General features: G+C 42.4%; 4 protein-coding genes, 1 long non-coding RNA gene and 1 pseudogene across 6 annotated transcripts in view; 3 read left to right on the top strand and 3 right to left on the bottom strand.

Annotated features, from left to right (window-relative positions):
- Positions 1 to 22,369, top strand: part of PHGDH (phosphoglycerate dehydrogenase) — a 31,549-nt gene extending 9,180 nt beyond the window's left edge. Inside the window, exons 3-12 of the mRNA XM_082369373.1 lie at positions 1 to 42; positions 2,843 to 2,897; positions 2,986 to 3,084; positions 12,359 to 12,491; positions 13,022 to 13,170; positions 14,730 to 14,882; positions 18,519 to 18,651; positions 19,893 to 20,023; positions 20,990 to 21,227; positions 22,064 to 22,369. The exon at positions 1 to 42 is cut by the window's left edge and continues 24 nt beyond it. Of these exons, the coding sequence (XP_082225499.1) occupies positions 1 to 42; positions 2,843 to 2,897; positions 2,986 to 3,084; positions 12,359 to 12,491; positions 13,022 to 13,170; positions 14,730 to 14,882; positions 18,519 to 18,651; positions 19,893 to 20,023; positions 20,990 to 21,227; positions 22,064 to 22,218 (1,288 nt within the window). The 3' untranslated portion in view covers positions 22,219 to 22,369. The remainder of the gene's footprint in view (positions 43 to 2,842; positions 2,898 to 2,985; positions 3,085 to 12,358; positions 12,492 to 13,021; positions 13,171 to 14,729; positions 14,883 to 18,518; positions 18,652 to 19,892; positions 20,024 to 20,989; positions 21,228 to 22,063) is intronic.
- Positions 22,370 to 24,226: 1,857 nt separating this feature from the next.
- LOC309617607 lies at positions 24,227 to 43,015 on the top strand. The gene is made up of 2 exons (XR_014238083.1): positions 24,227 to 24,945; positions 41,474 to 43,015. It is a non-coding gene; the product is annotated as an uncharacterized lncRNA (long non-coding RNA).
- On the bottom strand, positions 24,939 to 41,249 carry HMGCS2 (3-hydroxy-3-methylglutaryl-CoA synthase 2; the record flags this gene model as incomplete). Its single annotated transcript, XM_082346326.1, is given in 9 exon segments — positions 24,939 to 28,694; positions 28,698 to 28,744; positions 30,307 to 30,441; positions 31,052 to 31,158; positions 32,206 to 32,376; positions 34,584 to 34,749; positions 36,105 to 36,269; positions 36,857 to 37,117; positions 40,841 to 41,249. Coding segments are annotated over 9 exon segments (1,518 nt in total), but the record flags the coding sequence as incomplete, so codon positions are not given.
- Positions 43,016 to 74,394: 31,379 nt separating the features above from the next.
- On the bottom strand, positions 74,395 to 87,709 carry REG4 (regenerating family member 4; the record flags this gene model as incomplete). Its single annotated transcript, XM_082346311.1, is given in 7 exon segments — positions 74,395 to 76,949; positions 78,102 to 78,228; positions 80,907 to 81,063; positions 82,825 to 82,956; positions 86,358 to 86,396; positions 86,400 to 86,455; positions 87,652 to 87,709. Coding segments are annotated over 7 exon segments (729 nt in total). The 3' UTR covers positions 74,395 to 76,789.
- Positions 87,710 to 101,572: 13,863 nt separating this feature from the next.
- Positions 101,573 to 111,848, top strand: LOC309607599 (disintegrin and metalloproteinase domain-containing protein 30 pseudogene; annotated as a pseudogene). The gene is made up of 2 exons: positions 101,573 to 111,208; positions 111,330 to 111,848. The product of its transcript is annotated as a disintegrin and metalloproteinase domain-containing protein 30 pseudogene (transcript).
- Positions 111,849 to 120,073: 8,225 nt separating this feature from the next.
- ADAM30 (ADAM metallopeptidase domain 30) lies at positions 120,074 to 140,921 on the bottom strand. Its single transcript, XM_082369196.1, has one exon. The coding sequence runs from the start codon at positions 137,497 to 137,499 to the stop codon at positions 135,346 to 135,348; it is 2,154 nt and encodes a 717-aa protein (XP_082225322.1). The 5' UTR covers positions 137,500 to 140,921; the 3' UTR covers positions 120,074 to 135,345.
- Between the last annotated feature and the right edge of the window lie 3,258 nt (positions 140,922 to 144,179).

The following is a 144,179-nucleotide window of genomic DNA, read 5'->3' as shown; positions in this document are numbered from 1 at the left end:
CGCTGCGGAGCTCACCTGTGGGATGATCATGTGCCTGGCCAGGTAAGTCCCTGACTTCTGAGCAGAGTCACTCTCTGTGGTCTGTCAATTATTATGACTCCCTAAGCAAACTGACCCCGAGAAACTTAGAAACAGTTCAGCTTGGTGACATGCAGGCTGCTAAGAACCTTCAAGGCCGTCAGTCCTCAACTGAACATTCATTCCACTGGTTCTGGCACACCAAGGTCAGGTGGCTTCTCAGGTTGTTTGCAAACACACAGGATGTGCACGAATCTTACTGTGTTGGGTGGTAAAATGACTGTATGAACACTGCTGTTGAACAGGCAGCAGGTCAGTGGGAAGGGCAAGGAGCCAGTGGGAGGGCGGGAAGATGCTCTGGGTCCCTTTGCAGATCCGCAGATCCTTAAACCAAGGAACCCAGGCAGCCAGGACCCCTCACGTCACTACTCAGGCCTGAAACCTTCTGGGGCTGAGGAATGATTCTTTTCCCTTCTCAAGACCTGTTCTCCTCCCTGCTGGGAGAGGATCTGGGGGAGTTCACCTTTGTTCTAACTCTTCCCCAAGATTTCTACCTGAGATCTTAGGTATTCACTGATATTCACTGATCAGTGAAGAAGAGAGGAGATTGGAGAAAGGGAAGAACAGGGAGAATTGCACAGCAGAAGGGACCCAGCCCGGAAGGGGGTCCTTGAGCTGGCTGTCTGGATCTCCCAGAACATCTGGAGAAGTGTTGAAGCCTGATGCCCTGGTATCACTTGTGCTATTAAATTCAGTGGTGTTTTTTCTTGGTTTTTTGGGGGGTGAGGGCGCGATCCCAGTGCAGCTTTCTAATTCTCTCACTTTTTTTCTGGAGGTGGTGTTTCCCTTGGGAGTCAGGAATAATCTTCCTCCTATTCCAAGACCAGCTTTACTTAAAGGAGTAGGCAAAGTGGTATGATTTAGGGGAAGCACCCTGTTGCCAACCACTCATCATGACCTCACTCATCATCCAAACCAAGAAAGAAGCACCCTATGAGAAGGAATCACCAGTCTCTCATAACCCCTGTGTGCTGGTTTAAGCAGACCGCTTTCCCAGCAGGGCAGCAGTAGAGGGGGTGGGAAGTGTGGACGGTAAAGTTGAGAGCATTGGGCAATGTGGGTGGAGAGCAGGCCTGAATGGGCCTCACGGTGGGGGACTTTGAACAGATTTTGCCTGTTCCTGAGGTGCTGCAGAAGAACAAGGACACGGAAAGAAAGAGAGGAGAATACAACAAATGTAGATTTCACCGTTCTGCCTGCTTTATTTTCTCTTGTAAGTCAGGCCGGCCTCCATATAATTCTTGGGAGGTCCCTTGCCCATGTCATGGTCCTCCCTAGACTGGCCTGGTGAGGATCCCGGATCCTGAAATGTTGAAACCTGGGGAGGCACCACGGCCAGCTGGGTGGAGCACCCAGAGGGAGGGTGTGAGGGTTTCCTGTGCTCCGTGGTGCTGCACGCACACCTCTTAGATGGCACCTTGCAGTCAGGTGGGCAGAGGTCGGGAGGCCGGAGCTGGGGGCTCTGTCTCACTCGGCCAGAGGCATCTGATCTGGCTGGCTTTGCTGAGGAGGGAGCACTTCCTCAAGGCAAGTCATTGTCCTAAATGACATTCCTGAAATGAGGCCCCATGGACCAGAGCAGTGAGATGGAGCTTCTTCCATGAACTTGTTACGTAAGCTTTGCTGAGTTTACCCATGAGTTCGTGGGACTCTGATCGTAGAACAGATTCCCATCAACCTCACCCTCAGATGGAAGTCTGCGTCCTGGTAACGTATAGACAGGAAAGAATGCTTTTTATAAGAAGTCAGTGAAGTGGAAATACAGGAACAGTTATCTTGGAATCTCTTCTCTCTCACACACGCAGACATGCACACACCTCTGAATTTTGTGGCCGGCAGGAACGCCTGCATTTAAATACTTAGGGGGCTAACTGGTGGGGATGTCTTCCTTGGCTTTGAATTGATTCCACTACTTCTAGTTGAGTGATGCTGGGCGAGGTATTTAACCCCCAGTGGCCACACCCCACCCCCATGCAGTTGTGAGCATTAAATGAGCTGATATTTAAACATTGTTTCTTGTCTCTTCCTTTCTAGCTTCTGGAGAAGCCTGGAGGGCCATGTCCCACATGACACATCTTGCCCTCTGACCTCTCACATTGCCCTAACTTCCTCTGTCCTCTCCAGAAAACACATAGAGACTCAGACCTCCATGTTGACCAATAGGAGGAGATAAGCTGTGGAGTGTGTGTGTGTGTGTGTGTGTGTGTGGTGGGACAGGAGGTTGTGTGGTTGTTGGAAGTGTCTGGACTACACCACCCGCCCACCCCAGTCTAGCCTAACTCTCAAGGGAGAATAAGTATTCAGCTGTCCCTTGATACAGTGGAAGATGTTGTAGGTTATGGCTCTGGATGGAATAGGAAAATGGAAATCCTTGAATTTCTGGGACATTTGATGTTATCAAAATCCACCAATACCCCATTTCATTATCCCTACAAACCCTGGAGGATTAGCTATTGCTTTTTACATGCCCAGAGTCACTCAGGCTGATACTCCAGCCGCTGAGATGGACTCAGAACCTCCACCCAGACACCTAGCTGGAGACAAATCCCAGGGCTCCAAGTCAGGTCTTGCCAAGGGTTTCCCCCTGCTACCCTCCCTTGACCGTCCTCGGTGTTTCGGAACCTGAGCCCCCCAGACCCGGCTTGAGCTTGGTTCCCTGGGGGAATTGCCCGGCAGAAGTAGTGGCTGTGCAGCCCTCACATTGCGCCTCCTTCCCGGGCTGGCAGGGTCTGGGTGGGCCCGCTGACTCTGTCTGTCCCTGCAGGCAGATTCCCCAGGCGACGGCTTCCATGAAGAATGGCAAATGGGAGCGGAAGAAGGTGAGCAGCCGGCCTTGCGTCACCCCACCTGGCTGGGTGCCCGAGGTCCACTCTGGGTGCTGACTTCCACTTCTTCGCCTGTTTGCAGTTCATGGGAACAGAGCTGAATGGAAAGATCCTAGGAATTCTTGGCCTGGGCAGAATTGGGAGAGAGGTGGCCACCCGGATGCAATCCTTTGGGATGAAGGTAAGAGGTCACCAGACCCCTTTGATGTGGGGCTTCCCATAGCAATTTTGGAGGAGGCAGCTTTGCTTGAGAGAAGCTAAAGGCTTTGCCCTAGGAGGGCCTGACCCCCCCCCCCCCTTTAGAGCCCCTGAGTGAATGGGTGACAAAGCCAGGGAGGGAGGGAACATTGGCCTGCTGATCTAGACCCTTGAATTCAACATCTGGGAATGCTTGGTGGAGGTCCTTCAGCTCTGGGGTGAGTAATTGCCTTGAGTCCCCATGGAGCTGAGAGGGGTCTTGTATCCTGCCCTGCCTTTCCTCCCCTTCTGCGAGGGCCTCCTTGTTTTGCTGGTTCTGTCTTATGTGATAATTCAGAAACCAGGAGCAAATTTATAACCTTAAAACAGAGCAATTGTCCATCCGTCTTCTAGCTCCCCTCCACAGTCCAGAAGAGATTGAAAGGGGCTTGCCTATACACTGTGAAATGATTGTGGAGTCCACGGTGGCCAGGAGACCTCACACATCTCTCAGAAATCATCCCTGACCCCCGCCGCCCACCAGGGCTCTCTCTTATACTATGCTGGGAGCTCAGTAGTTCTTCTGGTTGAGGGAGGGCTGTCATCAGTAGCAGTGCCACCCCCAGTCCCCGGGGCCAATCCAGGAGACCTTGCCGAGGCGGGAAGCCATTCAGCCAAGAGAGGAAGCCCACAGGGCTGCCCAGGTGGGCCAGAGAGATGTGGCCGCTGGGTCGGCTGGTGGCCGTCTCCATGTTTCCTGTGACTGTTGAGGGAGGGAGGGATTGTGGGTTCAAACTGCAGCCAGGAAAGCTTTAGTTAAACATTAAGGAAAATGGTTTTGAAAATCAGATCATTTCAGTTCTAGAAAAATTTACATAAAGCTGCTATGGAATTTTCCCTTTTTCCCTTGCTCCTTCCTTTCTGTATGTCCCTCCCACCTTCATTGCGTTAGAAGAGACTTTATAGATTAACCCTTAATTTTATGTCGACCTCTGGAGTTTGTAAGTTTTTGCTAAGGGCTCGCAGTAAATGGATGACGGATAAGAACCAGGTGGGCATCCCATTGTACCACAATCCACATCTTCTCTCCCCTGCCTCTACTTCCCACCCTATTAATTGAAGTCAGCCAGACATTGTTTCTAAGCACCGCCCCCCCCCTCACTGGGAAGGGCAGGGACATTTTTCTGGCTCCCTGTGAGAGGTGGGTGTGGCCCAGCAGGATCCATTGACCATGGAAACAAACCAAAGCCACGTCCTTTGTGCAGGGGTGGTTGTGCCGGGGTGGTGAGGTGCCATAAGCCACAGGGAGCACTTTCTCCTTTTTCCTCATTGGTGAGGGATCAAGGTAAAGGTTCTGCTCATGAAAAATTCTGATCATCTAAAAGCAGGGGTCAGGGTGAAGTAAAACTCGGGGCACAGGTAACCAAACAGGTGAGCGTTTCATTGATGATACAGTGACTTTGGGATGGTTGCCAGGCCCCAGCAGCCATTCTGTCACGTGCACTCCCGCATGGTGCCACAGCACTCCAGGCTTTTCTAGCTCAGGAACACTCATTGTCAAGGACTTGAGACTTCGGCAGTGACTGAAGTCAGACAAGAAGTCCCACCTCATGTCTTGAATAATTGAAGTGATGGATAAGATAAGCTTGTCTGTTCCTTTGGCACCACTCAGCTACTTAACCGCTGCCAGGGCTGCTTCCTAGAGGCATAGAGGGATGTAGCACCTTGAGCACCAGCAGCGGAAGTGACTGACAGGGCCCAGCTCAGAGGTGCCTAGAGCCTGCTTACGAGTGTTAATCTGTGTCTCTGGCATAGCACTCACCACATGCCCACATGTTTTATTCCCAGCATGGTTTTGAGGATGTTGGGTGCCTTTTTTGTGTTGCAGCATGTAGCTGCTTCGCTGGGGGTTTCTTCTGTCCAGATGTCTCTGGAGGGTTACTCTAGACTGTCTTGCTTCTGGGACATGCTCTTTGAAAACCCAAAACACACCTCGGGATGTCCCCCCAACCCCAGCCCCTCAAGAGCAGCCTGGCTCTGGTCCTTTCCCACTGGCCCAAGTGGTGTCTCTTCGTGCTTACTTTGACCCAGCTCCTTAACATGTTTCCAGGTCCTAACACATCGGGACCTGCTCACTTTGATCCAGCTCCTTAACATGTTTCCAGGTCCCAACACATTCTTAATCTCGTCTCAAGGCAGCAGGTCACTGACCTGCATCATCTGAACCTCGGTTCATGTTCAAGCAGTTGTGGAGAGCAAGATTTTCTAAAGGGCAAGGAAGGAAGATTCTTGAACAAATTGTAAAAGAGATGATTTATCAGCATCCAAACAGGATGCTGTCTGATTAGCGTTTATGAAACACAAGTTGTTTCAAACTAGTCTTGGTCTCTCTTTGGAAATCAGTATTAAACTGGTAATATCATGGGACTCCCTAGATGTCATGTATCTTGACTATTTAAAATTATATTGTAATCATGTAATAAGTCAGTGCATTCTCATAAAAACTGAAATATAGATAAAGGTCTCCTAGATGACCATACCAATCAGAGTTTCCTCACAGGTAACGTCAGTTTGATCTGTGTCATCTCAGATTTTTTCTATGCATTTATATGGAATGCATACAGTTCTATGCCTATAGAGGAATTCTATTTCTAGAGAGAATGGAATATTGTGCATGTTGTTAAGATAAAAACGTATGTCTTGGAATAAATAGATTTACCATATTTTAAAACTGTTGCATGGAATTCCTTTGTAGGGATAAATTGCTTTTATTTGGCTATTCCCTCAGTGATGGACATTTAGATTGTTTGCAGATGTGGACTTTAGCAAGCATTGGTGAGGTCTTTCATGATACCCTTGCGGTTAAGATGGAGACCGTGAGCATGGTGCTAAGAAGGGTTTAGTAACTGGTTGAAAGATGGATCCGACTCAGTCTGTAGGGAGACTGTACAGGATGGTGCAGGGCTCTGCCTTGTCCACCATTCTCATCAACAGCCTGGATGATGTGTCATTTGTGGATGACAGGAAGCAGGGAGAAAAGTAGTAAATAATTAAAAGTGCAGAATCAGGTCCTAAAAGACATTCGAAGTCTAGGATAGTTGGGCACTGTAATAGAAACTTTGTTTGGGATACATCAGTGCCCTACATATGAGCCTCCAGAGCAACTAGACTTGGGTGTAGAGGTGAGTATAAAAGGCTTTTTCTAGGGGAGGAGGCCTTTGACAACAGTGCAGTGTGGTTAACAGTGAGTGATGTGATTGATAGAAAAGTTTATGTGACTTTTGGCAGCATTAAAAGAAGTATGACATTCAGAGCAAGGGAGGTGACATTCTTCACGCTCTGTACTGATCAGCCCCTGTGTGAGTATTTGAGCAGTCAAAGATCCCAAGTTCTGGGAGACTGTGAAAGCTTTGGAGACAGAGGGTGATGGTGAGGGACCTCATGTCTGTGTTTCCTAAGAATGGGCTGAAGGCACTGGGGTCACTGAGCCCATCAAGACTTGGGAGTCATAGTGGAGGCCTTCAAATAGCTAAATAGAAGTCCTATAGAAGAGTCACGCTCTCTAAGAAGTAGATCCAGGGAGGACCACTAGGTGTAAGCTGGAGGGGCAGAGCTACAGAGCTGGCCCCCAATGGAGTGAATGGTCTCAGGAGGGAGTGAGTCCCGCATCTCTGCAGATATACCTGCAAGACCGGATAACCACTTGGCCAGCATGTGAAGAGGGGGTGTGAACATAGACACAGATGCCCTGTGAGCCCTGACGTCTGTGAACATCCGTCATCCCAATGGGCTACCACTTTCTTTAAACTGTGAAATGGTCCTGGCAGTGAGTTTACTGTGTGGTCCTAGGCAATGGTGTCAAATTATTAAGGACTGGGTTTGTTACAGTAACTTGGGAGAACAACCTAATTAAAGACATAGAGTGGACCAGTAGTCGTAGGGGACACTTTGAGCAGTTCCAGCTGGGCTGGCTCGGGCGAAACAGCAAAGCTTGTAAAGGTTATCTTTATCATCCTCTTCTCTCCTGGCACCTGGGAACAGATCCTGTTCCTGATCTGTCACCAGGCTGTTCATCACTAATTAAGCTGCTAATGGACAACTATTATCTGACCCTCTCTAAGGTATCAGGATTTAAACTATCCGAAACTAGTCTTCGGATAGTTTCATTTTGTTACAAGGAAAATGTTTTGGTGAAAATTGTGTGCAAAAAAAAGTGTAACAGATGAAATCATGGTTTTCCCCGTTTTTCCAACATGCCCAGGGAAAATGTCCTCCCTAAGCAAACCGGACTGTGAAAGCGGGGCACCATTCATGGCTTTCTCTTGTGTGACTGAACAGGCATCAAAACAGATGGACGGTTTTCATTTTCACCAATACTAAAAAAAATGTAGCTGATGCAGGACCTCTGTCTACCATTCTTGCTCCAAGTGACAGCAGTACCTGCTCTTCTAGGGTCATGGAACTCCTCCAGACCTGGGAAGTCTCAGCTCCTACATTATGAGCCCCAGTATTACTGATTCCACTTGGCCTCATTTTGAGTTTATACTTCAACATAATACTTTCAGATATATGGTGGTTGGGTGAAAACTATTTCCCTGGTAAAACTGTTACTTTTATAAATGTGTAGAATAAAAGCTATTAAATAGTTAAAGAAAAAAAAGGGCTCCCCTTCATATCACAGGAGCTGTGAGGAGAGACCTTCTTGGGCTCAGATACTGGGGGTGGAGCACCCCTTTCCCTTCCTTTCTTTGTGACTGTCTGGTCACTTAAGGTAGGGGGAGCTTAGCCAGGTGGAGATCGGTGGGGGAAGAGCCCGCTTATGCCAGCACAGGCCTAGAAGGAGCCTTGGTTTCCACCTTAGAGCAGCTGCTGACTTTGCTTTGAGCCACAGGTGCAGATGTGGGTTTCAGTATAATTCTGGCAGCCTGCAGCCTGCTGGTGTTCTGAATCATTTGGGTCTTGCACTCTGTAATGTTCTTTCTGCTTGAAACTTTTTCTCAATAGTGTTGCTGGATAACAGGTTATAACTCTGGAGGCTCAACTCACTCAAGCTGGCCTGTCCCCTAGAATGGGTCAACAGGCCCCAACCAGCCAGGGGCTGAGCCTTGCACTTTCTTTTCAGGGTTTTCTGTGAGGAGCAGACCAGCATCTCTTAACAGTTTCTTTTTGGCCAGTGTTGTGATGAGTCTGACCTTAGCCCAGAGGGATGGACGTTGAACCCGAGGCACCAGTTGTCACCGATTCTTTCAGGTCCTGCTAATATTTACTGAGATCTGCTGTGTTAGATACTGTGCTTACAATGACCCTCTGGGGTCACTATTATTACCTCAGTTTTACAGATAAGGAAACTGAGGCCCAGGGAGGTTATGTGATACGCTCAAGATAATAGGACGAATAAGGGGTGGAGTCCAGCTCAGACTCTGGGCCTCCTGAGTTCCAATCTGGGGCTCTTTGCCCCACTCCACCACCACTGTCTTTATCCCTGATCCCTGCTCGTTAATCAGCCCCTGCCCCGTGTCCCTGTGCTCAGCCATTCGCCGGACAGGCAGCTGCCATCTCAGTCTGGTACCTGGAATTCCGACTGCCCTAGAGCAGTGGTTTTCAAATACTTTCAGATATAGAATAAGGACCTGGGGTATGGGCCCAGAAAGAGAGCAGGTGGTGGGGCTCTGGGCCTTCACCTCTGCACCTTCGAATTAATCTGGTTTTATTTATTTATTTATTTAAATTAATTAATTAATTTATTTATTTTTGGCTGTGTTGGGTCTTCGTTTCTGTGCTAGGGCTTTCTCTAGTCGCGGCAAGCGGGGGCCACTCTTCATCGCGGTGCGCGGGCCTCTCACTATCGTGGCCTCTCTTGTTGCGGAGCAGAGGCTCCAGACACGCAGTCTCAGTAACTGTGGCTCACGGGCCTAGTTGCTCCGCGGCATGTGGGATCCTCCCAGACCAGGGCTCGAACCCGTGTCCCCTGCATTGGCAGGCAGATTCTCAAGCACTGCGCCACCAGGGAAGCCCCTGATCTGGTTTTATACTGAGTTTCTGTGTAAGGTTTCATCGTGTTGGGGGAGAGCACCAACGCTAAGCCCGAAGATTGGCTCTGGGGTAGAGAGAGGGCGAGACCGTTAGGCTCCTCTGTTGGAGCCCCTTTACCTTGCAGGCCTCCTGGCTCTCCTCCATCCACGGTCAGCCGGGGGACCGGGAGCAGCGTGCCCAGCCTCCCAAGGCTGCCTTCTAGGACGGCAGCTAGGAGGTCGCCCTGGAGCACCGCTTGAAAATCTAGGGTTCCTCTGCTGCCCCAACATCAGGAGTCCTGGCGTGGGGTGAGGTGGGGCATCCCTTTATGCAGCTCCCCAAGGCTCGTCTCTAGGAATCATAGATGTGTGTAACCGTGAGTGCATCATAGATGTGTGTAACCGCGAGTGCCCTGACTTCTGCACATGAGGACATCTGACCTATCCAGGATACATTAGGACCCGACTCAGGCCTGATATCACCCTTTTTATCTCTGGCAACGTGGTCCCCCTGATATAAGAAGCCCAGCCCTTAGTTGAGTTCAACTCCTGTCCGCCCTGGGTATTTTGAGTGAAAAGTTAGAACAGGGTAGAATTCTTCCCCTGCAGTTGTCTGCAGATGAACGAGGTACTGTTTCTCTGTGAAAGAAAGCTGAGTCGGGGCCTGCTGACTGCTGTGGCAGATGCTTATCCCTCCTCTTCCCCCCACCCCACCCTGTCCACTTCCCTTTAGCCCCAGGCAGCTGCAGCGGGGGCACTGGGCCAGGCTTGGCCTGCAGGACCCTTCCTCCCGGCAGCCCCATGCTGCTTCTTGGCTCCTAGGAGCCCAGAGCCAATAGAGTTGTGTGAACCCCCTCCATCGGGCTTGGCTGTGTGACCTCCGTTGGTGTCCCTGTCCTCTCCCCGCTCCACATGAGGAAAAGTACATCTGGCTTAGAGATGAACGGGGCCGTTGTTCCAGCCAGCCTCAGAGCCCACGGACAAAGAAGACTTGTGAGAACACAGGGCAGGATCCTCTCCCCTCCCCCAGGCGTTTCATCCTCCCCACGAGAAATGAGGAGGTTACATCTGGGGTAATGGCCACGTGGGGCTGAGGTGGTCACGAGCTCACGATCCTGTAGGGCGTCCGGGAGGCAACCTCTTTCTCCCAAACCTCTGCCGGAGGTCGGAGTGGGACCCACCCAGCGTTTTTTGTCCCACAAGGCTGATGATGAAAAATGTGATCCAAAAGCGACACCTCGTTCATAACCGTTTTCAGTTTCCTCTCTAGGAGTGCTGACTTGATATAGCAATCTTCTGTGCCATTATTTTCTAAAATAACTTGTATATTTCCCTAATTTCAAAAGAAATTCATGATCAGTGGGGGAAAGTTAAATGAGCGTAGGAAAGCATAAAGGGGAAAAGTTAATCCTACCACCTAGAGGTGACCACTGTTGAAGTTCTTTCTGTTTGTTTTTGTTTAATCCTGGGCCAACTCTGTACATTTTCTCAGGGCTAAGGGAGCTTTCTTTTCGTGGAATATTGAATTGTTGGAAGTCAGAGCAGCGGGTGACTTTGAAATCATCCACCTGCTTCTTTACGTAGAGTGGAGGACCCAGGTCTGGAGGCACTGACTTGCACCTTGACACACAGTCGACAGCGACTGAGGCAGGACTCAGGCCCAGCTCCTGGTTCACTTGTTCAGAGGCCGTACCCTGGGTCCTGCCAGCCTGCCCAGCTCAGTCGGCTGTCCGGCCTTCTTGAGGACATCCATGCCTTTGAGACATGGACCAAGCCCATGGAGAAAGCCCTGGGAAGGCTTCCGGGGCAGACCAGGCAGAAAGCGGGTAGGTCTTTGCTGTTGCAAGAGGTGGATGATTTTCACCTGGTTGCACATGCATCCCTGCTGCTTGTGCTGCCTTGGCAACCTTTAAAGCATTGTCCCTGCTGAGAGGTGTGTGGCTGACACCCAAGATTCCTTCTGATGTAGGAGAGATGTTTCCATCTCATTCTTCTCCTGTTTTCTCAGGTGGGACTATGGGCTCCTCACTCCACCCCTGATTAGAGGGTAGGCATTAGGAGTGCAGGCCCTGGAGTCAGAATACTTGTGTCCCAGCTCTACCACTTGCTACTTTTATGACCTTGGCTAAAGCATTTAACCTCCGCCTTAGTTTCCTCATATGTAGAACAGGGAACTAATAGTACCTAAGGAGGTTTGAGACACATAGTGAATGCTAAAGATGTTTGCCATTATCAGCTATGAGTCTGTGTCCTTTCTTCCTTCTCCTGAGCTTTGTCTTCTCCAGCTTTCCCTCTTCCCATCAATATGTGATGACCTTTAGCTGATTTCATAGTGTTGATGAAGTTTACACCCCCGAGTTTCTTGTCTGTCCCCATCTCCCAGGAGTCAAACTTCCCTCCTTCTCCGCAGCCTCAGGGAGGTCCCTCTGCTTTGGGGGCCCACCCCTTCCCCGGCCAGCCCAGACCAGGCTTCTTTCTGGGTCCTCCGCACCCACGGTGCCTTTATGTCTCACTTTCCTCCTCTTGGTGTCCTTCTCCACCCCAGTCAAACCTGCCTTGTTGAAAGGATTTGTCGTTAGTCATTTATACCTCTCTGCGCGATTAGTCACCAAGTTGTGCCTTCCAAAACGAGATGCACTTTAAGTCTTGTTAAAAGAAACTTCAAGAGAGGGGACCGTACTCTCCCCGCCGGTGTCAGCACTGGTGTTTCACCCTCTTCCCCAGTGGCGGGTCCCGTCTCCTTGGTAACCCGCTCAGCACCACCACTGCCCTCCTCCCTCATCTCTTCCTCACTCTGTTGAAGTGGGCAGTGCATCTGCCTCTGTCTTCTGGCCTGTGGGGCCTCCGGCTGCAGCCAGCTTCTCCCCCATTTCCCTTGTGCCCTCCGACCGCGTCACCGCTTCCCACAGGATCGTCCTGCCTCACGTGGGCTCCCCACTTTCCAAGGGCGTCTGAGCTCCACTGGTCCAACCGCACACCAGCTGTTCCTGCACCCATTCGTGGTTCAGAGCTTGGAGGTGGGTGAACCTGCCTTTGAACTCTGGCGCCGCCCCCTCCAGTGTGTAAGCTCCACTTCCTTCAGCTCTAATGAAGGAAGAAGAATAGTGCCAACACGGTTGTATTGTCGTGAGAGGTAGACAGGTGTTGGGGAAGGCTTAACTGTAGTGCGGGGCACAGGGTCAGTGCTCCATAAATGGTTGCCATGACTAATAATACCAGTGCTAATAATTAACAGTGACACTTACGCTCCCTCTCTGACTTCCCCAGACCATAGGGTATGACCCCATCATTTCGCCAGAGGTCTCGGCCTCCTTCGGTGTGCAGCAGGTGCCCTTGGAGGAGATCTGGCCTCTCTGTGACTTTATCACTGTGCACACACCTCTCCTGCCTTCCACCACAGGTAGGTGTGCCCCTACCTTGTGGGTTGGCCACAGAAGCCACAGACCAGATAAGGGTGGGCCCTCGGTCTGGGTTTTCTGCCTATGCTGGGGACCAGCTGTGGCGGTGGCCCATCCAGATCCTGTGAGCATGGAGCATGGTGATGTCTTGTTACACGGCCTTGCATCAGACTGAGGAGGGGTGAGTTGGCTGGAAATGCACAGGGTCTGGGTGAGCTGGGTCAACATGTAGGACCAGTGACCCCATGAATACTTCCTGGGACCACTGCAGGAAGCACTAATATCTCAGGGATATTTGGGATGTTTCTAAATTGAGTCTGGTCCAAATCCATGACAAGGACTCCTGCCCCAGAGCATCTGAGAAGGGAGCAGTGAGACCAGAAAGACCGTGGTCCCCCAGAAAGGAGGTGTGTGGGGAAGAGCTGGTGGGGGGAAGAGAGGGCCTCTGGAGCTGGTGCGGTTGCCAGTGCAGTGGGGAGAACACGGGGATCCCCACACCATTGCCGCAGGAAAGCTCCTCCCTCCGTTCCAGGCCTGCTGAACGACAGCACCTTCGCCCAGTGCAAGAAGGGGGTGCGTGTGGTGAACTGTGCTCGCGGAGGGATTGTGGATGAAGGCGCCCTGCTCCGGGCCCTGCAGTCGGGTCAGTGTGCCGGAGCCGCGCTGGACGTGTTCGCAGAAGTGAGTGCCTGCTCAGTGTCGGTGGGGAGGGGAGACCAGAGCAGAGAGACTTGGGCTGCAAGCCCAGCTGTGCAAAGACCTTGAGCTTCCTGTCTCTAGCGGGAGAAGTTGTGTCGCCAAAAATAACACGTCTGTGGTTTGAAGAGCCCGGTGCAGAGCCTGGTACAGAGGCAGCCGTGCTGTCTTCTGCAAAACTCAGATTTTATATAGGACCCATTCCTGGGCTCGGGCTCCTGGGTGGCTACGCTGTTGATAAGTTCAGAGGAAGACAGAGCAGCAGATCAGTTCTGAGGTGGAGGATTTGGGGCAGGCAGAGAGGGGTTTAAGGTATTGATACAGATCTCTGGTGAAATGACTCCCACTGCCAAGAAGACATTCCACCCAGTGTCTGTTGGCCTTCCTTTCCCTTCCTCTCTTCCCGCAGAGGGGAGGAAGCCGAGGATACTGGTTAGACGTGCTCCCCTGGTCCCAGAGGCTGCTGTCCCTAGGTCTCTGTGCAGGAGCAGAGATGTAGCATCTGCTCACCCACTGCCCCCATCCTGCCCTCACACCCGATAGCGTTCCCACGTGAATCCTGTCCACCTCTCTTAAAAATCCCACTTCAGCATCGGAGATCGGGGAAAAAGCATGGGCTTTGGATTAGGCAATGGGGGTTTGCTGGTTACCAGCTTTGTGACCTTGGCAAGACCCTGGCCCTCTGACCCCCTGTAGCACTCAGTGTCTGTTCCCTGCCCAGGGCACAGCATGCATTGGGTTTGTGGTCCTGGTCACAAGGAGCTACATCGTCAGCTCCTTGAAGGCAAGGGTGTGCCTGACCCTTGTTTATATCGCCGTCTCCCTAACACAGCACCTTCCCCTCGCTCTTTTTGGCCTCCCCATGGCACTTACTACTCTGCGGCCGGCACTCACAGACCTATGTGGCCAAATCCCGTGGGAGCCGATAGAGTCCTGGGGAGAATGACCAGAAGAGAGGAGGCCTAAGTAACATGTCCAAGGCCCCCACATTGTGCCCGGTGAGCAGAAGGGGTGGAAGGGGCACTGGAGGGTGGGGTAGGGGTGGCCAGATGGGCCGCCTGTCCTGGTGAGAACCAGGATGCAACACCCGTGTGGAATGCCCACAAAGAGCCTGCCTCTGTGCTAAGAGCTGACAGTAAGTGCTGAGGGGTGGACTGGTGTTGGGGCAGTGGGTAGAGGGGAAAAACCAATATCAGCTATAACAGCTACCACTGGTTGAGAACCTCCTTTATTACTGCATAATCTCCATAATAGTGTTAGGAGATAGGTAGTAGTAACCCATTTTATAGATAGGGAAACTGAGGCTCAGAGAGATGGAGATTTGCCCAAAAGCACATAGGTAGTAAGTGGTGGAGCTGAGACTGGAATCCGGTCTACAGCTCTGTCTACTCTGCTGTGATGCAACATTCATGAGGAAGACGGTTATTATTGAGTCCAGTGACCTCTTACAGAAGTAGGAGACAGCATCACCCCTGCCCTCTTCCCCTCCAACTCCCTGGGGCCGATCTGTAGCGGCCCACCCAGAGATGTCTCTTTCTGGGCAGGAGCCACCCCGGAACCGGGCCTTGGTGGACCACGAGAATGTCATCAGCTGCCCCCACCTGGGCGCCAGCACCAAGGAGGCCCAGAGCCGCTGCGGGGAGGAAATTGCCATCCAGTTCGTGGACATGGTGAAGGGGAAATCTCTGGCGGGAGTTGTAAGTATGCCATGTGGGGCTGGGCCCGGAGGTCAGAGGGAGGAGCTGCAGAAGGGCGCGTTGTTGCTGGGACCAGATTCAGCCCTGGGGGCCGAAGATAAGGGACTGTACTTAAGCCAGCGCTCTGGGTGGGGTGGCAGGAGCTGCCCCTGCTTAGTCTTGAGAGCTGAGGCCCGGCAGCAGGGAGCCAGCTTAGCTTGTTTATATCGTAGGCTCACTGCTGAGATTGCGGTTTTTCCCAGTGCCCTGCCTCTGGAGAAAGGCTCCTTTGTTCTCCACAGGCCTTGGGAGTGAAGGAGTGTGGCTCGCATGATGGCGGGATGCCCGAGGTAGGGGCAGGTGGGGGACGGCCTGTGGAGAAAGCCCTGAGAGGGCGTCCTCACCTCGTAACCCCGAGCGCTCGCCTTTCATCCCATCTCTCTTAGAAGCCTGGGCAGGGATGCCCTGCCCAGAAGCCTGCACCCATCTTCCCCATAGGAACCCTCCAAGCCAGCTGGCCCCCCTTTCTTTCCCCCAATCATGGTTTCTTGACTGCGCTCACAGTGGGCCCTTCCTGGCATGTGTTCCTCTTCCAAGCTGAACCTGACTTTATACTTCAAGTCCTGTCTCATTCACTCAGTCTTCAGATGGTCCCTAAGCTCCAGTGGGTACCAGATACTGTCAGAGCCCTTTGGGGATATGGAGGTGAATAAGGAAGGCATAGCTGTCCATCGGGGGGCTCGCGCGCCACCTGCCCCTTCACGAAGGCTTGCTTGGCCTTTCTAGCTCCATCCCAACCCTTTTGCAGTGAGCCACATTCTCTCCTATTATTGAGGTTTCATGAGTTTATATCTTAGTTCTTAATTAAGTTCTAAGTTCTCAGAGGACAAACAAACAAAAAAATAACACCACCAAAACCAAAAGGATGTAAGCTTCTCTGCAGTTCATGTGGCTCTGCCTGGAGCATTTAACCAATAATGAGTGAGAGTTGGGGCGCGGCTGGGGGGTAGTCCCTGACCCTCCTGGCTGACCCTCAACACAGGCATTTTCGCTTCTGAGGACAGAACTGCGGCAGGAGAGACACAGGATGCTTTGTTCAACCCTGCCAGCCCTGGTTCAAGAGCCCAGGCCACTGTGGCCTCTACACCCTGAGAAAATAAGGGCGCCTACTGCTGTCCCGGAGGAGGGCTTTCGGGGGCAGCCATCGCAGGTGCGACGGGCAGGCTGGGACAGCCTGGCAGTGGCCACAGCTCGGTGGTCAACAAGGACGCTTACCCATCCATGTCTGCACCCTCTCTCTGCACTGTGTCTGTGGACTTCTCAAGACAGGGCACGCTTTCTCACTCCCTTTGCATGCCGTGGGCTTCTGAGCGGTTCATTTCTCCCCCGTGAGGCTGGTGGGGACCCAGGCGAGGTTTGGGCCACCGTGACCATTGCCACCCAGTCTGGGCTGGGCTTTTCTTTTTTCTGTCCACTCACAAGGCAGGGTACAGCCCTCAGCGGTGCAGCCCTTATGAGTTATACAGGGAGTGGTGGCATTCCAGGCCTTTTCATGACGGGGACTCCTTAACACCAGCTCCATCAAATGGGCCCACAAAATGTCCCCTTCTTACTTAAGAGGTCACATCTCCTAGTCCAATTGTTAAATTTAGGCAAATTGAACTCTCCAGCCACAACGGCTGGTGGGGTAGAGTAGGCATTTGTAAGAAAGACATTTGTCACATGGGAAACTCCTCTGTCCCTCATTCTTTACCGGGTCCTCTCCAGTTCAATTCTGCTCTAACGTGAGGCACAGACTAGCATTAGGGTCAGGTTGGTGCCCCAGTGCATTGGCTCTTCCTGGAGCCTCCCACTTATCTTCTAGAGAAGACAGACGCTCCTTTTACTCAGCAGACCTGGGGGAAGCACCGCCCTGGCCTGTGTAGGCATCTGACCAAGCGTGGCGCCTGCCTTTGGGGCTTCTCAGTTGAGCACTTTCCCGCTGCCTGCTGCAGGCTTTCACACCCCAGCTGTGGCCTGGCCCTTCAGTTCTCCCCCTGCAGCTCTGGGACTCACTGCCCTTTCTGTGCCCTCCGGAGAGGATCAAAGGGGGCCCGGCCGCAGGGTGCGATCACACCAGGCTGCCCCTTAACACAGAAGGGTCTGCTGCAGTGTCCCGCCTCCTTGGTTGTTTCTGTCATCACAAGTCTCTCTTCTTTAATTCTCTGCCAGTTGTATCTTTATGAAAACAGGAATAGAAGCCTCCACGTTTTCTTTTCATTACATCTTAGAGCTGCCTGATTGATTTGCATCCAACCCGGGTTTCTAATTAAATCCTTCTTAGATGGTTCTCTTTACAAGTTGCCTCAGCATAAGTGGCCAGATACTTAACTCAGAGCCACAAGATGGAATAGACATTTTGACACAGAACAAGCTGGTTTTTGTTATCAAGTCCCTGCTGGGGGTCCAGCCAGCCAGACCCTAGACTTACAACGTCAGAAGATTACGTGGCTTCTGCCTTCTTCAACTGCCCAGCCGGCCTGTGGTGGACTTCACAGGAGTCAACTTTTAAAGAGTGATAGGATCATCAAAAACGTGTGAATCCAGGGAGTTCCCTGGTGGTCTAGTGTTTAGGATTCTGCGCTTTCACTGCCATGGCCTGGGTTCAATCCCTGGTTGGGGAGCTGAGATTCCTCAAGCTGCGTGGCATGACCAAAAAAAAAAAGGTATATAAATCCAGCCTTACAAATTGTGATATATTGACAGAGTGTTTTGTGACAATGTAAAAACACATTTTAAAAAATCAACATGGAAAATAAAAATGAAGGCAAATTAGGAATGCCATCCCAGAGAGACACACCACTCTAGGTCCAAGTGATCTGTGACTCCCCATATGTTTTTTATTTTTAAAAAAATTTTTTAAAAAATGTATTTATTTTATCTATTTAGTTTTGGCTGCGTTGGGTCTTCGTTGCTGCACGTGGGCTTTCTCTAGTTGCGGCGAGTGGGGGCTACTCTTTGTTGCGGTGCGTGGGCTTCTCATTGCAGTGGCTTCTCTTGTTGCGGAGCACAGGCTCTAGGCACGTGGGCTTCAGTAGTTGTGGCTCGCGGGTTCAGTAGTTGTGGCTCGCGGGCTCTAGAACGCAGGCTCAGTAGTTGTGGCTCGCGGGCTTAGTTGCTCCGCGGCATGCGGGATCTTCCCGGACCAGGGCTCGAACCCGTGTGCCCTGCGTTGGCAGGTGGATTCTTAACCACTGCGCCACCAGGGAAGCCCTCCCCATATGTTTTATGTCAAAGACCCATCTTCCTTCCCCAGCACAGGAGAAACAAGTCTCCGGTGGAGTGGTTTGGGGGCGCTGGCACATGTTCAGAGAAGAGGGAGATGTCCTTCTCCCCTTCTTCCCACTCCCCGTCTGGCAGTTTGAAGTGGTCTTAGCCTTTTGTGCCCTTTTCTGGCTCTATAGCTCTCCTCAGCTATGGGAACAGGTTGTTGTCACCTTGTTGGTGGCTAATGGAGGTTGTCACCCCCCAGGCACCCAAAGCAAGGGTGGCCCCATGCCACCTGCTCTCCACGTGGAGCTGAGTCTCAACAATAAGACCTTGTTTGGGAGCCGAGTTGGGCAGGTGTGCCCTGTCCCATCCCTTCCTGACCTCTGCCCTGCTCCCCTTTCTCTGCAGGTAAACGCCCAGGCCCTTACCAGTGCCTTCTCTCCACACACCAAGCCTTGGATTGGTCTGGCAGAAGCTCTTGGGGCACTGATGCAAGCCTGGGCTGGGTCCCCCAAAGGGACCATCCAGGTGGTAACACAGGGTGAGCCGGGAACTCTGCAGAGGGAGAGGGAAGAGGGGCGTGGACTCGGCACCCCACCGGGTGTGTCTGCTGCAGGCCACAGACCAGTGAGGGACTCAGAGGTGACCCTGCTCTCATGACTCCGCGTTTCACATTTGGTCTGAGTATGGCTTGCTTGCTACTGAGGAGGATGGGTACACAAAGTTATTGGGAAATATACTTAATTTTCGTAAATCACATTTATGCAGTATTTTTAAGACGTGCATGTTTGGGGTGCAAGAGGGACCTCCGTAAGATTTGGAATTTCACGTGAGAGGCAGTAGGATTGGTGGAGGGAGTCCGGGTGAAGCAGCAGAACATTTTATTCTGGTTTTGACCCAGTTGCTTACCTGCTGTGGGACTTTTCCTTCTCTGAGCTGTGAGTTCTTCACCTGTGAAGTGAAAGCCGGGGCGGGTGTGTCAGACGAGGCAGGCGGTGAGGACATTTTGTGCTCTGTGACATCCTAAGGTGGGCCCTCGGGCAGGCTGATGCCCGCAGGGGCATTTGCTCAGCCAGGGAGTGGGGACGGGAGCAGCACCCGCTGTCTGCCCCTCCACAGGCTCTGGCCGCCTTTGCAGTGGGTCCAGCCCTGTGCAGGCGTGGTTGAGAGACCGGGGAGGGCCCCGGTCCCCTGAACCCTGCAGGGGCTTGTCCTCCCCGTTGACTGTTGGGCATCCCCTCACGTGGGGAGAGACTGGAGTGGAGGCAGGTAGACCCTGAGCATTGCCGGTACCAGGCAGGGGCAGAGCCAGAGGCCTCACTGGCCGGGGTGCCGAGGCCTCAAGGAGACAAGACAGGGACGTGGGCCCAGCTGCTTTAGTCGCCCCTTCCTGCTTCCATTTCCTGAGGCCGGCAAGGGCATGAGTGCCGGGTAGGGATAAGAGTAGGATATTTTTCAAGTGTCCCTTTGGGGAATGACAGGCAAGCCAGGGCGGACAGGCCAGGGGCAGATGTGCGGGGCAGCAGAGTTAGGCTGGGTTCTGGAGAAGAGTTTCTTAAACTGGTGTAGCGCGTCCCCCGTGTCCTGGCCTGGACCCTTCGTGTGTCCCCCACCCCGGCCACCTCTCTGCCTGCAGAGGAAAGCAGAACTGCCTGGCAGGCTGGAGTTGGGCCCCCAGGTCAGTGAGGAGCCGTGACCCAGAGCTCGGGGCCAGCGATGTGCTGCCCACTCCCTTGTTGTTCTACACACAGTGGTCTTATAGCGGCTTCTCTGGGTCCCCAGGATTGTCCCTGAAGAACTCTGGGAACTGCCTGACCCCCGCCGTCATCGTCGGCCTCCTGAAGGATGCTTCCCGTCAGGTGGAGGTGAACCTGGTGAACGCCAAGCTGCTGGTGAACGAGAGCGGCCTCAATGTGCGCACCCCTCCCCTCCCCTCCCCTCCCCTCCCCTCCCCTCCATCCCCTCCATCCCGAGTCTGCACTGCTTTTCTCGCCTGCGTTCAGAGCACCTTGCAGCTCTGCTCCCCGAGCGAGCGGGAGCCCTGGGCGCCGGTCCTGCAGGTGACAGTGTCTGCCTGTGAGAAGTAGCCGTGATCTCTTCACTTGCAGAGTGGAGATACCACTGGCCCCGAGCATCGCTACGAGTGAACTAATACTCGTGCAGGTGCTTTGTGTATAAGTGCTCTGTGAGTGGGAGGGGCAGCAGTAGCCCCAGTTCACAGCTGAGGAGATCAAGGAGTCAGGCTGGGAGCTGGGAGATAGCCCGGCGTGCTCGGCCCCCGATTCTCCAACCAGTGCTCCTTTACCACGGCACCCGGGTTCCTGGTTAGTCTGCAAACTCTGGGAGCTCGCCGCACATCCTTTTAGCCTCTGCCGCCCCTCGTGGCTTCCCTTTGGCGTCTTCCCTTCCGGTTCCCGTTTTAGACTGAAGTCTGTGTTTCTCAGCCAGTGGGAGCTGGCAGAGGCAGTGGGCAGTAGAGCTCTCACGTCCCTCTTCCTCTCCCCCCACTGCTCTCCTATATCCCAGGCAGGCCACTGCTTCTGTGCAGGGAGCAGTAAGTCAGAGAAGGAGGGACCAGGCTGGATCAGCCTCTGGTGACCGTCCTGCTCATCTCAGCCCTTCTCACAGCCCTGCCTCCCTCCCTCCCACCTTCTCCCCACTTCCCACCGTCCAGCCCAAGCCTTTACCTGCACCTGGCAGATCTCTTCGCCCTCCCTTTAGGGAGGAAGCTCACGCTCAGGGCCACCAGGCTTCCCCATCTGCCCTCTCCCCCCGCCCTGAGCTGCTGAGCGTGGCAGCAGGGCTGAAGCCCTATAAATTGGCGATTAGGCCTAGGGAGGGGGTGGGCGTCACTGTGCCTTTTTGCCTTTTCTCTGCAGGTAACCACTTCCCACAGCCCTGCTGCACCAGGGGACCAGGGCTACGGGGAATGCCTCCTGACCGTGGCCCTGGCAGGTGCCCCCTACCAGGCCGTGGGCTGGGTCCAGGGCACCACGCCTGTGCTGCAGGCACTCAACGGAGCTGTCTTCAGACCGGAGGTGCCTCTCCACCGGGGCCTGCCCCTGCTCATGTTCAGGGCTCACCCCTCCAACCCTGCGATGCTGCCAACCATGATTGGTGAGGAGGGGCCTTGAGGCAGCGGTGGGTGTGTGTTGAGGGCTCTGTCCTGGGACTGGGCTCCGTGGACTTCTGCCTCCTTCAGCCCCTCTCCATGCCTGCCGGCATCACTGGATCTGCCGCAGGTTCCAGAACATTTGGGGAGCCGGTACGGAGTTCTGAGGTTAAGTGCCTTATCTAAGGTCGTAGAGCGGTGCGTCAGGGGTAGGGCCCCAGAGCCCCTCTTGTTAGGCAGGTGCTCACCACAGTAAGGACACAGCTGAGAACTGCCTGTAGAGCTGTATCCCAGGAGCTCAGAATTAAGTTGCAGGTTTCCTTCTGACCGCAGGCCTGGCGGTGGCCAGCCTGATCCAACAAAGCACGTCAGGGCATCCCCTCCAGATGTCGTGGGCATCTTGGATCTGCTCCTGTCCCCTGGCGCTCGGGCTACTGGGAGTTCTGGAGCACTTCCAAGTATGGCAGAGAGTGAGTGTGTCCACAGGCCCCAAAGGGCCTAATTTCACTATCGTTGCCAGCTGCCCAGGGGACCTTTCCCCTGCTTTTCCCCCTTGCTGATGGTCTGGATAAAACTGGCAGCCAGCAAGTCCAGCTCTGGCTCTTCGTGGCTGATCTTCCCTCCCCTGCCTTGCCTGATGGCCAGGGTGTTCCTAAAGCCTGCAGAACAGTGAGGGACCTGGGCAGAGCCCTTTGTTCCCTGTCTCAGCGCTTTGATTCTGAGACCATCACCCCCGTTGCAACGTTGATCTTGGGAACTCAAGACTTGTGAGCCTGCTCCCAGCCTCTTGCTTCTCCTTCCCCCGAGCTCTGTGCCAACCAGGGGTTTCTTCTACTTCCAGGCCTCCTGGAAGAGGCAGAGGTGCAGCTGCTGTCCTACCAGACCTCAATGGTGTCAGATGGGGAGACCTGGCACGTCATGGGCATCTCCTCCCTGCTGCCCAGCCTGGAGCCCTGGAAGCAGCACACGACCGAGGCTTTCCAGTTCCACTTCTAACCTTGGGCTCACTTGTCCCAGCCTCGTGGGATTTCCTGAAGAAACACACCCACTGGGAGAGGAGAGCCACATTGCTGGGGCTGACACTGCTTGTGTCTCATCTGACCCCTGTCGTACAGCAATAACCACCCAATAAAGAGCCTACCCCGTACTCTCCGGGCACCTTTGTGTTGTCATTACCCTGAAGAGCCACCAGAGGGCATCCGCAGGCAGCCGTGGGGCAGGACTTTTGTTGCAAGAGGGTAGGACATGTAAAGGGAGATCCAGATGGGCGGACTGCACGCCTGCCTGTGGGTACTCTGAAGAGAACCCCCTCTCCTGTCTCTCAAGTTTTTAAGAGACATTTTTACAGGAACAAAACTCAAGGTATTTGAGCAAATTCCTATGCTATTTCAGATATCCCTTCCATCTGGGAATTTAGATGCACATTGAAAATATAATTCAACAAACATGTACAGCATTATGTGCCAGGCACTGGGTTAGATGCTCTGCCTAGGAGGAGGAGGATTAAAGCTCAGGCTGCTCCCATAGAAGTCTCCATCTGCTGGGGGGACAGAGCACACAGAGGTCACTGGAAGCAGTGAGGAAAGTACCACAACAGGTGTACATGAATTCTGTTGAGAGCAGAGGAGGAAGTAATTAGAGCTGTGGATGGTGGTTCCCAGGAGATGTTTGGAAAGGTTTCATAAGGGGAAGAAAGTGTGAGTAAAGGCACAGGTCCTGAAGATGTTTGGTGAGATCACAAAGCCAGCTCAGTATGGGTTGGGCAGTATCTTACTTGATTTTTTTTTTTTAAAGATGATTTTCACAAAACATGGCAGAATGGTACTCCTGCACCCTAAGGGTTTCACCTTTTGAGGGTTTTTTACTCCATTTGTAGCGGATGATCCCTTCCTACCTTATGCCCAGCAGCATCTGTTTTGGAGACAAGGCAGGCTAAGAAGGCCCGGCACCGGGCAGCTGATTGGCAGTGGCAGGAGCAAACCCATCACTGTGGCCTCAGAGCTGTGATTGAACCAAAGGTCGGTAGAAGCTCCACCCTTAACCGCTCGCTGTGCTGACCTCTGCTGTGAGCTCATAACGTGTATTAGGGCCTTGCAGTAGCAGAGCTGGAAGGGGATGGGCCTGAACAGCAAGGTGGCTTTGAGCTGCTTTGACCGTGAGCACAGTGTTTAATTCCCCTAAGCCTTTGTTCCCTCATCAGTAAGAGGGATAACGAAGCCTCTCAGGATTTAATGGCTTAAAAACGTGGTGTATGGGAAGTGCCCGAGGCACTTGGGTTCTTCATCCCTATGTCTTTCTTTAAGAGCAGACGACCAGGTCTCAGTCGCTTACATAGAATCCCATGCACCAAAGGGCCCTCCCTTTGCCCTTGTGGTAATATTCTGCCAGATCTGGACGTGGGGTGTCCTGACATCAGACAGCCCATTCTCTCTGCCTGGAAAGAGATCAAGAAGCATCTGGTGGGGAGGGGGGGCAGTGGGTGCTGGAGCCCATCAATAGCTAGAAAAACAGACTGAGATTGATAAGTTAAAACTCAGTTAAAAATTGAGCTCAATCTTCAGCCTCTTCTCAGAAGCCCCTAGACAAACCATATTCTGTGCTCTAAGGTGGTCAAAACAATTCTAGAAACCCAAATTACTTGAGCATCCCCAAATATCTTCCGAGACATGGGTGGCTTGTGAAGGCATGGGACACATTCACTGTATCACCCTGTCCTGTGGCTGTCCACGTAAACTCTCCTAAATTTAAAAAGGCAAGATTAAGTTCAAGATCCAGCTGGTGCTGTTTACTCCTTCGCGTTTCTCTGTGGTTTGTGGCATCTCTGCACTGCCTAACTTTAGAGTGGAATTTCCTTCTTGTGTGTCTTGGCTGGGAAGCAGAAGGTTTGCTGAAAGCTCAGTGAGGGAGGCAGACAAATACTGGGACAGGAGGGAACTGGCCTCCGAATGCTGGCTCCTGGGACTCTGAGATTCAGAAACATACGTACGTACGTGTGTGTGTGCGTGTGTGTGTGTGTGTGTGTGTTTAGTATGTCCCCTGGAGACCAGAAGTTGCCTCATGGTCAGTGGGCTGCACCACTCTCCACATCTGTTTCAATATACTGTGACATGTTGGTATTCTTGCTTGAGATGCGTGTAACAGGCCTCAGTGCATTTATCAAGTCATCACTCCATCCTCTCCTGCTGTAGGTTGTCCTGGGTGATTTTTTGCCCCAATAGGGAAGTTCTTTATCTGCATGATAGTAGCCGACCTTAGGGTGAAAATGGTGACCGGGCAACTGGAAAATCATCCCTTCATATGCTGACCTTAAACAGGGGGAGAGGGCTTTGTTCAGAGCCAGCAGGAGTCAGTTTTAATGAAGTAGATGCCGGAGCTACCAGAGGAAGTCCTAGGGCTTAGTATCAAAGTCAGTGAAGAGGGGGAGAGGAAGGGGCTGGAAACCTCTGTGCAGTGGTGACAATGACCAGTGCCCTCCTGGGTGCCCTGCAGCTGATCCAGGGCTCATATTCTGCTGGCGTGCACGGGATGGGCAGCACCTTGATAGTCTCATTAAATATTTTTAATATCACCCCCACATAGTGTCCAAATGACTCGCAAGTGGAAGCAGGCCTGGCTGTGGCATTCGGTGACACAGAAGGTCCTGGTTGCTCAGGCCACCAAGACCCCCCAGCAAACTATGTGGATAGAAGGCAAGGCCCGGAGTCTCCTGCCTCAAGAGCTCAGGTGATTATTGTACTAAGTGAAGTAAGTCAGACAGAGAAAGACAAATATCATACGACATTGCTTTTATGCAGCATCTGCAAAAAAAAAAAAAAAAAAAATGACACAGATGAACTTATTTACAAAACAGAAACAGACTCAGAGACTAAGAGAATGAACTTATGGTTACCAGGGGGGAAGGATGAGAGGGAGGGATAGATTGGGAGTTTGGGATTGACACGTATACACTGCTGTATTTAAGATAGGTAAACAACAGGGACCTACTGTATAGCCCAGGGAACTCTGCTCAATATTCTATAATAACGTAAATGGGAAAAGAATTTGAAAAAGAATAGATACATGTATATATATAACTGAATCACTTAGCTCTACACCTGAAACTAACACAACACTGTTAATCGACTATGCTCCAATATAAAATAAAAATGAAAAAAAAAGAACTCAGGTGAATAAGGGCTTTGCTCCCACGACTACAGACACTACTCCAGAGATCCTAGGAAAGGCATACATTGTCCTGCCAGGGCTGCCAACTAGACTGAGGGCCCCCAAACAGCTTGCTGAGGAGGGGCAGGCAATGGGGGTCAGCCAAGGGGGGTTGCTGGGTGGCAGCTACAGCTGGTGTAATAGAGCAGGGGTTCAGCGAGCAGCTGGAGAGGGCCTGGGAAGGGAGTCAGCTGATGCAGGATTAGGGCTCACGCAGCGCTTTATCTCGGATTTTCTGGTGCCTGTTGTGAAACGAACAGCCTGGAGCAAGCAGTGAAGTGGGCGGGCCCAGCACCTCATCCCCCTGTGCCCAGTGTCCTGTTATCCCTAGGGCGGCCTGCCCACGCCAGCCCTCCTCCCCACTGACAGAAGCCATCCTCCCTCCTCCAAAGTGCCCCTTTTCTTGCTGGGGTGCCAGAGGAAACTTTCCACAAGTCAGTAAGTTAATAACTTAAATAACTTCATGCCCCTGAACCATTGCTATTTTACAAGAAGATCCTAGATAAAGCAGTGCCCTAGCTCAAGAGGGAAAAACCATCCTCTAAGGGAAAAATTTCCTGCTAGGGATTGAAACAATGTTTTTGGCTGGAGGGGCCCAAAACGTAACCTATTAACTTCTGCCCTGTGTTCACTTGTGCCGATAACACCAATAAGGCATGAGACCAAGGAGCTTTGATCCTCAGCTCCTGAAGTCATTCCTGGCCCCTGTCTGCTGGCTCTGTAAGGTGTCTTAAGATCAGGGAAGGAAGCTGAGGGTGGAGGCTGTGTTTCACCCTTTGTTTCCCCTGTAGCTCTCAGAGAATGGAATTGGAAGGGAGAGAGGGAGGGTGTGAGGTGAGTGCTCGGCAAGTTCACTGCCATGGGTGTACATGCGGGTGGGGAGAGTGGGACCTCAGAGCCAGGGGCTCCAACAGGTTTCTCTGCGTGACAGCTGCTGCACTGGTTTGTGTTCTGGTTGCCAAGAAATATGGGAGTTATTCCCTCCTCTCCTACTTTTTAATTGTGTTATATAAGCTTAGTACCAAACATAAAATTTAGAAATTCACAGAAAACCCTAAGGAACAAAGAAAGAACTAACAGCACAGAAATTTAATAATAACAATAACCACAAAGCTATAACAAATGAGAGGCAGGTCATCTGGATCTTGAAGGAGACAACGGATCTGCCACATTTCCGGTCTGTGACTCAAGGCTGAGCCTTCCCTCCATCCCTCCATCTCCCTCTTCACAAAGGGCTCCTCCAGCACCACAAGCCCATGACAGTGACTGCAGCAGAGAGAGGCAAGAAGGACCCACTAAGGATGGCCCCTCACTCTACAGGGCCGGTGCTTTTGGGGGCTGCTGTGTCCAATCCAGTCTATTTACCAACTAAGAGTGGGGGACATTTATACGATCGAGAGAGGGCAGAAATTCTATAGCGTACTTTTGCAAGGAACCTGTCCACATATCTGTAAAGTTTAAAGAAACAAAAGAAGGACATTCAGTCATGAGTCTCACCCTGGGCATCCCCCCTTTCCCCATACCTGCTCCTTACCCGAGGCAGGCTCTCCTGAAGATATCCCGAGGTCTGGGGTGTTCCACTACCCTTCCAGCAACAAACCTGGACGCCTGAGGGCCCTGAGCCCAACGCCATGGGAGCCAAGGCTGGGAGGTGGGCAGGGTCCCCGTGACACGTCCTGTCTGTGATGGGAGAGCAGGCTGGGCAGTGCAGAGGCAGAGATCCGCAGAGCACTGCACTGACATACAATCTTTATTTCAGCTAACATCTCACTGCTGTAGGTTCATGGCTCCTGTGAGACAAGGATGAGGCCCAGCTTTTCTTTCCTTGGTACAATGCTGCTTAAGCATGTGGACCAGGAGAGGGAGGGAACCTGACTTGGAAACTCTCCCTTGAAAAATGCCAATTCTCTCTCTCTTTCTCTGTCTCTTCTTTCTCCTCTCTCTCTCTCTCCTCTCTGCTTCTGATGACTGAACTAGCTTGACACATTTAATGGCCCCCTCTTTGCCACTGACTTGCCCTTAAGAACCATATTACAAACAGACAACAGATAAGCAAACAAACTGATGACTCCCTGGTAGCGCCAAAGTCTGTTGAGTTGCTTATGGAGCTTGCCGTTCTCAAGCATACCCTGCAGGCTGGCCGGTCGGCCCCCTTTCCAACCTCGCTTACCTCCTAACATCCCAGAGGCACACTTCAGTTGCCCCACAGGGCTGAGAACGCTGGCAGTGGTTAGGAGTGAACAGAGGACACCCCTTATCCTGCAGTTTTCCTGTTTTATCCGGGTATCTCGTTTACCCAGGACTTCTTCCTCATCTTTCCCTGTTCCCTACCCTGCCCTTGGCAAACATTTTTAGTCTTCCCCCTTCATATACCAAAGTAGGGGAAAAAATTTAAAAACAGGAAAATATAGATGAAGTATTCGGGCGCAGGGACTGATCTGTTGAGATTTATGGGTTGTAAAAGAAATTGCTTCTCACACTTCCATTCTGCGTATCTTCCCAATTTGGAAGATTAACTGAAGGCAGATATCTGGGTCCATGCACTACAAGATTCTAATTCTGAATCTTTGATTTTCCTTTAAAAAGTACCATAAAGAATTCTCCTATTTCTCTTCCCGATTCCATCCTCTTCCATCAAACTCTTCTCTCCTTATGCTCCTCTCCACTTATTTCCCAAATCTCACTTCTTCTCCCCAGAAGGAATAGCAAGATGGGAAGATTGCTCACAGCCCCTTAGCCTAAGGTTCCCTCCAGCCAAGGCTTCTGCCTCTCACAGAATCCCCAGCACCCTGTTTCCTTATGAGTCTCTCCAACACACTGGTGTGTTCCTTCTCTGATGTTCTTCATCTTTGTTACCAACTCGCCCCATTGGAGTAATGAGTTCCATAGGTTCACAGCCTGCCTGCTTCTGTTATGGATGCTAATTTTATTTCTATCAAGCTTCTAGGGGAGCTTCCTATCATGAGTAGATCAGGTAAACAAGTTGACTCTTTTTTTCAGATTCAAGATTTAAGAGCATGCCCCTCCCCCAGCTTTTGCCTTAGGCAAAGAGCCCCAAGAGTTTTACTTGGTCCTCGTGGTACAAACTCCCCACCTCTGATCATTTTGGAAGCTACGAACCCTCTCTGGCCTGTTTACACTCTCAGAACTGCATCTGTTACCCAGAGGAAAATCTTTAAGCAACCTACACTCTAAAATTTCACTCATCACCTTTAGACCAGACGCCGGGCATACTTTCGGTGATACCCTTCATCCACTTGCTCCAGGTATCAAGTGCCTGGGAAAAGGCTGTTTTGGTCACCAAGTGGTGAGAAATTCACTGTGGAATGAGAAGAGGCAATACTCACAAAGGGCTGCATGGGGTTGAGGAAGAGAAAATGGTAATAGGGACGCCTAGACCTTCACGTGGAGCTCTCCTGGCTGTGCTGCAAGGGGTGGCGAGGTCACCTAGTCTACACCCAGTAGAGCTCTGGGCCAGCAGAAGAACCAGAAGCAGCTCTCTTGGAGCTAGTACCTAAGACTTGTCTACTAGAAATTTTGTTATAGGAGTATGCCGTTATTCTGCAGTAAACATGCCCTTCCTCCATTGAAATCTTCATCATGTCCTTCTGCCAATGGTACCTAGCTTGAGGTGTACCTCAAAGCATCCTGTTTTCTAGTAGACACTTCCTTCCTAGCCCTAAGTTTTCCAACTCTGATTCATTGTAGTATTTCAAAGTTTTGTCCATTAACGTTCATCTCAGAGGTCCTATTTGTATTTTATTTTGGCTTTTTTTAAAATTTTTATTTTATTTTTTTTATTTGTTTATTTATGGCTGTGTTGGGTCTTCGTTTCTGTGTGAGAGCTTTCTCTAGTTGCGGCGAGTGGGGGCCACTCTTCATCGCGGTGCGCGGGCCTCTCACTATCGCGGCCTCTCTTGTTGCGGAGCACGGGCTCCAGACGCGCAGGCTCAGTACTTGTGGCTCACGGGCCTAGTTGCTCCGCGGCATGTGGGATCTTCCCAGACCAGGGCTCGAACCTGTGTCCCCTGCATTGGCAGGCAGACTCTCAACCACTGCGCCACCAGGGAAGCCCTATTTTGGCTTCTTTTTTGCTCTAACATGTCCCCTGTTCCAGATAAGATCAATGACTACGAGGTCTAGGTTTTCTGGAACATTCTCAGTTCCATAAGCTCAGTCTCCTTTTCAGGGCAAATCATATGTCCCAAGTTTTGCTTGAAAAAATACGGTTACCCCGATTTTAAAACCACCATCTGGCTTCTCCAGTCCTAACTTTTGCTTTGGTGTACTTTTCCTTTGTTGCTTTTTGGGGGCACTATTTTGTTTTATGTTTGGTAAGGAAAGGGGGTAGCTGGAAGAAGACAGTAATATTTGCTGATAACTTATTTATCATTAATTAATTCATTAATCTCTTTGGCAATCCTGCAAAGTTCGTATGACTTTAGAAATGAGGTAACTGAGAAAAGTTCAATAATTTTCTCAAAGATAAAGAGCTGATAAGTATCACAGCCCAGCTTAGACTTTGATATCTGGCTCCAAAATCTGGGCTTTTTCAACTGTTGCATAGATAGTATTTTCAAAGACCATACATCTGGCTTCCATGGGACTTCACTGTCCAGCATCCTATTTTGGGTGGTTATCTATGCTCAGTGCTGGGAAGCCACATGCTGCCCTCCTACCTCTTCCCAACTCTGCCTTCTGCTTCCCCACCCGGTTCTTCCCCTTTTGCACCTAACAAACCTTCTCCCAATCATATCTGATAGAAGTCGTCACTCTCACCCACTATATTCTAGACTTCTGTTGAATCCCTGGCTCTCAGCTCCTGGCATAGAATCTGAGAAAAATTGCCTTCTCCTCCTCTCTTTCTGCCTTTTTTCTTACCCTTGTGGTAGAATTGTTCTCTTTGGTCCATTATTTCTGTAAACTTCTCAGGAGACATACGCTTCCGGGAGGTGAGACATTTTGGCAGGTCTGAGGTACTGGATACCAGCTTCTCCGGGGGGGGGTGGGGGGAGCCTGGGAAGCAAAAGTAAGACTCTTAAACTTACTTCATTGTCAGCACTATTACCAATCACAAGTCCAATGGAGAGCCAGGCTCTGTGGGAGCTCCCGCCCCAGGGGAAAGTGCTCTATGTATGGCTTAGAATGTCAAGGAATGATAAAGCTCAGCAAACATAATGTTAGCAAAACATACAGGCAGACCCTCATTTAGTCACGGTGTATCCCATTTAGTGCTTAGACGTATGCCCTTGATCACATCCATCATAAGATAATCAACAAATGTTTACTGGATATCTCAAATCCATCAACTTCTCTTTAACCAGTTGCAACCAAACCACCACCGTCATCTTTTGCCTAGACTATTTGCTGGAACAATCTGACTGGTTTCCCCATATTCACTTTTGTTTCTCATCAATCTAGTCTCTAAGTAGTAGCCAGGGAAGTGCTTCGAATACATGAATTAGACAAACTTACTCTATTGCTTAAATCCCTTCAGGGCTTTCCTTTGTTCTTAATCACAACATAATTCTGTCAAGGTGGGAGCCTTGGTAGTGGTGAGGCAGAAAGTGGTTTCTTTTCCCAGATGAAACTGACCAGAAGTGCCTGATCAAAAGAATGCACTCACCTGGAGAAGCATCCTGGGACACCCGAAATGAAAAGAAACTTTCCGCTAAGCCAGAGCCATAAGAGAAGGCACCAATCCTGGAGCCAGCCAAGTCCTGGGCAGAGTGACTGCGGGCAAAGAAATCAAAATCTAAAACGACACATCAACATTATGTTCTGCATTGCAAATAAGCCACCAGTCTAGTCAACCTCTTGCAACTAGAAATGGGTTCTGGGCACTCTACACAAACAGGGACTTCTGGAAGACCCTGGGGGTAGGCCCAGAAGGAGGAAGACTTACCAAGAGGAGAACAGCTAAAGTCTAAGATACAGAAGTCATAGTGAGCATACCAGAATTTCTGGGATGTAAAAGGAACTTCTCCCCACCCAGGAAGACAAGATGAATTCAGTGAACTCTGAAGGCACCTCCAAGTGAAGGTCAGACCACTGGACTCATCTCAAGGCTCCCATGTTGACTGGCAGTGCTTCAGCAGTTGCACCTTTTTTTATTATATACTCATTAGGAATAATTTGAGCAAGTCCAATGATATACATATGTATTTTTCTCATGTTGTATGCATGTACTAGTAGTACAAGTGTTTTCTTGTAAAATCCACAAAATAGACTATCTATAAAAATAAAAACTAACATTTGGGTCCCTGCTGAGCATTACTGTTTTAATTGCTTTAGACATTTAACATTCATCAAAACCTTAGAAGGTAGGTATTGTTATTGTACAAATTTTATAGTTGGGAAAAAGAAGGCACATAAAGGTTAAGTATTTTTCCAAGGTCAAAGCTAATAAATGGTAAAGAGATTTGAACACAGGTTGTGGGCTCTAAAGCTAGAATCTCTTGACCAACATGCTTTACTGAGTACAGAGATTTTAAAGGATGAGATCAAAATATGCAGAAAAGTTCTATTTTCCTGCTGCACCAAATAGATCTTCCTCATCCCCTGGCATCATACGTGCACTTCACTTTGGAGACCACTGTTTAATACTGATGGTAAATCTACCTACACATACACCTTTGAAACCTGTTTCTTTCATTTTCCTTCCTTCCTTCTTTCTTTCCTTTTTGAAAAACTTCTGAACCAGAAGAGGAACAAAAGTTGGTTGAACCCTCAGACCAGAGGCCATGGGTAAGAGGAGGTGGGGTCACATGCAGTACTCACGGGGACAGAAGTGAGGTCAGGCATCCATCCAGGGATGAAGTGTACATATTCCCGTTGTGTACGGAGAGGTAGAGGGAGGCCTTGCTCTTCTTGTTGAACATGTCTAGAGAGGCCTTTTGAAATGCTTTTTCTACGTCCTTATTGGTGTAAGTGTCTTCCAGCTTTAGCCCCCTGTGAGGCAGCCAGAGGAATAGGCCAGGCGAGAAGCCACATGAGGGAAGGAATGCAGCAAGGGGAAAAGTGTAACAGCTACTGGAGAGAAGACTTTGGAACACATGTTTTTTATAATAGAATATTTGGAAATACAGAAAACACAGAGGAAAACTGTCACTAATAGTCTTACCATTCAGAGAGAGCACTTAGGTCATAGTTTTCTTATGGGATCCATTCCTAATTTTATACAGTTTATTGGAAAGTAAAATCATGCTATACATTCTGTTTAGCATGCTTCCTTAACTAATTTTCTCTATGACATTGTCAGCTTCTCTAACATTATTTTTAAAGGCTGCCAAATGGACCATGATATGATGTACCCTACTTTAACCGATTGCCCCATTTTTGTCCTCATTAGCTAAAATACTACAGAGAATAGCTACATGGTTTTTTTTTTTTTTTTCAGGAAACATTTTTTCTTCATTAAAAATTTTTAATGCAATTTTAAAAGGTTACTTTCTATTTACAGTTATCACAAAATGTTGGCTATATTCCCCATGATGTACAATACATCCTTGAGCCTATATTAGACCCAATAGTCTGTACCTCCTACACCCTTATGTTGCCCCTCCCCCTCTCCCCACTGGTACCCACTAGTTTGTTCTATCTATGAGTCTGCTTCTTTTTTGTTATATTCACTGGTATGTTGTATTTTAGATTCCACTTACAAGTGATATCATACAGCATTTGTCTTTCTCTGTCTGACTCATTTCACTTAGCATAATGTCCTCCAAGTCCATCCATGTTGTTGCAAATGGCAAAATTTTGTTCTTTTTTATGACTGAGTAGTATTCCATTGTATATGTGTACCACATCTTCTTTATCCATTCATCTGCTGTTGGACACTTAGGTTGCTTCCACACCTTGGCAACTGTAAATAATGCTGCTCTGAACATTGATGTGCATGTATCTTTTCCAATTAGTGTTTTTGGGTTTTTTGATGTATACCCAGGAGTAGAATTTCTGGGTCATATGGTAGTTCTATTTTTAGTTTTTTGAGGAATAGCTACATGTTCTTTTAAACATGTGGAATTACTGAGCCAAAGATGCACATCTTTTAAGGCTTTTGCTTCATGTTTTCCTATTACTCCCCCAAATCTTTGTATCCATTTACTATTGCTCATTTTCTCATAGACTCAATTCTGGGTATTCAAAAATTTTAAATGCTATCTAAAGAAAACATTAACTTGTTTATATTTGTTACTAATGGGCATGCACATTTAAAAATATGATTATGTGCATTTCTTCCTTGAGGAAATTTCTTGTCCATATACTTTGTTCAGTTTTCTACTTAGTGTGTTTTTCTTATTATTGATGAGACTTTCATATATTAGAGATATTAAGCTATTATCTTTGGTATATGTTAGAATTTTTTTCCATGGGGCAGGTCTTAGAAGCAGTGTTTGTGCTAATTTGGATGTTAGTGGCAGGGTTAGCAGTAGTAGTTAGAAACAGGGGCAGATGTTGGTAAAATACTCCAAAACTTGAACAGATACCAAGAAGAAATGGAAAGATTCCCTTCCCAGTGAGAACTCTTTGTATTCTTCTTTTCTAAATGTCTTGGAGTATCGCATCAATAAACAGCATTCTCTTTATTGACATCGAAGGGGAGTGAGCTGGACTATCTCTATTTCATAGGTGCGGGGATTTGAGGCAACAAGCAAGACATTCATTAAGCCACTGGCTAGTGAGAATGAGACCAGACACTCCCCAAGTTGCCATCCTGCATTGTGATTATTTGCTTCTAGGTGTTTCTTTCTGTACAGACTGTGAGATCCTCTAGGCAGGTATCATGGAGTCACATCCACTTTTGTGTCCCCAGAGTTTAGTATGATGTCTGACACATAGTTGATGTTCATAACATGTTTATTGCCTGAATAATTTAGCCACACTCCCTTTCCCCTTTTTCTTACTCTCCGAAGCTTCTTATAGTCACTTGATCTAGAGGTTCTGGCAGGGCCCCTGTGCTCCCTAAGATACAGGGTGAGGTCTCTGAGAAGACAATAACGCACTAACCCACGTGAGGACTTGGTGTCATTTCTACTGTGTTGGAGGATTGCTGTCTTTTCCCACAGGAGTGGCTGGTGGTCCAGACTCAAGGCATGAGGAAGCCTCCTCCTTCTCACCAATCATGAGCCTCTAGGCTCCTCATGAAGAGGACTCACCTGAAGGCTTCCAGCCTCTTATAGAGGCCGGTCTGTGTGTTGCTACTGGCTAACAGAAAGTCATTGAACATCAGGTGTGCCAGGGATTTCTGGACCATCTTGCAGAAGGGTGTGTGAAAGATCATAAACTCTAAATCATCAAGAGTGAAATGTCTATCGATGCCAGCTGGAAGAAGAAGTGTGAAAGCAAGGATGTGGCATGATCCACTTAGACATATTCTCCAAGATCTAACTGTGCTGAGGTGTCCCAGAAAACTGGCTCCTACCTCCGGCAAACACACAGAGGTTTGTTCATTCATTTTACAAGCATTTTACTAAGCACTCTACTCATAAAGACGGTAAAGAAACAAATATTTTCTTCCTATCTGCCATTGCCAACCTCTATGACAAATAATTCCTCAAATCAACCTCGTACTGTATTATTTTCTCTATTTTCCAGGGGAGAAAACAGAGTCGCCAAAATATGAAGCTGAGTCATGTGTCCAAGGTCACCCAGCTTGAAAACAGCTGGCTTTGGCTTTGGGTTCTGGTGTCTCTGGATCTACACTCCAGACTCTCTCATATTCCAAAGAGAAGGGCAATGCACACCCTGACCTTAGGAAAGTTTACAATTTGGTGCTGAGATCCAAAGTGGCATTGATCAAATTCCACATGAGATTAAGGAGTAAAATTAGAATGTCATAAGAATTCAGAGGATGTCAGAGCAATTAGCCAATAACAATTTTACAGTGGATGGGCAGAGGCAGAGAGGTCCAAGTTGACTCCTTTCCCATGGAGGCAGCCAGCATCCCACCCAGTGCAGCAGAGAGGGGCCACCCCTAAAGCGTCCATGCTGTGATGCTTCAGCACATGCCTTTTCCCACACTGAAACCTGCCTTTTTTAGGTGCCTATCTGGGCATGGCTAAACAGGTAGGAACCCCCCCTTTATTTTTTAAGTATATGGGTTTCTCTTTATTTTTAAAAGAAGATTCGTTTCTTTTCTGATTATGGAATTGGTACATATTTTTTAGCAGAAAACTTCAGAAAGTAAAGTGAAAATAAAATCAACTTCCAACACTACCAGGCAAAGAAAAAAAAATCACTGATAACACTTAAGTATACTGAAAATATAGGTAAGAATTTTCAACATCAACCAGACTTTAAAAGGTGGCAAACTATAAACCAAGAGTCAAATCACTCCTGACTTCATCAGAAACGAATCCTGGCCTCCACAGAATGTGGTCACCCTGATTCACACAGTACCTCCCCAAGTGGCTGGCACCACTGACTTCAGCTTTGACCTTGGATTGTTTACTCCCTTTCATTTAACTCAAGTTAGAGACAATTTCATACTTGACTCTGAGTGACTTCCAAAGGGACTTTAGCCTAGGCCCAGGAAAGGATGTCAGAAGAAGGGGACATGAAACAATTCTCTTGTGATCATTTGCAGAGGAGAAAAGAGTCCTTGTCTTAAGAGTTTAGGACATACTCTTGGCCTCGTGTAAATAGGGTCCCCACCTTCTGCCCTCTGAGCCCCATACCTTGCTCCCACTGGTTTTGGATCTTTTGACGGTATAACATGTAGCATTGGTCCAGGGCCCGTAAGTAGCGCTGGATGGAGAGCTTCCCATCCAATTGTGGGCACTCTGAAGTCATATCTGCTTTGTAGAAGTCATATACATTCTCCATGTGGGTTGCTCTAAGCCCTGGCAAGGCACACAGAGGGATTCGGGAACTGTACAAGGCAGCCCACATTGAGCAGAGAGGGTAGGAGAGCCACATACAAGCAGCCCCCTGGTCTTTATCTTTCTCGTGCCCAAGCCTGAGCCCACCGAACATCCCTCATGTGTTCAAAGGGAGTTGATTGGATTGCCGCTTTTATATAAATGAGATTTATATTTCCATTTCCATACCTAGATGGGCTTAAAAAAATCTGGAATAGATACCAAAAGTCTCAAAGGAAAGCTCTCACTTTATACCCAATTATCTTCTTTCGTTTTCAGTTGTCAGTTTAGCTCTCAAAGGGTCCTTGTCAGCAGCATCAGTGCCAGCTGTTCCACACATCATTATCCCAAAGTGTGATGGTGCAGAAGAGGCGACCTTGCCGATTCCTCTCTTCCCCTCCTCCCTGCCCTCTGCTCCCCAGTCCAGTCTTTTGAAGGCAGTCAATATCAACATCAAATCCACATTTCAGCCCTGCATAGTGGGTGTGCCAACTTGGAATTAGGAGCTAGGTATTTGGCTACGCCATGCACAGTCTCCCGGCACCACGTAGCCACTGTTTGCTACAAACCTCTCTCGAGGGCCAGAGGGGCCTTGGGCCCAACCAGCATTGCCACAGCTCCAGCCCTGCCTGTGGGGTGAATATTACCACTGGAGTACACTGCGATGTCTCCACAGACCACCAGGGCATAGTGACTTGTAATGAGAGACAGGAAATAATGATTATCACTACCAAATCTCAAGTAGACTGAAAGCCTCCTGTGTGCCAGGCACAATTTTAGGTACTGGAGATAGATCACTGAACCAAAATAAAAATTCTTGCCCCATGGAACTTATGTCCTAGTGAAATTCATCATGACACCTGTGAAATGCAATGTCAAAACTCAGTGTTCTGTGACTCTAGCTGTAAAATCCTCATTTATTCAGAATTCAGTTTCTGAATTCAATGAAAAATTCATAAATTAGCACTTCTGAAGATGATTTAGGTTTGTACTGATCACCTTACAGCACTTCACAGTACTACAGTGGAAATTTCTTTCAAATCATAGAAGGCCAAGGGATGGGGAGGGAAACTAATATTTGAAATCCTAGATAGACACGAGCTATCCTCAAACAATCCTTAAAATAATCCAATGAGGCAGGAAATATCCACATTTACAAAGGAAGACACTGCCTTCTAGAGAATCCAAGTAATTTGTCTAAGGTCACCCACCTCATGAATATGGAATTATATATTCAGACCCAGTTCTGACTGGATCCTGAATCACGTGCTTCGAACTATCTGGTATTACTTTCCTTCTGAGAAGAGTTAGTGTCAAGTAACCACATTTAATGTAGGTGACCCATAGTAACTACTTCTATAGTAGCCAGATGATTATTCAATAAATAATTGTTGTCTTGAATATTATTTGTTCCTCTTTCATCTGATAGTACTGCCCGCCCTCAAACTTGGGTTTGTGAGAGAAACATGGCAGCAATTTTAGTATTCTACCTAAACTGTGAGGAAGCCCCCAGGATTTACGCCAGCACTTGTGTTGAGAGCCATTATTTCTGTATAATTCAGTCCTCACAATAAGCCTATCTGTCAGATACAGTTATCTCCTCTTTATAGACAAAGGAATTGAGACCCAAAGAACTTGAGTCACTTGCCTAAAGCCACACAGCTAATAGATGGTAGGATAAAGATTCAGAATCAGGATTCCAATCCAAATTCATTGAAACCCAAGAAACTTCTCTTAAGATTATATAACAATTCAAACTCCAACCCCAACAAAACAGTATTGTTTTTTTTCTCTGCAATTTTATATATGTAAATATATAAAAATATAAAATATATAATAAACATATTATATAATATATATAAACAAAATTTATATATGTATATAAAATTTGGAAACTATAGAGTAGTATTTAGAAGCCATTAAGGAAAAAACCAGTCAATTAGACTGCCTAAAATTAAAACCTTCTATCAGAAACAAACTCAAAAGACAAACTGGGGAAGTATTTACAGTACGTAAAGCCAACAAAGGATTATTTTCATTCATATATAAGCGCCTCATAAGAAAGATAAGATATGTAATAGAAAAATGGCCAATAAACATCATAAAAATATCAAAGTTCTCTTATAATAACAAAGGAAAATCAATGATATTATTATTTTATTTATTAAACTGACAAAGATTAGAAAGTTTGATAATATATATTGTAGGAATGTACTTTAGTACAACACGTTGAAGAGCAATTTGGCACATTCTATAAAACTTTTAGATCAAACTATTCTGCAATTCCACTTCTAGGAATCTATTCCTAGAACATATTATCATGAGAGTGCAAAACTATTATACAATGTTCATTAAAACAGTATTTATAATTGCAAAAAACATACATCAATCTAAATATCCATCTATATGGGACTAAGGTTTGGCATATCTATCAATAGAATATTATGTGGCTTTTAAAAGAATGACTTTAGGTGACCTTATGTGTATATCTATCTATAGATCTATATATATATATCTTATATCTATTTATCTATCTATAGAATGACCTCTAAGATATCATAGACATGAGGAATAATGTGTACAATGTTAAAAAATGAATAGATAAGGGTACGTAGAAAATTCCTGGAAGAATACATAGAAACTGTCAGTGTTCCTGGAAAAATACATAGAAACTGTCAGTGTTAAATTATGGGAGTTGGTAATGGGGTGTCAAAGGGAAATTTTTCTTTACTTTTCACCCTTTTGTGTGTGTGTGTGTGTGTGTGTGTGTGTGTTTAACTGTTGGTTTCAATTACCTTCATTTAAAACAAAAAAGGACAAGAAAAAATGAGGTCTCTCAGGCAATCTGAGCCAGTACCACTCTTTCCTTCCCTCATACTCTACTGTCTCTCTGGAATGGTCCAGAACTTCTTGGTGAGTCCCAGAACCACCTTCTCCTATCTGAGGGCCCCCAGGTGGATGGTTGGCCAGGTCAGAAGCAGAGATCACATCTACACTGTCCTTGTCTGGTTTTAGCAGTTGCCATTAGACTCAAGCTTAAATATGCTTTTTGTTTTAGTATAGATTAACAATTTACATCCTAATAGTTTGTATAAATTTTTTCCCCCCAAGACATCACATTAAAGAAGGATGCATTTGCAGCCCTCTCCTGTGGAATACCCAACCATTCAGCAGAATCTACTCATTTGAAATGACATGTTTGAAGCTGATAATGCCCCCAAATATAGGCTCTGATTTTTGGTTAAAGGCTGGTGAGTGTCCCTTGCCCTTCACTTCTACTCTCTAACTAAATGCTGGGTTGGAAATATTGGTGGTGACAGTAGTAGGGGTTGCTGAAGAGGTAATAATACAAATGCCAAGCAGGAGAAGCACTGAAAGTACAGATTTGATGATGTAGAGAGTAGAACATGCCAGATCAATGGAATCATTGATGGCAAGGCTATGCAGTGCAGTTGAAAAAAACACTGAATGGGTGAATGGAATTGTACTGCCTTGCTGCATGAACAGAGACAAACCATTAAACTCTTCTTGGCCTCTTTTTAAAGTGAAAAATATTGGATTAGATAGTCTCTAGGGTCACCGCCAACATCAAGACTTCATAATTAATTTTATAATTAATGTTTATTATGGTTTCTAAAGTTTAAATTCTAGTTTCCAACTTAGTAAATGTAGGGCCTTGTCTGCCCAGGTACTGTTTTTTCACATCTCCATTGATATCTTGTTTAATGCCTGGAAGGCAGGTAGGCAAACAAAAACTCTGAGTCTCACAGAGGTTAAGGGACTTGTCATCAATTATTGACAGACCTAGGTTTCTAACTCTCCTAGGAACCAGGCAAGGGAGAGAAAGTAGAAATACTCTGTGTCATAGTCTATCCTGTGATTCTTTGGGTCTATTTTTTTCGGGGTGTTTTTCCTTAACACCTAAACTTGTTTAAATCCTTTAACATCACCAATCTCTTTCCCACTCAGAGACTTGGGAGAAACCTTAGAGAAACAGGAAGAGTGAAATGGGAAATATACCGAATTTGATTTGGTGTCTTGCTTCTGCCACGCACTACGTGTAAGATATTAGATCCTCCGTTTTCTCCCCCGTAAATCAGATATGACACCCACTTCCTAGGCTGTTGTGAGGACCAAATGAATGACTCTGTGAACATGCTCCCTAATTAACTGTATAAAGCTATACAAGTCTGAGTGGTTATTATCATTGTGGTTGTTGGATGATCGCAGCAGCTGTATGAAGAAGGTGTCCTTCCCTCCCTGGATGAAACCACCCAAGGAAAGGAGAAGCAAAACTGAGGATTCGGCCTCCAACCCAGCTCCCTTCTTATATAAGGCCTCTGGCAGCACGTACCATCCCAGGAGCTGGACTCCAGATTATATAACAACTCAAACTCCAACCCCAACAAAACAGTATTTTTTTTCCTCTGCAGTTTTATATACGTAAATATATAAAAATATAAAATATATAATAAACATATATATAATATATAAAACAAAACACTGAATAGAGAGAGGCAGTGTCACCACTGAATAGAGAGAGTCAGTGTCACCGTGGCAGGCACTGGTGGTGTCTGTGCCCTCAATGTCAGTGTTGCCTGAATCCTGGAAGAGCTCCATGAGCACTGTTTTGACAGCCTTGGACTTGTCGATGATGGTCTCAGTGCCCACTTCCAGCCGACCCACAGATTCCCATGGGAGCTGCGTGAGCTCCATCAACTGCTGCACCACCGTCAGGCACAGGGAGTTGATGCCCTCCTGGACTGAGCAGAAGCCCATCTGGGTTTGGCCCATGCCCACTGTGTACTTCCCTGCCTCCACATCGTTAAACTTCTCCATGTCTGTTTGGTCCACATATTGGGCTGGGAAATAGACCTCCAGGGCAAGGATGCCCACATTCTTTGGCCAAGTATCTCTTTTGGCCAAGGGGATAGCAGGGACTGTAGAAAACCTGTAGTAGAGAAAACAATCAAAATTCCACTAATGGGCTCTAGCTAGTTTCCTCAAAAGACAGTACAGCAAACATTTCATTCATTTTTTAAAAAATATATTTTAAAGATATCAGATGAATACAAGTTTAGGATTGTTATATTTTTATCAGATGAATACAAATTTCGAATTGTTGTATTTTCCTGTTGAATTTACCCTTTTATCCTTAGTAAATGTCCCTCTGGCCTTTTTTATAGCTAAATACATGTGGAACAAGCAACGTCTGTGGGAATACAGAAGACTGAGAGGGCAATTCCAAACTGGAGCAGAGAGAAAGTGGAGAAAGATTCAGTAAAGAGGGAAGAAAATGTTTCTTTCCTGGACCCACCACCTCTCTTCAACCCTGACTCCTAATCCCTCTGGAGAAGATCTGGAGTTTCTCCTTCTAGCTACAAGTAAAGAACTCACCAAGTCCACCTTCTATTTGTTCCACATAAAAAGTACCTGAAAGCTGGTTACTTTAGAGATATTCTTAATTTTCCAGATGGTGAAAGCAAGGCACACATTGGTGAAGCGATGTGCTCAGGGTAACTTCTCCGTTTCTCATCTGTTAGAAATATTCTGTCTTTTCACTCATGAGTGCCACCAAATTCCTTTGACTTGGAATTGGAATTTGACTTGGAATTTCCACAGGAATTGTAGCTCAGATGGAATGTATCCATCAGTCATCCTCAGGATTCTGGGCTTCTTGTAACCCCAGTTTTCCCATCACAGAGGTCACTTTAAAGGACTGCTGTGAGGCGAAAGTGGATCATGCGATCACAAGATAGTGAGGCAAAGTGATAAATGTTTATTCATATCTGACAAAAGAGAATTGAAGTTTAATTCTCTGCCCTATTGATTTGGTGACACTCAAATAATTAGAGTTTATACTCTCAAATGTTTGTGGAAGAGCTTCCCAGTACCTAGAGCTAATGGTTACCCAGAGCTCAGTCCTGTGCTTGGCTGGGTTTTCTCTCATTCTCATTCTCCCTCTGTCTTCTCTAAGCTGCCCCCATCCCTCTCTTCCCAGTTAGAAATCTCAAGTCACAAGGAAAGTTTCCAAGAATTAGTCACTTTGTAACTTTTGTAAATGTCTTGGTAGGGGGTTATTACTTGGAAATGGATTCCAGAGCCTTGAAGAAAAGTTAACATGTAGAGGTTTCCAGAAACATCAGGCCACTGGAGTTAAGAGTATCCATTTAATCTTGTACTTTCTCTAAAGAATAATCACTTTATTTAATTTAAAACTGGTTTTGTTCTGGTGTTGCTTGGTTCAAGAACATGCATCAAACTTTTATTTCTTTACTCAATCTCGCCTCCTTCTCTTGTGTTTCAAAATTAGCTATTAGGGCTTCCCTGGTGGTGCAGTGGTTAAGAATCCACCTGCCATTGCAAGGGACATGGGTTCAAGCCCTGGCCTGGGAAGATCCCACATGCCGTGGAGCAACTAAGCCCGTGCGCCACAACTACTGAGCCTGTGCTCTAGAGCCCGCGAGCCACAACTACTGAGCCTGCGTGCCACAACTACTGAAGCCCACACACCTAGAGCCTGTGCTCTGCAACAAGAGAAACCATGACAATGAGAAGCCCACGCACTGCAACAAAGAGTAGCCCCTGCTCACCGCAACTAGAGAGAGCCCGTGCGCAGCAACGAATACCCAACACAGCCAAAAAAAAAACACAAACAAAAAACAAAATTAGCTATTATATGCCAGGCACTGTGCTATGGAGGGCTGTGGGGGTGAAGGGGATGGGCGGTGGTCAAGGTTCTTGGGGGCCTCCTCCACCAGTAGGAGGAATGAGATAAGCACATACATGCTATATAACCCAACCAAGAGTCAGAATGTGATAAAGGCCATAAGAGGGATATGGGCAAAACCCCACGGGAATTCAAAGGAAGCAGAGATTTCCTGTGTGTGGGAGAATCAGGAATGGCCTCATGGAAGAGGCTAAATTTGAGGTCAACCTTGATGGATAAGTGGAGCTTCTTCTGATGGAGAATTGGAGGGTGGCTGCAGGGGCAGTGCCACAGCAGGGGGTGATTGAACGGGTAAGGGTACCTGGAGCAGAGCGTGAAGGGGGGCAGGAGGACGACAAATGAGAAAAGCAGGAGGGGACCATGAAGTGGAGGGCAAAGTTCTTCCTTATTTTAAAGGCGGTTGAAGCACATGGTGTGGGAGCCGTCTTTATGGTGGATTTAGAGCGAACGCGGGTTGGATTAGAGGGGATAGACATACAGAGAAAAGGAGAGCCATAAAGAGGACTCTTGATACCCATTCAGGCCATGGAAAATGGGATTAGCTGTGAGTACACCAGAAGGGAAATGTGAATGATAATTTCAAGTGTTTGAACCAAGGACATCAGAAGGAGGGGGCAGGTTATGGGGGACTGAGGTTTATCTCTTGGAGGACAGCCAACGGTTGCTTATTGAGACAAGCAAATCCACTTCAATCCCTTCCTCACAAATGCAAACACATGTTAAATTCTGAGCTGGGACATTAGGCCTGTACTCAGGGAGCGGGGAAGTGTGTTGATGATGGTGGGGAGTCATGAAGAAAATAAGAAGGCTAAAGGCATCTCTTCCCACCCGACACGTCCATGCACCCAGGTTCCCTGGGCACCAGGCAAGGGAAGACACTGGACGAAAGGTGTTTTTCTAAATATTCTTGGAACGCAGTGTAGAAATGGGAAGTAAGAAAGGGCTAGTCCTAAAGTACAGTGGATGGTTTAGGGGTCCCCGGGTGCTAGCGGTAGCTGTGTTACCATCAATGCTGGGAGACTGTGAGCCCTTGGGCTGGACTGGGGGAGTGTTTGCAAAAAAAAAAGGAGTGTGTGTGTGCTTCTGTGCACAAGCACATGGTACACACACACACACGCACACACATACACTCTTATCTTTACATCTCATGTCCCCCTTTCATGAAATCAGAGAGCAGAGAAACACGCTTTTTATCCTCAGTCCATTTTGAATCTGGCTGCAGTGACTTGAAGCAGCTGGTTTTACTAACACTGCAGGTGACGCAGAATCCTGAAGGTCTCAGCAGGGGCTGGAGGGAAAGGTGCAAACGGTGGTGGAGAGAATGCCATGGGTCCTGGTACTGATATTTCCACTGCTTTGTGCCACTGGGGGTGTAAAACGTGTCTTGCTGACATCAGCAGGTGCCAGAGGTTTGGGATCCTGGAATTCTGTAAACAGACCTGGGCTGTCTCTTTAGAGATGAGGTGACTGAGACCTTGAGAGGTTAACTTGCTTCTCTAAGGCTGCGCCCAAGCCTTGCCAACTTTTGACTGGGATTCTAGTGTCTTCTGCCTCCAGAAACCCTGCCCCTGCTTATCGAGGCTCTGTGGCTTCTAAAACTGGGCACAACTTCTCACTTAGAACGTGGGCAAGTCAAAGAAAAACATCATCTCTCCAACATGTACATACCTGCGCTGCTCCTGGGCATGTATGGGAAAGGATGGCACTGATCTCTCCTTTCCTGGGCTCTTGTGGCAGCCTTGTTTATGCTCAGCCAACCTCAGGAGGCTATGGTGTTCCTCGTAACACATCCTAAGGTAGTCCAACCTGGTCTTGGACCCTTGTCTGAGTTACTCTCACTTGGTGGTCCAGAAAGCTCTCTGTCAAGTTAGCTGTTATTAATGTATTGTGATAATAAGAAAAATCTTTCAAAACCAAAGGGAATGAATCTTTTCATAGTAGCCCTTTAAGTAGTTGGGAGTGGGTACTGGCATACAGGCAAAGGGCTGGGCATTAGAGAGGATGAAGAGCCTGCTCCATTTCTTCTGTTTTTATTGTCGCTCTTGTGTTTGTATAGCGCTACACAATTTCCAAGTGCAATGCAATAAGTGCTGCAATAAAAGTACAGGAGCCCTAAAGAGGTGATTGTCATCTGAAGCTCAAGATCTCCTGAGGAGGAAAGGTCTACTTTACTGATGAGGCTAGTGATATGTGGACAGGTGATCCAGCTTTCCCAAAGATCTACAGCTAGTAAATGGCAGCTTGGGCACTCAACCATGTCTTTTGACTCCAGATTCTATCTTCCCTACTTACTTTTGTGTGTGTGTGTGTGGTTTTTTTTAATGTCTTTCTTGGAGTATAATTGCTTTACATTGTTGTGTTAGTTGCTGCTGTATAACATAGTGAATCAGCTATACGTATACATATATCCCCATATCTCTTCCCTCTTGCATCTCCCTCCCTCCCACCCTCCCTATCCCACCCTCCCTATCCCACCCTTCTAGCTGGTCACAAAGCACCAAGCTGATCTCCCTGTGCTATGTGACTGCTTCCCACTAGCTATCTATTTTACGTTTGGTACTGTATATATGTCCATATGTACACTACCACTCTCTCACTTTGTCCCAGCTTACGCTTCCCTCTCCCCATGTCCTCAAGTCCATTCTCTAGTAGGTCTGCGTCTTTATTCCTGTCTTGCCCCTAGGTTCTTCATGACCATTAAATTTTATTTTATTTTTTTAGATTCCATTTATATGTGTTAGCATACGGTATTTGTTTTTCTCTTTCTGACTTACTTCACTCTGTATGACAGATTCTAGGTCCATCCACCTCACTACAAATAACTCAATTTTGTTTCTTTTTATGGCTGAGTAATATTACCTTGTATATATGTGTCACATCTTTTTTATCCATTTATCTGTCGATGAGCTCTTAGGTTGCTTCCATATCCTGGCTATTGTAAATAGAGTTGCAATGAACATTGTGGTACATGTCTCTTTTTGAATTATGGTTTTCTCAGGGTATATGCCCAGTAGTGGGATTGCTGGGTCATATGGTAGTTCTATTTTTAGTTTTTTAAGGAACCTCCATACTGTTCTCCATAGTGGCTGTCTCAATTTACATTCCCACCAACAGTGCAGGAGTGTTCCCTTTTCTCCACACCCTCTCCATCATTTGTTGTTTGCAGATTTTTTGATGATGGCCATTCTGACTGGTGTGAGGTGATACCTCACTGTAGTTTTGATTTGCATTTCTCTAATGATTAGTGATGTTGAGCATCCTTTCATGTGTTTGTTGGCAATCTGTATACCTTCTTTGGAGAAATGTCTTTTCAGGTCTCCCCCCCTATTTTTGGATTGGGTTTGATTTTTTGATATTGAGCTGTATGAGCTGCTTGTAAATTTTGGAGATTAATCCTCTGTCAGTTGCTTCATTTGCAAATATTTTTCTCCCATTCTGAGGGTTGTCTTTTCATCTTGTTTATGTTTTCCTTTGCTGTGCAAAAGCTTTTAAGTTTCATTAGGTTCCATTTGTTTATTTTTGTTTTTATTTCCATTTCTCTAGGAGGTGGATCAAAAAGGATCTTGCTGTGATTTATGTCATAGAGTGTTCTGTCTATGTTTTCCTCTAAGAGTTTTGTAGTGTCTGGCCTTACATTTAGGTCTTGAATCCATTTTGAGTTTATTTTTATGTATGGTGTTAGGGAGTGTTCTAATTTCTTCTTTTACATGTAGCTGTCCAGTTTTCCCAGCACCACTTATTGAAGAGGCTGTCTTTTCTCCATTGTATATTCTTGCCTCCTTTATCAAAGATTAGTTGACCATAGGTGTGTGGGTTTATTTCTAGGCTTTCTATCCTGTTCCATTGATCTATATTTCTGTTTTTGTGCCAGTACCATACTGTCTTGATTATTGTAGCTTTGTAGTATAGTCTGAAGGCTGGGAGCCTGATTCCTCCAGCTCTGTTTTTCTTTCTCAAGATTGCTTTGGCTATTCGGGGTCTTTTGTGTTTCCATACAAATTGTGAAATTTTTTGTTCTAGTTCTATGAAAAATGCCATTGGTAGTTTGATAGGGATTGCACTGAATCTGTAGATTGCTTTGGGTAGTATAGTCATTTTCACAATGTTGATTCTTCCAATCCAAGAACATGGTATATCTCTCTATCTGTTTTTATCATCTTTAATTTCTTTCATCAGTGTCTTATAGTTTTCTGCATACAGGTCTTTTGTCTCCTTACATAGGTTTATTCCTAGGTATTTTATTCTTTTTGTTGCAGTGGTACATGGGAGTGTTTCCTTAATTTCTCTTTCAGATTTTTCATCATTAGAGTATAGAAATGCAAGAGATTTCTGTGCATTAATTTTGTATCCTGCTACTTTACCAAATTCATTGATTAGCTCTAGGAGTTTTATGGTAGCATCTTTAGGATTCTCTATGTATAGTATCATGTCATCTGCAAACAGTGACAGTTTTACTTCTTTTCTGATTTGGATTCCTTTTATTTCTTTTTATTCTCTGATTGCTTTGGCTAAAACTTCCAACACTATGTTGAATAATAGTGGTGAGAGTGGGCAACCTTGTCTTGTTCCTGATATTAGTGGAAATGGTTTCAGTTTTTCACTACTGAGAACGAAGTTGGCTGTGGGTTTCTCATATATGGACTTTATTATGTTGAGGTAGGTTCCCTCCATACCTACTTTCTGGAGAGTTTTTAGTCATAAATGGGTGTTGAATTTTGTCAAAAGCTTTTCCTGCATCTATTGAGATGATCATATGTTTTTTATCCTTCAGTTTGTTAATATGGTGTATCACATTGATTGATTTGCATATATTGAAGAATCCTTGCATTCCTGGGATAAACCCCACTTGATCATGGTGTATGATCCTTTTAATGTGCTGCTGGATTCTGTTTGCTAGTATTTTGTTGAGGATTTTTGCATCTATGTTCATCAGTGATATTGGCCTGTAGTTTTCTTTTTTTGTGACATCTTTGTCTGGTTTTGGTATCAGGGTGATGGTGACCTCATAGATGAGTTTGGGAGTGTTCCACCCTCTGCTATATTTTGGAAGAGTTTGAGAAGGATAGGTGTTTGATAGAATTTGCCTGTGAAGCCATCTGGTCCTGGGCTTTTGTTTGTTGAAAGGTTTTAATCACAGTTTCAATTTCAGTGCTTGTGATTGGTCTGTTTATATTTTCTATTTCTTCCTGGTTCAGTCTCGGAAGGTTGTGCTTTTCTAAGAATCTGTCCATTTCTTCCAGGTTTTCCATTTTATTGGCATATAGTTGCTTGTAGTAATCTCTCACTATCTTTTGTATTTCTGCAGTGTCAGTTGTTACTTCTCCTTTTCATTTCTAACTCTGTTGATTTGAGTCTTCTCCTTTTTTTTCTTGAAGACTCTGTCTAATGGTTTATCAATTTTGTTTATCTTCTCAAAGAACCAGCTTTTAGTTTTATTGATCTTTGCTATCATGTACTTCATTTATTTCTGATGTGATCTTTATGATTTCTTTCATACTGCTAACTTTGGGGATTTTTTCTTCTTTCTCTAATTGCGTTAGGTGTAAGGTTAGGTTGTTCATTTGAGATGTTTCTTGTTTCTTGAGGTAGGATTGTATTGCTATAAACTTCCCTCTTAGAACTGCTTTTGCTGCATCCCATAGGTTTTGGGTCATCGTGTTTTCACTGTCATTTGTTTCTAGGTATTTTTTGATTCCTCTTTGATTCCTTCAGTGATCTCTTCTTTATTTAGTGGCATATTGTTTAGCCTCCATTTGTTTGTATTTTTTACAGTTTTTTTCCTGTAATTGATATCTAGTCTCATAGTGTTGTGGTCAGAAAAGATACTTGATATGATTTCAAATTTCTTAAATTTACCAAGGCTTGATTTGTGACCCAAGGTATGATCTATCTTGGAGAATGTTCCCTGAGCACTTGAGAAGAAAGTGTATTCTGTTGTTTTTGGATGGAATGTCCTATAAATATCAGTTAAGTCCATCTTGTTTAATGTGTTGTTTAAAGCATGTGTTTCTTTATTTTCATTTTGGATGATCTGTCCATTGGTGAAAGTGGGGTGTTAAAATCCCCTACTATGATTGTGTTACTGTCGATTTCCCTTTTTATGGCTGTTAGCACTTGCCTTATTTATTGAGGTGCTCCTATGTTGGGTGCATAAATTTTTACAATTGTCATATCTTCTTGGATTGATCCCTTGATCATTATGTAGTGTCCTTCTTTGTCTCTTGTAACAGTCTGTATTTTAAAGTCTATTTTGTCTGATATGAGAATTGCTACTCCAGCGTTCTTTTGATTTCCATTTGCATGGAATATCTTTTTTCCATCCCCTCACTTTCAGTCTGTATGTGTCCCTAGGTCTGAAGTGGTTCTCTTGTAGACAGCATTTATATGGGTGTTGTTTTTGTATCCATTCAGCCAGTCTACATCTTTTTGTTGGAGCATTTAATCCTTTTACATTTAAGGTAATTATCAATATGTATGTTCCTATTACCATTTTCTTAATTGTTTTGAATTGTTTTTGTAGGTCTTTTCCTTCTCTTGTGTTTCCTACCTAGAGAAGTTCCTCTAGTATTTGTTGTAAAGCTGGTTTTGTGGTGCTGAATTCTCTTAGCTTTTGCTTGTCTGTAAAGGTTTTAATTTCTCTGTCGAATCTGAATGAGGTCCTTGCTGGGTAGAGTAATCTTGGTTGTAGGTTTTTCCCTTTCATCACTTTAAATATGTCCTGCCACTTCCTTGTGGCTTGCAGAGTTTCTGCTGAAAGATCAACTGTTAACCTTATGGGGATTCCCTTGTATGTTATTTGTTGCTTTTCCCTTGCTGCTTTTAATATTTTTTCTTTGTATATAAATTTTGATAGTTTGATTAATATATGTCTTGTTGTGTTTCTCCTTGGATTTATCCAGTATGGGACTCTCTGCTCTTCCTAGACTTGATTGACTATTTCCTTTCCCATATTAAGGAAGTTTTCAACTATAATTTCTTCAAATATTTTCTCAGTCCCTTTCTTCTTCTCTTCTCCTTCTGGGATCCCTAAAATTCGAATGTTGGTTCATTTAATGTTGTCCCAGAGGTCTCTGAGACTGTCCTCAATTTTTTTCATTTTTGTTTCTTTATTCTGCTCAGTGGTAGTTATTTCCACTATTTTATTTTCCAGGTCAGTTATCTGTTCTTCTGCCTCAGTTATTCTGCTATTGATTCCTTCTAGAGAATTTTTAATTTCATTTATTGTGTTGTTCATCATTGTTTGTTTACCCTTTAGTTCTTTTAGGTCCTTGTTAAACGTTTCTTGTATTTTCTGCATTCTATTTCCAAGATTTTGGATCATCTTTTCTTTCATTACTCTGAATTCTTTTTCGGGTAGACTGCCTATTTCCTCTTCATTTTTTTGGTCTGGTGGGTTTTTACCTTGCTCCTTCACCTGCTGTGTATTTCTCTGTCTTCTCATTTTGATTAACTTACTGTGTTTGGGGTCTCCTTTTCGCAGGCTGCCAGTTCATAGTTCCCGTAGCTTTTGGTGTCTGCCCCCAGTGGGTAAGTTTGGTTCAGTGGGTTATGTAGGCTTCCTGGTGGAGGGGACTGGTGCCTATGTTCTGGTGGATGAGGCTGGATCTTGTCTTTCTGGTGTGCAGGATCGGGTCCAATGCTGTATTTTGGGGTGTCTATGAACTTATTATGATTTTAGGCAGCCTCTCTCTTAATGGGTGGGGGTGTGTTCCTATCTTGCTAGTTGTTTGGCATGAGGTGTCCAGCATTGGAGTTTCCTGGTCATTGAGTGGAGCTGGGCCTTAGCGTTGAGATGGAGATCTCTGGGAGAGCTCTTGCCAATTGATATTACGTGGGACCAGGAGGTCTCTGGTGGTCCAGTGTCCTGAATTCAGCTCTCCCAGCTCAGAGGCCCAGGCCTGACAACCGGCCAGAGCACCAAGACCCTGTCAGGCACACGGCTAGGTATGTGGGGAGTTTCTTGCATTTTGGGAAGTCTGAGGTCTTCTGCCAGCCTTCAGTAGGTGTTCTGTAGGAGTTGTTCCACATGTAGATGTATTTTTTATGTATTTTTGGGGAGGAAGGTGATCTCCACGTCTCACTCCTCTGCCGTCTTGAAGGTCCTCCTCTATGTGTGTTCTTAAAGCTCTCCCTGCTCACGTTTAAAGTACCCTCACTTTTTTCTTCCACTGGGCCCACCATTGACTCCTCCACTTTTCTACCCTTTAGCATCCTCATGACCTCTTTCCTCTCTTTTCTCAGCTCAGATTACCCATGGTGCATTACTGTAAACAGTCTCTTGCACACACCTTGCCATTTATTCTTTCTGTCAGACTGGCCAAGCAAACCTTCAACTTTGGTTAAACCCACTCTTGGTCTACTCTATGCCTGTATCTGAGCAGCTAAACAAGGCTGAAGGAAAACACAGTATGGTATTAACTGGTTAGCTTTACATTTACAACCACACATCTCAAATGGACCCTCAGCATAGTCTGGCAATTCTACTACATTTTCCTAATTCATTTGCTCTCCCAGTCCCAAATGACTAGTCACGCTTCCTCTTCTGTCTTCAGCCCATCTCCTCTACTCATTCTCAACTGATTACTTCAACTCCTTTTTCACTGAGAAAATAGAAACAATCAGAAGAGAAGTACTCCATCTTTTATTAGCAAATTCAGCAAACTGCCTGCCTTTATACCCCATACTCTACTTTCCTACAGTTCCTATCTAGAGGAACAATTCCTGCTCTGTTTTAAATCTGATGTCACCACTTGTGCACTGATTGTACTGCCTCTGCTCTGTGTGAGGACTGTGGTCCTGCAATTGTCTCTTCTCTTCTTCCTGATTTTTCCCCTTTCTACTAGGTTGCTCTTATCAGTGTTCAATCCCATCTTTAAAAATGCCCTTTTGCCACATCTTCTTTATCCATTCATCTGTCAGTGGACACTTAGGTTGCTTCCATGTCCTGGCTATTGTAAATAGAGCTGCAATGAACATTGTGGTACATGACTCTTTTTGAATTATGGTTTTCTCTGAGTTATTTGTAGTGAGGTGGATGGACCTAGAGTCTGTCATACAAAGTGAAGTAAGTCAGAAAGAGAAAAACAAATACCGTATGCTAACACATATATATGGAATCTTAAAAAATAAAATAAAATAAAATGGTCATGAAGAACCTAGGGGCAAGACAGGAATAAAGACGCAGACCTACTAGAGAATGGACTTGAGGACATGGGGAGAGGGAAGCGTAAGCTGGGACAAAGTGAGAGAGTGGTAGTGTACATATGGACATATATACAGTACCAAACGTAAAATAGATAGCTAGTGGGAAGCAGTCACATAGCACAGGGAGATCAGCTTGGTGCTTTGTGACCAGCTAGAAGGGTGGGATAGGGAGGGTGGGATAGGGAGGGTGGGAGGGAGGGAGATGCAAGAGGGAAGAGATATGGGGATATATGTATATGTATAACTGATTCACTTTGTAACAAAACAGAAACTAACATACCATTGTAAAGCAATTATACGCCAATAAAAATGTTAAAAAAAATGCCCTTTTGACCCTATATGTCCTACCGAGTGTGCCATCACCTCTCTCCTCCCCTCTGTACCGAAAGCCATTAAAGTATTGTCTGTTCTCAGTGTTTCACATTTTTTCTTCTCACTCTCTTTAATTGACCCATTTTGGCTTTTGTCTCTTGCATTCCATTGAAATTCCTTTTGTCAAGGTCATCAGTAACTTCCTTTTTGCCAAACACAATGTTTGGTTCTGAACCTTCAGCTTACTCGACCTCTCAGGAGCATATGGCTCATATTCTCACTCCCTCTCTCTTGAAACACATTTTTCGTTTGGCTTACAGAACCTGACAACCGCAGGATTTTCCTCCAAATCACTGGCCACTCCTCACAACTGCTCCTCCTCCCTCTGACCTCTAAAATTTGGAGTGTTCTAGGTCATCCCAAACACTCAATTCACTGAGAAAATAGATGGAACTGAATAGGAACATTAGACTCTTAGACAAAAAACACCCAATATTCACACAGAATTATGGATACGTAATAGATGATTTTGATAAAATTGAAGGCCAAAACCAGTCAATCCGGTAAAAACTTTATTTAGTATATGTAACAGATTAAGCACTGTGCTAAGCATTGGGAAAACAGGTGGATGGATCAGCTTCGTTTCTTTCTCTCCTTTAAGTTGGCATGTACTAAGAAATTACTGTGTGCCAGGTACTGTGCTAAGCACTTTTTGCACGTTATCTCATTTAATTCTCATAACTGAGATGGGTACTATTATTACACCCATTTTACAGATGAGGAAACTGAGGTTTAGAAAAATTGTATAAATCAACTGTGGTTTGAGACCTTGCAAGTGACTTAAATGGGCTTTGAATCTAGGCTGTCTGGATATATGCATGATCTGCACCAATCTTCAACCATTTTTGACCTGAAAAAATGGCAATGCCTTGTGGTTAAATCTAATACTAAGTTGTTTCTTTGGAATAAGGGAAACTTGTAGGTTGAGGAAGTACCAGAAATATGTTATTTAAAGTATAAATTGAGGGAAATAATAGCATAACAACATCAGGTGATAGTTTTTCATAGTGGACAGAATTTAGTTGACTTAGTCAAGTAATTGCAGTCAAGCACAATAAAGTAATTGGTTTTTCTATGAATTGTCTAGAGTGTTGAAGGAAATATAGTAAAGAAGACACCTCTCAAACACTTACATAAGCTCACATTTTGATACTTTCTAAATGAGGACAGACATTTTTATTCTTGCTTTGAGATTTTGGGGTCCTTCAACTCCTGGACTGCAGCTCTTTAGCTGAACTACTGATGAAAGATAGAGCGTTGATTAATCAAAAATGTGTCAGGATGTATATGTATAGCTGATTCACTTTGTTATAAAGCAGAAACTAACACACCATTGTAAAGCAATTATACTCCAATAAAGATGTTAAAAAAAATGAGTCAGGTGCTAGATAAACATTAAGAATCAGAAAAATTGTTTATTATGGATTAAAAAGTTTAGACATCTAGGGTGAATCTTGCAAAAACAATGTTTGTTTTTTAAGCAATTCTGCCGAGAAAGCTGATTTAGGAGAGCAAAATTATAATAAACAACGTTCCCAGGCGTCTAGATTTACCATTTTTAGCTACATCTGCCTCTTCTACCTTAGAGACTCACAGTCCTCATTTCAACAAATGCCCTGAAAATGCATTTAGCCAAGGTTTCTATGACTGATAAATTGAAGTAGATCCCCACTCATGCAGATTTACACTTTAGATCTCAATGTAAAGGAAAGGAGTTTTCAGATTTCTAGGCATCAGAAAGTGTGTAGGAAAGTTATTTCTACAGAATGTGTAGACCTAGGGACAAGTCTTTATGTTTGGGGAGATGAACCCTGTTTATTTAATAATAATACTAATTCAATACAAGCATATCTGGTACTTCATCAGTTTTGAAATGCTTTCACACGCAACTTGTACTCACAACAGTTCTAAGTTGATTTGGACATTGATGCTTCCAGAGGTGAAGTGACCTGGCTTGTGGGTGTGTGACTAGTTCATGGCAATGGCTAGGAGTAGATATTTCTGCTATATCTCCAAATTGAGGACTCTCATCACATCTACGTGTGGATTCTGCTATGGGAGGGGAGGAGTCAGAGCTGCTTATGATTTTGTTACTGGTTAACCAATCTCTCCTTTGCCAGGTCTTGCCTTTTGTGATCACCTGGGGTAACATGCAGACCTTTGATTCTAAAGCTTCCAGGGTTTTGTGGGGGAGGACTACTGAGGCCCGCAGGAAGTGTGCATAGATTCCTATCTAATTAGCTGAGAGGTCCTGAGAAAAGTAGGGGAAAGGGCCTGGAGTCTGATGAGATTTCTCAGAAGAAAAACATTGAGCACTGGTGTTCGTTGTTTTGTTTGAGTTACATCATTCCAGGAGTTACCTTGCATTTGTTATATCATCTAGGGAGCAAACCCAGCAAGATGATGTCCAGTCTCAAGAGGGAAAGATTCAATATTTGCACAGGGAAGACAGTGTAATGATGGTAGAGTTGCCCATGAGTCTCAAAGAGAAAACCCCAGCATCATCTGATCATCTGTCATTGTTTCTCTGGCATTTATTGTCCAGCCTTCATCTTCTCAGACATTTAAACTGTTTGGAAAAAAAAAGACAAAAACTAAGTTCCCACAGTCATTTTAAGTCAATAACAAATAATATGTCACAAAATAACCAATTTGCATAAGTAATCTCTTTTTCTTTTTTTGAGCTCTCAGAATTTTGTTGTTAGATAATTATCATGTATTTGTCTTATTATCATAATTTATATTTGCATAGCATTTTAACAAGTCCAATTTTTTTCTGCTTGGCAACATGGCAAACTGTCATAGGTTGTTGAATTCCTCTTCTTAAATCAAAAAACACTAGAAAAATGACTAAAGCATAAATTTGAAGAACAATTTAGAAAAAAAAAGCTATGAGAAATCCCTGAGGAGTCTGAAGGATGCCCTGGACCAAGGGATGTGGGTGAGAGGCAGGGATGAGGTTGGATGAGGGCTGAAACATGCAAGGGAAGGATGGTTGGAGGGGCCAGTGGGAGGAGGAACACTGCAAAAGCCCTACCCTGGTGTGTTGTTCATGAAAAGAGTTGCAGATTGACCAATCATACACTGACAATTACTCTAACAAACCTCCATTCTCAAACCCCAAACTGGTGGCCCAGCAATATTTTCTCCAGGTGCTGTTGTTTTCCCAGCAGTTTAATTGTGCAGTCTTGGTCAGGAGAGTCTCCTGGTGAAGTGGCAGCAAACAGGATGGTCATCAGTGGTTCTGCAATGTCTGGGGCTTATCCCCACCACTCATTTGAAATGTGCCTTGAGGAACGCAGACTGGGGCCAGATCTTCAGTGCTTCCACAACACATGGCACTAGAGAGTATCCATTACCCCCAGGGGACATGAACTCATATGCCAAAATAAGGATACATTGAGGTCTATAAAAGGAAGACAGCACACTGAACAGAATTTTTGAAACAGACAGATCAAGAATTTAGAATAATCATCCTATGTGTCCTTAAGAAGGGAGAGGAATATTTTGTACTGTAGGGCACTAATAAGAATCACAACAAAGAATTACATATATAACTAATTCTATATAGTGCTGGAATAAAGACTATGTAGATGAGAAATATTACAGGATGGGAACATAGCTTAAAAAAATTAGCGAGTAGGAATATTCAATCGGGGAACTCTCAAAAAAGGCCAACAAGAAAGAACAAAACGAGAAAATATTGTTTTAAAAATCTAAGAGATTGGAAGAATAAATGTAGAAGTATCAATATTTGAATAATGGGAATCCCCAAAGGAGAAACATTGGAAGAAATAATAAAGATACATTTTCCATTGTTAAAGAAAGATGACACATCTCAGTCTGGAAAAAAAACTTATCAGGGAACAAGCAAGAGAGTTAAGGAGAAAGTGGATCTAGAGCACATCTAGAAAAAGAGGAAATTCTAAAAATTTCTAGTAAGAAAGATCACCTGAAAAGGAACAAAAGTCAAGTGACATTGCACTTCTCAATAGCAACACTAGACTCACTAAGACAATGAAGTAATATTATTAAAGAATTAAGGAAATGGACTTCCCTTGTGGCGCAGTGGTTAAGAACCCGCCTGCCAATGCAGGGGACACGGGTTCGATCCCTGGTCCAGGAAGATCCCACATGCCGAAGAGCAACTAAGCCCGTGCACCACAACTACTGAGCCTGTGCTCTAGAGCCCACGAGCCACAACTCCTGAGCCTGCGATCCACAACTACTGAAGCCTGCGTGCCTAGAGCCCGTGCTCCACAACAAGAGAAGCCACCACAATGAGAAACACGCACACTGCAATGAAGAGTAGCCCCCACTCACCGCAACTAGAGAAAGCCTGCGTGCAGCAACAAAGACCCAGTGCAGCCAAAAATAAATAAATAAAATAAATTTATTTAAAAAAAAAAAGAATTAAGGAAATGACACAGCAAATTGTCATTCAAATGTAGGGCATAACAAGTACGTTCTCAGGTACTCAAAGACCCATAATGAAAAAAAAAGTTGGAGGAAGCAGCAAATGAAAAGAGAAATAAATTCAGGAAGATGTAGCACTAGGCACAGAAAAAAAGTCAGATTGATCAAATGGTTTGGTAAATGTGTTGTTGTCTATGGAAAAGCTCAAACCAAAATAAATGAGAAATCATAACTATAACAACCTTAATTTAAAAATCTAGATATATCTACATGATGGGGGAATGGGCAGGAAAAGACCAAAGGAACAAGAGAGCTGTCTTAGAGCAAAGATTTAGATGTTGATAAAGTTAGGAAAACAATTGAGTAAATAAACTAAGTGTTGGTCTTAAGGCAACCACCGTAAGAACAAAAATAGAACGTGTAATTTAACCAGCAGAATAAAAGTTAATCTATTTAATTGAAAGCAGGAAAGATTTTAAAAAATGAAATGAAATGAAAATATGAAATAAGTTGTCTGAAACAAATATTAATATGATAGTAAAATAACAAATTCAAATGGGTTAAACTTAATTAAAAAACATAAAGTATCTTATTGGGATAAAAAATGATCTGACAATATGTCACTTACAAAAGATACCTGCTATACACAATGGCACATAAAAGTTGAAAATGAATGGTTGGAATAAAGTATACTATACAAATATGAATCAAGAGAAATCTGAGGTAGCAATATTAATATCTGACAAATTGGGAGAGGATAGATTATTTAATGGTTAATGTACTTTGTGGAGAAAAATAAAACTGAACTCTTCAGACAGTTGGAGGTAATTTGGGTGTCCATCACTGCAGAGAGAATGGGTAAAATGTGGTTGGAAGTACAACCCAGAGTGCTATGAAATGGTTAGAAACAGCACATTAAACACACAAATAGCAACATGGATGTGTCTTAAAGCTAATGCTAATGTAATGTAAAGTAACATTTATGCAAGTTTACTCACAAAACAAAAATACCTATTTTATAAAAACAGATACAAATAAAAATGGTTGCCAAGGTGGGGTGGGGAGGGAGCTGAGAGTGGGAGAATAAATACTGGTAAAACCACAAATTCCATATCCATGGCTACATGATCTTATAGTACAGAGGTATTAACATAGACTTTGGAATCAGGCAGATCTGGATTTGAATCTTAACTTTTCCGTATCCTACTTGAATAAACTGAAATAGTCGTTGAAAATTTCTTAGAATCAGTTTCCTATTAGTTTCTTCAGTTGCTAGGGGTGGAGAATAATAGTTCCTGCATCATTGGGTTGTGGTGATGGTTAAATGGGATAATGCATGTAAGGTGCTGAACACAGTAAGAGTTTAATAAATGAATATTGTTATTATTATCCTTATGTGTTGGGAAAGGATGAGAAAATGAACCACTATCTACAGCTGAAAAGGATCTGTAGGTATCACTGGGCTTTATCTGAAGCTTCCTCTCACTGCCCACTACCACATTTCTTCCTACCAAAGAACCTGTGCATCTTATTTGATGCATGCTAGCTAGACCTGGGAAAATCAAGGGAAATTCTGTTGTGTGAATGTTGTTAACCTTTCAAGAGATGAGAGGAAGAATCATTGGAAGGAACTTGGCAAAGAAGATTAAAGAAGGAACTTGGCAGCCTGCAACTTTGCTGGGTCTAAAAATCTAGGAAATCAAACTACAATCATTATACCTGCAGGTCATTTTTTATTGTAACTTGATGAGATAAAGGATTTTCTCTGTATAACGATTGGGTTAGTCTGGCTTTTGGCTGACCTGTAAGCCCAGGATGAGAGGGTAGAATAAATTTCCTCTTGTGCCCACTGGAAACTTCTCTCCCTTCATTTTGAAATCAGTTCATGTTTGTTTATGAGGATATAGGATCTAGACAAAAAGTCAAGTACTAAAGCCATTCAACAGAGTAAACAGCCTCAGAAAAATGAAATGCTTTGTTCAAGTGATGATGCCAAGGGACTTAGGACTCCTACTCCGGTGAAAACTCTGATGCCTGAAAACTGTTGTTAAATATCTGGTATTCTTAGTCAAAACATCTGGACAGCAAATGTGATTTTTTTTCCCACAAAGGAAGTATCCTTGATTGTTCTCTTCTTAATATGAAGACAAAACTCATTTCTGAAAAATTCGAGTAAGCAAACAGAAAACATACCATGATTCCATCACAAGCATGGTTAACACCTTCATGTGTATCCTTATGGATGGTTTCTGAACAGATACGTTAAAGGTGAAAAAAATATAACATCAATAGAGAAAACTCTAAGCACCTCCAACTAGTAGTGGGTGAGCGAATTCACTTCAAATATCCCCCCATCCCCATACTGGTTTTCTTTTATTCTAATTTAAAAGTCACTTTCTCCCTTCACTTTCTATTTATACACCATTATGTTGTATGGTGTACTCCCCCAAAGAAATGTTCTTCTCATATGTTTCTTCCCATACGTCTCATCTGTGCAAGGTCACCCATTCTCCAGAGCCTGACTCACCCCCACTAGACACTTCCCAGACCATTCACCACAGCTAATGTTGGTCTCTCTCCACTTCTAGAATTGACTAATTTAGGCAGAACCATATTCCTCAGTGGCCCCTAGTCCCAGCAGATCCATTCCAGACTCCACGTGACAGCTTTTCAAACAGCACCATCTTGCTCATGCCTCTTGTGGAGATGCTGGCACAGTATAGAATGGGAGAATGATTAGAAACTCTCTCACTTCTTACCACATGAGAAACTTTCATTTGTCCTTTATTGAGTCAACAGCTACAAATCGAATGCTGCTATGTAGAGATCAACACATAAAGAGCTATTTGCTAATGTGAAGTAAAATCTGCTAATTTCTTGAGGCAATCATTTGTGATGGAAGGAAGAAAGAAAACAGACAAAAAAGGAAAAGAAGAAAGGAAGGAAAGAAGGAAAGGAGGGAGGGAGGGAAGGAAGGAAAGGAAAACAAAGGAAAGTATAAAATCCTAGATTTGGATCCTTGTGTGCTATTTACTCACTATGAGACCTCAGGCAAAATATTTAACACCTCAACCTTTAACCTCCTCATTTGTAAAATTGGAATAATAATTTAAAGTATTTTATGGCTTGTGAGGATTAAATGAGATAACTTGTAAGTAATTAATACTTGGAAAGTACTCAATAAATAAATGTTACTCAATAAATGTTAGTAATTGTGATGGCTGATTTTATGTGTCAACTTGACTGACCCACAGGATGTTGGATAAACATTATTCTGAGTGTTTTTGTGAGGGTATTTTTAAGTGAGTTTAACATTTAAATCAATAGACTGAATAAAGCAGATTGTTCTCCCAAATGTGGATGAACCTCATTCAATCAGTTGAAGGTCTGAATAGAACAAAAAGGCCAACCCACCTCTGAATAAGAGGGAACTCCTCCTGCCTGACTACCTTCCAGCCAGGACATTGTTTTTCCCTACCTTCAGAGTTAAAATGAAACATCAGCTCTTCCTGGGTCTTAAGCCTGCTACTCCTCGGACTAGATTGGAACTACACCATCAGCTCTACTGGGTCTCCAGCTTGCTGACTGCAGATCTTATTTGTCAATCTTCATAGTTGCATGAGCCAATTCCTTATAGTAAATCTCTCTCTCTCTGTTTCTCTCCATATATATATATATAGATACACATATATGTATATCCTGTTGGTTCTGTTTTTCTGGAGAACTCTGACTAATAGAGTAAGTAATATTATTATTTGAAAGTTATATCTCACATACCTTTCCACAATGTTCAAGGTAAATTTACTCCTTTCTCCAGTCCAGTCCTGTGGAAAATTATGTTATTTGCCAAATGAGGAACTGGTGTTAAGTCTGAGAAGATATTTCCTGACCTTGAGTCCTGGAATCTTCTTTTCTTGAGGAGGCAGTTCCAGAAAAGTAGCTGTCCATGCGGAGAGTAAAGATTTCAAACTTAGTTTTGTTTGTTTGTTTGTTTTTGGTTTTTCTGGCTGCATTGGGTCTTCATTGCTGCATGCAGGCTTTCTCTAGTGGCAGTGAGCGGGGGCTACTCTTCGTTGTGGTGTGTGGGCTTCTCATTGCGGTGGCTTCTCTTGTTGCAGAGCATGGGCTCTAGAGTGTACGGGCTTCAGTGGTTGTGGCACATGGGCTCAGTAGTTGTGGCTCACGGGCTCTAGAGCACGGGCTTCAGTAGTTGTGGCACACGGGCTTAGTTGGTCCACGGCATGTGGGATCTTCCCGGACCAGGGATGGAACCTGTGTCCCTGCACTGGCAGACGGATTCTTAACCACTGCGCCACCAGGGAAGTCCCTGTTTTGTTTTATTGTGTTACTTTAGTATCTGATGAGTTAAATGGTGACCAGGAAGCTGGAGGAAATTCAGAGTCTGTGTGAAGCAGGTAAAAGGTCATCAAGCTCAAAGGGGGAAGCTTGGCTTGGTAGCCAAGAAGGATCTTCTATGAAAGCTTTTGCTGAGACTGATCAACAGCCCTCCATCTCTTGCCCCCAGGAGGCCTTTGGGGGTTTCATGGGAGGCCAGTGACAGATCTGGGTCCAATTCACTGTTTCACAAAAGAGTTTTCAGTGATTTGAGCCCAGACAATTTCAAAGCTAGAACGAATCTTGGAAGTCATCCAACTTGTAGATTCTGGGAATATAGTGGTGGCATTGTCTTCGAATTTCTGAATCCTCACGTAAAAACAGGTAGAGGAAAACCAAAATCTCATACACATTTGCAATAAAACTAAGTGATAGCGAATCCCTGTGACCCCCAAAATACAAGTGGATGAGGATAAACCAACAGTCATAAAACCTGCTGTGGCATCTGTGAGGGAGAGAGCAGTGGGCAGCAGTGGTGTGTCTGAGGACCTGGAGAACCAGAGAACCTCGAAACAGCCAATGAGAAACTGCCAGAGAGCAGGCAGACTAATTCAGGGGCATTAGCTCAAAATGGGAGTAGTTTTGTGCCAGTGAGTACAAGCTCCAATTCCCAACTCCCTAGTAAGATCTCAAGGGCCAGAGCAGCATAGCCAGTGGTGTGCTGGTAACTGTTTAACAGTCCAATTTGTGGTGCTTGCTGATTTCCATGGTATAAATACTCCTGCCATGGCCAACTGCAAGCTGCTAACATGAGTACAAAGTTGGGAGGAGATACGCACAGTTGATTCTTGCAAAGTGGGAGCCGGATGTGAACTCTGGTAAGAACCAGAGCTCTTTTCCAGGATTGGAGGGACACAATAGAAACTGCTGGGAGTGGAATCAAAACTGAGTAGGACAAGAACAACAGCTACAAAGGACAGAGAAGGTCGAGGTAAACACGGGGGAGTGGAACAGAGCCAGGAAATCTCAGACAGCTAGCTGCCATATTTCTGAACACTGCACGAAAACAAAAGAGAGAGCTCAGTAAAGTTAGAAAATCTACCCCGAACCACACTACCCTTTAAGAGCTCAGGAAACTAATGTCATATAAAAATGAGCAATAAAAACGTATCGAGGTAAAATCTAATGCAAAGTTATTATAAGAAGTCATTTAACTCCGTGGTTCCCAAACTTGCTGGACATGAGAATCACTGGGCGGGGGCGGAAATAAAACAAAAACAAAATCAGAAAACATTCTTTCTGAGCCATTTGTTCTGGATAGGAGGCCATACTACCGGCTACATACAATAAGTTAAACTGGCCTAACCAGTGATGTTGACAATGCAGTGGTCCCTTGATATCCTCAAGGGGCTGATTCCAGGAACCCCATGAATACCAAAATCTGCAGATGCTTGAGCCCCTTACATAAAATGGCATAGTGTTTGTATATAACTTATGCAATCCTCTTATATACTTTAAATCATCTCTAGATTATTGTAATACCCAATAAAATGTAAATGCTATGTCAATAGCTATAAATACAATGTAAACACTATGTATAAATTTGCCAGAGCCTGGGAAATTCAAGTTTTGCTTTTTGGACATTTCTGGAATTTTTTTTCTGAATATTTTTGGTCCAGGCTTGGTTGAATTTGTGGATGTGGAGACTGTGGATATAGTGGACCATTGGTAGTTGTCTCCAACAGCCTCCTTCCACTGAGCCGACAACTACCTACGCCCTCGTACCTTTCTCCCAGTTGCCCAGAGATTTTCATCTGGAGGGGTGTCATGTGCAAAACTGCCTCATTCTAACCCAAAACTATCCATTCTATATTCTACCCCTTCATGAAGGAATGATAAATGAGAGCTGATAAATCTATGACAACTAATGTTTCAGTAATTAATTTTAGCTTACTAGAGATTCCCTCCCCAATACTTTCATACGACAGCTGTAGTATTGCATCTATTTTCACCGTAGACCCTCAAGGAATCACTAACGTGAAAATTTCCAAAACAATTTAGGTAGGCATATGGGGGAGAGATTTTAGGTCAGAAGAGCTTCAACAGTTCAGGTTCTTTGGTGGCAAACAAAAGAACCCTAAGCACACTAGAAAGAAGGAATATTTATAGCCTTGAGAAGGAGAGGAACTGGGGACCCTCTGGGAATCACAGAAGCATGAATTCACAAACCTTCTGTTAGGGTGTACATTAGGTAACTCAGTTCCAAACAAATTTCAATTCTCAAGATTCAAATTCCAGAGAAAGAAACTTTAAATTGTTTTTATTGGGTCACATATCCATTCCCTTGATACGTAAGTGGAGTTTTATAATCAGCAGCTCCAAACTATATGGAATTTCTCAAGAAGGAAAGAAAGAAGAAAAAATACAACAGATTTCCACTAGAGACCTCTCTCCAGATCTGCCTGGTTCTAGTAAGCCTGACTAGGTCACTTGAATGTACTTTTGTTGAATGAATTCTAAATGAGTAATTCAAGATATCAAAAAAAGAAAAAGAAAAGTCAACCTGATGTGTCTGGTTCTCATGTGGCTTCTGTTCTGCCCCACACTGTCCCTGACACTGGACCTGGCAGTTCTTTGCATTCACTTTAAAGAATCCCCTTATATCACACGTCATTGATTAAAGATTTTGTGCTGAGACAGAGAAGGTTGCAATGTACACCACAAAAACATGAACTAAATCATTTCAATAAACTACCCAAGCGCCCATCATCAGTAGAATGGACACATAAAACGTGGCATATTTGCAGAATGCACTACTACACAGCATGAGAATGAGTGATATACAACTATGCATGACATGAAAGGCCTCACATACACAATGCTGAGTGAAAGAAGCCAGACAAAAATGAGTACAGATTGTACGATTCCATTTAAACTATGAAACAGGCAAAGCTGATCATATTGTTCAAGGTCAGGCTGGTGGTTACCTTTTTGGGGAGGGGTCATGACTGGAACAGAGTGTGGTGCACCAAGGACAAAGAACAAGATAAACTCAAAGGGCCAACATTGCCGGAACAAAGAGTTACAGGACTCCTATCACTCTGTCACATTGCGACCATTGCAATGTCCCAGAGCCCGCCTAAGCAGCATGCCCCGTTCTTCTCCAGCTCAGCATACTGAAAGTATACATGCTCTTCGCGGTCAGCAGATGACTCGCAGGTTCCCTGGCTTTAAAAACAGACCAGAGGGGCTTCCCTGGTGGCGCAGTGGTTGAGAATCTGCCTGCCAATGCAGGGGACACGGGTTCGAGCCCTGGTCTGGGAAGATCCCACATGCTGTGGAGCAACTGGGCCCGTGAGCCACAACTACTGAGCCTGAGCGTCTGGAGCCTGTGCTCCGCAACAAGAGAGGCCGCGATAGTGAGAGGCCCGTGCACCGCGATGAAGAGTGGCCCCCGCTTGCCACAACTAGAGAAAGCCCTCGCACAGAAATGAAGACCCAACACAGCCATAAATAAATAAAAATAAAATAAAAATTTAAAAAAACAAACAAACAGAAAAACAGACCAGAAACCCTTGCTGAGGGTCGACTCTCCCTATCAAGAAGTTGGCCCGCTGTTCTGGCAGCGACCCTTCCCTCTAATAAATTCTGTCTTCTTTACATTCAGCCTTGTGTCTGGAAATTCTTTTCCAACCCGCATTCGGACCACGACGCAGAGTGAAAGGGAAGCTTCTAGGGTGCTGGTCATGCTTTGTTTCTTGATCTGGGTGTTGGTTTCATAGGTGTGTTCTGTTTGTGAAAAGTCATTGAGGTGTGCACTTTTGATAAGCAGACTTTTTTGTGTATATTATATACCTCAATAAAAAGTTAAAGAAATCTTATTGGACATTCCTGTTCTTCCCAAAGGCCCTCCTTGACTGCCTGGCCAACCAGGGGTCCTCTCTGTCTCCTCTCTCAGCTGTGTCCCTGCTCTACCCCTCACGCTCAGGGATCTTTTCAGCTCCTGCTCCAAACAAGTTCCCTTCCCTGTTTGGCACAGCTCCCTGGAAGGGATAGTGTTTTGCTCTATCTGCTTCCCTCTCAGAGAATGGCCCTGCCTGAATTTCTGGTCTTCAGTAGTTCTTCCAGCACTTCTTGTGAATAGTGAATAAAATGTTCTCATTCCATTGTATTTTCACCTGAGAAAATATTTGCAAATGAGACAGGCTGGGACCTGGGACCCTTTGTTGGGACCTGGGACCCTTTGTTGGGACCTGGGACCCTTTGCTGCAGTGCTGCAATGCTTGTACCTGGACACACCTCTCCTCAAGCAACGAGATACAAAGAAATTGTATGGGACTAAAAATAACTGCGTGCATGCGCAGTTGAGGCAAATTCTGGACCCAAAAGATACAAAGAGACCAAAAAACCCAACTGCCACTTTTGAAGAGCCTGGAGCAAAAACGGGGTGTTGGGAGCAAAAGCAGGGTACTGCACATGCCCCCTGCACACAACACCACCTAAGCAGTGGGCAAAACACCTAAGCCACCTCTCCGGCCCAACCCCTGGACACACCCCTACCCTCACCCCATATAAGGAGCAAGCTTGCCCTCCCTCAGGGAGCGAGCAAGCAAGGGAACCTATTGTTTGTTCTCCGCTGCCCCCTGCTGCAGCAGGGGCCCGAATTTAAAGACTTGCCTGAATTTCTTGTCTGGCCTCTAGTCAATTTCAATTGACTGGGGAAGGCCAAGAACCCTGGTTGGTAACACAAATATTTACAATTTTGGATTCACAAATTCTGTCCCCAAGGGATAGATAAGAAGAAGACACCTGGTATTCCACTAACTTACCAGTTCAGGCATATTTCTTCATCTTCCTCTCCTCTCCGTTTGCTTTTTCTTAGGGTAATTAGATGCTAAGTACCAAGGGTGGAAGTCTAGTGACCACACTTGTGACGTTAGGGATTGTAAAGTTGCAGTCTGGCTCTGCCTGTATCCACTCAGACCTCACCATTTTCAGTGCCTGCTATTGGTGTATAAATACCTCAATTCCCTTGCCCCAATGTGTGATAAGTTTGAGGCATGTGTAGCACGCGGGCTTCCAGAGTTCCTTAAGGCTCAAATTGCTCATAGTTCGTAATTTATTCACACACCGTTTATTAGCTGCCTCCCTTCCCTATCTCAGTTCCTCACTCCCCTGCAGGTTTCCTAGGATCTTCTCCCAATTCCATGTGAACCCTTGTCTCAGTGTCTGAGTCTGGGGGAACACAGACCAAGGTGGACATGCCCATGTGCACATGTACACAAACATACACAACAATGAATTGTATTAGTGTATGGCAGACACACCCTAGGGTGACCTCTAATGAGTCACACCCCTTGTGTAATCCCTTCCCCTTGAGTGTAGATGGAACCTGGGACTTACTTCTAGCCAACCAAATAGGATGAATAGTGATGGAATAGTCACTCCAGGGCTTATATTGCATTATAAGAGAGAGATTCTCTAGTCAGTTTCGAAGAAGCAGACCACCATGTTTGAGGTGTCTGTGGGGGTCAGAAGACAGAGAGCTGTGGTGGCCCCTATGATCTGGGTGTTGCCTCTGGACAAGCAAAAGGACTCAGCTAAGCTATGTGGAAGCCCTTGACCCATGGATATTCTGAGATAACAAATGTGTTGTTTTAAGCCACTAAGTTTGTGGTAAATTGTTAAGCAGTAGAAAATGACTGCATTCTCTGCGGAAATTTCTGACCTGAGGTTGGGACGTGTTTCTCCCATTCCTTAGGACCTTGCTGGCAGGAATTCAACCTCAAGTGCCTCCAGGTCCAACTTTGCTCTTTGATTTGTTATCTAAGAACAGTCAGTATTGACACTTTTTCTTGTTCCTCCTGAGTTTTCACTAAAAGTGACTATTTGGATGGTCCACCAATTCTCTGGTAAATGCACATTTCTTCAATAATGCCTCTCTCTGAATTCCTTATGGAGAACTTGATCCAGAAGAGCCTGATCTTTCCAAGGTCAGGACCAGGTCCAGGCTCGCAGGACCTTGTTCCATGGCTCATTTCAAAAGTCTGTTGGGTTGTAACAGGATACGTAAAGTTCTTTTCTTCTTCCTGTGTATGTCAGCAACTTGACTTATGAATTAGGGCAATCCTCTAAACTGCTATAATGCTGAGGCTCTCTCTTCTGTTCTCTGAGAAGTTATGAGAAATTTTACAACATTATTTGGCAGCTGTCTATATTTTCAAGTATTGTTTTATGGGCTTCCAAGAACTTCCCTACAACTTTGGAGGAGAGCCAGCTTAGCCTTCTGTGTTCTTGCTTTCTGATATCTGCTTTATCTAGCATTTCAGTACTATTTCCGGTCAACATTTAAATATTTCTTCCCTGGAGATAGGGTGCAAGTGGGAGTTATGGGGAAGATTCTTTCAGCATCGCACATTATTTTATTTTATTGAAGTATAGTTGATTTACAATGTTGTGTTAATTTCTGTTGTACAACAAAGTGATTCAGTTATATGCATATATATATATATATATATATATTCTTTTTCATTATGGTTTATCACATGATATTGAATGTAGTTCCCTGTGCTACACAGTAAGACCTTGTGGTTTATCCATTCTGTATATAATAATTTGCATCTGTTAATCCCAAAATCCCAACCCACGCCCCCACTCCCCACACCCCCAAGTCTCTTCTCTCTGTCTGTAGCATCTCACATTTCAGTCCGGCCAAATGGAGCTTTCCACTGACCGCTCCACACGTCAGCCCTCATCTCTGTTGGTTGGCCCCAGTGTGGGCAGTAGGCATGTTTTTGTAACCCAAGCTCTACTGTGTTCACTTGTGTCCTAAGAAGAGGATTAGTCTTTTGAGACATTCAGAGACAAAGGCAGAATCTTAAAAAATCACATTAAAGGTATTTCCCTGCTCTGTTATCACACTGGAAGTCAGAAAAATTTAATATCCTAATAAAGCTGTATTTACTCTCTCTTCTCCTGTGAAAAATGTTGCAAGCCACTTTATATTTGCTCCCATTAAAAGAAATTCTTCAAGTAGGATCCTTTCATACTCAGTCTCAGCACGGCCCACTGCTATTTCAAAAATCAGCTGTGGTTCCGAGCAACCAGGCCACTGGTGTCCGTGGATCCTTCACAGGAGCAGACAGCTCTCTCAGATACTGGTCTACTGCTACAGCTCTTGGTCTTCCTACTGTTCTGATTGTTAGAGAGTGGTCAGGCATGTTCAGTTGATGTATTTGACCACTGCTACAGGAAAAGCACTTGTGGTCCAGGTGTTGGCCCATGATTGGGCTCTAAGCTCACCACTGCCTCATGTCCCCCTCTTATGCTCAGCCAGTGTTCCCCAAAGAACAACCACTGTGTTGGGAGAGCTGCTTCCAGGAGTTTACAGAGTCAGCCACAGGCTGGGCCATCCCCTCATTCTCCAGAGCACAGCGTGTCTCCCCCGTTCTAGAACTGCTCATGCAGATGACCCACCTCTTCCCCTGTGACAACTTGCTCACCATCAATCTCAGGAACTTTAATCAAGTGCCAAAACTTTTTGTTAGATTCTTTTCCCAGGACAATGACTGCCTGAGGCGATATAGTTATAATATTACTGAGAGTAGCAATTCAAGTGTGTTATTTCTTTAGACGATTTGCTACAGGAGTATAGGACACATGTCACTGTGCTCCCAATTTAATACCTTCCTTGACAAACAATTTCATTAAATCTACTCAATGATCCTAAAAAAAGTCTTTTTTTTTTTTTTCTATTTTACAGATAGAAAAACAACCTCAGGGAGGTTGAATGAGCTGTTCAAGGTCACACAGCTATTAATTGACATACCTGGGATTAGAACCCAAGTGCGTTTGACAACAAAATAAATGTTTTGTTCTTGTCTTCTGACAAGAAGGAAGAGAACTCCTGGGCTGATGGGGGAATATAAAGACTTGCCTTATGAACCTAAACACTGAAAGGTGTTTCTCAAGCTAGAGTCATGTACCCCTGGTACCTTATAGGACTAATTTAGGGAGTCTGCTCGTTCTCTGAAAAAACTTCTAAAAGTGTATTTTCATTTTGCTGATAATGTGGGGAAAAAAATAATTTTCTGTATAATATGCTTAATTACTTTCTGAGTAATGCCTTGAGATTTGCATGCTGCATTTGCATTTATGGTAAAAGTCATTGGCACCAAGTAGTACTTCGTTAACTATGAGTGAATGGGAGAGAACACAGGCTGACTTTCTATGTAACATGGGTGAATGGGAGACAACACAGGCTGACTTTCTATGTAACATGGTGTGGAGTTGAGGCTGAGTGTTGCAGGGCTGTCAAAGAATGAAGGCCTTGTTGTAATTTGGAAGGAGAAAAGCTACAGTGATATTTGAGTCACAAAGTAACTGTGGAATGCCAAAAGAATCTGAACTGTAGCAAAACATACCAGGCTCCTTTTGTAAGCCTTGTGATTTTTTGGTTGAAACTGGATGATTTGGTGGCTCTGGAAATTGGATTCTGTCCCTTCTCCAGGGTTTACTGGGGTTTTTTTGTTATTGTTTTTGCTTTTTTTTGACTGTTGTACGCTATCTCTGTGCTAAAGACCAGCCTGAGGTGTAAACTTAAGGTTTTCTCAGGTGTTTTCTGAGACTTTGCCTTTCCCTGGGCATGCACAGTCACTTTCTATTAATAATTTTCCCCACATACATGGTTGCTTTTGAATGTCCTGGTCTTTGATGTCTGGATCCCAAGAGTGGAAAAAGAGAGAAATGAAGGGGGATGGGGGAAAGTGTTCCTGCTCTTCAAATCTTTGGGAAGTCACTTCAGCTGAAAGGGGAGGTGTTGCAAAAATGGAGCGAGGTATGAGGACAATGGCCTCTGTGTTTGCACCTTTGTGGTGAGAAGCAGCGGTCAGCAATCAGAGCACAGGTCCCCGATATTTGAAGGATGGGGTGAATTATTCCTTATTGGGAATTTGGATTTATGGTCTGACTATTTAACGATCTCTGTAAATAAATTAACGGTTTAAAGAGATTTTTGTTTCTGTTGGTATCCCCGGTCATTTCTTCATAGAGAATCTAGTTTATTGGCCTTTTCAATCAGGAGTTTGGTTTTACGGTCTGTTCATTTGATGATCTCTATAAATGGATTAATAGTTGATAGATCTTATTTCACTGGGTGAGAGGTGACAGAGAATCTGGTTTGTTTGTCTTTTCTGTTTGTCTGTTGACTCTTTGGAGCTCAAAGTAATTAAGAATTTTGCAGAAGAGAACAGCTCTTTGAAATGGACCAGTGAGTTTTGTAATTATGTGTTTATTCTGACTCATAGCTGAAATTCTAGAATTGAAGTTGTAAACTCCCTTTGTCTCAGTCTGGATGTCTATGTATCTGATTCAAGAGATCTTTACATCTAGTTGTGTGAGGGTGTAATATTTTCCTACTTGCCATTGGTGTTAACAAATTAGATTATAAATTATCTTAAGTTAAAGGATCTCTATTCTGATTAGCTAATGAGATAAATAAGCACTTATATAAATTGAATATTTCTAAAATTCCAAGAAAATAAGGAAATTGAACTTTTAATGTTTTCAGTGTATTAGACTTAAAAAGTATCCTTACAGAGAATAACTCAGAAATGTTTTAAGAATTCAAGTTCACACAATTTAGGTAAATATTTGGCAAGTGAAGCTAGTTTAATAATTTTAGTTACTAAAAATAGCTAAGTCTTCACTGATTTATCACAGTTGAGTATAAGTGTAGATTTTATTCTGTTGTAGGTATATTGTTCCCAAACTTAGGCAGATTTACTGATCAAATAAGCTGTCATTATTTCTACTTAATACTTAAAGTTATGAAAAATGTAAAAATATGAAAAATGTGTTTCACCAAATTGACTCATTATTCTGATAAAATTTTATTTTAACAATTATGTTTTGTAGTATGTCAAATTGAGGATAATTTCCAAAATGTTTAGGTAATTTAAAACCTTAGACTAGGATTAAGTTGAATTAATAAATGAAATTTCACTGGCTACCTGCATAATTCTAAGTAAGACAGAACACTGAAACATTAATTACTAAGCATTATTTTAACTTTCTATGTTTTTGCTTCTTCTTATATGCTACAGAGAAACTATACAGAGACTTTAATAGACTATCTTTGGGTCTATTAAAGAATGTGTTCATTTTTGCCATTTTGAGAAGTTGTGTAAATTATGGCTATAGAAAGTTGTATTGTATTTATGAGCTCTGCAGGACTGCGAAGATGCTGGTGTGTAACTCCAGTTGTCTACCCCAGGTTTTTTCTGTGAAATAGAAATTACTTCGGTTAAAAGTTATGATTAGTATATGTGAATGAAACTCTATTTAGGAACAATAATTTCAGGGAAATAAAACTCTGCACATATTTGTTTGCTAAGGAAAAGATTAGTTTTGTCCTAAAGGACTGTTTTGTTGGTCCCTTTGCACTCTTCAAGCTGATTGAGGACCCCAGGGAGCTTTATTTATGTATTGCAACTATTAATGTTTACCATACTGAAAATTGAAATAGAAACAGAAGTGTTAAAATGCTTACTTACTGATTCATTTGAAGATAGTGACAATGAATGCATGGCATGTTAATGATATTTTAGCAATGTTACATAAAACTTAGTTTTAACCTCATGAACCCCCTGAGATGGTTGTAAAGTAAAACATCAGTTTGTTCCAGAATATGAAAGAACACAATGAAGGACACAATTTTTAAATAAATGTTATTTGCCTTGGTTTATAATACTTGAATTTGAAAATTATGAAGTATTTAAAATCTTATAAAGTGAGCTTAATTTCAATGTGCTTGTTTCCTAATTTACTGTTTATTGCCTTCAACTACAAATATAAAGGGTTATTCTTGTTTTTCTTTTCTTTCGGTGACACCTGCCTAGAACAACAAAGATTCTATGTCTACCAGAATAACCTTCTATGGTTTGTGTTGACTTTATCATGTCCTTGACTATTTAAGAAATTAAAGGCTTGTCACTTAAGAAAGAGCTAGAGTCCTTTATAATCATGTTACCTTCTCTCTCTCTCTTTCTCTTTCTCTCTCTCTTTTAATGTTTTATTGTTTTAATGTTTTATTGAGTATTGTTTCTCAGGCACCATGATCTTTTTCCTATTGTAAGTTTTTGAATCTCCTGACAACTTGATCTCTGCCTTCCTAAAATCAAAATTTACATTCAAAAAAATTTTTTTAAATAATACTGTGGGAATATTTTTTGCATGTAAAACTACCTTTCGGATTTCCCAGTTTTCCCAGAGAGCCCCTGGTTATTCACAAAGATTTGTTCTTTCATCTTATAAAAAGACAGCTGCTAGAAATAATTAGATTTATTTAATATATTACTATTGATGAGTTGCATGGGAAGAGCTGTCAAATCAGAAGAGATGCTTAGCCTTCCCTAAGTTACATTTGTGGTCATGCACATGCCAGGCAGACACATAACATAGAGTTTTCTGGGACCCAAGGTTTCTCCCAGATGGCTGGCCTCCCGTGTTCCAGCAGAGGATGTTAGTTTCTGTCATGGTAGTCAAGCAGCTAATTACGATAGCTCACGTGACTTTCATAGAGGACAACTATATTTGTTAATGCTTATGCCAGGCCCCATCCTAAACTCTTTACATATTTTAACTAGTTTGATCCTCAAACCCCACAGAAAGTAAACGACGGCTCAGAGACTCCAGGCTCCATCTCATACAGCCAGTTTGAGGCAGTCAGTCAGATCCACAGAGGCTTAATTCCAAAGCCTTTGCTCTTCCCACTATAATAACTACCATAGGCTGTGGCTGGAGTCTTACATAAGTGAGCACATTTTGGGAAACAACATAGACCTGATTTTTCTTCTTCTTACATCAGATGCATCTCCAGATGCATTGAAGTTCAGACATCTGATTCTGAAGTCCTACCGTGGGGTCTTAGGACAGAGTTTTCCACAGGGTGGCCCTTAGCCCCCAGGTAGAGAGCCACCTTTCCCGCGCTCAGCCCACGTGTGTCAGCAGGGCCACATAGATGAGGGCAGTGTAGCTTGTGCACTGCACAAAGGCATATGGCTAAGGGGGCAAGTGGGGGTTAGAATCCGGCCTGCTTTGGTCCTGAGGGTCCATGGGGCAGTGTCTTCCCAGAGGGGCATCATCCTTTTATAATCCCTACAAAGGCACCATATCTGCTAGCAGTGGCCCTGTCCTTTAGGTGAAGCTGACTAAACCCCTGGGCTCTAGAGAAGTTACATGTAATATAACTTAGCTAAGTTAATCATCACATTCTATCCTCCTGGCCGTAGTGATTGGTTGAGGAATGAGCACATAACTCATGCACGAGACTCTTGGCCAGTGAGGCTTGATTTGGAGGCTTTTGTTTGAGGGCTGTGGTTCTTGCCTGATAAGATGAGGACTGGAGCTGCTGCAGCCATCTTGCAACTAGGTGGGGCTTGATAATGAAGTTAATTCCCAGAAAAGGTCAAAAAATATAGAGAGAAAACCTTATCCTGGTGACATTGTTGAACCTTTGGTCAAGTTATGCCTGAAGCCCAAATCTACTTATGGACTGTGGAATAACATAAACCAATAAATTCTCTTTTTTGCTTGAGACAGTCTGGCTGTCAGTTGTGACCAAAAGCACACTAACTATTCCATACACACCCGCACACATGCCTGCTCCCTATACCACGTCCTAGCTTTATATTTTCATCATAGCATCTGTCGCTTTCTCATTGTACTTTAAAGATTTTTTTTAACACTTTTTAATTTTATTTATTTATTTATTTATTTATGTCTGTGTTGGGTCTTCGCTTCTGTGCGAGGGTCCTCTCCAGCTGCGGCAAGCGGGGGCCACTCTTCATCGTGGTGCGCAGGCCTCTCACTATCGCGGCCTCTCTTGTTGCAGAGCACAGGCTCCAGATGCACAGGCTCCGCAGTTGTGGCTCACGGGCCCAGATGCTCCGCGGCATGTGGGATCTTCCCAGACCAGGGCTCGAACCCGTGTCCCCTGCATTGGCAGGCAGCTAATGCCTGCATTAGCTGGCAGGCTCAACCACTGAGCCACCAGGGAAGCCCTCATTGTACTTTATTTACGTATTTAGTTAATCGTTTTCCTACATCCACTCCTCACCCCTGCTGAAGTGTATGCTCTAAATGGGAAGGAATTTTATCTTCTTTGTTCACTGATGGATTCCCAGTTCCTGAAATGAGTTCTTAGCACATAGCATGCATTCAAAATTTTGTTGAATGATACACCCCTACTCAGTGAATTATTAAGGATTACTAAAATTCCAGATGCATAAATGAAAATCAGCATAGTTCTAGAGTTGACCAAGGACCATCCCAGCCTTCTAATAAGACAATGGGAAAGTAATAAAGCTTGCACTGTGCACGTGTACATGCAGATTGTTGGCATTTCAGCAATTTCAGGGAGGGGGCTTAGTTATTGTTACATCACCAAGATTGTTTTCAGTTGGTGAGGCTTTTCAATTGGAACTCTTTCTAAGTACATTTAAAATACTTTTAATGTATTTATAGAATGACTGTTAGGTTTTACTTTTTGTTTTATGTTGGTGTATCTGATGTTTTTTACTTTTTGGATTTTTATTTTGTTCATCTCTACTTCTTTGCTATCATGATGTATTATTTTTCCTTTGGAAAGTGTAACTGAATTAGGGGAGATAGGTGAGCCATGGTGTCCTTTATCTCTCGTATGTGCCATAGTCAGAAAAAAACTGAGAACCTCTACCTTTTTGGGGGATTGTCATCCACATTTCATTTACATCCTTTCATCCTTTCTTGCAGGTAATACCACAGAATCTGGTACTTAATCTAATAAGGTTTACATGGCTCCTGTCAGTCTGGTAATCCCCATTTATTTACCATCTCCATCATGGAATCTGATACTTTTGTTTGATTCTCTGACAGTGATTTGCCCCAGAGCCCTCCTGGGAGTTGGTGGTTGCTTTTTGCGAAGCTAACTGTATGCTTCGTAAGAATGACCCTTTTGCATCTGCCTGTCACCTTATCTGAACTCTCACTGTTAAGAGATTTATCCTTTGGGTTAACAAGCTGTTTAACGCTTCGGGGGAGCAATACATTATTTCTGATGTTTTACTTTGACAGCCAAAACGGTGACAAGGTTGTGATGTGAGGAAGGAAGAAGAAAGGAAGGACAGAAGAAGGGGGAGGTGGGTGGGGCCAATGATCTGTTTCATTTCCCCTCTCTTCTTTCAGCCAGCGCTCGGTAGCTAGTCTTAGGCTGCTTAGGTGATAGGGGATCATCTTCAGGTTGGGGTATAAGATTTTGTGTTTACTAGTCAGCAGTGCCATGTGGGTGAAGTGAGTGGCCATCTGCATAGCCTGGATTGCATGGCCAAGCCACGTGTCCTCTCCTCTCTGGCGACCTTTCCTGCTAAGAAACGGGCATGGGATCACACCAAAGCCATATTTTCTGTAACTGTCAAGTCCATATTGTTTTGTCTTACATTGCCAAGTAGATTCCCGACCTAGGGAGGAAAAAAGTGACCTCCTCGGTATTGGAGCCACCACCTCATAAAGAATCACAAACCTCAGAAGGCAAAGAGACTGGAGCAAGACCACGTGAGTTGTCAGCAGCAGGAGAGAGAAGAGCACCCAAGGCCAGGTCATCTCCACTGCACCTGCTGTGCCTGTCATCTCCCCTCATGAGCTGCAGAGCTTACAGTGAAATAAACTGCCACCCACTCAAGCCTGCTTAGAGGTTGGCCAGGCATGTCACCTCCATCTCTCCTTTATCACACCAGGGCTGCAGCCGGGGAGGAGCTCTTCTAAGGGGGGGTGGGAGGCAGAGACTGGAAGGAAGGAAATGGAGAAACACTTGGGTGTGTTTTCTGAGTCGTAGTTCACCTTTCCACTCTCACCGCTACTGAAGTGGAACAGAGCAGCCTTCTATGCACACAACCATCCGTTGAAAGGTGGCCCTGGAATTTACGGTCCACATCACCCTGGTAGAGACTCTGCTGGTAAATGTTCCCCATGGCAAATGGAACAATAAGCAGGTGGCTGAGGAGGATGAGGGCCACAGGGAGAGGGCAGAGGGATGCAGACGCAGAAGAGGGCTAGAGGCTCTTTCCTGAGTTTTCTTTCTCCTGTCATCAAACCTTTATCCCCGATGGCCAAAGACCTGGCTCTTTCATCAGTGGGAGATTCATACCCCTCGTCTGATGAGGGCAGCTAGAGGTGGGGAGGAGGAGAGTACCACGGAAAGGGGTTGTGGGGTGAACATTTAGAGCTAGAAGACACTGTCATACCAATGTGGACGTCCCTGCCCCTGAGCTTAAAAATGTCAGTGCAGTAAGGGCCTCATCAGCCTTAGCTGCTATGTATACTTTCCGAGACAATGATCAGATCGCCAGCACGGCAGAGAAGGAAGAGGAAAGGGGCTTGAGCAAGGGTTGGCAGGATCTTGATTCTTGCTCTATGGTCGGTACTTGCATAGGAAGTGTTGGAGCTTGCTGCATTCTTTGCTGTTCCAAGTTAAAAAAATCTGTAAGAAAATAAACGGACCTTTAAATCTGTTTGATTGTGTATTGAGCTTATCAGTGTCCTCGGGGTGTTGTTTTTGTTTTTGTTTTTGCCTCCAGGACAGGCCAACACCGTTTTTTTTCATCTTATTTTTTTTTAATTAATTAATTAATTTATTTATTTATGGCTGTGTTGGGTCTCCATTTCTGTGCGAGGGCTCTTCTCTAGTTGCGGCAAGCGGGGGCCACTCTTCATCGCGGTGCGTGGGCCTCTCACTATCGCGGCCTCTCTTGTTGCGGAGCACAGGCTCCAGACGCGCAGGCTCAGCAGTTGTGGCTCACGGGCCCAGTCGCTCCGCGGCATGCGGGATCCTCCCAGACCAGGGCTCGAACCCGTGTCGCCTGCATTGGCAGGCAGATTCTCAACCACTGCACCACTAGGGAAGCCCTCCTCGGGGTGTTTTGCTTGCACCCATGGATAAGGTACATAATTTTACCTGTCAGCTTGGCTAACATGTGGTGTCCAGTTGTTTGGTCAAACACCAGTCTACATTTTGCTGTGAAGGTATTTTTCTTTTTAGATGTGATGAGCATTTAAATCAGCAGACTTTGTGTAAAGCGGATTACCCTCCATCATGTAGTAATCGGCCAATCAGTGAAGGCCTTAAGAGAAAAGACTGCGGTCCACGGAAGAGGGAGGAATTCTGCCTTCAGACTACCGTCAGCCTCAAGACTGCAGCATCAACTCACAGGAACATCCAGCCTGCTGACCTGCTCTGTGCACCTCAGATTTGCCAGCCCCACAATCGCATGAACCAATTCCTTAAGATAAATCAATCTCTCTCTCTCTCTCTCCCTTCTATTTCTTCCATTTCTCTGGAGAATCCTGACTAAAAGAGGTACTAACCTTGCTAATGGAAAGAAAAATAATTTAAACGTCACACACAATTGCAGACACTCCACACCAGCACTGCTTTTGAGGGAAGGCAGGGCTTGACATAAACCAACTGAAAACGAGAGGTTCTTTCGTGTCTGAAACAGGATGCTGTAAGGAACAGACGGTGATCTTTCCTGACGTCCACAGCTGAGGAGCTACAAAGAGCCCATCCAAAGTTCAAAGAATTGGAAGCTGCTGAAGCCAGCCGTGTCCCATCTGGCCACTCATTTATAAAGAAGGACTGAGAGGAAGGACTTTTGAAGGACTGAAGTATTTTTGAAGAGAGGTCCAATTATTTCCCTTCCAGAAACCAAGCTCTGCAGAATCACTTGTCCTGCTGGGGCGTCCGCCGTAGAGTGATGCATTGTTCCCCAGCTGGATGTCTGCCTGGCTCTGACTTGCAGGTCTGGCCCTGACGCCAGTACCAGTGTGTGCTAGGTCGATGGGATGAGAGCCCTGAGAGAGAGGGCATATGGAGGCAGAGCCAGGCAAGGCGGGGTGAGGCACGCCCCCTCATGTGCCTGGCTCTCGGGAGGTATAGAGGATGGGTCCTTCTCACTCCTGCAGCCACGGGCCCCAGAGCAGGGCCGCAGAGTGTAAATGAGATGGAGATGCATGCATTCTGGGCACTGTGATGGCGCGGGGCAAAGAGAACGTGGCACGAGGCATCAAACAACCAAGGGTTAGCAAGCTCCCCTGCTGGCACTAATTCAGGGAAGTGTCTCTTTTCACTCTCTTCCTCCATTCCTCAACACCAGAGGGGCAACTGCGGGGGTGCACTCTCCCCTCCAGGCCACGAGAGCCACAAGCCAAGCCTGCACCGTGATAAGCACTTGACATACATTACGATGATTAGTAGTAGTATTTTTTCCCCTTTACAGAGTGGCATCTGAGGCACAGAGAAGTAAAAAATCTGGTCAAGGTCACACAGCTGAGAGAAGGAGCTGGACTCCTAACCCCAGGCATTCAGAATGCAGAGCCCAGGGTTTTGACCTAAACTATATTGCATATGAAATTTATTTTTCAGTTATAGAACCCTAGTTATCATTATTCAATATCTCAAGGCGATAAGTCAGGAGGCACCATGAAATACAGTTTTCCAGAGGGTCAGGGTCTTTCTAAATAGATAGAAAAAAGAAACAAGGCCAGTCACACAGACAGGCACACACACAGGATGTGAGTGTGAGGCCTAAAAAAACCTTGTGAATCTTAAAAAAACAATTTAGCCACTGAGTTGGTGAGGTTAAATCTGTTATACAAATATAAAGTGACATTGACGAGGCTGAAGGAATGTCCTTTTATTCTACCTTCACCAGTTTCTAACCCTTGCTTCATTCCTTGCACTTTTCTGCCCTGAGAGCCTGTATTCTGAGAGTGGAGAGCTGGGCTGAGTGAATGGGAAGGGTAGCGTCCAATGGCCTGGCATTCTCAGGCGGACGTCTGGCTTCTGAGCCCCACACAGGAAACTCTGTCGTTGGGAAATTTGCTGATGTAAACACGGACTGACAGGGGAAAGATTTTTGTTTGAGAACTTTGTCCGAGTGAAATCTTAGGGTCATGGGAGGGACTTTGGGAGGCATCTGGTCCATTGCTTCCCTGAAGCTTGGTCCGGCATCCAGCCCTAGAGATTCTCATGTTGTCGGTCTGAAGAAATCCCTGGAATTCATATTTTTAAAATGTTCCTCAGTTGACTCTCATGTGCTGTGAGCCTCTTTTAACACTTTTAATGCGGCAACTACAACAACAACTACAATGTCTACTTTTGCTTGGTTAACTCTAGTGATGGGTTTCTCACTACTTCCTGGGGTAGCCCATTATGTTTTTGGACAGTGCTGATTGTTCAAAATATTTTTCCTCAGTTTGGATAGAAATCCACATTTTGGTAGCTTCTACCTATTGGTCTTGGTGTGTTCCTTCCATCTGAGATGAATTATTCCTTTAACAGCAGCAGCTGTAGTCTCTGCAAGACTGTGGAAAGTCCTTCCTTGGTCTGTGATATGACCCACTTACCTCTGAGGGTTTGCCTAGAGCTTGCTTCAGAGTTTGTCTCCACATGGCCATCATTCATCCTTTGCTGTCAGAAAGTTTTCTCACTCTTTTGTGCATATAAGCTTTATTCCTCAGACAACAGTAAACCCTGTTCCACGTCCCTTTCCACCTGAGCCCCGGTACCTGAGTCCTCAGTCCGGGCTGTGTCCCTGACCCACCCCCTGGCTAGTGGGGGAATCTTAGTGACACTGTGATGACTTTTTAAACCCACTGGGATGTTCTGTTTCATATCAAGTGTGCTTTTTATCTTTGACATTCTGTTTTCTTTTCATATCACTTATTAGCTGTGGTTCTCAAATAGGAGTGATTTTGTCCCCCTAGGGGACATTTAGCAAAGTCTGAAGACATTTTTTGTTGTAACAACCTGTGTCTGTGTGGATGCTACGGGCATCTGCTGGTGAGTGACTAGGATATGCTCAACCTACAATGCAGAGGACAGGCCCCAAGACAAAGCATTACACACCCCCAAATGTCATTTGTACCAAGGCTGAAAACCCTAGCTTATTAGCATTAAAAAAGCAAAGACTTTAAAAGCAAAGAATGAAGGCAGGCAAGAGAAATGAGGCTGCAGTGATTGTGTGCAGCCTGCAGCTGAGGTTCTGGGCACTGCATCCTCCGAGAAACAAATGAGGAAATAACCCAGGCAAAGGCGAGGTTTCCAGGGCTCATGGGGAACCCTAACTATAAAGAAGCCAGAAAGGAGTCACATATATTTGCTCCCTGTAGCCTGGTTTTCCCCAAATGTGACATATTTCCCCCTCATGGTATGTAACAGAATTTTAAGATAAACATATTTAAGAAAAAAAGTGAATGTAATTACTTTGCTGCACAGGAGTAATTAACACAGCACTGTAAATCAACTATACTTCAATTTAAAAATGAGTTATTAAAAATCAAAAAAACGGAAAGAAAAAAGTGAGTGGATTTAAAGAAAATATTGATAACTGAACCGCTGGTACAGTGATATGGCAAAGATTGTAAAATGGTCGGTAAATAATGTCTGCGACAAGACCATTGCCTTGTAGAAAAAAAGAGTTGCTGGTGTGAAATGGAGCAAAGAGGAGTCAATGTGCATCTTTGCTCTTAATGGGAAAGGGAAGGAGCTGCGATTTGGCAAGAGATGCAATAGAACTTACTGTTCTTGGCGTTCATCTCAGCATAGTACTTGTTCCTACCCACAGACTTGCCAGACATAGTTCTGTAAATATACATGGCCCCATCGAGCCACTTCCACTGCTGCCCCTGCAAATGACAGGAGATGGGAGACATGTACACATCAGCCTGCCCACCTGCTCACAGCCCAGACCCATTTAAAACATGGTTCTCATTGTAAAAACTGGGAAAGCACAGAAATGTGTAAAGACGGGAAAATAAGAAAGTCACTCCGTTTAATCTCTAGGAGGAAAATGTTACTAATATTTTACCATATTTACTTTTGGTGAAACCATTTTTGTCTATCACAATATTTTTATGTACTTAAAAATGTGGTGGCCTTTAAAATATATATTCAATTTTGTAGCGTCTTGCATTCCAAACATTTTTTAATGGTAAGAATGCACCATAGGGCTTCCCTGGTGGCGCAGTGGTTGAGAATCTGCCTGCCAATGAAGGGGACACGGGTTCGATCCCTGGTCTGGGAAGATCCCACATGCCACGGAGCAACTAGGCCTGTGAGCCACAACTACTGAGCCTGCGCGTCTGGAGCCTGTGCTCCGCAACAAGAGAGGCTGCGACAATGCAAGGCCCGCGCACCGCGATGAAGAGTGGCCCCCGCTTGCCGCAACTACAGAAAGCCCTCGCACAGAAACGAAGACCCAACACAGCCAAAAAAAAAAGAATGCACCATAATTTACCTTACTAATTCTCCTACTGACTGATGTTTATGTTGTTTCCAATTTACAATTATTGCAAAGAATACTGCTATGAACCACTTTATTTGCAAAGCTGTTTCTGTAATTAAAATTATTCTTTAAGGCTAGAATCCCAGAAGTATAATTAATGGCCAAAGGGCATGAATATTTTGAGGATATTGATATTTATTGCCAAACTGCCTTCCAAAAACAGTTCAGTTGTAGGAATCTGCATCCTCATTTACTGGGGAATTTCTCCTTATCCTTAAAAATATTATTCATTAAGACAAAGCAAAAGTCTAATAATCTGATAACTCAAATTATATTGTTATTCTAATTTGCATTTCTTTGATAACTAGAGACATTGCACAATTTGTTAGACTGTTTATTAGCCTCAGTCATGAAGGTAAAAAAACTAAATCACAAAAAAATATCTGGTAGAAATTGATGTATTTATCCTATCTCTGAATGAGAGAGTTCTGATTGATAGCAATGTGAATATATAAAAATGTAAAATTCATTGTATAAAATATATGTAACATCTATGGCAAAGTTTATCAAGAAACAGAAAGTCTGGGGTTTTTCTCCTTGTATTCTTTGTGTTTTTTTGGGTTAACATAGAAGCTCCACAAAGAATCTGTAAACTGCAGATCCCACATAGAGACCTCAGCAACCTCACATGTCATTTCTTTCTATGAGGTATTGAGGCGGGTAAAATGAGGGACCAGTGAAGAAAGTTTAGGATAACATAAAAAACATGATAGCATCTAGCAAAAAGCTTAGCTGAAAGTTTCCAACTTTAACTCAAGATCTAATGGGGGTTTAACTAAGCTTGGTCTCATAACGGGTCTGTGTGTGTGTGTGTTTATTTGTATACACCCATATATACTTACACAAACTTCTTTTTAAAGGCTCTGAAGAGCTGGTAATTTTGTGTTCAAAAATGTGGGAGAACTTTAATTAGATAGGTCTGTAAGTGGAGGAAATTGTTTCCTCCCTAACCTTGGAGCTTTGGTCTCTATCAATCGGAGGCAGGTGACTGAAGAAGATCTGTTGTGTGTGCCCTTGTCAGTAGGCCTGGGGCTGTTTCCCAGAGAGGGGCTATCTATCTGGCTTTCCCAAGGGGCCATTTGTGGGCCAAGTCTGAGGTTACCTTCTGCAGGTCATGCAGGCAGATCCATACGGGCTTGTTTCTTTGACAGCCACCTATGTCCGTTGCTATGGTGCTGGCCTCCTTTAAATTCAGGATAGATGCCAGGTGGGCTCCGTTTCCATATGACTGACACTAGAGCTGAGGGCAAGGAGGAGATGTGAGGTTTAAAAGCACAGCCCACAACCTAAATATCCATCGACAGAGGAATGGATAAAGAAGATGTGGTATGTATACACAAAGGAATATTACTCAGCCGTAAAAAAGAATGAAATAGTGCCATTTGCAGCAACATGGGTGGACCTAGAGATTATCATACTAACTGAGTAAGTCAGACAGAGAAAGACAAATATCATATGATATCACTTGTATGTGGAATCTAAAAAATGATACAAATGAACTTGTTTACAAAACAGAAATAGACTCACAGAGTTAGAAAACAAACTTATGGTTACCAAAGGGGGGGGAGGGATAAATTAGGAGCTTGGGATTAATATATACACACTACTATATGTAAAATAGATAACCAACAAGGACCTACTGTATAGCACAGGGAGCTCAATATCTTGTAATAACTTATGAGAAAAAAGAATCTAAAAAAGAATATATATATGTATATATATGTATAACTGAATCACTTTGCTGTACACCTGAAACTAACACAACATTGTAAATCAACTATATTTCAATAAAAATTAGAAAAAAAAAGAAAAGCACGGCCCTCACCTCAGAGCCCTAGAGCACCAGGCAGCATGGGCACACACAGCCCCCGCCTCCCCTTGGGATCTAAGCCCCACAGAAGACTTCCTGTCACCTTGGGAGAAAACACAACTGTCACAGGTGTCAGGCCTCAGAGGGGGAGGCAGCTCGAGGCAAGGGCACGAGCTTTAGGGCCAGTGGAAGTGCCTGGGGTCCTGGTCTTGCCTGTCTTTAGTGTATGTGACCTTGGCAAGTCACTTCACCTCTCTTCCTTATCTGTAAATGGAGGAAATAATTAGGGCTACACAAGGGAGTTGTCACGAGGATAGAATTGTTATAATTATGTATTATAATACTGCACTTCAACAAACCTAAGAAACCACTGATTGTAAAATGTGCTGTTCTCTAACAAGATACTTACTGCCCAAATAAAGAAATCATTTTATATACGTACATTTTATAGCTAGACAGAGATATATACTTTATGCTCTTTTGGGGTTGTGTTACAGGATCTGCCTACATAATAAAACAAATTAATTTAATAAAAACATGGTTTTGGCTGTGGTTGCTACTCTCATGTTTGCCTTTGAACTTGCTCAGGACTAGATGTGGTGACTGCTTAATGATAATTTACCAACCACTTGATAATACCAGAATGTTTTTGTACCCGTAATTTCTTTTTTTAATTTTAATTTTAATTTTATTTTTTAACATCTTTATTGGAGTATAATTGCTTTACAGTGTTGTGTTAGTTTCTGCTGTATAACAAAGTGAGTCAGCTATACGTATACATATATCCCCATATCTCCTCCCTCTTGCGTCTCCCTCCCACCCTCCCAATCCCACCCCTCTAGGTGGTCACAAAGCACCGAGCTGATCTCCCTGTGCTATGCGGCTGCTTCCCACTAGCTATCTATTTTACATTTGGTAGTGTATATATGTCCATGCCACTCTCTCACGTCGTCCCAGCTTACCCTTCCCCCTCCCCATGTCCTCAAGTCCATTCTCTATGTCTGCATCTTTATTCCTGTCCTGCTCCTAGGTTCTTCAGAACCTTTCTTTTTTTTTTTTTTAAGATTCCATATATATGTGTTAGCATACGGTATTTGTTTTTCTCCTTCTGACTTACTTCACTCTGTATGGCAGACTCTAGGTCCATCCATATACCTGTAATTTCATTTGACTTTTAAATTTGTGATGCACGGAAGCTGGATTACCAGTCAACGTGTAGTGAGTGTACCAGTTACAAAAGATTCCTGGGACAGAAGAGGCAACAGGCTCCGTCTGTTTAAATGATGTTTCCCTTTCCTGTCAGTTCACACAGCTAGAACTCAGAGCGCTGCCTCTTCGGTCCAAGATCGGGTCTTCCTGTCGTTTTAACTGCCACCTCCATCACCTCCAGGAGTCTTGTGAACTAAGATGCCAGCTAGGAACCAAGGAGCACAGCAGCCGTGATGTCAATTTCTCTGGTCCTTCCCGGCACCTTCTCTGCACTCTGGTTCAGGAGTGGTTAACTCTGCTAAGGCTTGGTATCAATCATGTGGATCGTTTTTGCCTTGAAAACCTGAATTGAGCATCCACCGTGTGCCACAGGCTTTTTGCAAGTTCTTTTCATGAATCCTCCCAACAACCCCATGGGATAAAAGTGTTATCCCCATTTTACAGAAGAAAACTGGTAAAGTGAGGTATAGCTGCAACTAATGCGTGGCAGAGCGTGCTTTAAACTCAGGTCTATATTATTCCAAAGCCCCCGCAGATATCTTCCTCTTTGTTTTGGTAGAATTCGTGTTGGACTCTCCAGGGACAGGCAGTACAAACATCTGTCCAGGATTTCTCCAAGTTGCTTCCCAAGAACTGAGGAGAAGTCCACTGCTGTCCATGAGCTTTTTCTTCTTTCAGTGGACAGAATCCGGGCGGCCCTTTCTGTGTTTGGCTCTTTTTATCTTTTTTGCTATCATTCACATCTGCTTAGGAAAGCATTGCATTGGGGCCAACTTCCCTGGGTTTGCTCTGCTGGTTATTCTCGGTGTAATCTTGGGAAAGTCACTTATGCTCATACTGCATTGCAATTTTTTGTTTAAATGTCACAATCTTGCGTCAGTTCTGCACTTTTTAAGGCCAGAAAAGACCTTTGCATTCTCAGTAGCTATCACGTGATAGGTGCTTCCTCATTCTGAGTTATTGATTTACAGGGATTCTGAGGCCATTCTGGGCCCAGATCACACCCCATTTCCCCACGTAGCTCCCCGGTCAGTCACTTCAGTTTAACAACCACTATTCAGTGACACAGCAGCACTGACTCCCAACACTCTGAGGTAACTTATTCTGACTGGCTATGTGGGTATCTCTTAGAAAAGCCTCAGTGAAATAAAACCAATACATTTGTTGGGTTATGGAGACAGTGAGGCCTGGCATTTGTCTGGAATGCTTTGGTCTCCGTCAGGTGGCTCTGAGGCTGTCTACACACGGCTCTCTTGCTGGTAAATCTTGTACGGCAATTCAGTTGTTCTTTCTGTAAGTTCCTCATCTCATCGTCTTTGGATTTATGTATTTCTGTCTTTCTCCCTGACAGTGAACTCCTTGAGGGCAGGCTGTTCCTTGTTCATCCTCATGTCTTTGCAGCCCGTCCAGGGTCTGGGCCTATATAGCACATGCTCCATCAATGCTCACATGATGAAAGGAGTTAAGCACATAACCCTCTATTCTCCATTTCACCAGCCAGGTTACTTCTCAGGATGCCAAGGAAGGACCCTTGGCTCTGAGTTGAATGATACCTGGAGCTTTGGGTGGCCCCTTGCTTTAGAGAAGCCTCTCCAAGCATGGGCCAGATTTCTTACCTCAGCATCAGACCAGTTCCTCAGCTTCTGGAAGTATCCCTAGCAACAGGACTTGTAGTAAAACCATCCAGTAACACAGCTAGGTCTCAGGATGATGGCTGCACACAAACAAAAGGCAATTACAAGTTATGATGGCAAAGAGAAGCAATTCCCACACTTGAGCCAGTTTAAGACCTGGCTCCCCTTGAATGGAGGGAAGGCTAAGTGCCCTGGAGGAAGGATCCCTCCCTGCTGCTGAATCTTTATACTGTTCATCTTTCTCGTAGCCTTCTCCAAATGGAGCTGTGGGCTTTTACCAGAGCAACTTTGCATTGGGGGAAAGGAGGTAATCAGCTCTTTGAGGTTTACTGGACACTGGCTCTGAACTGGCATTGATTCCAGGAGACCCCAGACATCACTGTGATCTGCCAGTCAGAGTAGGGGTTTATGGAGGTCGGGTGATCAATGGTGTTTTAGCTCAGGACTACTTCACAGTGGACCCAGTGGGTCCCCAAGCCCATCCTGTGGTAATCTCCCCAGTTATGGAATACATAATTGGAACAGACATCCTCAGCAACTATAGCAGAATCCCCACACTGGTAGCAAGATCAAACAGCTATAATTCAAGACCTCACAAGAGTGGGTGAGGGGCATAAATTGGTAGTTTTAGGCATTACAAGGAGGGAGTGGTGTTTTGGCTAGGGGGACGCAGGACAGGTTAGATGGCAACTTGGCTGGAACTTGAGAATAGGGGGGCTGAAAGTCAGTAGCAAGGGGAAGGGGACATTTTAGGCGAAGGGGGTGGGTGAGCAGAGGAATGGTGGCAGCAAAGCAAGCACTTAAGTTTGCCTTAACTGTAGGCCATCTGTCAGGCAAGCACTGTAGAAGAGAAGGAGACGGTCAGGGCCCAGAAGCCAGAGAAGCTGTGATCAAGAAAGGCACAAGCTCCTCTGGCTAGTGGGTTGGTGAATAGGCCGCATCACTGAAACTGAGGTTTCTGAAGAAGCGGAGATGTCTGGGAACACAGAGGGCCCAGAGGATGAAGGGGATGCCAAGCTAGGAAATGTGGACTTTGTGCCAGTGTGGCGGCACTCCAATGCTCTTGGTGGGTGCAGGGGTCTTTCCACCCCCAGTGCATGTTCACAGACTTTTTTGTGGTCACATAGCATTTCCTCTCTCCCCACTGAGATGGCCCTGTTATCACTTGCTTGCCCCACTCTTCTGTTCTACTTCATTCCTTGCCTATAAATCTCCAGGGGCTTCCTGTTGCTTTCAGATAAGCTCTCCACTCAGTCTGACATTTGAAGACACTCACAACCTGGTCTTATGGTCCTATTGAGACACAGCTTCTGGTGCAGCAGCCTCAGCTCCATCTTGGAACATGACGCTCATTACGGACAGATCTTTTGCTTGTGCTATGCTTTGTACCTGTGAATGACGGACAATGACTAACCCAGCTGACGCACAGCAGGAAAGGTTTCAAGGTGAAAGCAGCTCTTTTGTCCCTTTCCTGTTTGCCCATTTCTGTTCCCCTTTAACCTTAAAAGAACTTAATTATAGGAATGAGCTCACTAGGCAATTTAACCTAACTCCTGACTTATGCTCTCTTGAATGCACACCATGCCTTGTCTAACTTGCTGACTCTTTTCCTAGATAAAAAGAAGTAAGAATGAAGAATTAAGCGGTTAAAAAATGACGAGCTCTCTATTCTCAACAGCCCCCTTAGCAATCCTGCAGGCTGATCAGATGCAAGATAACATCTGAAGAGTCAGCCAGTCTGCAAGCAACGGGGAATGATGCAGAATCCAACTTCCTGCATCGATGATTCATTGAGATTCTTCCTCCTTTTTCTCCTTTAAAAACCGTCATGGCTGAGCAGAATCTTCGGAGTTGGTCTCTGGACACAAGTCCACCTTCTCCCTAGATTGCTGGCTTTTCTGGTTAAAGCACCTTTCCTTTCTACTGACACTTGCCTCTCGAATTATTGGTTCTTGAGCAAGAAGCAACCGAACCTGGGTTTGGTAACAAAGGGGTACATCAAATGTACTAGGAACAAACGACATAGACACTCATGTGCTTAAATACCTCATCTTCTACTACCTTTAGAAATACAAACATCATTTGATGTTAAATAAAAAGAACGCCTTTATGCTGAGACAGGCTGGGATCTGGGACCCTTTGCTGCAGTGCTGCAATGCTTGCACCTGGACACACCTCTCCTCGAGCAACAAAACACAAAAAAGCTGTATAGGACTAAAAATAACTGCGTGCGTGCTCAGCTGGTGCAAATACTGGACAAAAGATACAAAGAGACCAAAAAACCCAACTGCCACTTTTGAAGAGCCTGGAGCAAAAGCAGGGGGTCAGGGGCAAAAGCAGGTACTGCACATGCCCCCTGCGCACACCACCACCTAAAAGGTGAGCAAAACACCTAAGCCACCCCTCTGGCCCAACCCCTGGACACACCCCTACCCTCACCCCATATAAGGAACAAGCTCGCCCCCACTCAGGGAACAAGGGAAGGGAGCAAGCAAGGGAACCTGTTGTTTGTTCTTGCTCCCGCCTGCTGCAGCAGGGGCCCCAATAAAGCCTTGCCTGAATTTCTTGTCTGGCCTCTGATGAATTTCTATTGATTAAGGAGACCAAGAACCCTGGTCAGTAACAATGCCACTGTTGGTACTTCTGCTACCACTATCATCAGCTTCCATGTACAAAGTGCTTTCTTGCTGTCAGGCACTATGATAAACAGTTTATTCACACTACATATTTATCTCTTTTTTAAAAAACATCTTTTTTGGAGTTTAATTGCTTTACAATGGTGTGTTTCTGCTTTATAACAAAGTGAATCAGCTATACATATACATATATCACCATATGTCCTCCCTCTTGCGTCTCCCTCCCACCCTCCTTATCCCACCCTGCTAGGTGGTCACAAAACACCGAACTGATCTCCCTGTGCTATGTGGCTGCTTCCCACTAGTTATCTATTTTACATTTGGTAGTATATATATGTCAATGCCACTCTCTCACTTCGTCCCAGCTTACCCTTCCCACTCCCCGTGCCCTCAAGTCCATTCTCTACATCTGCATCTTTATTCCTGTCCTGCCCCTAGGTTCTTCAGAACCATTTTTTTTTAAAGATTCCATTTATATGTGTTAGCATACAGTATTTGTTTTTCTCTTTCTGACTTACTTCACTCTGTATGACAGACTCTAGGTCCATCCACCTCACTACAAATAACTCAATTTCATTTCTTTTTATGGCTGAGTAATATTCCATTGTATATATGTGCCACATCTTCTTTATCCATTCATCTGTCGATGGACACTCAGGTTGCTTCCATGACCTGGCTATTGTAAATAGAGCTGCAATGAACATTGTGGTACATGACTCCTTTTAAATTATGGTTTTCTCTGGGCATATGCCCAGTGGTGGGATTGCTGGGTCATATGGTAGTTCTATTTTTAGTTTTTTAAGGAACCTCTATACTGTTCTCCACAGTGGCTGTATCAATTTACATTCCCACCAACAGTGCAAGAGGGTTCCGTTTTCTCCACACCCTCTCCAGAATTTATTGTTTATAGATTTCTTGGTGATGGCCATTCTGACTGGTGTGAGGTGATGCCTCATTGTAGTTTTGATTTGCATTTCTCTAATGATTAGTGATGTTGAGCATTCTTTCATGTGTTTGTTGGCAATCTGTATATCTTCTTTGGAGATATGTCTATTTAGGTCTTCTGCCCATTTTTGGATTGGGTTGTTTTTTTGATATTGAGCTGCATGAGCTGCTTGTATATTTTGGAGATTAATCCTTTGCCAGTTGCTTCATTTGCAAGTATTTTCTTCCATTCTGAGGGTTGTCTTTTGGTCTTGTTTATGGTTTCCTTTGCTGTGCAAAAGCTTTTAAGTTTCATTAGGTCCCATTTGTTTATTTTTGTTTTTATTTCCATTTCTCTAGGAAGTAGGTCAAAAAGAATCTTGCTGTGATTTATATCATAGAGTGTTCTGCCTATGTTTTCCTCTAAGAGTTTTATAGTGTCTGGCCTTACATTTAGGTCTTTAAACCATTTTGAGTTTATTTTTGTGTATGGTGTTAGGGACTGTTCTAATTTCATTCTTTTACATGTAGCTGTCCAGTTTTCCCAGCACCACTTATTGAAGAGCACATACCTGTATTTAAATTCTGTCTTCTGCCTGATTCCTAATAAATCTTTTAGCTACTTCAGGTCTGGGATCATGCCTACCTCATCTCTATAACCTTATGCTCAGGAGGTTTTAGGGCTAATCTGACCAGTGACCTAAGAAAGAGTAGTTGCTTCCAAACCTGCCCCTTTTCTTCTTAGATGTTTTCCTCTAGAGAAAAAGCAAGCTCACTCATATCTTTCTTTTTCCCAGACAAAAGCTTCACTTAACTTTTTTGTTGCTTGTTTTTTGTTGCTTTTTGACATTCACCATTTTTTCAGGGAGAAATGTTTTACTTCTTCTCTTGGAAAAATTCATGCTCTAAACCCACTTGAAAACATCTTATTGTCATCTATGTGATGATTCTACTTTGCTTCCTAAGAAACTCCTCCAAGTGGAAACATGTACACTGAAATATCTCTATAGACGGATGGTACATTGCTGAAAAGAGAATGGTGGTTAAAAATGTTTAGATCAAAGTGAATTTTCTGATGGAAAGTAGAAATATGACCTCTTGACATATATCCACAAATATTCAGTAAGCACACATCAATTCATGACACACTAGTACAAATGCCCCATAAGATTTTCTGTGATAATTGATATGTCCTAAATTGTGCTATCAATGTGGTAGCCACTAACCACATATGGCCACTGAGCACTTGGAATATGGCTAGTGAAAATGAAGAGTTGAATTTTTAATTTTATTTAATTTTTGTCAATTAAATTTAAATTTAAACAGCTACATGTGGTTAGTGGCTACCACACTGGACAGGAAAGACCAAGAGGAGGGGAGTGGATTTCTTATAGAAGCAGATTGATATGAAACAAAAGAGAATTTGTTCTTATTTTTGAGGGAGCTTAGAAACGGAGAGCAACTTTGTAGAAGTAAGTCCTGAGAACTTGAAGGAAATGTGAGAAGTTTCGGAGGAAAGCTATAGAACTTGGATTTGAGTCAAATTTAATTAGATCACTAAGCTGACCCCTACGTTACCCTTCAGTAAGAAATCTTCGTCATATCTGCAGGATGTTTTCTGATGCCAGTTTCCCTGATTGAACCTTGGATTTCAGTGATCCTTTGCCTTCTTCTTCAAATGACCAATGAACTCCATTTTGAGTCAGATAGTAGAGCTTTTCACTGCTTCATCATTTGAGGTCAAGCAAAAATTGTCTCCAGCTTTAGTATGACAGGAACTCACCTACTATCCATTTTAACTAGTAAGGAGTTTCATACTTTACCCTTGGTGACTACTAGAAGTTTTTTGAAAAAGTCAGTTACTTTGTGAGAGGGCAGACAGCAGAAGCAAGAAGAACTACAATATTGCAGTCTGGGGAACAAAAACCACATTCACAGAAAGATAGACAAGATGAAAAGGCAGAGGGCTATGTACCAGATGAAGGAACAAGATAAAACCCCAGAAAAAACAACTAAATGAAGCAGAGATAGGCAGCCTTCCAGAAAAAAAAATCAGAATAATGTTAGTGAGGATGATCCAGGACCTCAGAAATAGAATGGAGGCAAAGATCGAGAATATGCAAGAAATGTTTAACAAAGACCTAGAAGAATTAAAGAACAAACACCTAGAAGAATTAAAGAACAAACAAACAGAGATGAACAATACAATAACTGAAATGAAAAATACAGCAGAAAGAATCAATAGCAGAATAACTGAGGCATAAGAATGGAGACACAGATATAGAGAACAAATGTATGGACACCACGGGGGGAAAGTGGCAGGGGTGGGGTGGTGATGGTGTGATGAATTGGGAGATTGAGATTGACATATATACACTAATATGTGTAAAATGGATAACTAATAAGAACCTGCTGTATAAATAAATAAATAAAATTCTAAAATTAAAAAAAAAAAAAGAAGAAGAATGGATAAGTGACCTGGAAGACAGAATGGTAGAATTCACTGCCATGGGACAGAATAAAGAAAAAAGAATGGAAAGAAATGAAGACATCCTAAGAGACCTCTGGGACAACATTAAACACAACAACATTCACATTATAGGGGTCCCAGAAGGAGAAGAGAGAGACAAAGGACCCGAGAAAATATTTGAAGAGATTATAGTCAAAAAATTCCCTAACATGGGAAAGGAAATAGCCACCCAAGTCCAGGAAGCACAGAGAGTCCCAGGCAGGATGAACCCAAGGAGAAACATGCTGAGACACATAGTAATCAAATTGACAAAAACTAAAGACAAAGAAAAAGTATTGAAAGCAATAGGGGAAAAATGACAAATACCATGCAAGGGAACTCCCATAAGGTTATCAGCTGATTTCTCAGCAGAAACTCTGTAAGCCAGAAGGGAGTGGCATGATATATTTAAAGTGATGAAAGCGAAGAACCTACAACCAAGATTACTCTACCCGGAAAGGATCTCATTCAGATTGATGGAGAAATCAAAAGCTTTACAGACAAGCCAAAGCTAAGAGAATTCAGCACCACCACACCAGCTCTACAACACAAGAGAAGAAAAGGACCTACAAAAACAAACCCATAACAATGAAGAAAATGGTAATAGGAACATACATATTGATAATTGCCTTAAACGTGAATGGATTAAATGCTCCAACCAAAAGACGCAGGCTCACTGAATGGATACAAAAACAAGACCCATATATATGCTGTCTACAAGAGACCCACTTCAGACTTAGGGACACATACAGACCGAAAGTGAGGGGATGGAAAGAGATATTCTATGCAAATGGAAATCAAAAGAAAGCTGGAATAGCAATACTCATACCTGATAAAATAGACTTTAAAATAAAGAATGTTACAAGAGACAAGGAAGGACACTACATAATGACCAAGGGATCAATCCAAGAAGAAGATATAACAATTATAAATATATATGCACCCAACATAGGAGCACCTCAATACATAAGGCAACTGCTAACAGCTCTAAAAGAGGAAATCAACAGTAACACGATAATAGTGGGGGACTTTAACACCTCACTCACACCAACGGACAGATCATCCAAACAGAAAATTAATAAGGAAACACAAGCTTTAAATGACACAACAGACCAGCTAGATTTAGTTGATATTTATAGGACATTCCTTCCAAAAACAGCAGATTACACTTTCTTCTCAAGTGCACATGGAACACTCTCTAGGATAGATCACATCTTGGGTCACAAATCAAGCCTCAGTAAATTTAAGAAAATTGAAATCATATCAAGCACCGTTTCTGACCACAACACTATGAGTTTAGAAATCAATTACAGGGAAAAAAATGTAAAGAACACAAACACATGGAGGCTAAACAATACGTTACTAAATAACCAAGAGATCACTGAAGAAATCAAAGAGGAAATCAGAAAAGACCTAGAGACAAATTACAACAAAAGCACGATGATCCAAAACCTATGGGATGCAGCAAAAGCAGTTCTAAGAGGGAAGTTTATAGCAATACAAGCCTACCTCAAGAAACAAGAAAAATCTCAAATAAACAATCTAACTTTACACCTAAATAACTAGAGAAAGAAGGACAAACAAAACCCAAAGTTAGTAGAAAGAAAGAAATTATAAAGATCAGACAGTAATAAATGAAATAGAAACAAAGAAAACAATAGCAAAGGTCAATAAAACTAAAAGCTGGTTCGTTGAGAAGATAAACAAAATTGATAAACCATTAGCCAGACTCATCAAGAAAAAGAGGGAGAGGACTCAAATCAATAAAATTAGAAATGAAAAAGGAGAAGTTACAACAGACACCGCAGAAATACAAAGCATCCTAAGAGACTACTACAAGCAACTCTATGCCAATAAAATGCACAACCTGGAAGAAATGGACAAATTCTTAGAAAGGTATAACCTTCCAAGACTGAACCAGGAAGAAACAGAAAATATGAACAGACCAATCACAAGCACTTAAGTTGAAACTGTGACTAAAAATCTTCCAACAAACAGGGCTTCCCTGGTGGTGCAGTGGTTGAGAGTCTGCCTACCAACGCAGGGGACACGGGTTCGAGCCCTGGTCTGGGAGGATCCCACATGCTGCGGAGCAACTGGGCCTGTGAGCCACAATTACTGAGCCTGCGCATCTGGAGCCTGTGCTCCACAGCAAGAGAGGCCGCGATGGTGAGAGGTCCGCGCACCGCGATGAGGAGTGGCCCCCGCTCGCCGCAACTAGAGAAAGCCCTGGCACGGAAACGAAGACCCAACACAGCCAAAAATAAATAAATTAATTAATAGAAATCTTCCAACAAACAAAAGTCCAGGACCAGATGGCTTCACAGGTAAATTCTATCAAACATTTTGAGAAGAGCTAACACCCATCCTTTTCAAACTCTTCCAAAAAATTGCAGAGGAAGGAACACTCCCAAACTCATTCTATGAGGCCACCATCACCCTGATACCAAAACCAGACAAAGACACTACAAAAAAAGAAAATTACAGACCAATATCACTGATGAATATAGATGCGAAAATCCTCAACAAAATACTAGCAAACAGAATCCAACAACACACTAAAAGGATCATACACCATAATCAAGTGGGATTTATCCCAGGGATGCAAGGATTCTTCAATATATACAAATCAATCAATGTGATACACCATATTGACAAAATTGAAGAATAAAAACCATATGATCATCTCAATAGATACATAAAAAGCTTCTGACAAAATTCAACACCCATTTACCATAAAAACTCTCCAGAAAGTGGGCATAGAGGGAAACTACCTCAACATAATAAAGGCCATATACGACAAACCCACAGCAAACATCATTCTCAATGGTGAAAAACTGAAAGCATTTCCTCTAAGATGGGGAACAAGACAAGGATGTCCATTCTTGTCACTATTATTCAGCATAGTTTTGAAAGTCCTAGCCATGGCAATCAGAGAAGAAAAAGAAATAAAAGGAATACAAAATGGAAAAGTAGAAGTAAAACTGTCACTGTTTGCAGATGACATGATAGTCTACATAGAGAATCCTAAAGATGTCACCAGAAAACTACTAGAGCTAATCAATGAATTTGGTAAAGTAACAGGATATAAAATTAATGCAGAGAAATCTCCTGTATTCCTATATACTATTGTTGAAAAATCTGAACGGGAAATTAAGGAAACACTCCCATTTACCATTGCAACAAAAAGAATAAAATACCTAGGAATAAACCTACCTAGGGAGACAAAAGTCCTGTATGCAGAAAACTATAAGACACTGATGAAAGAAATTAAAGATGATACAAACAGATGGAGAGATTTACATGTTCTTGGATTGGAAGAATCAACATTTTGAAAATGACTGTACTACCCAAAGCAATCTACAGATTCAGTGCAATCCTTATCAAATTACCAATGGCATTTTTTACAGAACTAGAACAAAAATCTTAAAATTTGTATGGAGACACAAAAGACCCTGAATAGCCAAAGCAATCTTGAGAAAGAAAAACGGAGCTAGAGGAATCAGGCTCCTGGCCTTCAGACTATACTACAAAGCTACAGTAATCAAGACAGTATGGTACTGGCACAAAAACAGAAATATAGATCAATGGAACAGGATAGAAAGCCCAGAGATAAACCCATGCACCTATGGTCACGTTATCTTTGATAAAGGAGGCAAGAATATACAATGGAGAAAAGACAGTCTCTTCAATAAGTGGTGCTGGGAAAACCGGACAGCTACATGTAAAAGAATGAAATTAGAACACTCCCTAACACCATACACAAAAATAAAGTCAAAATGGATTAGAGACCTAAATGTAAGACTGGACACTATAAAACTCTTAGAGGAAAACATAGGAAGAACACTCTTTGACATAAATCACAGCAAGATCTTTTTTGATCCACATCCTTGAGTAATGGAAATAAAAACAAAAATAAACAAATGGGACCTAATGAAACTTAAAAGCTTTTGCACAGCAAGCGAAACTATAAACAAGACAAAAAGACAACCCTCAGAATGGGAGAAAATATTTGCAAACAAATCAACGGACAAAGGATTAATCTCCAAAATATATAAATAGCTCATGCTGCTCAATATTTAAAAAACAAACAACCTTATCCAAAAATGGGGAGAAGACCTAAATAGACATTTCGCCAAAGAAAGCATGCAGATGGCCAAGAAGCACATGAAAAGCTGCTCAACATCACTAATTGTTAGAGAAATGCAAATCAAAACTACAATGAGGTATCACCTCACACCAGTTAGAATGGGCATCATCAGAAAATCTACAAACAACAAATGCTAGAGAGGGTGTGCAGAAAAGGGATCCCTCTTGCACTGTTGGTGGGAATGTAAATTGATACAACCACTATGGAGAACAGTATGGAGGTTCCTTAAGAAACTAAAAGTAGAATTACCATATGACCCAGCAATCCCACCACTGGGCATATACCCAGAGAAAACCATAATTCAAAAAGACACATGCACCCTAATGTTCATTGCAGCACTATTTACAACAGCCAGGTCATGGAAGCAACCTAAATGCCTATTGACAGATGAATGGATAAAGAAGATGTGGTACATATATATAAAGGAATATTACTCAGCCATAAAAAGGAACGAAATTGGGTCATTTGTGTAGACATGAATGGATCTAGAGACTGTCATACAGAGTGGAGTAAGCCAGAAAGAGAAAAACAAGTATCGTATATTAACGCATATATGTGGAACCTACAAAAATGGTACAGATGAACCAGTTTGCTGGGCAGAAATAGAGACACAAATGTAGAGAACAAATGTATGGACACCAAGGGGGGAAAGTGGCAGGGGAGGTGGTGGTGTGATGATTTGGGAGATTGGGACTGACATATATATACTAATATGTATAAAATTGATAACTAATAAGAACCTGATGTATAAAAAAATAAATAAAATAAAATTCGGAAATTCAAAAAAAAAAGTCGATTACTTTTTGACAGCTAAACATTTTAGTACTGTTAGACTGGCATGAAAAAAGAACCTCAATCAGGCAGGGGCAGGGGAGTGGGGAGTACCTAATGGAATGATCAGAGAAAGAGATTTTTTAAAAAGGTGCTTTAAGAGAATGTGAAAAATAAAGTCTGGTAGAGGGATGTGGAAAAATCTGAAGTGATTATATAATGAGAAGGAGAGTCTTGAAATATTTTCCAATCCTAAATCCTGAGAAAACAGCATAAACCCCTCATTATTTTAAGAAACTTTTGAAGAGTTTCTCCTTGCCCCTGCTAGGGTGCAAATTTTTACAGGCTTGGACATTGTCGTATTATATTTGACGGAGATATTGACCATGAGTACTGTTGCAAGCAAGCCCTGTAATATCCCAAGATACTGGAACAAATCCTATCAGTGGGAGAGAGGAAATGAGTCACCGAGGAGGTGTTGATTACAGCCAGTCTGGAGAAACCCTTATCTTGGCGACAATAGATTTTATGACAACCCACTCAGCCCCAATGTAGGAGACAGGTGGTATAGAGGAATCTCCCCTTCTCCACATTTCCTGGGCAATCTATTGTCTATATATGTGACAAGCTCTGCCAGCTACAAAGCCTCAGGTGATTTGCTTAAGAAGCACAATGGAAGTTATGTCACAGATTTTTAAATTGAAAAGTCTGTACATGATTAGCTCTCTTCTTCATCCTTCAGTACATTCATCCCAGGCTTTATCTCCTCCGTGAACCCTGCCCTAAACCAGCCCCTCCTTTGTAATAGCATTTCCCTCATTGTATGGAAATTATTTGTTCGTGGGCCAGGATGCCACTCTCAAGAACAGGGATGTGACTTAATCTCTATCTTGGGCACTTGGCACTTGGATGGTGCTCAAAACGTGTTTGCTGGGCCAAACTCAATATATTAAAATCTCTAGGACAGTGCTTGACACATAGAAGATACACAATATATGTTAGCTTCCATTTTCTATATTTTCTGAATAACTTACACATATGTAGAGGTGTGAAAAGATTGTATAATAGCAGGTACTATAATTCATTTTTGAGGGGATTGTCTTCAAAAACATTACCTTGATAAGCAAATTGGGGTGAAAAGTAAGATCCTAAGAACATTTATTAGTAGGATGGAAGCATAGAACATATACAGGCATACCCTGAAGATACTGTGGGTTTGGTTCCAGACCACCACAATAAAACAAATATCACAATAAAGCAAGTCACAGAATTTTTTTGTTTCCCAGTGCATATAAAAGTCATGTTTACACTACACTATAGTCTATTAAGTATGCAATAGCATTATGTCTATTATGTACAAACCTAATTAGAAAATACTTTATTGCTAAAAAATTCTAACCAGCATCTGAGCATTTAGCGAGTCATAATCTTTTTGCTGGTGGAGGGTCTTGCCTCAATACCGATGGCAGTTGACTGATCAGGGTAGTGGCTGCTGAAGGCTGGGGCTGCTGTGGCAATTTCTTAAGATAAGAAAGAATGAATTTTGCCACACTGATTGACTCTTCCTTTCATCAATCATTTCTCTGTAGCATGTAATGCTGCTTGATAGTATTTTACCCACAGTAAATCTTCTTTCAAAATTGCAATCAATTGTCTTAAACTCTGCCACTGCTTTGTCAACTAAGTTTATGTAATATTCTGAATCTTTTGTTGTCATTTCAACAATCTTCAGAGCATCATCTCCAAGAGTAGATTCCATGTTAAGAAACTACTTTCTTTGCTCATCCATAGGAAGCAACTCCTCATCCATGTAAGTTTTATCATGAAATTGCAACAATTCAGTCACATCTTCAGGCTCCACTTCTAATTCTAGTTCTCGTGCTATTTTCACCACATATGCAGTTACTTCCTTCACTGAAGTCTTGAACTTCTCAAAGTCAACCATAAAGGCTGGAATCAACTTCTTTCAGACTTCTGTTAATATTGATATTTTGACCTCTTCCCATGGATCACAAATATTCTTAATGGCATCTAGAATGGTGAATCCTTTCCAGAAGATTTTCAACTTACTTTGCCCAGATCCATATATATGGCAGCTATAGCCTTATGAAATGTATTTCTTAAGTAATAAGACTTGAATGTTAAAATTACTTCTTTTTTTAACTTTTTATTTTATATTGGAGTATAGCTGATTAACAATGTGTTAGTTTCAGTTGTACAGCAAAGTGATTCAGTTATACATATACATGTATCTATTCTTTTTCAAATTCTTTTCCCATTTAGGTTGTTACGTAATATTGAGCAGAGTTCCCTGTGCTCAATGGGCTACAGAATGGATTTTGTGTTAGCAGGCATGAAAACATCATCTATCTCATTGTACATCTCCATCAAAGCTCTTGGGTGACCAGGTGCATTGCCAATAAGCAGTAATATTTTGAAAGGAATCTCTTTTTCTGAGCAGTAGTTTTCAACAGTGGGCTTAAATATTCAGTAAACCACACTGTAAACAGATGTGCTGTCGTCCAGGCTTTGTTGTTTCGTTTATAGAGGAGAGGCAGTGTAGATTTAATATAGTTCTTAAGGGCCCTAGGAGTTTTTGAATGATAAATGAGTATTAGCTTCAACTTAAAGTCACCAGCTATATTAACCCCTAACAAAAGTCAGCCTGTCCTTTGAAGCTTTGAAGGCAGGCACTGACTTCTCCTCTGTAGCTATGAAAGTCCTAGGTGGCATCTTCTTCCAATAGAAGGCTGTTTTGTCTACATTGAAAATCTGTTGTTTGGTGTAACCACCTTTATTAACTATCTTAGCTAGATCTTCTGGATAATTTGCTGCAGCTTCTACATCAGTACTTGTTGCTTCACCTTGCACTTTAATGTTATGAAGACAGCTTCTTTCCTTAAACTTCATGAACCAACCTCTGCTAGCTTCAAACTTTTCTTCTGCAGCTTACTCACCTCTCTCAGCCTTTGGAGAATTGAAGAATTAATCCAGGGCCTTGCTCTGGATTAGGCTTTGACTTAGGGAAGTGTTGTGACTGGTTTGATCTTCTACCCAAATTACTAAAATTTTCTCCATATCCGCGATAAGGTAGTTTCTCTTTCTTATCATTTATGTGTTAACTGGAGACGCACTTTTAATTTCCCTTAAGAACTTTTCCTTTGAATTCACAATTTGACTAACTGTTTGGTGCAGGAGGCCCAGCTTTCAGCCTATCTCAGCTTTCGACATGCCTTCCTCACTAAACTTAATCACTTCTAGCTTTTGATATAAAGTGAGAGATGTGTGACTCTTCCTTTCACTTGAATATTTAGAGGTCATTGTAGGGTTATTAATTGGCCTAATTTCAATATTGTTATGTCTCAGGGAATAAGGAACCCTGAGGAGAGGGAGAGAGATGGGGAAACAGTGGGTTTGTGGAGTAGCCAGACACACACAGTATTTATTAAGTTCACTGTCTTATACGGGTACAGTTTGTGGTGCCAAAAGACGATTACAATAGTAACATCAAAGATCACTGATCACAGATAACCATAACAAATATAATAATAATTTAAAAGTTTGAAATATTGCGAGAATTACCAAAATGTGGCAGAGACATGAAGTGAGCAATAGCTGTTGGAAAAATTGCACCAATAGATTAGCTCAAGGCAGGGTTGCCACAAACATCCAATCTGTTAAAAAAAAAAAAAAAAAACCACATAACTGCAAAGCTCAATAAAACAAGGTATGCCTGTATCCAAATATTTCTGCTTCTGAGCAATAAACATGAAATTTAGTGGAGGGGAGCAGAAAAGAGAAGTGACAAATATATGTCCCTGCGTAACAATAACCCAGATCAAGATATAAAACATCTCCATCACCCCAGAAAATTCCCTCCTGCTCCTTTCCATCCAATCCTCCCATCAAAGCAACAACTATTCTGACTTCTAACATCATAGATTAATTTTGCCTTTCTTTGAAACTTTGTATGAAAAAAATCATATAATATGTACTCTGTTGTGTCTGTATTTTTTCACTTGATGTAATGTTTTGTGATTCTTACATATTGTTACCTGTATTAATAATTTGTTCTTTATAATGCTGAGTAGCATTCCATTGCATGAATATAGCACAGGTTATTTATTATTATGATTACTCATTCTTGGCTGACGGACATTTTAGCTATTTCCAACTTCTGACTAAAGTTGCTATAAGCTATAAGTTGCTATAAGCATTCTTAGTCTCTTGGGAAACACACGTTTTCATTCCATCACTAGGAGAGGGCTTGCTGGGTCATGGAATAAGTGTATGGTTAAGTTCATTAGAAAGTGTCAGTCTTTTAATACACTAAGTCCCCTATATACAAACCTTCGAGTTACGAACTCTCAAAGATGCGAACGTGCATTCACATGTCCAACCACATAAATTAGTTCATGTGTCTGGCGTACATTGTCACGTGCGTGCATCCTCTACAAGTGGTTGCACTTTTGTGTACTTTACTGTACACAAAAGTGCAATATACTGTATAGAGTATAGTAGAACAGTATCTTTATTTCTTGCCTGTTCACTTGATGCCAGCCCCTGTATGCCAACTGTTGTACTATACTACTGTACTTTTCAAGGTACTGTACTGTAAGATTTAAAAATGTTTTCTTTATTTTTTGTTTGTTTGTTTTTTATGTATTATTTGTGTGAATAGTATAAACCTGTTACAGTACAGTACTACATAGCCGATTGTGTTATTTGGGTACCTAGGCTAACTTTGTTGGACTTATGAACGCACTCTCAGAATGGAACTCGTTCGTATGTAGGGGAGTTAACTGTATTTTCTTCTTAATTCAAAAAGTAAGATAGTCATTTCCTGTGCTGTTACATCACTCAGGAGTACGGGATTAAAGACTACCCAAAGAAAATGACTCAGACCTTAATGAGAAGAGAATTCACATGTGGGACAATCTGTATTCTTTTCTGGGCTCCTTATTATCTCTAAAAGAATGACATTGAAGTGCAGAATTCCTGAGGCAAATAATGGATTTGGAGGGAGACAGGGAACGTAGTTGTCTGTTAGTGGGTTTGGCATCAGAAACTCAGGTTCTCACTGGGCTCTGCTTCTTATTAACTGGGGGTCTTTGGGTAGATACTTAGTCTCAAGAATATCTTCCTACTAATAAAATCAGATATGAATTGTACAACTACCATAGGAAAGTTTGAACATTAAATGAGATAATGAATGCAAAGAGTTTTGCACAGTGCTTGGTACATATTAAGAACTTAATAAATATCAGATTTTTAAAAAATGAACACTTTCTAAAATGTATTCTGGGTGAGAAGATGATGCTCTAATGAACATAGTCAATCCTTAATGTGGCTGGCATGATGTGGATGGCGGTTTCCCTCCTTGTGGGATCTCCAAACAATTGAAATACTTCACCATCACAAAAAATTTCAAACATAAAACAAAGTGAAAGATTTTTACAAAGGTGGTATACTTCTACCTGCATGCTCATCACTTAGATTCTATCATTAACATTTTACTATACTTGCTTTACCATATAGCTATACATTTACACATCTCCCAATTTACCCATCAATCCATGGGGTTTTTGGGATGCATTTCAAAGTAGTTTGCAGACATCAGTACACTTCCCTCTAAATACTTCAACATACATATCACTTACTAAAGTTTAATATTTATTTACATTTTTAAAAAATTTGAGGTAAAATTAACATGCAACGAAATGCACAAATACCTAGTATACATTTGCAGAGCTTTGACAAGTACATACAAATGCATAAATCAAACCCCTATAAGGCTATAGAACATTTCCATCACCTGGAAAGTTCCTTGTGTCCCTTCCTGATCAATTCCTACCCCATCCATAGGCAAGAGCTGTTCCGATATTTTTTAATCAAAGATTAATTTTAAATTCCAGAATTTCTATCAATGGAATTAAAGAGTATGTATTCTTTTGTGCATGACTGCTTCAACTCAATAAACTGTTGCGATTCATCCATGTTGTTTTGTATATCAATAATTTGTTCCTTTGTATTGTTCCCTTTTAGTGTTCCATAGAATGAATATATCACAGTTTATCCATTCTATTGATAGATACCTGAATGTTTTCAGTTTTTGTTATAATAATAAAGCTGCTATGAACATTTTCATGTAAGTCATTTTGTGGGCATATGTTTTAATTTCTCTTGGATAAATACCTAGGAATTACTGAGTCATAGAATAGGTAGTTGTTTAGTTTTATAAGGAATCTTCCAAACTTCTTCCCATAGAGGGTAAATTTTTTTACATTCTCACCAATAATGTATGAGAAGGGAGAAAGTTTTGCTACTTCCAAAGGGGTTCCTCTATCTATACGTGTGAATTTTTTTGTCTGGAGACATGGCTGATGACTTCAAGAACATGAGTATGGGATACAGAGTCAAGTCCACCACCACCATCATCCTGGACTTCAAGGAGTAGGTCAATTGTATAAGGAATCCTAGGACCAGCATGAGTTCCAATCAAACCATACAGAGTGTTCAAGTGATTAGAGAACAGGAGGCCCTGGGGTCACTAGCAGGGAAGTGTCTCATGGTGAATCATGATACCTGTGCCCATGGGCAGGTAAATACATTCTTTGTCCTTTCTTGGTAATCCTTGAAGATAAGGATGGTCAAACAGAATAATATCATAACTGGAGAAACTCGGGTCTTTTGAAGATTTAAAAAGAGAGGAATGCCAGGTTAATGCCAAGAAACAGCAAGGGGGCATCAAATTTAAGCCTCCATATCAAGGTGTAGAGTCAAATAGAGGTAATTTTTTCCGAAAAGGCCATCAGTTGTTTTTCCAGAGAAAACACAAGTTCTTTGTTTATTTTTCTTTCTAATATAGACCATATGCTAGCTGAGAAACTTCTTCACACCTCTTTGAATGATGTCCCTTGTCCAACAATTCCTTAAACGTTCTTTAGATAAGAATTTTATGGCCATTCTTCATGGGGTTCGGCCTTAAAATTGATAAATCTATGGTTTTATTGAAATGTCTTGCCTTTGTTTCCTTTTTATATGACAAAATTTATAATATGCAAGTTTGCTGTTTGTCTACTTCCTTTTATGCACACATCAAATGAGCGAATTTATGGCCATGACACAGATGGTCGTGGAACTGGTTCAATGTTTGTGAGTATAGCAACCTAAGAGGCTTTTATCTGAAATAACCCTAGGAATGCCTGGACACAGTAGACAGAAGGTGTTCAACTGGCTACTTTAGGATATATGCCTCCAAAATCAAAGTGATTGAAAAGGAACCAGAATTACAGAATGTCAAGGCCAGAGGAGAATTTGGCGGTCATCACTCCCTCCTCCTCATTTTGTAAGGAAGATAGTGGAATCAAAGCAGGGATAAGCCTGACCTCTGCACTCACGGTTCATTGGAGACTGTGTACAGCTGAGATTTTGTTTCTGATGAAGGAGAAATAATCTCCAGCCAGTTCAAATCCAAGTGGGCTTATTGAAAGGACAGAGAAACATCTAGCAGAAACAAAGCATGGCTAGGCCTTGTGGACTCTCTGGAGAAATGAGAAGCCATTAGTGGATGATGCAGCCATTGACTCTGAGGTCGCATGATCAGTTCCCTTTGGACGTCTTTTGCTTTTTCCTTTAGCTTGGCGTTCTTTGTATATTCCTCAACACATAATTGAACATGGCTGCCCCAGCCCCAATGCTACTGGACCCTTTAAGGTCAAATTTAAAAAGCCGGAAACGGCTTGCTCTTTATAACATGTCTGTTGGAGTGACAGTTGAAAACCCCAACACCTTGACTCCTGGTTTAGTGATTTATGCTGAATTTTCTTTTCTGAATGTGAGCACAGATGGTGTGAGAGTTTAGACTCAGATTCCTCATTGCTAAGTCAGGAATAGTAATAGTTCTACCCTGCAGGGTTTTGTGATGATTAAATCCGTTTAACACATGTAAAATGCATAGAACAACTCCCAGAAAGTATGAAATTAGTGTTATCTAATGTATTAGCTGGTATTCTTCTGTTGTCCCACACTCACCCTCCCTACCACTTGCCCCTTGATCCACTCTCCAAGCATCTCTGTCTTGCTTTGTGCCACTGGAGCCTTGTCCTCTTCCAGATGCATGCTCTGGGGTCCCTTGCTTGCAGGCTCTCGGGTCTGGCCAATGGGAGGCACCCGATGGAGCCTGGAAGATGAGAAGAGAGTGGGGGTCAGTATTCTTCCCCTCTCCCTCCCTGCTCTGGTACTGAGATTTTGGCAGTAGCGGCATCTTTCCATCATTTCAGACCCCTCTTCCACAGTCCCAATTGTCAGTAGGTCTGTGTAGCAGTATTTACCTGTTTCTTTGTCTCCCAGCAAGGAAGGTGCAGAAGACATTCTCTTCACCAAGGCATTAAGACATGCATGGATGAGAAGAGCACCGGCACCCAGGAAAAGGCCTTGTGGTGTGTATCTTCTGTAGGCTTGGAGGTAATGGTGGGAGAGAGTGGCATGGATTTGGCTTCCAACATCCATGATGTTGGTGGGAACAACAGGATTCTGGAGGAACACAGGACAGGTGGTGGCACTTAACCATCAAGAGACAAGCTGGGAGTAACTATATTCCTTGAGGGGCAGGGATGTGTGGTGGTGATTAATCATCATGTGAGGTCCCAAGGAGTGAAATAGACAAGAAATCTACTACAAAATGGTTTGATTTACATAATAATTAGAAAATAATCTGGTTTGAGGTAACAGCAACGTAACTGAGTCACCATAGTGGAATTTGTGACCTCGCTTCCTGTTCTTAGACTTGGAACTCCTTGACTGAGAGGAGATTGAGTCTCTTTGAGAAAGACTGAACCCTGCAAAGCAGCCACAAGTGTATGCTGTAAATCTTCCTCCAGGCCTTCTGCAGAGGGACCTGAAGCCATTTCCTGGGGTAACTGAGGAAAGGGAAATACCCAGACCTTCTGGGATTTATTCGATTCTGGCTTTGAGTAATGCAAACATATGGAGGCCCGTAGTGGCCATGAAAACACACCACTCACATCTCCAGCTGCAGAAAACATAACTAGTCAGCAGCCCCAACAAATGTGCTCTGAATCCAGAGCTCTCTGACATCTTCCCAGGGTGAGGATTAGCTTGTGAAGAGAAAACCTCACACCACTTCCCTCCAATAGAACACTCATGATGAATCATGAGAATGTAAACTGCTTTCCTGTGGTAACTCTGACTTTTCTTCCATAGTCTCTTTTGCTTCTGCATATTAACTTATTTATGTTAAAAAGAGAATAAATCATTAGACTCCCATGAGTCTCTTTTATTGAATCTTGCACTATGATAGAATGATGCCAGATTCAAGGTATTCTTGTCTACTCTATATCATGCAATTCATTCTTCTGCAGGACTCATCTGGTGCCAATATCTGTGTATAGCTGCTCACCTTAATAGAGCATACTAATTAGATGAGAAAGAAACAGACCCAACACAGCCTGTTCAGTGTACAGGCAACCCTTCCCCATGGTCTAGTACTTGTCACCACTCCAAGGTCCTTTTTATTCCATATTTGCTTCATTTCCTAGTGCTGCATAACAAATTACCACAAACTTCAAACTTAAGCAAAAACTGTTTATTATCTCATAGTTTCAATGGGTCAAAAGTCCAGGAATGGGTTAGCTGGCTCCTCTGCTTAGGGTACCATGGGCTAAAATTAGGTTGTCATCCATGTGTTGTTTCTTTCTGGAGGTTCTGGGAAAGAATTCATTCCCAAGATCACTTAGGTTGCCAGCTGAGTTCAGTTCCTTGTGATTATGGGACTGAGGTCTCCATTTTCATGCTGGCCATCATCCAGGGGCCTCTCTCAGCTCCTAGAAGCCTCCCATATCCTTTGCCACATGCCTTCTCCATCCAGCAAAGAAGGGACAAAGAAGCTGTGCAGAGAGGTGACCTCAAAATTCCCTGTGGGCATTTCATGTAAATACTTTACCAAGGATTGAGCTGTATCTGCACAGGAAAAGACTAACTGAGGTTAAACAGAGAATGGCTACTATAAGGTTGAGTATAGGTCAGAGATATTTGAGGTCCAGCAGGATTGGTAAATAAATGATGGAGTTCCTGCCCATCCAGGGTGTGGGGAGATCTCATTAATACCTCATTAGCACACTAGGTATTCAGCTGAGACACCAGAAAGTCTGTACCTTAGGAATAAGTGCCATGCTTTAGAATAAGACCTATTCTAGACCAGCCTTAGCAAAGCCTAAAATAACATTCTGCTAAATAATACACAAAAAAAAGAAAAAAGAAATCACAAAAAACTGAAAAATACTTCAAACTTAATGAAAATAAAAACACAATATACTAAAGTTTGTGGGATCACCTAAAGAGGTACCTAGAGGAAAATATACAGCTTTAAATGTTTATATTAAAGAAGAAAGCTTGAAAATCAATGATGTAGATTTCCATCTTAAGAACCTAGAAAAAGACAAGCAAATTACACACAAAGTCAGTGGGACAAAAGAAATAATAAAGAGCAGAAATCAATGAAATTGAAAATAAACAATAGAAAGATTAACAAAGCCAAAAGTTGATTTTTGGAAAAGATTAATAAAACTGATAAACACTTAGCCAACTAATCAAGAATTTAAAAGATGATATATGCTATATACATTAAAAGGATAAAAATTATAATGAACAACTTTATGCCCATAAATACAACTTAGATAACATGGACAAATCTCTTGAAAAATGCAATTCACCAAAACTGACCAAAAGAAAGAGGTAATAATTTCCCTCTATATATGAAAGAAATCACATTCATAATAATTAAAGAAAAAAACTGAAACAAAGCAAAATCCAAGCCCAGATGATTTCTTATTGAATTCTTTCATTTATTTAAGGAATAAATAATACAAATATTACATAAATTATTTCAGAGAATAGAGAAAGAAGAAACTTCCTAACTCTTTTTTTTTTTTTGGCTGTGTTGGGTCTTCGTTGATGCAGGTGGGCTTTCTCTAGTTACGGCAAGCGGGGGCCACTCTTCGTTGCAGTCCGTGGGCTTCTCATTGTGGTGGCTTCTCTTGTTGTGGACACAGGCTCTAGGCACGTGGGCTTCAGTAGTTGTGGCACGGGGGCTCAGCAGTTGTGACGCTAGAGCACAGGGTCAGTAGTCGTGGCACATGGGCTTAGTTGCTCCGTGGCATGTGGGATCTTCCCGGACCAGGGCTTGAACCCGTATCTCCTGCACTGGCAGGAGGATTCCCAACTACTGCACCACCAGGGAAGCCCCCAACTCATTTTTGAAGCAAGCATAACCCTAATGCCAAAACCTGAGAAAGATTTTATAAGAAAAAAATTACATACAACTATTTCTCATACACAAAGACACAAGAAATCATCTACAAATATTAGCAAATCAAAAGCAGACATATATGAGGTATAATATTTACATCCTGACCAAGTCTGGTTTATCCATGATTGCAAAGTTTGTTCAACATTTGAAAACTAATCAGTATTATTCACTCTATTAATAGAATGAAGAAAAATTATACAAGTTATTTAAATAGATGTGGAAAACATTCAACAAAACTGAAATTCATGGATACTTTTAAAAAGAAACAAACCCTTGCCAACTAGGAATAGGATGAACTTTCTTCAACCTGACAAAATGCATCTATAAAGAACATACAATGTTAAAAAAAAAAGAACATACAGCTAATACTATGGTTAAAGATGAAATGCTGCATTCTTTCCACCAAAGATAGGGAGGAATGTAAGGATGTCTGCTCTCATCACATCTATTCAATATTATTCTGGGGATCTTAGCCAATGTAATAAGGAAAAAAAGAGGAATAAAAAGAAATGAAGTGTGGAAATGAAGAAATAAAACTCTCTGCAGAAAACATGTATGTAGAAAATTCTAAGAAATCTTAAAATCACTAGTATTAATTTTTTAGTTTATCATGGTCACAGGATTCAAAGTTTACATACAAAAAATAAAAATTCTCAACAACTGAAGAGATATAACATGTAGAAAAAATGGAAATTCCCAACTAGTACGCTTTATTGTTATTGTTCATGTACGTTACTGTTTTCCTAATACTGTCTGCACTAAGTGAATACATGCATGTACTTAATATAATATATATTTTCCAAGGCACATAAAGACCTGGACTGGAGCAGTCTTCAAACAAGTATCTCATTGTTTCTGCACCACAGAATGATCCTCGGGTAGGTGATAAAAGGGTGCCAGGAGAAGGGCAGACCAGCTGATGGGGCTCTCACAATCACCAGAAAAGGCAGGCTAATCTGCTTGCCTATAGAAGCAGATTTGATATGGCTCCGTTATTCTCCCCCAAATATTCATGACTTGGGTCGAATATACTGCTTTCCACAGGTTGGTAAAAGGCAATCTGTAAGACTGCCATGCTCTCCAATGACTAGTTTATCCAACCAGATTGCTTCCGAAGACTGTACCAATAAGCTTAAGAAATGAAAACAGCTAAGACCCAGAACTCTAGATAAAATCTTCATTCTGATTTTTAAAATAACACCAACTCAGTGTCGAGCGATGCAGAGGGCAGGCACCAGAAGAGAAGACGTTATTGGTCTTTATACTTCTCATAGATTCCCAATTTTCCCGCCGCTTCACCCCAGAGTGGCCCCCTTCGCCTCTCCCTTCCGAATCCCTCCGCGCGACCGCGCGCTCTTTCTCCTCGAGTACTTCCGCTCTGCGCTCTGCCCGGCTCCCCGAGAGCTCAGGCCCACAGCCGCGCCCGAATAGGCCGGCCAGGCCCTGCGAGGGGCGCTGCGACGCCGCCGAAAGATGGACGGCGAACAGGCAGAGCAGCTCCGGTTGCGCCAGCAGCCTGTCTGGCCCTGCGCGGGACCCTCTAGCGCCTCTAGTGGTGGCCACTGTGGTTCTTGCCGGGCCCTGGGCCCAGGCTCAGGCTGGAGGGCAATGGAGACTTCCCGGTGCCTGGGCAGCTGCAACCTGATACTAACCTTGCTGGCAAACCGCGCTGGCCCACGCTGCCTGGGACAGGATTTTAATTTACACCCCGAGTGGGGTAAATCATCATCCCCAGGAAGCTGAACCCCAGAATGGAGAAACAGACCGTGCCAGGACAGGTGTCCTACCTCCTGAACCCGATGGGCAGGAATTATGTCCTCTCCCTGAGGCCCAACAGGCTCCTGTTGCCCTCACGCCTGCGAGTCTTCTCCTTCGAGGAGGAGAGAGACCTCCTGCAGGATCACCCTTATTTACCCAGAGACTGCAACTATATGGGCTTTGTGGAAGGCTCCCAGGAGTCTGAAGCCACGCTAAGTACATGCCTGGGGGGCCTCAGAGGCATTCTGAAGATGGATGACTGGGTTTTCCAAATTGAGCCCATCAAAGACGCCTCCAGCTTCGAGTACATCTTTTATCTCCTAAAGGATGAGGATTTTATCACTAATGCCTGTGGCTTAACCGATGAAGAAATAGAACAGCAGATCACCAGACGTGAGAGACCAGAGGTGCTGGAATATACTAGCAGACATAGCCACAGAAAGTGTATGGAATTGCTCCTCGTATTTGATCCGAAGAGGTTTGTGTTCAGGGGATATAATCTAACCCGTATCACTTTTGAAGGACTTCTCATGGCAGGTTTTATGGACTCTCAATTTCAGGCACTGAATCTACAGATACATCGAGCAGCTATTCAAATCTGGATTGAGAGTGATGAAATAAATACTAGTGAAAAACAATTGCTAAATGTTCTGCATTGTTTTTCAACGTATAGAAGAGATGTCCAGTATCCTCAAATTCAAACAGATTGGTCACACTTATTTGAAAAAGATTCTTTTGGTGATGCACGTGGGAGGGGCTAGATTGGAGGTGTTTGTGATAAGTATCATGGTGCATCAACTAGTATTCTTGGAACTGAGAACATGGTTTCTTCTGCTTCTGTGTCTACACATGAACTGGGACATGCTGTGGGAATGAGGCATGACTCAGGACTCTTGTCGGTATAAGGGAGGCAGTCCTAGGTGCATCGTGGGTCTTGGGCATAATGGGTTTAGTAGCTGTAGTTTTATCAATTATTTAGACTTAATATATAAAATAGCTGATTGTCTGAATAATATACCAGAGATAACATTTTTAGGGAAGAGATGTGGAGACAAAGTTGTGGGCAAAGGAGAGGAATGTGACTGTAGCTCAAAAGAGGGCTGTAAAAACAATGAATGTTGCCAGCCAGATTGTAAACTGAAACATGATGCCAACTGTAGTATTGGACTTAGCTGTCGTAAGTGTCAGTTACATCCATCTGGATATGTATGTAGGCAGGAAGAAAATGCATGTGACCTTGCAGAGTACTGCGATGGGAATTCAAGTCTCTGCCCAGATGATTCTTTTTTTTTTTTTGTAAGGTTTTGCTTATTAGGGTCTTGCTGAGGAGGGAGCTTTCAAAATTAGTTGGGATTTGATCCTTTTTTTTTTTTTAAATTAACACTGATACTTTTTTTTAAATTAATTAATTAAGTAATTAATTTTTTTTGGCTGTGTTGGGTCTGTTTCTGTGCGAGGGCTTTCTCCAGTTGTGGCAAGTGGGGGCCACTCTTCATCGCGATGCGCGGGCCTCTCACTATCACGGCCTCTCTTGTTGCGGAGCACAGGCTCCAGACGCGCAGGCTCAGTAATTGTGGCTCACGGGCCTAGTTGCTCCGCGGCATGTGGGATCTTCCCAGACCAGGGCTCGAACCCGTGTCCCCTGCATTGGCAGGCAGATTCTCAACCACTGCACCACCAGGGAAGCCCCCCCCCAGATGATTCTTATAAGCAGGATGGAACTACACGTAGAGCCGCCTTTGCCTCTCCCCTCCCGTCCTGCATACACATGTGCCTCTTTCCACCCTCACTATGAAATGACTCTTGGCTTCTCACTCTTCCTGGCCAATTAAAAATCAGGAGGCTGTTTTGTTGTAGACTGTGTGTTGTGCCAGATGTCAAGCCTGCGTTAGACCCTGCCTTAAGGGAGCATTTCTTTACGTTATATTGCAGAGAAAAGCTCCCTAGAGCAACTCCGATGTTGTCACGGTTGTATGTTTAAGTTTAAACCCAGATTTTCCATATTCCAAATTCTAAATCCAAGGAAGACAGAGCAGGTCAAATAAAGAATACAAATATTGAGAGTACAGTTTACTAACTTTTGTTTTGTCTTGGAGAAGTGACTATTGTATGGGATATGTCTCATCTGATACAAATTATTTGTTGCCATTTGAAAATGCAGAATAAAATGGATATCTCATCATATAGGAATGGGTATATTTTGCTCATAATTTTATAGCATCATATATCCAATTTAACATTTACAAGATAGCTTTCTGCTTTTAGGTTGTCTGCAGTGAAAGACTTTTATCTCCAGAGAGTGGTGTTTTCTTATTCAGATCATTTAACTTTAAACTGCTTGTACTGGCACATTGGTGTGCTGGGCCAGTTCCTGGGCCCTCTGGTGGACAGGGCTGGGTCCCCATGCACCTGTGAGCTCAGGGGGTCTTAAGGTAGCAGGCCTGTTGGTGGGTGGGGCTATGTCCTCACCCAGCTAGTTGCTTGGCCTGAGGTGTCCCAGTACTGGTGCCCACAATAAGGTGGGCAGGGTTGGGTCCCAGAGCTAATAAGCTGGAGGGAGGATTCCAAAATGGTGCTTGCCAGCTCCAGTGTCCTCGGGGTTGAATGAGCTCCCAAAAGGTCTGCCACCAATGTCTATGCCCCTAGGATGAGCTCCAGTTGCCTCCTGTGTCTCCGGGATGCTCTCTGAGATTAGCAGGTAGGTCTGATCCAGGCTTATTTCAAATTACTGCTTCTCCCCTGGGTCCCTGAGTGTGTGAGAGTTTGTGTGCACCCTTTGAGAGTGAATTATCTATATCCCACAGCCCTCTGGCTCTCCCAAAAGTAAGACACACTGGCCTTCAAAGCCAAATGTTGGGGGCTTGTCGTCCTGGTGCAAGACACCCCAGACTGGGGAGCCCGATATGGGGCTCAGACTCCTTGCTCCTTGGGGAAAACTTCTGCAATTGTAATTATCCTCCTATTTGTGGGTCACCCACCCAGAGATATGGGTCTTGACTATACTGCATCTCTGCCCTTCCTACCTGTCTCATTATGGTTCCTTTTTTATATCTTTAGTTGTAGAAGATCTTTTCTGCTAGTCTTCAGGTCTTTCTCATCAATAATTGCTCTGTAAATAGTTGCAATTTTGGTGTGCCCATGGGAGAAGGTGAGCTCAGGGTCTTCCTACTCGGCCATTGTGGCCATGCTCCTCTAAAATAAATTTTGTCATTACACAAAATCTCAGTAGGGAACCTTAGGTCTCGTTCTCCTAAAGAGAATATAATGGTAAATAAAAACTGAAACTCAGAGAAAAGCTTGTATGTTCATACTTCTTTATGCCATTTTTTACCCTGGTATCAACTGCTAAAAGAGGATCTTTCTTGAGGGAGTAGTTTGAGAAAAAAAGTGAAGTAAAACTACAGCTTTTTTTTTTTTTTTTTAGTTGAAGTATAGTTGATTTACAGTGTTGTGTTAGTTTCTGGTATACAGCACAGTGATTCAGTTTCATATATATATATATATATATATATATATATACACACACACGTATATATATATATACATATATATATATATATGTGTGTATATATATATATATATATATATTCTTTTTCAGATGCTTTTACCTTATAGGTTGTTACAAAATACTGAGTAGAGTTCCCTATACAGGAGGAGCTTATTGGTTATCTATTTTATATATAGGAATGTGATATGTTAATCCCAAACTCCTAATTTATCCCTCTAAAACTACAGCTTTTTTACTTCAGAGTTGTTGGTCTAGCTATAAAGAATATTTCTAGTAGTGCCCTATGGTGTTACCTGGTATGGAATCAACTTCAGGGAACGTTGGTGTCCATGGGATAAAAATGCATTGGACCATGGTTAAACTACCTGCTCATGTTTTGCTAATTCTCTCTTGTCTTTGTCTACTTTGTCTGCATTCTTCTCTCATTAAAGGCCCAGTTTTTAGCAGTGACAGGAGAAAATGAAATTGCCCCTTCACACCCAAAAAGGTTCTGAACTCAGGTATACCTGTGAGTCCAGGTGCCGCTTCTTCCAGCCTAGGGAGTCCAAACATTTTGATATCTCACATAGGTTCTGTCTCCTCCTGCTCCTCTTCCTTTTCTTCTTCTATCATGGGGACAGCAGTACCCCCAACTTGCAGACAATATCTACTGCTGTAGCTACTGCTTGACAAGCAAGTTACACAAATATTGTTTGTCAACAGGAAGAAAATGATCCTCTGCATGGAAACCTTTCCCTTTCTGGAGTCTCTTGGTGCAGCCCTGTGAGGGGCCTGGGAGAGTGTCTGAGCAACTTTATCTCTCCTTTAGGGCTTGGGTTATAGCCCACAGATTTGGCAAAGGTGATGTCTCTCCCTTGCTCCCCAGAGAATAAAAGGTAGCTCATGTAGGAAGATCCTGTGGGAGCCCAATATTAACCACGAGACTCACAATAAACCAGAGGAAGACAGTACTCTGCTTAGGGCTGCTTTATAGTCATTGTTCATCTTTCCTTTGGGGGACCTTTGAGATAGGAGAAATGATCAAGACTGACAGGCTCCTAAAGTGCACAACTCACCAAGGGCCTATTTTCACCACAGACTGCACAGGAATATCTGCTCAGCTCTCGGGCGAGGACAGATGATGGAGTTTGTGCACTCTCTGTCATAGGGTCAAACAGAAACTGTCTTTACAACTGGTATGGTGCTTTTAAAAACAAGCTTTAAGGGTTAATGGTTTTAACCCGATGTGGCTATTGCTTTCTGTATTTTGTAAATTTCTCCATTCAAAATCTAGATTGATACTGTCCAACTTTGATTTCCTTAAAAGATGGTGCTACAGCCAAGAATGAATAACAATGGCTGGATATGCTCTACCTCCTGAAAAAACTAAAGAAGCAGACAACATACATGAAATGACCCTTTTGGAGATACTGGGCATCAGGCAAAGAAGGACAATCATCCCTGAGAAATGGAAAGAATGAGTTGAACCCTAGTATTATACCCAACTTACTGCCTTGAGAGAGTTTCCAAGCCAGGTACAGTGGGCCCCTTTGAACTGAGCAGATTGAGCTGACAGTCTAGGAAGGTCAAAGCAGGTGTAATCCATAGGACAGAATGCCAGGAAGAGAGAGCTACAGGAAGAAAATCATAAAGAACTCCAGAGGATTTCCCTCCAATGTCCAGCAGGGTACCGATCAACACAACCATGTGAGGAAACTACCCAAAGTCAAGGTAAAATTATTTTAGAGAGAACAGTACTTGCCACTCACAAAGTGCTGGGAATAGACCTGTTCCCAACAGTCAGAGTGAAACAACTTATCATTGACAGGAAATGGGGAAGGTCTTGCCTCAGAAGCTATAAATAGTTATCCCTAGACAGCACTATTCTGGACCATCTGAAAAATCATAAAATTAAAACCTGAAAGGATCAAACTTTTTAAGTAACTTAACTACATTGCCAAACAAAGCTTAAAATTTATAGGAAGATAAAACTATTCAGCAACAAAGTACATGCACCATTCAAAACTACTTGGCACTCAAAGAAAAAGGAAAATAGGACCCATGATCATTTGGAACTGACCCAGATTGGCACAGATGTTAGAATTAGCAGAGAAGGATATTACAACTGTTATTATAACTATATTCCATAATTCAAAACATTAAATAGACAAGTGAAAGGTATAAAAGAGACCCAAATCTAACTTTTAGGAAAGAAAACTAGAATGTACGAGATGGAAAATTCCTCAGTAGTATTAACAGCAGATTAGAAATTTCTAGGCCCCAGCAGAAGAAAAAATTAGTGAAAACAAATTAGTGAATATGAGGCATAAGCAAAAGATTTTATCCAAAAGGAACACTGAAAGAAGAATGCAATTTAAAAACAAGCATCAGTAAACTGTGGGACAACTTCAACTGAGCTAAAATATGAATAATTAGAGTCCACAAAGGAGGAGGAAGGAGGACAGAAAACTATTTGAAGAAATAATAACTGAAAACTTTCTAAGCATAACAAAAACTGTGAATCCACTGATCCAAGAATTGAACATACTCAAGCACTATAAACATAAATAAATTACATAAAGGAACATCATAATTAAACTGCTAAAAAATAAGATGAAGAGCAAATTTTAAAAATCAGCCAGAGAAAAAAGATATACTACCTACAAAGAAAAGAAAGATAACATCCAATTTCTTGTCAGAAACAATGGAAGCAATAAGACAGTGGACTCATATCTTTAAGCACTCAAAGACAAAAACCTGTCAACCTAGAATTCTAGACCCAGCAAAACTATCTTTAAAAAAATGCAGGTGAAAGGAAGATGTATTCAGACATGCAAAAGTTGAAATAATTAGTCACCAGCAGATATGTACTACAAGAATGTTAAAGGATGACTTTTGAGCAGAAGGAAAATAATACCAGATGGATATCTGGATCCACACAAAAGAATGAAGAGCACCAGAATGGTAATTACATAGGAAAATATATATATTTGTTTTCTTATTATTTAAATCTCTTTAAAAGATAATTGACTGTTTAAACAACAACAACAATAATAATATATTGTGGGGTTTATGGCATTTGTAAAAATAAAATACATACAGCAATAGCATAAAGGCCAATGGTGAGGCTGATATATGGAAGTATACTATTCTAAGGTTCTTGTACTGTGTGTAAAGAAACATATCACCAGAAGGTAGATTGTGATAAATTAAGGCTATATACTACAAACCTTAACACAACCACTAAAGTAACAAAGAGTTATAGCTAGTAACCAAAAAAGATAAAATGGAATCATAAAAAACACTAGCTTAATTTAAAGGGAGGCAGAAAAAGAGGGAGAAAAGGGACAAATCAGAAACTAATAGCAAGCTGGTCCAGTGGTTAGGACTCCACGCTTTCACTGCTGGGGGCCTGGGTTCGATCCTGGTCAGGGAACTAAGATCCTACAAGCTGCCCGGCATAGCGAAAACAAAAAAGCAAACAACAAAGTCAAAACTAATAGCAAGCTAATAGACTTGAACCTAGCCCTTTCAATAATCATATTAAATGTTAATGGTCAAAACATCTACTAAAAGGCAGAGATTGTCAGATTTTATTTTAAAAAAAGCAATACTCAACTATATGTAGCTTACAAGAAACACACTTTAAATATGGAGATACAAATATATTAAGGGATGGAAAAGGTATACTCTGCTAACAGTAGTTGAAAAGATGTTGGAGTGGCTATATTAATATCAGATATAACATATTTCAGAGTAAACCATATTACCAGAGTAAAGAAGGTTGTTTCATATTAATAAAGAGACCAGTTCATCAAGAGGACATAATAGTCCCACACGTTTATGCACCTGATAACAGCTTTAAAACACATGATACAAAAATTGATAGAGCTGCAAGAAGAAGTAGACAAATTCACATTATAATCAGAGATTGAACTACCCCTCTCTCAATAATTTATAGAACAAGGAGGCAGAATATCAAGTATATAGTAGACTTGAACAACACTATCAATCAACTCTACCTGATTGACAGTTATAGAATACTCCACCCAACAATAGCATATTCTTCTCAAGTGCACACATAACATTTATCAAGATAGACATATTCAAAGCCACAAAACAAGTCTCAACAAATTCAGAAGGATTCAAGTCATAAAAGTATGTTCTCTGATAATAATTTAATTAAATTAGAAATCAACAGAAAGATCCCTGGAAAATCTCCAAATATTCAGAAAATATAATAATTATCCATGACTCAAAAAAGAAATCAAAAAGAAATTTGGAATCTCCAGCTGCCATGTGTCAGAGTAGTCAATTGGGATAAGACAAAGTGAAACTAACAAGTCTTTATTTACTTACTTAGTAGTGTAGACAGGGGACAAAAGACAATGGTACTCAGCTCCCTGGAATTATTTTGGTCAGTCTGGGCTACTAAAACAAAAATATCATAGTCTGGTTGGTTTATAAACAACCCAAATTTATTTCTCACAGGTAAGGAGTCTGAGCAGTCTAAGATCAAGTCTCTGGAAGACTGGTGAGAGCCTGCTTCCTAGCTCATAGTTGACAATCTTCTTGCTGTTTTCTCACATGACAGAGGGGCAAGGGAACTCTCTGGGGTTGCTTTTCTGAGACCACAAACCCCATTCATGAGGGATCCATCCTCATGATCTAATTACCTCCCATAGGCCCCCATCTCCAAATACAATCACACCGAGGATTAAGTTTCAACATAAAAATGTTGGAGGGACACAAACATTCAGTATATAGCACTAGTGTTCCATTCCCCCCCACCCCCCAGAATGGCTCCAGGAGAGGGTCAGATGACAAATGGTGCAGGTGGGAGGGAGTGGGGAATCATCTCTGCCCAGGAGCCCTGAACAAAAGACTCCTACCTTTTTATGGGCCCAGGAACCTTGGGGGAAAGAAGAAGGAGAAAGGACAGGAGAGGGGGAAGGGCCAGAAGTGGAAAAGTACTGAGTCAAAGTGGAGAGAAGTGCCTCAGCCTAGGCCCCAGTAAGAATTCCTTTGAATGCAGAAGGCTATGAATGCAGATATGTGTAAGATTACGGCTGGCCCAGGAGGGCCTGAGTCCTTGACTGCAACTCCCTGCAGAGAACTGCAATGCACTGACTATGTACCGACTCTAGTGAGGCCTGCCAGGCAAAACCTTGTAGCTGACTATGGTCAGGCCTGAAAAACCACACGTAAGATTTTGGCCTAGAGCTGGGCTCCTCAAGGAATTATTCTGAGCTGAATGCAGTGAAAACACAACATATTACAATGTGAGGGATGTTGCTAAAGCAGGAATAGGGAAGAATTTATAGCTATAAATGCCTATGTCAGAAAAGAAGAAATAGTCTCAAATTAATTACCTCAGTTTCCATCTTAAGAAAGTAGAAAAGAAGAGCAATTTAAGACCAAACTCAGCAGACAAAAGTGTATCATAAAGATCAAAATGTAAATCAATGAAATACAAAACAAAAACTGTAGACAAAAGCAATGAAACTAAGACCTTGATAAATGGAATGTTTATAAATGGAATGGAATATTTATAAATGGAATATTTCCTGCCATATCAATAAACAAAGGATGTCACAGGCACCAATGATTGCCTCCCTCCAACATGAGCTGGTGAGCCCTGAGGAAACTCAGGATGTGAAAATACCAGCCCCAGATAGCTAAGGTGCATATCAAAGGAATGATTTCAGTGAGCCCAGACTCTTGCATCTTCCCATATATAGAAAAGCGCTAAATTCCCTCACTTGAGATAGCTGGTTTTCTTTATATAACAATAATCTTTTGACGTTCCCAATTACCTGCTCTTTGTTGCAAAACTCCTATATATCCTGGCTCCTCCCCTCGCCTGCTCGGAGCAGTTTCTCAGAGCTATCTGAAACGCTGTCTCCCGGGCTGCAGTCCTCATTTTGCCCCAAATAAAACTTAACTCACAGCTCTCACGTTGTGCGCATACTTTTTTTTTTAAGTCGACAGTTATGGCGACCATGAAGGGACCCAGACACTTCTCTCCTTCACCTGAACTCTATGAGGAACCGGAGCCTTAGTACCAGCAGAGACCCCTTGCGCCCATCCACCTCCTCGAAGAGTCAACGAATTTGGGTAAGTCTCTCCTGGTTCTCGGGTCTCCCGTGCTGGTTGATGAACTTGAGTTTTATTTGGCAGCAGGTACCTAACTCCTCCTGGTTGAACGGTACAGGGTCGGGGGGCTGGTTGAAAGATACAAGGGAAATATCCACCCAGTCGAAAGATACTGGCGGGGGGTAGGGGGGCTGGTTGAAAGATACCAGGGTTTGCTCAGTTGCAGGAGACTGAGTGGTCTGTGCTGAGTGGTTAGGTAAGAGGTTGATCTGATGCTTTTCCTCAATTCGGCTGCCTTAATAGAATTTGGATAAAAGTGAAAATCTTACATGAGAGCTTTGCTCCGAAGAAAAGAGACAAGACTCCTCCTGGCCGGTTCTGGCTTTCTCAGGCGACTGAGAAATTTACGGGAGTGGTGGAGGCAGAGTCCTCATGCCGTGCAGTGATCCCATAGGGAAACCTACTCATTAATGAAAAGGCTTCCTCATCCAGGGGCATGCATAAGAATTGGCCATTCAGTGGTCCGAGCACCTTAGACCACCGAAGGGAGAAACTGAGACATGTAAGAGGGCTGAAATGACTCTGGGGTGACGCCTAGAGGAGCTAAGCTCACAAGCAGCGCACTGGCCCACCACAAAATTTCACTAGTAAATTTTATCCCTGACAAATTCAACTTAAAATGGGAGATAGAATCTCTCAAACACAGAAACAAGGGGCATCAGAAAACCAACCTCCGACTAAAACACCCCAGCCAGGTTCATGTACAACACATACAGAGCTCATGCTTACAAGTACCTAGTTAATTGGGGAAATTATACTAAAAGAGAGCTCAACCTAAATGGCCAAATTGGGGTTCTTCGATATTCCGAAAATTGCTATTTTTGTGTGCACGGTTAGAAAAAAAAAAAAAAAAGCCGGTCGTAAGATCAAACAGACTGAATGGAATGCTTACTTTGATTGGTATCTAGAAGCTTCTAAAAGAGGAAATGATAGAGTAACTTTCTGAAACTATGTCAGAACTAAAAAAAGCTGCTAGCGCTCTGTCTCTGACTCCTCCATCTCTCCCTCTGCGCCTCCCACGAACCCTTTTCTATCAGAAGTGCCTGACCCAGGCGCTCTTCTTCTCTCCAGCTCTTCACTTTCTGCTGCTCCCTCTTCCCCAGCATAGGAGGATTAAAAAAAAAAAAAAAAAAATTCAGAGTGATTATAGCTCCCTTTAAGAAGAAACCTGTTACAGGGAGACGTGAACCATCCTTGGTGCTTACTTACACACCCTGGACTTAGAGCCTTGGCTAAGGAATTTCCAGATCCAAGTCAGGATCCATTGGGATTTGCTAAGGAATTTGAGTTAACCATCCAGACCTACGAGCCTCTACATCAATTAGTATTTACTTAATTGGAAATTAAAGGAAATCCCACAGTAAAAATGATGAGGCTCTTTTTATTGTGCACGCAGTTAAATTAAGTTTAAAAAGCTGGCTTGATAAAAATATCTTTTCAGAATTTTGACTTTAAACAAAGGTCTTCTAAGGGGAAACTTGCATTTCTCTTCCTGTGTCTTTGAGATGTAAATGTTCTACCTGATCTTCCTAGGACGTTCTGTGTGAATGTGTGCACAAGTGTTTTGGAAACTTGGCCTCTGCTGTGCTATTTCTTGAGAGTAAACTCTCCGGATTTTACTTAGGTGACATCTCCCCTACACGCTTATGGGGAGGCCTCTTGAGTCTTATTGGTTTGAATCACTATTAATATGTATTTATTAATGGCCAAATGACGGATCCTTTTAAATTGGAGAAACTAACAAATTGAATCTAGAGCGCTCTCATCAACAGCTGTTTTATTGGTACTTATAAAACAAAAGTCAAACTAAAGATGGGAAAAAAAGTATAGATATATCTAATGGTTAACCTAAGAACTTCTTTAGTGTACAATAAGAAAAACTGGATTGGGAAGCTTCATTTGTGGTCTTTGCTTCCCCTCAATGGGTCTTACAGATGCTAGTAAAGCATTAGAATAATTAATGTTAACAGAAAAAATCTTGTAAGGAAAGTCTAGATACTATTTCCAACAAGGTAGAAATTTTAAAGAAATTATCTCAAATGAATAAAAAAATCTTTAGATGGTTATTTAAAATGGGATAAGTAAAATGGACATTTATGTGATTAAAACACAAGGTTTGATATTACTACGCTACCTAAGATTAAATGGGCCAAAAGGGACCCCCTACTGGTCCCTTTAAAAGCCCAACAAATGTGTTCTATTTACGCCAGTTTTAAAATACACATTTAAGGGGCTAGAAAAAATTTACACTGAGACACCTGACCAACAATTATTTGGGGCAACAATTAGGCTAAAGGGCCAGAGTTCCTTAGCTCAACCCCACTCTGGGGATCCCAGAGCCTTTTATATAAAAATAGATAAAATGGACAGGGAACAAAAAGAAGAAAAAATTTTAGAACTCCTCCTGTAAGATAAAAGCTTGTTGATTGGATCCTAATAAAAGCTAAAGTTAAAGGTATAAAAGTTGACAAAATTGAGATGAAAGTGTATAAAATGGGTATATTTAAATGGGCTTTATATAAGGTGGTTACATCTCTTTTGTTTAATTATATTGTGGGATAGACATGTTTCACTGGGAAATACTTCCCCTGCATGATATTATAAGACAAGACATATAGATTGCCCCTCAGAAAATATTAAACGTACTAAAGAAAACCAATAGGGTTACCTGAACCATACAAATAAGTAAAAACTGGGAACTAACATTCAAGGGCTAATAAAAATAAAAACAGTGATTTTGCTCTGAGCTTAACCTGTAAACTCAAAATAAAGGTCTTTGCTGAATGCCTTATACAAACCTTTGAAGGCATAATAAAACTCTAAAGTTCTAGAACATAGAACTCATAAAATAAATTTCAGTTTAGTTAGAAATCTTGTCACTGATAAAATATTTTAGTATCATTTAGGTGACAGACCTGTCCTTTGGGGAACGAAAAACCACTGTCTTTCTCCTGCAAATCTCTACGAACCAGAATGTAAATACAGGCCACAAGGACCTGAGACTGAAACTAATTAGCTCAATCAGACAAGACCTATAACCAAGGGGAAAAAAAGTGGCAATTTTAAAATTCAAACCACTGAAAATGCTGCCTCAGCCAAACTTTACAAGTAGTAAAGCTTTAGTCATCTGAGCAAGCAACTTTAATGTATTCCAACTGTTTGTAAACTAGTAATTTTATGTTGAAATACCTCATTCATAACCATGTTTCTAAGTAAAGTCATGAGATCTCTAGTTTTGACTGTTTATATATCTGTGTATGCATTATACATGAGATATCTCTACCTCTGAAAAGTATTATCAAAATTTAATTTATAAAGAGCTCTATTCAATTTAAAGTAAGCACTTACAAATTAAATATAGAAGAAACCAGCCAAAATGACTTTCAGGTTCACGTGAACTGGGAAATATTCAATATTAAGTTGATACCTGGTATTAAAGTTTGTTGATCTAATTAATATAGACTTGTCTTCAGAGTCATCAATATTATGTATAATACTTTATTGTACCTAGGTTTAACAGAAGTCAAATAAGACTATTATACCTGTTGCAAGGAAAATAACTTGATATGATGAGACTTTAAATGTAAAAGAGATAAGAACTTTTGGGTAACCTCTTTAAAAATAATTATATTTTAGAAATGTCTACTTAAAATGATCTTTACATGTATTTGGTAGCTCAGCATTCTAGAGTTATGCTAGTTTAAGTAATGGAAGTTTATTGAATAGATAATTTCCAAAAAAATTAAGATACTGAGACATCAATTACTAAATAGAGAAACTAAAGGTATTTAGGACTATAAATGAAAATGTTTGGTGTCACCCTGAGATGTTTTCTATAAGAAAACAAATGTTTTTAGAAATGATCATTGGTATTTATGTTCACCAATCTACAGAATGCTAATGTAAAAAACAGTTCATAACTGCTTACTTCTTTCATTAGAAATTAAGGTTTTTAAGAGTTGAGGATTCTAATTTAAACATGTAATTAAAGCCACTAGAAACAATACGGAAACATTTCAGTGTACAGTAGAAAAGTAGAATGTGTGTTTTCAGTAAAGAAGGTATGAGGAATGGAATTACATTTTATTGAGGGAAAAGAAAGGAAGTATGTCTTAGAGCTGGTAGGTTTATTTGGATGGCAAAAAGATGGGACTGAAGCTAAAATTAACTTGTAAGGAAACAAGTCAATTTTGTTAGCTGGACTAGGAGAATATTTCATCATTTTTGTGATTGCGTAATTCTCTTTTGATCCTGTGTGGTGACATGATCACAGGGTGCTCTTGCTTGTGCCTTACTCCTTCACACCCAGTGGCCTTGTCTGATGACAGTGTTGTTTAAAATGGTTTCAGTCCAAGGAAATCTCCTTGAAGTGTATTTTAAAATATGTAACTATTGGAATGTTAGATAATTTTATTTGTTTCTAATTATTATTATGTTCCAGTCTATAATTTAGATCTTCCTGCAAGCTCCAACATGTCCAACCACACCATTGATTTTATACTTTCTTGGATTGATGACCTTCTCTGACATTCTCTCTTTTCTCCAGTTCTTACCGTATTGGTGTTATCAGAAACATAAGTTTCTGATGGCCTTTAGATAATACCACTGAACTATGTAACAAATGACGGAAAACCTGATTACTTCATCCAAATCAACAGGAATCAATTATATGGGACTGAATGAACGGATGAATAAGATTTATAATTTTATGACTTTGGGAAATATACTAGCTTTAATCTTTGTCTTTCAGAAAAACCTTTTCTCTTATACTATGACCTACCAGTTGATAAAGTATACCCTTGTAAACAAAGATAAAACATTTATCTTTTTCGCTCTACCTGATCCTGCCAGAATTTGGCTTCTCCAGCTGGCTCTCCTATGGACTTGATAGTTTATTGCAACTGGATTACAACTAGTTATACTAATTGTTTTAATTTGTTCTTTGTTTCCAAATTGTTTATGATTGCGTCTCCCTGCTGCATTATGACTTTGTCAATATTACTAGCTACATTACTTATCCTATTTCATAAGATCATTGTCTCTTACAGTACTCAGTGATAGTAACCAGGCTACTAGCCTACTGAATTCTTAGGTCTCTATGATGAGAAAAGCAGTGCTGCAAAACCGCGTGGCCCTTGACATCCTTACAGCATCTCAGGGAGGTACCTGTGCCACAATTCCAACTGAATGCTGTGTTTTCATACCTGATGAATCCTCTAATATAACACATTTAATTAACCATATGAAAAATCAGATTTCTGCCTTAAGTGATGCACTCCCAAGTCTTGACAACCTCTTAGAAAACTGGTTTGGCGTGGGAAGCTCTTGGCTTAAATATTTACTTATAACTCTATTAATGTTATCAGCTATATTATTTGTATTTTGCATGTCTTACAAGATTATTGTTCTTTGTATTACTAAATGTGTGACCGAGCCTCCAACAAAAATAATGATGACTAGGCGACTTGAAGGAGTTGATCAAATATACAGTTCTGTATGTGATCAATGATTGTAATAGTGCAACTCTAAATATGGGAAGATGCAACAGGGAAAACATTTCCTGGATCATAATAGACTAGTAAGACAGAGGATCCAGAGAATTTTTAATCTGATTATTAAACAGGGCCTAATCCAAAAATTAACACCTGAAGTGGCGTATCAACAAGAAATTTCACCTGATCTGGGATGAGCCTCCCAGTGCCGTGGGACAAAATTTGGTCATAAAATGTCTCCCAAACATTGGTAGAACTTCTGACCAAGAGGAGGGACTGATAAATGGAATATTTATAAATGGAATATTTCCTGCCATATCAATAAACAAAGAATGTCACAGTCACCAATGATTGCAGCCCTCCAACGTGAGCTGGTGAGCCCTGAGGAAACTCAGGATGTGAAAATACAGGCCCCAGACAGCTAAGGTACATATCAAAAGAATTATTTCAGTGAGCCCAAACTCTTGCATCTTCCCATACATAGAAAAGAGCTAAATTCCTTAACTTGAGATATCTGTTTTTCTTTTTATAACAATAATCTTTTGACGTTCCCAATTACCTGCTCTTTGTTGCAAAACTCCTATATATCCTGGCTCCTCCCCTCGCCTCCTCAGAACACTTTCTCAGAGCTATCTGAAACGCTGTCTCCCGGGCTGCAGTCCTCATTTTGCCCCAAATAAAACTTAACTCGCAAGTCTCAAGTTGTGCATATTTAAGTCAACAACCTATTACTTTGAGACAATCAATAAAATTGACAATTCATTAACCAAATTGATCAGGAAAAACACAGGAGAACACAAAAATTATCTAATATCCAAATGAAAAAGGTGACACACCACAGATTCTACAGATATTAAAAGGATAATAAGGGACAATCATGAGTGACTCCATGTCAATAAACTCAACAATCTATATGAAAACTTGGACAAATTCCCAAAGCCCATTCAAGATGAAAGAGATCACTGAGATAGCCCTATATCTGTTAAGGAAATTGAATTTATAGTTAATATCCTTCCCACAAAGGAAGCTCCAGACCAGGGTGGCTTCATTGGTGAATTCTACCAAATTTTAAGGCAGAATTATACCAATTTTAAACTAACTCTTTTCAAAAATTAAAGGGAAGGAAATACTTCCCAACTGATTTTATGAAACTAATATTATCCTGGTATCAGAACCAGAGAAAGACATTATAGGAAAAGGAAACCACTAACTAATATTTCTCATGAACATAAATGCAAAAATTCTAAACAAAAGATTGGCAAATTGAGTCCAACAACATATTAAAAGGATAACACATCATTATCAATGAGGTTCATCTCCAAAATGCAAGGTTAACATTAAAAAACCAATTAATGTAATCCACTATAAGGAAAATCCATATAACCATCTTTTAAAATGTTTCAGGGACTTCCCTGGTGGTCTAGTGGTTAAGGCTCTGCACTTCCACTGCAGAGGGCACAGGTTCAATCCCTGGTCAGGGAACTAAGATCCCACATGCTGTGCAGTGTGGCAAAAAAAAAAAAAAAAGAAAGAAAGAAAACAAAAGTTGCAAAAATATTTGACAAGATCCAATAGCAATTCCTGATTTAAAAAAAAAAAGGGCTTCCCTGGTGGCACAGTGGTTAAGAATCCGCCTGCCAATACAGGGGACATGGGTTCGAGTCCTGGTCCGGAAAGATCCCACATGCTGCAGAGCAACTAAGCCTGTGCACCACAACTACTGAGCCTGTGCTCTAGAGCCCACAAGCCACAACTACTGAGCCCGCGTGCCACAACTACTGAAGCCCACGCACCTAGAACCTGTGTTCCACAACAAGAGAAGCCACTGCAATGAGAAGCCTGCGCACTGCAATGAAGAGTAGCCCCCGCTCGCCACAACTAGAGAAAGCCTGCGTGCAGCAACAAAGACCCAACACAGCCAAAAATAAAACAAAATAAATAAATTTATATATTAAAAAAAACTCTAGAAAGCTAGAAATAAAAGGAAACCTTTTCAAGCTAGTAAAGTGCATCTAGGAAACATTTACAATTAACATTATATTTAATGGTGAAAGACTAAATTGCTTCCTCTTAAGACAGAAACAAAGCAGGAATTTCCACTCGCACTATTTGTATTCATCTTTGTACTGGAGAGTCTAACCAGTGCAATAAGGTAAGGAAAAGAAATAAAAGAAACCAAGATTGGAAATGAAGAAATATTTACTAATGACATGATTGTCTATGTAGAAAATCCAATGTGATCTACAAAAAAGCCACTAAAACTCATAATTTAGTTTAGCAAGGTTGTAATATAAGATCAATATGCAAAAATCCAGTGATCTGTGTACAAGCAATGAACAATTAGAAGATGAAATTTAAAAATAATATTTATAATAGCTCAAAAAGTATAAAATATTTAGCAAAAAACTGTGAAAACCTGCACACTGAAGACCACAAATTATTGCTAAGAGTAAGTAAAGAAGACCTAGATAAATAGACATATTTACCTTTTTCAGTGGCTGGAAGGATCAACCTTGTTATGATGTCAATTCTCTCCAAATTCATTTATAGATTCATTGCAATTCTAATAAAAATTCCAACAAAATTTTTTTGAGGGGTAAAAATTGACAAGCTGATTCTCAAATTCATGTGGAAATGCAAGGATCTAGACTAACCAAAACAACTGTGAAAAAAACACATTTGGAAGGCTAACACCACTTGATTTCAAGAATTGCTATAAAGCTACAGTAATTAAAACAGGATGGTATTAGCATAATGCAAGACAAATAGCTCAGTGGAACTAAACAGAGAGTCCAAATATAGACACACATATGGGCACCTGATTTTTGACAAGGGCCCAAAGGAAATGCAGTGGAGAAAGAAAAGAATTTCAGCAGATATTCTTGGGACAATTGGCTGTCCATAAGCAAGAAATATGAACTTGGATCTAAATCTCACACGATATACAAAAAGTAACTCAAAATAGATCATCGACCTAAACATGAAATCTTAAAGTATAAAAGGAAAACTCATAAAACACCAAATTAATAAACTAGACCTAGTCAAAATTTAAAACTTTTGCTCCTCAAAAGACACGCTAAGAGACTGTAAAGACAAGCCATATACTGGGGCGGGGGTGGGGGGTGGGGGTGGGTAGGGATCTTTGCAAAGCATATATCTAATAAAGGACAGGTATCTAAAATATATGAAGAACTCTCAAAACTAAACAATAAGAAAACAACTCATTTCTTAAAAATGAGCAATAGATGTGAACAGGCACTTTACCAAAGAAGAGGTATGAATGGCAGATACATGAAAACATGCTCACCATCATTAGTCACTAGGAAGATGCAAGTTGAAATGTGGGTGAGATATCACTACATACCTATTCGAATGGCTGAAACTAAAAATATCAAGTGTTGGAGAAGATGCTGACCAGTTTTCACCAGCTTTCTCCTTCTTCCCTCAGCTTGCCCTGTCCACTCCCATGCCCACCCACCAATGTCCTCCAGGCTGAGGGCCCCAAAACATCCTGGGTGGGGAGCTCAGGGCCATTTCAAGTGTTGCCCTCCAGGCATTTTTCACCATCATGATCTTTCTTGTTTCTGACTCAGCTGCTGGAATAAAGGTCTTAAATAATATCCACCATGGAAAAACCTTTTGCATCTTCCCATTCCAGGGACCCTCTGAAACCAAAACCTTACAATCCACAATGGAATGCCTGATTCACCACCCGCACTCCCATCCCATACCTACCTGGTAAGCATTCATTCAGTTAGCCTTAATTGGGTGCCACTAGATGCCAGGTAATTCTTTAGCCAGGGGTTACATGGTGAGCAAACCCAAGCTCCCTGCTCTACCCCTGGAAGCATCCACAGGGCACAGCACATTGACACCAGGGTGTCCGGACCTGGGGGGGACTCGTGAGTGAGTGCAGTGGCTGAAGTGGAGGGAAGAATGGGAAAGTGGATGGCAGATGGAGAGGGTGAGATTGTTACCTGAAGTGACTCCGAGCAGGCAGAGAGGGCTGTGGGCCCGGTGTTGGGACGTCCAGCGTCCACTCACTCGGACTGTGTGTGAATACCCAGAAGTGTCCAGCCACCCGGCTTGTGGTGTCAATGTCACCTAGTGCCTGGCCGAGGGTTGTGAATATATCTGCAGCTGGCTGATAGATTGCTGGTTTGCACCCATCCAGGCATGAGATCTCATAATCTATAAGTCTTTCAGAGCTGCTTTTATGTTTTATCTTCTATTTCTCTGTTCTTGCCCTCGCTCCTCTTTAGTCTGAGCATATGTGGGACGGCTTCGGAGTCTAAGTTGTCCTGAGTATTCACAGAGTTCTGCCCTGCTTGGTGGCTTTCTCCCTTCCCTACAAGGTGCCGCTGGTCTCCTGGCACTGCTTGGAGAGCTGAGACCACCTTAGCCTACCTGAATGAAGTGTGGATTCTGGAGAGAACTACCAGAGCTAGAGGCTGAAGGCACAGGCACTGAATCCCTTACTGAAGCTGTGATATCAGATATCAGGCTCTCAGACTCCAGGTTGTGGCACCACATCTCACAGTATCCACTGCAGGATCTCAGGATGCCACCACCTTTTGATTTGGGAGTGACACCTTTTTTTTTTTTTTTAATTGAGGTATAGTTGATGTACAATATTATATGTTTCAGGTGTACAACATAGTAATTCACAATTTTTAAAAGTTAAATTCCATATATAGCTATTATAAAATACTGGCTGTATTCCCTGTGCTGTACAATTATCTTTGTAGCTTATTTATTTTATACATAGTAGTTTGTACCTCCTAATCCTCTTCCCCTAGCTTGCCCCTTCCCCTTTCCCTCTCCTCACTGGTAACCACTAGTTCTCTATGCTGAGTCTATTTCTTTCTTGTTATGTTCACTAGTTTGTTTCATTTTTTAGATTCCATGTTAAGTGACATCATACAGTGCCTGTCTTTCTCTGTCTGACTTATTTCACTCCAAGTTCATCCATGTTGTTGCAAATGGCATAATTTCATTTTTTTGTGGCTGACTAGTACTCCATTTTGTATGTGTGTGTGTATATATATATATACGTATATATACACCACATCTTTTTTATCCATTCATCTTTTAATGGACACTTAAGTTGCTTCCATATCTAGGTCTTTTTTAAAAGTTAAATTTACATGCAATAACATTCACCCATTATAAATGTACGATTCAATGATTTTTGGTAGATTCACAGTCATGCAACCATCACCATAGTCCAGTTTTAGAATATTTTTTTAACCTCCTCAATTTCCCTCCTCATTTGACTCCTTTGCAGTCAATATCCACTTCGTCCCCAAACCTCAAGCAACCTCTGCTTTCTGCCTCTGTAAATTTGTCTTTTCTGTATATTTTGTATAAATTGAATAAGACAATATATATTCTCTTGCAACTGGCTTCTTTCCCTTAGTATAATGTTTTTGAAGTTCATTCATGTTCTAGCTTATATCAGATCTTGTTGTTTTTTATTGCTGAGTAGAATTCCATTGTGTAGAAACACCATATTTTGTTTATCCATTCATCAGTTGATAGATATTTGTAAACAAATACAAATATTTATTTGTAAACAAATTTTACAGTTTTTGGTTCTTGTGAATAAAGATCCTGTGAACATTCCCAAACAAATCTTGTGTGGACCTATATTTTCATTTCTCTTAAACATATTTATAGGAATGGAATTACTGGATCATTTGGTAAGGTTATATTTGACTTTTAAGAAACTGTCAAAGTGGTTTCCAAAGTGGATATATCATTTTACATTCCCACCAGAAATGTATGAGGGTCTGGTTTCTCCACATTCTCAGCAACACCTGGTATTGTCTGTCTTTTTTAACATAGCCCCACTGGTTGGTGTAAAGTGATATATTAGTGTGGTTATTATTTGCACTTCCCTAATGACTAATGACATTGAGTCATGTGCTTTTCATGTGCTTTTTAGCTATTTATGTGTCTTCTTTGGTAAAATGTCGATCCAAGCCTTCTGCTGATTTTTAAAATTGGGTTGCTTCCTATCATTAAGTTAAAATAATTCTTTATTTTGTAAATACAAGCCCTTTATCAGATATATGATTTGCAAACATTTCCTCCCACTCTGTGGTTTGTATTTTCCTTTTCATAATGGTTTTTTGAAACATGAAAGTTTTTAATTTAATGAAGTCCAAATTATTGATTTTTTTCTATTATGGCTTGTCCTTTTGGTGTAGTGTCTTATAACTCTTTGCTTAACCCCAAATCACAAAGTTTTTCTCCTTTGTATTTATTTGGAAATTTTATACTTTTAAAAATAAGTTGTGTATCTATACACCAACAACAGACTATGAAAAAAAGAAATTTTTTAAAAATCCCATTTACAATAGCATCAAAAAGAATAAAACACTTAAGAATAAATTTAACCAAGGAGGTGATAGAGTTGTACACAAAATCATATGCCATTGATGAAATAAATTGAAGAACACAAATAAATGAAAAGATATCATGTGTTCATAGACTGAAAGAATTAATATTAAAGGGTACATACTATCCTAAGGTATCTATATGTTTAATACAATTGCTATCAAATTCCAATGGCATTTTTCACAGAAATAGAAAAAAAATTTCTAAAATAAGTAGGGAACCACAAAAGACCCCGAATAGCCAAAAGAATCTTGAGAAAGAACGGAGTTGAAGGAATCACATTTCCTGATTTCAAATTATATACAAAGCTATAGTAATCAAAACAGTATGGTACTGGCATAAAAACATACACATATACCAATGAAACACATTAGAGAGCCCAGAAATAAACCCAAGCATATAAGTCAACTAATTTTTGAGAAGTGTGCCAAAATAACACAATTGGGAAAGAATAGTTCAATAAATGGTGTTGGGAAAGCTGGATATCTACATGCATAGGATGAATTTGGACCCTCATCTTACACCATACACAAAAATCAACTCAAAAGGATTAAAGACTTAAACATAAGACCTAAAACCCTAACACTCCCAGAAGAAAGTATAGGGGAAAAGACACTTGACATTGGTTTTGGCAATGATATTTTTGGATATAACACCAAAAGCAACAAAAGCAAAAATAAACACATGGGACTACATCAAACTGAAAAGCTTCTTCAAAAAAGGAAACAATGAACAAAATGAAAAGGTAACTTCCAATTTGGAAGAAAATATTTGCCTACCATATATCTGATAAGGGGTTAATACCCCAAATATATAAGGAACTCACACAACTCAGAAGCAAACCCCATCCCCCACAAATATCTCTATTTAAAAATGGGCAAGGACATGAATAGACAGATTTCCAAAGAAGATATACAAATGGCAAACATGTATATGTGAATGTATCTAACACTACTAAAGTACTGACTTGAAAATATAAGGCATGAAAATAGAACTACCATATGATCCAGCAATCCCACTCCTGGGATTATAATATATCCAAAGGAAATGAAGTTAGTATCTCGAAGAGATATCTTTCCTGCCATGTTCATTGCAGCATTATTCACAATAATCAACACTTGGAAACAAACTAAATGTCCCTCAACAGATGAATGCATAAGTAAAATGTGGTACATATATAAAATGGAATATTATTCAGCCATGAAAAAGGAAATCCTCCATTTGGAAAAACTGGAATGAATCTAGAGGGCATTATGCTAAGTGAAAAGCAACACAGAGATATACAAATACTATATGGTATCACTACTTTGTGAAGCGTAAAAAAAAAAAACCCACCATATTCATAGAAATAGAATAGAATGGTGGTTGCCAGGGGCTAGGCAGAGGGGAAAATGGGTAGATGTAAGTCAAAGGGTACAAACTTTCAGTTATAATTATTAGTAAAATAAGTTCTGAAGATCTAATGTACAGCATGGTAAATATACTTCATAATACAGTATTTTATACCTGAAATTTGCTGAGAGTTGCTTGTAAGCATTCAGACTCCCTTTAAACAATTTAACTATGTGAGATGATGAATGTGTTAATTATTTGATCTTAGTAGACATTCTAAAATGTTTATATATATAAAATCATCACATTGTACAATATAAATATGTTATTACATTTGTCAATTGTTCCTCCATATGGTAGAAAAAATGGTTAAATGATATATATTATGTACACATAATCACAATTAAATTTATTTAAAAATCTACTAGTGTGTAAATATTCTTACAGTTTTTAAATAAATCCTTCTCCCTAAATTCAATTTCCTAATATTCATATACTGCTTCCTTGAATAACGTCATTACATACCTGTTATGTAATCTTGAGCAAGTTATTTAACCTCATTTTTCTCAATTTCTTTTTTGGAAAACCATAAAATAATAACACCTACCTCACAGAGTTATTTTCAGGACTCTGCACATTAACACTGGTGACGTGCTTAGAACATTGCCTGACACACAGTGAACTCACAATAAATGGTAGCCACCATTATCAGTATTGAGGCTATAAGCACATGTCCTTGTTTTTTAGGACATTTTCTGATGATGGCCAAGCTTGAAAAATGTTAAAATTATGATCACCACAAAGATGGGGTTATTTCGATGTTTCTCCTCTGAGTAAGAAGAGTCCCCAGGGCACCACTCTTTATCATGAGCCTCCCACACCTTCTTTAGTTAGAAGAATTATGTGGCTAAGAAAAGAGGAGATTGGGGTGGGGTACAGTGGACCCGCAGTGCTGCCTGGGGAAGGTGAGGGAACAGCAGGAGGACTCAGCCCGGAACAAGACCAAAACACTTGGGCTCACACAGGTCTGGGGTGATGAGACCCTCGCTGAGCAAGAAGTGGCCACTGACTCCTCTGAAGGGCCCACGCAGTCCTCCTCTCCTCCCAGCCAAAGCACCAGGCAAAAGGGTGGGGGAGAACACTTGGAGGCAGACCTGGGTGTACTTGGGATGGAAGGTATTCCTCACTCCCCTCTGCTCTCCTTAGGGGTGTGGCAAACCTGGGGCCAGATGTCCCCCAGCACACATTCACAAAAGACTTGCCCCTGCAAGCAGAAACCCAAAGCACAGAATTCTGTTAAGAGCCTTGTCCTCAGGACACTGCCAGACCTTGTCATCATTTGTAGACTGTGGTGCAATGCAGGAGTTACGGTAGATTAGAGTCCTCAACCCAGCTGAGGTCAACCCAAACACTGAGTCAGAGACCACACTTCTACGGAGCTACAGTGAACCATACAGTGACTATAACAGCAGAAGATACTTAACTGAGGGACACACACCCCTTGCAAACTATCGCATTCTATATATAAAGTGTGGTAGTTACCATTTATGGTTCAGCACGGGGCAGAGACACAGAGGATTTCATGAGGGAGGCAGAGGGAAAGGCAGACAATGGTTTTGTTTGCTGGGAACTGAGAGGCAGGACTCTACCCTGAAATCCACTGTAATTCTATGAAACACACAGTATTCTGTGTTCGGAAAGCTGTTAGGGCATTCTTTTAAGGATATTCAAAACTTGATCACAAACTAAGGGGAAAGTGAAGTAGGAAAGCAAAATGCACTGATTTGTTTCCAAACCAAGAATACCTTTTATTTACTGATCAAAACCTCAAAGAACATTAGGTAAAATAAATTGAAAGAAGAAGGAAGAAGAAGTGTTTGGATAAATGAGAAGCTTGTTCAATTTATGACCCTGTGTAATAGAGTGACTGTGGATTGCCTGATTGCTTTTTTGGTTTCTTGGTCATTTTGGCCTTGAATTGTTCTGCTCCAGTGTTAATTGGTGGTGTTTCTTTCTCTTTGGATTTATAAGCTTCCTATGATTTTCCTGAAAAGCACAACAATCACTGAGATAATTAAGAAAATCAGGCGCATTAACATAAGGGACACAACCTGAAGTGAGGCGGGCACCTCCCTCTTTAGGGGTCCTGGAGGCCCACTGTCAATGCTCCCTCCATACCCCACCTCCTCACAGAATGGAGGGGCCCAGCCATACATGCAGTGGCAGTTTTTGTTACTGTTGCAGATGCCTCGGTGGTTGCACTTCTCAGGCAAACAGTCAAAATTCAGGACTGAGCTATTCACACAATTTCTATTAAAACATATCCGCTCCTTACCACAGGAGGTACCATCACTTATCACACCCAGGTCAGGTAACCCCATAGGTACCATGGCTAGATGATAGCCAATGCCCCAGCACATGAGATTTTCTTCATGCAGGTGAGTGGAAATTAGAATGGTATGATCTGGCATATCAGGGATGGTTTCGACATTTATACACTGTAGCCTGCCACATAATGCCTTTTCTCTGGGACACTTCTCATACTGACGAACTCCTAAAATACCACAGTTCCCATATTGGTCACCTATTACATTAACTGCATCATAGCATTGAAGAGGAGCCCCCATGGCATCAGTTCCAAAAATATTTTGGCACTGCATAGTTCTGGATTGGCAGCCCTTTCTGACACAACGGGCTCTGTACTTGCAAGGGGTTCCATCCTGCTTATATGCGTCACTTGGGCAGAGTGCTGAGGTCCCACTGCAGTACTCTGCAAGGTCACATTCATTTTCTTCCCCCCGACACATATATCCAGATGGACGAAATTGACAGTTATGACAGCAAAGTCCAGTGCTACAGTTGGCACCTTCTTTGAATTTACAATCTGGCTGACAACACTGGTCTTCTTTACAGTCCTCTCTTGAACCACAATCACATTCCTCATTCTCTTCCACAATTTTGTTTCCACATCTCTTTACCACATAACCTAATCCTGGGATATCTGTTAGACAGTTTAATCCTGAACTAACATGTGAATAAAATTCGGCATAACTACAATTACTAAACCCAGTTCGTCCAGTGCCCATGATGCAACTATGCCTACCCTTACATTGGCAGTATTTGTAATCATGGATCATTCCCACACTATGGCCCAGAGCATGAGTAGTCCAAGTGGCAGGTCCAAGGATATTTTTATCTAGAATAGAACTTGTAGATCCAGAAGGCAATGTACTACATACACTTCCACAGTGCTGTGAAAGCGCATCACTAAACTGTTTTTTAAGGTATAGGTGTGCCCAATCTGCTGGAATCCGACGACTTAGGTCACGTGATCTGTATTGCACAAACTGGCCTAAGACTTGTGATATCACTGGGGCATTAAGTGCTATCTTGTCTCTGTCTGTCCATACTTCCATAGCTAATAGTTGTATTCTCATACGGACATCTTGAAAGTAAGAGTCTGCAATTGCAGTCAGAAGAATGGCATCATTTATGACTTGAGTAAGATTGGAGTTCAAATATAAATACCTACTGTTATCAAAGACCAGGACTAATTCCAAGTACTTTTGGTGCATATATGCCTCACTAAAGTCACGTATCCTAGCCCTGTTCTCATGCTCGGCCAACTGCTTTACTGTTTCATCATCAGTTAAGCCACAGATCTGATTGGGAAATTCCTCCTCTTTCTTGAGGAGATATATGACATGTTCAAAATTGGAAGAGGCTCTGAGGGGCTCGATTTGGTAATGGTTGGCATCAACTTTCAGTATGCCTCGGAGACCCCCCATGCATGTACTTAAAGTAGCTTTAGAATCCTGATTTCCTTCAACCAAGCCCATATAGTTGCAGTCGCTGGGTATATAAGGGTGATCCTCCAAGAGCCTTCCCTGTTCTGTGAAGGAGAAAACCTGCAGATTCCGGGGCAATAGAAACCTCTTGGGCCACAGGTGGAGGACGTGATTCTTGCCTTTTACCTGCAGGAGGTAGGACACGTGCTTGGCCACACCCCGCTCCCCTCCGCGGAAGCTCAGCTTCTTGGGGATGGTGATTTCATAGGAGTCAAAGCCCCACTCGGGGTGAAAAATTAAATCCTTGCCAAGAGAGTCAACCAGGAGCACGCGCAGGACTAGCAAGGGGAGCGAACGGCCTGGGGAGAGGAGGGTCCTCACTGACCTCATGGCAGAGCCTGTTCCCAATTGAGTCAGTCCCTGCCACGAGGGCCTTGCGACTCAGACTTCCAGGGACCGCCGCTAGAGGCGCGGGACCAGCGAGTGCGGAGCTCCCTGAGCCTGTGCGTGGGAGCGCAGCCTCGGTCCAAGCTGGGTCAGGCTCAGTCCAGCGGATTTCCACAGCAGGAGCACGCCCTGCCCAACGCAACTAGTTCGTTTTCTGGGCGGTGCCGTTGGGCGCACGTGCAAGAAGCCAGGGAAGGCGCGCGAGAATAAAATGAAAAGCGAGGCTATTGCACGAGGGATGGAGAAGGGCAGAGAAGCGGTTGGGAAAAGGAGAAGGAATAAAGAATAAGAGGCACTACAGAGAACTTGTTAAAGGCTCACTGTATCTTGGGCCATTTCTTCTGTTTCTATAGACCTTAGGACACACCTGATTTTTCCATGGGTTGAGTGGGATATTTTAAAGCCCGCTGTGTCCACTTCACAGTTACATCATTTCCACTTTTCTGCTGGGCTCGCTTGAGGCAAACGGAAAGATCACCGGAGCCAGCAAGAGTATCACCAGAGCCTGAGAAAATCAGAGGAGACTCCACCTCCCCACCCCCACCCCGGGCAGTACCTGTGGTCAACAGGTGAAGTACCGAGCAGAGTTCAAGAAATGCTGAATTTAACAAAAGGAGGTCTTGGTCACTTTAGTGTGAACAGTTAGGGGAACTGCTGAGGAGCCACGTGCCAGAAGGTTGTGATGTGAAAAGGGGGATTCAGAAGGGAGATCACAAATCCAGAGCACAGTTTCAAGAAGTTGGATGCGAAAGAGAGAGAAGAAACACAACAGTGGCTGGGGGGTTCTAGGGAGTTTCGGATTGTCATGTACACACTGCTATATATAAAATAGATAACCTGCTGTATAGCACCAGGAACTCTGCTCAATATTATGTAACAATCTAAATGGGAAAAGAATTTGAAAAATAATAGATACATGAATAGGTGTAATTGAATCACTTTCCTGTACACCTGAAACTAACACAACATTGTTAATCAACTATACTCCAATATAAAATTAAAAGTTTTAAAAAAATTAAATAAATAAAATTTTAAAAAAAAGAAGGATTGTTAGATGGAAGGGTCCTAATCATTCTCAAGTGCTGTTAGGAAAACCCCCATATATAGCTTGGCTCAGCCTCCAGGAGAGGATGGGGGATCCCTTCAAAGGGGGCCCACTCAGGGGGGGAGCAAAGGAGGAGCCTGTGTACAGTGCAGATGACCTGGTCGGCAGGCAGGAGAAGCAGTGAGTGTAGTTAGTGGCCAGTAAGGCAGGGCCAGTCTGAAGGTTCAGGGTCTCTGTAGAGTCAGCTGCTGAGGTGAGGCACAGTGGCGGTAAAGGAGATGAAGAAGAGGAGAACTCAGCAGAGAGATGACTAGGGACAAATGAAGGTATCACCAAATGTGTTGAGCTCCTAGTTCAGATTGGAAATCAGAAATTACAGTTTCCTCAGTCTGTGATTTTCTCAAGCCCCCAGCAGCCTAAATTGGGGAGGGCAGTTGGGATCTACCTCCTGGATTCATTCTATTTTATCATCATTTTCACATCAATAGCATTTTCCTTTAGGCCCCTGGAGTATTTCTTGATTAAAACACTAATTCTGCAACTCCTGTTGCAACAAAATTGTCTTTGGGCTAAACTCTACAGCATCTGTTCGTTAACACAAAGCTTTGTGGAAATAGCCTGCTTTGACCTATTTCTCCTTATTTACAAAAATTATGCACATATATTGTAAAAGGTGGAAATAACCCTGAATTACATAGAGTAGAAAATGCAAGCCTTTCCTTTATCCTCAATCTGCATATGTCTCCAATAAACTCTTCCCAACACTTAGAATTCTTAGGTATGATGCTTTTTCCATCTTAGGACATGCCATTAAAATATAGAAAGTGTGTCATATTTAAAAATAGTACATACTATTCATATATTTTTGACACTGCCATTTTTCAGTACACAATATATTGTAAATAATTTCCTAGGCCATTGATAATAACAGATGTAGATCATTGCCTACTAACGGATACATAATATTCTATAGTATTCACATAATTATTTATTTAACCATTTCCTTTATGTATTAATGGTATAACCATTGTTTCAAATTTTTATTTTTCTTGTTGATAAATATGTTCTATTATGGTGATTAAGATAAATATGTGTATGCATTAAATATTATTTATATGTAAATATATACATGCGCACACACACCTTTTTGCCACTTCTGGTGGATTCTTAGAATTGTGTTAGATCAAAGAAAATGCAAGTGTTCAAATTGATTGAGCCCTCTAAAAATCAAACAGAACTCTAAAAATCCTGTATTGGTTTACAAATTATCTTGTAAAGCAGTTTGTTCAATAACACATTGTAAACACTGTGGTTAAAAAAACATAACGTTAACTTTACCATTTTAAAATGTACATTTCCATTGTGTTAAGTATATTCACATTTTTGTGCAACAAATCTCTAGAACTTTTCCATCTTGCAACACTAAAACTATACCTAAAAATCGCTAATTCTACCCCCTGTCCCCTACGCATAGAAACTATCTTTCTACTTTCTATTTCTATGATTTTGATTACTTAAAATATTGAGTATGAGTAGAATCATACAGTGTTTGTCTTTGTGTGACTGGCTTATTTCACTTAGCATAATATCCTTAAAGTTTCTTCATGTTGTAGCCTGTGACAGGATTTTCCTCTTTTTAAGCATGCATGCTCTTCCATATATATATATATACCACACTTCCTTAGTCATTCATCTGTTGGTGGACATTTGGGTTGCTTCAACCTCTTGACTATTGTGAATAATCCTGCAATGAAAATGGGTGTGCAAATATCTCCTGAAGCTCCTGCTTTGAGTTCTTTAGGACATACATCCAGAAACTCAATTGCTAGATATATGGTAATTCTATTTTTAACTTTCTGAGGCACTCCATATTCCTTTCCTTAATAGCTGCACGATTTTACATTCCCACTAACTGTTCACAGGGTTCCAGCTTCTCTGCATCCTTACCAACACTTATTTTCTGAACTTTTAATAGTGGCCATCCTGATGGGTGTGAGGTGGTATATCATTGTGGCTTGATCTGCATTTCCTTGCCGATGATACTGAGACTCTTTTATATGCTTATTGGCCATTTGTATATCTTCTTTGGAGAAATATCTATTCAACCTCTTGGCCCATTTTTAGATCAGATTATTTAACTTTTATTGCTGAGTTGAAGAAGTTTCTTAGATATTCTGAATATTACCCTGTCTCAGATATATGATTTGCAGTGATTTTTCTCCCATTCTGCAGATTGCCTTTTCACTGTCTTGAGTGTATCTTGGTGTGCAGATTTAAAATTTGTTGTTGTCATCTTTTTTTTTTTTTAATGCATCACGTAATATGTAGTACTTTTTCCTCCTTTTGAGTTTATTTTTATTTTTTTAATTAATTTATTTAATTAATTAATTTTTTTTTGGCTGCATTGGGTCTACGTTGCTTCACGCGGGCTTTCTCTAGTTGCAGCGAGCGGGGGCTTCTCTTCGTTGCGGTGCACGGGCTTCTCATTGAGGTGGCTTCTCTTGTTGCAGAGCACGGACTCTAGGCATGCGGGCTTCAGCAGTTGTGGCTCGCGGGCTCTAGAGTGCAGGCTTAGTAGTTGTGGAGCACGGGCTTAGTTGCTCTGCGGCATGTGGGATCTTCCCAGACCAGGGATTAAACCCGTGTCCCCTGCATTAGCAGTCGGATTCTTAACCACTGTGCCACCAGGGAAGCCCTGTTGTTGTCATCTTTTTAATCAATTTTTTATTTTGTTACCTGTGGTTTTAGTGTCATATCCAAGAAATCATTCCCAAATCCAGTGTCCTGAAGCTTTACCCTTATGTTTTATTCTAGGAATTTAATAGTTTTTATTCTTACAATTAGCTGTTTAATCCATTTTGAGTTAATTTTTGTACATGTGTAAGGTAAGTGTCCAGCTTTATTATTTTGCATATGGATATCATAACATTTGTTAACATATCATAACATATGTTAACATATTTGTTAACATATCATAACATTTGTTAAAAAGACTGTATTCTTCTTATTGTGTAGTCTTGACATTCTTTTTGAATATCATTTGGCCATATATAGAAGGGTTTATCTCTGGGTTCTCAATTCTATACCATTGGTCTATATATCTATCTTTATGCCAGTACTAAACCGTCATAATGACTATCAATTATTATATTTTACCAATATTAAGTCTTCCATTCCATGACCCTGGGGTGTCATTCCATTAATTTGAAGCATCTTTGGAATTTTTTAAGCAATATTTTGCAGTTTTCCATGTCTAAGTCTTTCACCTCCTTTGTTAAGTATATTCCTAAGAATTTTATACTTTTTAAGTCTATAGTATTGTAGTATAGTGGGAATATTTCCCAAATTTCCATCTCAGTTTGCTCATTGTTAACATATAGGAATGCCCCTGATTTTTGAGTGTTGATTTTGTATCCTGTAACTTTGACAAATTCATTATTAGTTCTAACAGAGTTTGGGTTTTTTGTGTGTGTGTGGAATTCTTAGGGTTTTCTGTATATAAGACCATATCTTCTGAACACAGAGATTATTTTAATTCTTCTTTTCCATTTTATATGTGTTTTATTTCTTTTTCATGTCTGATTGCTCTGTCTAGAGCTTTCTGTACTATGTTGAATAGTAATGACAAGAGTGAACACCTTTGCCCACTTGTTCTTGATCTTAAAGGGAAAGCTTTCCCACCGAGTATGATGTTAACTGTTAGCTTTTTATTCATGGCTTTTATTATGTTGAAGTAGTTTTCTTCCCTCCCTCGTCTGAGGGGAATTTTTGTCATGAAAGTGTGTTGAATTTTTTCAAATGCTTTGTTTGCATCAATTGAGATACTCATATGGGTTTTTCCCTTTGTTCTCTTAATGAGGTTTAGTACCTGGATTGATTTTTCACGTTTTGGACCATCCTTACATTCAGTATAAATCCCATTTGGTCATGGAATATGATCCCTTTCATGTGCTGTTGAATTTAGTTTGCTAGTATTTTCTTTAGGATTTTTGTATCAATATTCATGAGAGATATTGCTCTGTGGTCTTCTTTCCTTGTTATCTTTTATCTGGTTTTGGTATTATGGTAATGCTGGCCTCATAGAATGAGTTTGAGAGTGTCCCTGCCTCTTTAATTCTTTGAAAGAGTCTAAGACGTCTTGATGTTAATTATTCTTTAAATATTTGATAGAATTCTCCAGTGAAACCATCTAATCCTGAACTTTCCTTTGTTGACAGGCTTTTGATTAATTGTCAATCTCCCCACTAGTTATAGGCCCATTTATATCCTTTATTTCTTTGTGATTCATCCTTGGTAGGTTGTTTGTTTCTAGAAATGTATCCATATCTTAGGTCATCCAATTTGCTAGCATATAATTATTCATAGTAGTCTCTTGTAATTCTTTTTATTTTTATGACATTAGTTGTAATGTTTCCTCATTCATTTCTATTTTAGATATTTGAGTCTTCTCTTTTGTCTAACTATGTCTCATTAAAGGTTTGTCAATTTTGTTGATATTTTCAAAAAACCAACTCAGTTTCATTGATTTTTTTTTTTACTCTTTTTTGATTCTCTATTTCATTTATTTCTGTTCTAATCTTTATTTTTCCCTTCTGTCTGCTGAATTTGGGTTTAGTTTTTTTCTTCTTATTGTAATTCCTTGAAATGTAAGGTAAAGTTATTTGTTTGAGATTTTGCTTCCTTTTTAACATAAGTGTTCACTTCTATAAAGTTCTCTCTTTGTGCTCCTTTTGCTATATCCCAGGAGATGGGATGTTGTGGCTTCATTTTCATTTATCTCCAGATATTTTCCAAATTCTCTTATAATTTTTTCTTTAACCCACTGGCTTTTAAAGAGTGCATGGTTTCATTCCACATTTTCGTGGAATTTTCTGTTTTCCTTCAGCTAGTTTAAAAAAATTTTTTAATTGAAAAGTATAGTTGATTTACAATATTATATTATTTCCAGGTGTACAGCATGGTGGGGGATTCAGTGTTTTTACACAATGTATTCCACTGAAATTTATTACAAGATAAGAGCTATAATTCCATGTGCTGTACAATATATCTTTGTTGCTTATCTCTTTTATACATAGTAGTTTGTATCTCTTAACCCTCTACCCCTAATTTACCCCGCCTCCCTTCCCTCTCCTCTTCAGTAAGCGCTAGTTTGTTTTCTATACCTATGTGTCTGTTTCTGTTTTAAGCCTACATTCATTAGTATTATATTTTAGATTCGACATATAAGTGATAGAATACAGTATTTGTCTTTCTCTGTTTAACTTATTTCACAAAGAATAATATTTTCTATGTCCGTCCACATTGTTGCAAATGGCAGGATTTCATTCCTTTTAACAGCCGAGTAATATTCCATTGCATATACATATCCCACATCTTCTTAAGCCAACCATCCGTTTATGGGCACTTGGGTTGCTTCCATGCCTTGGCTATTGCACATATGAAGCTATGAACATTGAGGTGCATGTATCTTTTTGAATTAGTGTTTTCATTAATTCCAGATATACACCCAGGAGTGGAATTGATGGATCATATGGTAGTTCTATTTTTAGTTTATCGAGGAACCTCCATACTGCTTTCC

This window comes from Balaenoptera borealis (genome assembly GCF_965194805.1).
Source record: "Balaenoptera borealis genome assembly, chromosome: 1".
In the NCBI taxonomy this organism is placed as follows: Eukaryota; Metazoa; Chordata; class Mammalia; order Artiodactyla; family Balaenopteridae; genus Balaenoptera; species Balaenoptera borealis.
Note: the sequence above shows the minus strand (reverse complement) of the source record. Positions and strands in the feature narration are given on the sequence as shown.

Bases quoted from the DNA above. Each gene is read 5' to 3' on its own strand.
- ADAM30 (XM_082369196.1), bottom strand. From the start codon at position 137,499: ATGAGGTCAGTGAGGACCCTCCTCTCCCCAGGCCGTTCGCTCCCCTTG.